Consider the following 144179-nt stretch of genomic DNA (forward strand, 5'->3'; position numbering starts at 1 on the left):
CCGAAGTCTGCTTGAGGGGCTAGGGCCATGCCAGGACCGCAGGAACTCCGGGGTGAGCTTCGGTTGGTCTTCATCGATGTTGCTCCCTCGTTTGGTGTTTACCCATTCACACTTCCAGCCAGAGAGGCAGGAGTCAGTCTGTTGCCAATGCCTAAGCCAATACTGCTTACTTTGCTGTAATCATTAAAGTTGTGGCCTAAATTTTGCCCAATAACTTAAACTAAAATTAAACCTAAATTTTGCCCAATAACTTAAACTAAAATTATGTGTCAGTGTGAAGTTATTTTCAGGGGAAGGGCTTGGGGGCCTCGAAGCAAAACATTCTTCCACAGCTCAAGTTGAAAAGCAGTTTACAGTGTAACACAGAGGCCCAGCTTAGATTTAACAGGCAAACATGATTTCTTACTACATAAAGAAGCTACGTAACACCTCAGGCTTTCACACTCCCCTCTCCTCCCTTATTTTCTGAGGAGGTGAGTGACAGCTTTAATTTCCCATTTCAAACAACTCAGGGAGCCATGGTTTATTTAAACTGGTTAGCGAAAACAAGTGAATATCAAGCTGTAGTTTCATATCCTTGTTTGTTTTGAAACCATGGTTTGCACAAGCTATGGTTCCCTGAGTATGCACATCATAGAGAACTGTGGTTACAACCAGAAACAGATGCTTTTGATTTTTTTCTCTAGCATGTAGAAAAGGAAGCAAGGAGCACACAAGCTAAAGGTTCATGTGACTTATTCACAATGCTGGAAACTATAGTTGTTGTAAAGAGGAAATAGGAGGTTACACTATTAGATCATGACCTTAAAATATCATTAATTCAAATACACCTAAGAATGAATATTTTCTGCAGTTTTACTAGACTGAACAAGATTCTTCCTTAGTGATACATTACACAAACCTAAAGCATTATGGTTCAGATGTTTACCCAAAGTTTTGTGCAGAGCTTGTTTGGTTAGCTAAGATTAGCCAACTGAAATAGAATTCTTGCAACCCCATGTTTAATGTGGCTATTGGAATTATCACATGAAGTCATAGTCATTTGAAATTTCACAATAAAGTTGGAAAATAATTTGTACAAATTACGGTGATACTATTTGCTGCATTTTCTGTTCTTCTGGCCCCTGCAGAATCTATATAACTTACACGTTTGGCCTAGAACGTTTTTAAAAGGGGAGATCTTATTAGGGATACATCTGTGTGCAAGAAAGAGATCCTAAGATCGATAATGAAAGGCAATGTCATTATGGAGCACTGCTTCAATAGACTAACCCACCCCCAGTCTTTGGGTAATGCAGAGCTGTGGGAGGAGGAGGTTACAGAGAGGTTAAGGGGAAGATAAAAGACTTTAACTTTGAATTCATGGCAATAATGCTTCTGAAACATCGCTATAATTTTCAGGCTGCTATTCTGACTTTATGAAGGTAACAGAAAAGGCTTTCATTTGCTGCAATGAATAAGAACGCTGCCCAGTCCTTTACATCCAACTTTAGGTGAATTCAGTCCTCCCTTCTACAAGGAAGACTGTCAATGGGGCAAAATGGCCCAGCTGCATAGTGTGGGGTTGGGAGGATGCAGCAAAGACTGAATAATGTCCCTTCTGTTTCATTATACTCCCAAGCACCTAAGGAAACTCTGGAATTCACTGCCACTAGAGAGGATTCGACAAGTTCATGAAAGCTACCCATGGCTTCTAGTCATTATGAGTATGTGCTACCTCCACCCAACTTTTTCAGACCCAAAACCAGGATGTGCATCTTCCAGGACATGCTCCCAGGTTAGTCACATGACCTGTGTCCCACTTCCACCTCCCAAAAAGTGCCCTGAAAAAAACCAAATGGCCACTGCAGTCTTGCGTGAAAAAACAGGATGTCCCATATTTTTTTCTGGGGCACTTGGCAGGTATGCAGTCATGGAAGCAGTTATGCCTCTTGATACCAGCTGCTGGAGGAACCCAGGCTTGAATGCTGCTATGCTCAGGTCCTGAATTTTACAAACCATTCCCTTAAGCAGGGGCATTCTTTCTTTTTCCAATGATCCACACACACAATCCTTGCTGCTAGAATAATCCAGTGCAATAACTTATCTCTATCTTTAGGGACTACATGCTGAAGATGTACTAGTAAGTACAGTATATGTTTGGGTCTAACCATACTTCAAAATATTGCTTATCTTGGATGTCATTTCATAGCAGTACTTTTTAGCTTTGGGACAGTTCCACAAGCAGTGGATTAAATCTGCTTTATCCATTACTCATTTATATCCTCTGCCATTTCCTGTTTTACATACTCTAAATACAGTGGTATCTTGGTTCTCAAACTTAATCCATCCCAGAAATCTGTTCCCAAACCAAAGCATTCCAAAACCAAGGCACACTTTCCCATAGAAAGTAATGCAAAATGGATTAATCCATTCCAGACTTTTAAAAGCAACCCTTAAAACAGCAATTCAACGTGAATTTTACTATCTAATGAGACCATTGATCCATAAAATGAAAGCAATAAACAATGTACTGCAATCACACAATTAATCAATCAGTAGCTGAACTGGGTTCCACACAGTCACAAAAACAAAACAGAAAGAGCCGCAAAAACAAAAACTCAAAATAAATAGCAAAAAACAGGCAGACCTTAGCGTAACACTCAAAACGGAAGCGTAACACTCTTATGGAGCACATTCCGCTTCCGAAAACAGTTTGCAAAGGAACACTTACTTCCAGGTTTGCAGTGTTAGGATTCCAAGTTGTTTGAGTACCAAGGTGTTTGAGAACCAAGGTACCACTGGATCTGAGTTGATCTTAAATGCCACATTGCCCAAAGCTTTATAGAATTAGCTATCAATGTTAACGTTGCAATATATATGGGAATTATTTTCCCATATATATTTCCAGACATTTCTTGGGATTGATGTCCCACTCATAGAATCATAGAGCTGGAAGGGATCCAAGGGTCATCTAGTCCAACCCCCTGCAATGCAGTCATATCCTCCCATTTTATAACATGGTTCACTTGTGTACTGAGTGCTATATGCATATTTTTAAAAAAACTGGACATGCTTTTGACAAATTAATTTCTCAACATTATTTGGCTGCCTTAATCCTTCTCTGTAAGTTCACAACCAATTGTATTTTAAAAATCTCTAATTTGAAAATGTCCATACAATATAAATTCTATATCTCTCAAACCTTCTTTCACTTGGTCTTTCCCTGTATCTGATCATTGCCCATCCAATCAGTAAATTTCTCAAGCTCTCTTTATGCCAGTTTGCAATTCATCCTGAAGTTCCCTTTTTATTGAGCAGTGGATGAAATAGCTGTAAAAACACTGCTGGATCCTTTCTCTAATTTTCTGTGTCTTGGGTGCATCCATAACAATGCTTAGGGCAGAGTTAAATGAGTAGAGTTGGGGAGTTAAGTTAGTGTACCATAACTTAATTCAGACTTCTGTTAAAAAATTAACCCTGCAATGGTACTGATTTATTTGAATAACCTTTTAAATTATGAGTTTATGCTATATGTATACTGCTCTTGAACCACATTTGTCTACTGCAGAGCAGGAGTTCCCTAGGAGGGAATACATTGCTATTTTTCCGTGGCAAGAAACATAACACTCCAATCTGGAGGTGGAGAGGGTATTCTGTTTCCGTTTCATCCTTGAATACCAAGGGAATGTATACATAGGAGAGAACAGGTAGGGTTAGAAAAAACTGTTTGAAGTTATTTTTCCTCTTTTGCACTCGGCCCCCTGTGACTGCTGTGAGTAAGAGGGCCTTTGCAGAGGTCAAGTCTGCTGATTCAGAGTCTTAGCTTGAAAGCTCATGAAAGTTTCTGAACGTGTTTGAGTCTGCTGCAGCAGAGGCCTGATGGGAATAAAATTTAGGGATTAAAAGGTGTATTTCAATTAAACAAAACTCCAAATTGAATTTAATATTTAATAAGGCATATGAAACAAGGGAGGAAATTAGATGGGAGCACCTTCCACTTTGGAGTCTTCATTTCCTTTGTTAAGAAATCTGACAAAGAGCAGAATTCTGTTTCCCTAACAGGATAACAATATTTTCTTCTTCTTCTGCAATTTGGGCTGCAGTAAAATCTTTTCCAGCAGGCACTCCTTTGTTAACCATATGTTTTGCAAACATGACTATTAAAAGGCAAACATGACCATTAAGCCTTAATTCCCTTGTGATACAAAATACAGACACCCAGAGGTTGTTTAGCCACACATGCAACAGATGATTCCATGCTTGGAATGTCAGAGTAGTAATATATCCCCCCCCCCAAATGTGGCACACATAGCTTATGCTTAACTTTGATACAGGCTTGCTATTTCAACCTATGCAAGGCATCACTTTGTGTGGTAGTCAGTTATAATTAGATGCTGAACTTTTTTTCATTTCCGGCCTATTCAGGCACACGATTTAGTTATATCCATTCTTAGATTTCTTTTGCCTGTCTTATGGTGCTCTATTGCCTTAGATCAGAACAGAGCATTGCAGGGGGTTGGACTAATGACTCTTGCGCTCCATTCCAGCTCTACAATTCTATGGACCATTTTGTAGTAGTAGCAGTAGTAGTAATTTTATTATTTGTACCCCACCCATCTGACTGGGCTGCCCCAGCCGCTCTGGGCAGCTTCCAACAAATACAGAAGCATAATAAACCATTCAACATTAAAAACTTCTCCGTACTGGACTGCCTTCAGGTGTCTTCTAAAAGTCAAATAGTCATACCTTGGGTTACAGACGCTTCAGCTTGCGTTTTTTCAGGTTACGGACTGCCGAAACCTGGAAGTACAGGAACGGGTTACTTTGAGGTTTCGGCAGTCACGCATGCGCAGAAGCACCAAATCGCACTTTGCGCGTGCGCAGAAGTGCCGAATCGCAACCCTCGCGTGCACAGACGCTCAGCTGCGGGTTGCGAATGTGCATCCCGCACAGATCACGTTCGCAACCCGAGCGACCACTGTAGTTGTTTCTTTCTTTGTCATCTGATAGGAGGGCATTCCACAGGGCAGGCACAACTACAGAGAAGGTCCTCTGCCTGGTTCCCTGTAAATTCACCTCTCGCAGTGAGGGAACTGCCAGAAGGCCCTCTGTGCTGGACCTCAGTGTCCGGGCTGAACAATGTGTGTGGAGACGCTCTTTCAGGTACACTGGGCCGAAGCCATTTAGGGCTTTAAAGGTCAGCACCAACACTTTGAACGGTCCAGCATCCTGTTCTCACAATGGCCAACCAGATGCCTGTGGCAAACCTGGAAGCAGGACCCAAGCACAAGAATACTCTTGCTGCTAGTAGTTTCCAGAAACTGGTATTTGGAAGCACCTGCATAGTGCTGTGTCCCAACCCAGAGAGAATATAATATAGAAAATAAGGAAATGTGTACATATATTTGTACTAACCACAGCAGTCTTTCTTGGAGCAGAATTTAGATTTTAAAATGTATTCTATATAGATATACCGCTTCCCATGGAATTATTTACTCCTCCCGTCACTAGGATTTTAGATTGGAAATGGCATTCTACTTTAAAATGAGAAGCATGCCTTGTTTAAAGTAGCTGCTTAAAATGTATTTATGAGCAAATTGTAGCTGATCTTTCCCCCAGTTCATTGGTGTTCTAAGACACATCTGCATTTGTAATGCAATAACTGAATTAAATCCTCACAAAACAATACTAAGTAGAAGACATGTACCTAACAAGCTGTATGGTTCCCTTTCCGATTCATGCCTTGTTAACAACTTGCAAAATTAGCTCAAATGAGACTTTGTTTCTTGTTTTGTTGCTTGAAAATGAAAAGATGCAGTTTGCCCTCTAGTGGGAAGGAGGGGGAAACGAATACAAGTTGTGAAGAACAGAGCCAATGTTCAGTCTCATCATTGCCCTGGAATAGGAGGCCAACCCCATCCTCTCAGTTATTCATTTTAAGGCCAAATCGCCTTGAGATAATCGGCCACACCCCTCTGGTGATGCAGACTTCATTGTACCATCTGCCAGATGGTACAATGGATGGTACCACCTATGGAATGCAGACTTCATTGTACCATCTGCCAGATGGTGGGAATACCACGTTGCCTCCAACAGTATGTTTACTGCAAAGTAGATGGCCATGGATGATTTGGGCTTCTATCCTAAACACACTTACAGTGCAACCCTACATATCTTTATTTGGAAGTACAGTGGTACCTCGGGTTAAGTACTTAATTTGTTCTGAAGGTCCGTTCTTAACCTGAAACTGTTCTTAACCTGAAGCACCACTTTAGCTAATGGGGCCTCCTGCTGCTGCCGCGCTGCCGGAGCACGATTTCTGTTCTCATCCTGAATCAAAGTTCTTAACCTGAGGTACTATTTCTGGGTTAGCAGAGTCTATAACTTGAAGCGTATGTAACCCGAGGTACCACCGTACTACTGTGCTACACCACTTCCCTAAGAGGGAAGGCAGAGTAAACGGGAAAACATCACAACAGGTAAATTTAGATAAAAGTAGCACTGTGCATTTACAGTTGCTTTTTCCAGAGTTTGAACATGCCAAGGGGGCATGTGGAGTAGTCCATTTCCTGGCATCCTTGCAAATGGATATGCACAAACATCAGAAGGGAGGGGGCATTTGGTAGGGATGTGGGAGAGGGCCTTCTTGATAGCTGCTCCCAGACGTTGGAACTCCTTTCCTAGAGAAGTTAGATTGGCTCCTTCCTTGTCCTTCTGCTGGCAAGCTTTTGGGAACTAACTGCTTTTAATGAAAAGGCTGCTGATGAGCTCTTTTTATTGTAAGTATTTATCCTGGTGAGAAACCCGATTGCTGAATTCTGCACTAGCTGAAGTTTCTGAAGTCTTCAAAGGCAGCCCAACATATAACCTGTTACAGTAATCTAACCTAGGTTACCAGAGCATGGACAACAGTAGTTAGGTTATCCCTGTCCAGATAAGAGCACCCACAGATCTCCCTTCACCCTGCACCTACTTTCCAACTTTCTGTATCCCTGCTTGGTACACCAAAACTGTAATACAGTATGACTTGAAGACAGTTTACTTAAAAACTGTAGGCAACATTTATAACACAGCACGGTGAACAATTATAGCACTATCATGCCCCTATGGCTTACCATTTCAGGGTTTCTGTATGGGATTCCCCTTGATTTTTGGAAGTCCTTTGCTCCACTTCCTGAGATTTTAACTTCTTGAAATTTAATTTATATATTATTTAATATTGCATTTTTTTATGATAGTAGGCCACATTGACACCCAGGTGGTAAAAAGGGGGACCTTGTTTTTTAAAATAATGTGACCTCTTCCATCCTCTACAGAAATCTTGCATTTACCTTTTCATCATGAAGCGATTAAGATTCATAAGAGATGCCTTCCTGACACCAAATAATGTAAGCAGCCATAAAAGAAAATATAAAGATATGCAGAAGAACCACATCAGATCATTGTGGCTCCTTCCTCCTTCCTGATCCCATCTCTTTCATTCCCTGCAACCCTTTCAATCTGAACTTGTTTTGTGGGTTTTCTGTAAAATTATAAAGTCTAAACATTGTTTTTTTTTTAAAATGGATTCAGGTGGATGTCTGTGGTTCTCCAGGGTGGTGTGGTGGGATCAAGAAAAAAAGTTGTGGATCATGCCTTATAACTCATAAAATGAATCAAAATGCACTGTAATGTTTTTCTTCTCCCATTCGAAAACATGTTTTCCTAGGACATTTGTGTAATGCTGCAACAGCCCCATCGTGTGGTTTCCTTTAAGCTATGCAATAACTAAGCAGTCACTGTAAAAAAAGAAAATGGTGTAACTTAGGCCAGTTGAAGAACCTTAGAAAAGATACCAGCCCCATGCAATTTTTCGAGCAACCTACATTTTCAAAGCAAGATTGTGGCATAATTACTATTAAGTACCTAAAACTGTGTAAGGCAAAGCTAAGGCTATGTGCAATATAATACACAATCAATGCCACAGAACTTCTAAAAAACTGGAAGAGAAAATGTTTTGTAGGGAGCAACATTTCTGTTAGGTTTCCTTAAGTGCAAAAAGTTGGTAGCAGCGTCACAATATAGCTGGAATCAAGGGGATACATCCAGTATATGAGCAAGAACTCAAATGGGCTAAGCGTCACACCCCTGTGCATACAAGTACCACAGGAATCCCTGCAGTAAAATAAGCTCTCATACATACCAGACAGAGCTTAAAATGCTCCTACTCTCTGATAAGTTCTTGATTTCTAAGTATGGTGAAATGTTCTCTCTAGCTGCATGTGTAATATCTTTCAAGGAACTCTTTGTTATGAGAGGATTAAAAAACACACAGTTCTTGTTCTTATTGCTCAGGGCAATTTTCCTTTCTAAAAATCTAGACCAGGAATTGGGAACCTCAGGGCCAGAGGTCAAATGTGACCCTCCAAGCCTATTTGTCCCTAGTGACTCTTCATTGGGCCTGAACTGTGATGTGCACATGGCTAGCTTGGCATGGTGTATGTGACTGCCTCCCTCATTGTATGGAGTTCTGTCCATGCAGGAATGTACCTGTCTCTAGTTATTTGTGTGCTGTAACAAACATAGTGCTGGTATTATTTATAAAGTTAAATTTATTTTTCAGCATAGAGACAGACAAATATTTAAGTATTTACAAGTATATAGGCAGGAGAAGCATCTTGGATTTGAAGAAAAGTAAAGGGATAACTGGCCATCAGGATATTTGCCCAGGAATGAAATGGGGGCATGTTTCAGCAGTTATGAAGACCAGAGTGGTTATTAATCCCAGTCACATCCAATGCTTTGAAAATAATTAGAGAAAACTTGGTCAATAAATATTTCAAACCGCAAATACAAGGGTATTATTGCGTATTTAGCAAAAAATGCATTTCATATCCATTGTCATTCAACAGTAAAGTTCTAAAAGCTTTTGTAAGGCATGAAGTCTGAATACATTAAAACAAAAGCTCATTTCTTAAAACAAATTTATTCTACTGAACTTTCAAAACCTAATTCCACTTTCTGTTCAGATGCTAGCTTGCTACCCTCTCCATCCCCTTAAAACAAACTGAATTTATTTTTTTTTGGTGAATATCCTTTTTAAAACAGCAGGTAGGACATTTGGAACAGCAAATTCATTTTTAAAAAATTTAAAAGCATCTAACCCACTGGAAAAGTTCCAAAATACATTTATGTTTTCATTCTTTTTTAAAAATGGTTTTAAACAAGTCAATTCTTTCTTTCGTATTCACTCTTTTGGACTTCCAAATCAGGTCCCATGGTACAACAGCCACAGCCTGTCCCTCAGTTCAAATTAAAGCCTGCGTAAATTTTGTTTGCTTTTTTTGGTACCAGGAAGGGGTCCTGATTTGAAGGAGGGCTTCAAAGACTTTCCACTTGAGCAGTCCTTGGCACTATGGTAGCTGCATAAGCACTTTGTGCAAAAGTCAAAACCACAGCCTTCACGGATACATGTTGCCCTCTGCAGATGGGAATCATACTTAGCAGGTGAACCACAGTAACTGCAGACTTTCAGGCTTTCAGTGTTTTTCAAAGTCATGGCAACCTGTTGAGCAAAATAAAACTTTTTAAAAAGGATTTTGCTTTTGTAAACATCTCCCTGAATAAAAATGAAGCTCATTTAAATAGACACACCATGTTTTTACAGCTTGCATGCCCTTCTAAAAAGAATTTAAGGCTTCCTCTACTTCAAATTCTATTGTCAAAAGATACAGCCTGTTAAACAGTTCAATATGTTGCTTGCTTAATCTGGCTTCACAAGGTTTGTACTGTATAAGAATAACTGGCACATGATATGGGGCCATTGTACTTGAAATTATTACTAACAATGTGGCATCACCAGAAGCCACTCAGAATTAAAAGCACTTTACCTCGGAAAACTGTGTGTACCGGCTGTAGGAGGAAGAGCTCTGGTTGTCCACCTTGATTCTGGATGCTTTTTTAGAGTTTTGTGCAGCTGATACTTTCTGAACGTGAGTTAACGGTTCTCGACAAAGAGCGTATTCCCTTGTATCACCCTGTCTGGAGGCCTTCACGCTGTTATTCTGCCAAGAAAATAATGTTTATTACAAGACTGCGGATTAAAAAAGAAAGTAAAGTGCTAATTATCTGTTAGTATACACACACACACATCGGAACCTGCTTTTGTATTCAGGGAGTAAAAAAACAAAAGCAGAATAAGGAAATTTAGCCGAAACTTTGGAGACGTCTTCCTTCTAGTTTCTGGCACTATTCCTACAAAAGACAATCTACTATCTGACCAATAGATGTCTCAGCACCTTTGCCAAATTCTCAGGAATGTTCATGAACAAAAGACCCATGATGTAGAACAGGCCATGCTAACTCACAGCTTGTATCAGCCCTCCAGGTGGCATATGGATCAATAGCCTCCAAATGTGTCTTTGGGGACCTTATTAAAAATTGAGGTATTAAAAATTAGATCCTCAGGTGTTTTTTGCTTTTGGAACTTCCAAAGAGAGCTATACAAATATGGATTGGCTGGCAGGCTACTAAATGTATTTGTAGGCCAATTTCTTCCCCAAATTTATTTGCAAGACTGGAACCAGGGCTTCAAAAAAAAATCTATTTGATGGACTGCCAGTAGCAACAGCCACTGGCCACATTCACAATCCAATCTTGGCTTAATAAGCTGAGATATGTTTGAGGTTCATAGAAGTATAGAGTTGGAAGGGACCACAGGGACCATCTAGTCCAACTCCCTGCAACGCAGGAATCTTTTTGTCCAATGTGCATGCATCCACATACAGCACCTTTATGTAAGCATGCATGCATGACAGGAAGCCTCTATCTGTCATATATTTCTATTCCAACTGAACTGGAAACTATGGTTAATATCGCCCAAACAAACCAGGTTCTGGAAACCAGCTTTAAGCTACCTTTCATATTCTGACTTGTTTAGAAGCCATTATCTGCTCTTTCCTAGTTTGGACATAATGGGAAACTAGTTAATTGCTGCTTCCTAGATTGTATGTTTGCAAAGCGCTGTGTGTGGTTGTATGAAGTTTTGGAATATCTCAGATGCTTAAAAGAAGATTTGATTGTACAGGCATTGCCACTGGCAACCCAGCATATAGACTCCTGGCATGCTTTGCTGCTTGCACAATTGGTGGTGCAAAACAGCTGCATGCAAAGCTGACCAAGGCCCAGCCCTTACTCTTGAGCCTTGCCACATATATTAATCAGGCCCTACCAAGTTATCTGGCACAAATAAAAGCAGGCTAACAAATCTAGCCAAAACTTGTGGGCCTGAGAAAACGAGCAAGTTACCTTTACAGGAGGGGTGTATATACCTTTTCAGCCCAATGGCCAACATGTCAGTGGTGGGTGGGGCCAGAGGCAAAATTGGGTGGAGCAACAAATCCAAATTGTGCCTTTGTACAGTAGACTAGTTCCTATGCATGTACCTCTCTACCCTCATAGAAGGAAGAGGCATCATCAGAATTCATGGAGGCATTTCAGCCATGCATGAAGACTTGGGAGTACAAAGGAGAGCCTGTGAGGTGTGTGCCCTGGACCAGACAGAGCCTGAGGTTCTCTACCTGTGCTTTTTAGCTTGTGTTAGAAATCAGATGCTTGCAACAGAAACAATAGAACCCCCTGCCCCAGTTCCTAGATGTGTAGGTGCTTCAATAATAAAAACAGGACTTAGAATGGGGGAAAGTAGAGATTCTTACCAAAGTCAATTTCAGTGCTTTGTTATACATCTGGAAAGCCCACTTGTCATCTTGTAGAATTTTTTTCCACGTAGTGCTCACTTTAGCCACACTGTTGTGAAAAAACCCATCAGTTATATTCAGAAAATAAGATCAAATCCTGTTGCTTAACCAAGTAAACAATTCTACCTACAGATACCTTCAAGGCACCATTTATAAACCTTTCCATTATTATAAATCTATAGGCAACCTCAGTGCAGAGCTGTACATTCATCTCCCTCCTATGCCCTTTTAGAAAGGACGTGCACGTTTCAGAAGTGTCCACTCTAAGCTTAGCACAGCATAGGAGTTGGACAGGTTCATATTCTATATTCATATTCTCGAAATGAAATAAAGGAAAGCAGAAATGAAAAATGATAAAGGGTTCTAACATCTACAAATATAAAATTGTTTTCCCTACCAATGCCTTAACAAATTAAATTGAATGGGTAACATTCAATGTCATGTGAACAGACTTCCCCTTCCTCGCCTCATATGCTCAGAGGGTCTTCCAATCCTCCAGAGTATATTTTGGAGTTTGGTGCAACTGCAAAGGTGAACAGAAAGAGGAATCCTGTTGCATAACCAACAGGTCTCTTCTGCTGATTGGATGTCACCCAACGAAGGTCATTCTGAGATATTAATATTTATTGCCAGAGCACTGGGAACAGACAGTAAAAGAGAATATTTGCACAATACTTCACATGGGTATGCTAGCTGACACATAAGTTATGTCTTCATGCAGTATTTGTCCATGAGGAAAATTAGTGCACTAAAAATGGTCTCTTAAGCTTGACCTTATAATTCAACTTAATGTACAAACACCATATTAAATGAACTCACTTTATCAAGTCCATATAGCTGAGATGTTTTAAGATACTTGCTAGTAGATGACTGAACTTTCCATGGAACAGCTCACCAAGAATGTCTAATTTATCTAGTCCCATTTTTTTGCCAATTAGATTCCTAAATTCCATGTTTTGCTTGGAAACAATCTTATCTAAGACAAGAGCCCATGTCTTTGGATTTCTTCTACTAGTTTTTTTCAAAGTTGAGCAGACAAGTTCTTCAAAATAGAGGACTGGAAGCAAATTTTTTCTTTGATTAAGATGGTGATTTGGTGTATTATTGATGTTTCCTGCCAAAGGCATGCTATCATCGTGTACAGTAGATTCGTGCTGATTGCCCAACAAAGAGGAATACCCACTGTCCTCATTTCCATTGTCCATTTCACTGACACTCTGAACATGCCTCCACAATATTTCTTGGTTTTCTTTGTTGTTATGTACAGGTTCCTCGCCACTTTGGATGCTGACACTCTTGGGACTTCCATTGTGCAGGTCACTGTAGAAAACCTTCTGATAGTCTTCATTGCAGTCTTTACAAAAGTCTTTATCATAATTAGCAATACAGAGCTCTTCTGATCTTTTCTCTGTTCCACCTGGTTTTAATGGTGAATGTCCACAGTGAACATAGTAACAATTAACATCACGTTTCATTTTCAAAGTGGTTTGTTTTTAACTATTGTCAGAATTGTATCTAAAACAAAAATAAAAAGACATTAGCCTTAAAATTATTTCAGAAGACAATCTGGAAGCATTGTTGAAGGGCTGTTCATTTGTTTTAAAACATTTAATTCAACACTTTCATGTTAATATAAAATTACGCTGCAGAAATATAGGGCTTTTTATACATGTGATTATTTCTTACTGTTTATAGACAGCTCGCTTTAATACAAATGAACAAAATAACTTACAAAACACATTTTACAAGGCATTTTACCTCCAGCGAAGATGAGGATAAACTGCCAAACTAAAAATTATTTACTCTGCATAGACATATTATATGCCAGGTATGGAGCAACTTGGAAAGCTATAAAAGGAGGGCTACAAAATGGCAGATCAGGATAGATGGTCCTGAATTGGCATGTTTGTCCAATTCCCTGCTGTACAGTTAAAGCATTATCAGCCATGGGCCATTTCCAGCTGGGTCCTGGGGAAATAATGGCTCTACTTTCTCAAGGATTATTAGGGGGTTCCCCTTCATTCAGAATGCTGCTAGAGAAGGGTCAGGAGAAATAGCCTTTCTCCAAGGCGAGGCAGTCATGGAACCTAGTGGCGGCTAAAAAAAATACAGTTATGGTGCATTAAGCACACCGCCAGTCCTTTTCTCAAGCACCCAACTCAACAGTGAGGTACAGTTTGTAATGTGAAGGCGGTGGGGAAATCCAGATGCTGTTTTGGGCATTACATCCTAAAAGGCAGTATATATGCTGTGGTTGGAAAATATATTCAGATGTGAGGGAAGTTTGCCTCACACTGCCGTCCCCAAAGGAACGAGAAAAAGCTCCCCCCCCGCCCCCATATCAAGGTGAGTGGCAGTTTCTGTCTATCGGGCCTCACCCACCGACCCACTCCTATTCGTTGGTTAGAGCAGTCCAAAATCGCTGTTATTTCTCCTCAGCCCGCTGCCATCTCTGAGGGGTTGGGGAGGCGCCTTCTCAAGGAGCGCGGGAGATGGGAGAATGGACATGGGAGGCCCGCCCTGCCTGGCTTTCCCCTTAATAAAAGTATGTCTTTCTCGGGGGGGGGGGAGATATTAAGTCGCACCTCCGACCCCCCACCTCCCTCCAATTCAAAGCTCGAGCACGCGCTTAATGGCTGCTCCCACCCTGGCGGGCTCCAGATTACAGAAGCGAGGGAGGCGCAAACCCGCCCGCGCCCTGCAGAAATGGTGCCCACCAGGCCTCCCGAGGCAGGAAAAATAAGAGGTTGCGGGGCGAGGTGGAGGAAAGGATCTCGGGTGGGTGGAAGGGACCATTCAGTGTTTTTTCACGGGCTCCCCAATCCATAGCCCACGTGCGCTGTAAGGCACAATTGGGTGGGGGGAGGTGGTTGGCCGGGGTGGGGAGAAGCCCACCTCCTGAGCAGATCGCGGGATAATAAACGAGTTCAGTAAACGGAGAAGAGCCAAGGGGGTAAAGGGGATCATCATTTCCCGCACTTTAAAGGAGCTCCCCGTCCACTACGCGGGAGAGCGACGCAGGGCTTCTCCCGCCGGCGGGACTCCTTTCCAGCGTCAGTTCCCTTTTATTGGGGAGAAGATGGCAAAATATGGACTTTTTCATCCCATCCATACCAAGCTGGATCCCAGTCCCTTCCCATCCATTCCTACCAGGCGTTCTTGGGGGGATTTGGGGCCCCCACATCGCCCCCTCCCCAAAGAGGGCATTGCAGCCTTGCAGGCGCCTCTTTCATCCCTGCTTCCCTCCCCTGTACCTGGAACGGAGGAGTCGATGCACTTCTACGTTTTCCTTCCCTTTTCTTCTTCCTCCGTCCTTTTCCCTAACGGGGCTCTTCCTCGGCGCTGCTTCCCCAGCCGCCACTAGCCCGCTTGCCTGCTCTGGGCGGAATTTCTTTGCCGGGTACTTTTAAAAACTTTGAATCTGGTATCCAAAACTAGAGGAGCCAATGGGGAGCCACCGCTGAAGCTCGGCGGCCAATACGGGGAAAGGGAGAGGCGGAGGCCAATGCCCGCACGCGAGAGGCGGAGCTGCCGTTGGGGGTGGTTTTCCCTCTCTCTCTCTCTCTCTCGCCTGCCAAGAGGTTTTAAAGGCTGAGGGCGCGAGCCTGTGCTACTCGGGGCCTTGAGGTGGCGGGGCGGGGGAAAGGCGTGCCCACCCCCCGCCCCTCCCGCGCGCGCGCTGTCTTTCACGAGCTTTGGAGGGAGACGCGTTGGAGCGCGGGAGAGGTTGCGGCGCCTGCCCACGATTTCGAAAGAGCTCGCGCTCTCCTTCCCCGGGCCATTCTATTGGTCAGAGTCTGGCGCCCAGCCCTGGGCTCCTGCGCGTTCAGGAGACACCATTCGGGCCTGGCGGGCTCTCCGCCTCTTCAGACCTCTTGCCACGATAGTATAGTATTAGGATAACTGAGGAGGAGGAGGAGGAGGAGACACGTAACACGGTACCGCCTCTTAGACATGTTCCATCTCCCCCGGCCTATAACAGGTAGAGGAAACTGGTATATAATTAAGTCTCCTTCTTAAAACTCGAGCTTTCACAATCCCGAGTATGATTAACTTGGCAGCAAGTCTTACTAGATTTCCTAAATTAGTTGGGTTCTTATAACACAGACAAGGGGACCAGAAACTGACCTGGGAGTATTTCCTTCTATGATACCTGATTTCGGGGGCGGGGGGAGTGGATTGGTTTAAGGAAGGAGGCAGATTTCATTGTTCAGCTTCTCAGGTATTTTATTTTATACAGCCTACTAGTTTTAAGCCCTGCTGCTGAAAACAAATCCCAAAGCTAAACCTTTTCACAGAATTAGGATGTAGCTTTAAGTCTAAGCAAGTTTGGAATTAAAGCCAAAGCTTGCTCCAATATATTCATCTTTAAAAAGCACGCTAGTAACAGTAATGATTCCACTTTGTTGGCCTCCTACACCTCCACACATGAAAGCGTGGAATTGTAGAGTTGGGACTATGAGGGTCATCTAGTCCAACCCCCTGCACTGCAGAGGGTTTTCCTGTAAACAAGGCTTGGGCTATTATCTTTAATTGTAAGCCCCCATGTATTCAGGAGCAGAAGCAGGTTTAAGCTGCAAGTATGGGAGTACCTTCTATTCAATGCAGTAGTGCTTCTGATATTCTAATGGTGCAATCATGTCTTGCTGCAGTGCTCTTGGACAATGAAGCCCAATACTTAGTTTAATCTCTCTTGAAACTTCCCTAGCTACCTGATGGAAATTGCTCCCATTTCCGAATCAAGGACAGCTTGGTGAAGCCTTATCAAAGGTATAAACATTATGAAATTGCATTACAATTAATTTTGTTATTACCATTATTGTACAATAATAGAATACAATAATTCTACAATAGTAGAATTGGACAAATTATGCTAGTAGACCTCAGTTTAAAGCTACAAAAGGTAATAAGATTCCTTCTGCCATGTCTACCCCATTTTCCACTGGTTGAATGCACCAAGGCTCTTTCCAGGTCATGTTTGCAGCAGTTTTATGTTTGTTGCAAAATATATTAATACATTCCCACAGCTATCAAGAGTGTTAACTGTGTGGGACTAGGAAAGTACCATTACCCCATCTTGCCCCCCTCCCCAAACACATCAGTTACAAAAGCAGCATGGAAGTGCATGACAGGCACTTGGTACAATCCTAGATAGATGCACTAAGTAATAATTGTGACAGCTATACTTTCCTATCCAACTTTTAGAAGACCAGCTCTTAACAATTTTTATTAGCTTGTTCATAGAGCCTGAGAGCTATCCATAGATTCATTCAACAAATATCATGAATAAACACATAACACTTCATGCCTCTGAAGTGTTTATGCAAATCTTTACATATAAATAGCAAACACCAACACATTACCTTTGCCTCCAGTTACAAAACTATCAGTGTTGAATAAAAATCAATGCAATACTTTGTTGTTGTTGTTTTAAAAAACAGGGTTAGCAAGAAATACTTGCCCTTAGATAAGACTATCTGCTAGACTGGAGTAGGGTATAATAGATAGTATGGATCTTTCTGCCACAAATTTTAGTACCAAAAGAATACATTATTTCCCCTCTATGTCTAAACATAAGGGAGCATATATAGGATACTTGTGCAGAGAGAAGAGTCCTATGCATAAGTCCCATTGAATTCCATAAGACTTACTCCCAGGTAAATGTGAATAGGACTGATCCTAAAACTGATCTTAAACACAGTTGCAAGAAAGAAATGTTTTATTGAATTCAGAGACTTGCCTTTGGATAATCGTGTTTAGGATCACACTGTAAATATGCAGCATATTGGTTGAGATTCTCCTAAGTAAAAATATTAATATCACATTTAAATGTTTTATGATCAATAAAGAGCCAAGGCATCTTTCAGTAATACACAGGCTAATATTCCAACAAAGAACAATAAAAATACTTGGAAAATCTTTTACAGCAAATCAGCATATGAAATAAAATACTATGAAGTTGTTTTTCCAGAAGCAAATGAACTTCATATTTGAAGAATTTATTATTTAAACCTAACAAAAAGTTGTGCTTTTGAGATAGGCACAGTCCTCCCTGAAATTCATTTTACTACAGCACGACAGTAGCTTCACTGCAGAAATGCTTTCTCAGCTTTTAGGACATTCAGGTAGAAATGATTATCTTAAATCAAGTAGCTTTAACTACCCTCACTTAATACAGCAACATAATTTTAATTTGGGTAATCTATCCTTTATTTTCGCCACTTGTAGACCCATAATTTTGTTGTGGCCTATAGATGAAACAAATTAAGATTACCGTTTTATAGCCATCATCTCATGTTCTCCTAAATTGTAAAATAATATCTTTGGACATAATTTCATTATCCCATGTTGAGAAATTATCACTACAGATAGCGGTTTTGCTTATGCCTTTTTTAAGGAAACAAGTCCTTATATGTAGGTGCTTCTTTCCTTGAAACAGTGAGGCAGATGCTTTAACTTGCCTCTTTCAAGCATGCACGCTCCAGTTATTTAGTTGTAGTGATGCAACAGGAAGGCGTAGGCAGGAAAGAAATATGGGAATTACATTTAGGGTAGGTTTTCATCTTTTCTCAGTGATTAGAAAATAAATCTTATCACTGAGAACAGCCCTACGAAAGGTAAGGAGAAAGAGCATACTGCCCCAACAAAAAAAGACCAGGACTCTACCCTGCCTTTGATGTAATCATGCCAAGTGATAGAATTAGCTGTCTTGAGGGCAAGGAGTCAGGCTCTTCCACTGGATTCAATTGTTACAAACTGCCTTCGGGGCAGGGCGGTAAGGAAGGCAGCCCAACAGAAAGGGAGGGCATCTTTGAATCCTTCTGCCTTTGCGCTGTAAGCCATGATTCTTGAATCTTATGAATAAAAACAAGCCACCTATAACAGGGGTAGGCAACCTAAGGCCCGGGGGCCGGATGCAACCCAATCGCCTTCTCAATCCGGTCCGCGGATGGTCCAGGAATCAGCGTGTTTTTACATGAGTAGAATGTGTCCTTTTATTTCAAATGCATCTCTGGGTTATTTGTGGGGACTGCCTGGAGTTTTTACAGGAGTAGAATGCATGCTTTTATTTAAAATGCATCTCTGGGTGATTTGTGGGGCATAGGAATTCGTTCACACCCCCCCCCCCCGAATATAGTCTGGCCCACCACATGGTCTGAGGGACAGTGGACCGGCCCACGGCTGAAAAAGGTTGCTGACCCCTGACCTATAACAACTACCAAGGACAGAAAAGTATTTCTGAGCAAAGGAAAGCCATCTCAGTAAGGCTCTCTATGTCAGTGTTTCCCAACCTTTTTTGGGCAAAGGCACACTTGTTTCATGAAAAAAATCTCGAGGCACACCACCATTAGAAAATGTTTAAAAAATTAACTCTGTGCCTATATTGACTATATATAAAGTAACTCTCTTTAATAGGAATCAAATAAACACAAAGAAAGTATTTTATAATTACTTTATTATGAAATAGTAAGTACCGTATTTTTCGTCCCATAGGACGCTCCGTCCCATAGGACGCACCTACTTTTTTGAGGGGGGAAATAAAGGAAAAATTTTTTCCCTTTATTTCCCCCCAAAAAAACCAGGTCTGGGAACAGTGGGATGGCGGTGCTGCGCCTCCCCGCTGTCCCCCGAGCTTGTGGGGCTGGCCCATGTCTGCCTGGCGCGAGGGGCGCTCTGCTTCAGGGCGCCCCGCGCGTCCGGCGGCAGGCTACAGTCCGCAGCATGGGGAACCCTCTGTTTCAGGGCGCCCCATGCGCCCCCCGGGTGCGCAAGGCTTGCCAACACGAGCGCGGAGCACGGGGCGTCCTCCGAAGGGCGCCCCGTGCTCCGCGCTGCCAGCTGCCGCCCGCAAGCCTTGCGCTCCCGGGGGGAGATCCCCCGGGGCGCAAGGCTGGCCGACACCAGCGTGGAGCACGGGGCGTCCTCCGAAGGGTGCCCCGTGCTCCGCGCTGCAGGCTGCCGCCCGCAAGCCTTGCGCTCCCGGGGGGAGATCCCCCGGGTGCGCAAGGCTGGCCGACACCAGCGCGGAGCACGGGGCGTCCTCCGGAGGGCGCCCCGTGCTCCGCGCTGCAGGCTGCCGCCCGCAAGCCTTGCGCTCCCGGGGGGAGATCCCCCGGGTGCGCAAGGCTGGCCGACACCAGCGCGGAGCACGGGGCGTCCTCCGGAGGGCGCCCCGTGCTCCGCGCTGCAGGCTGCTGCCCGCAAGCCTTGCGCTCCCGGGGGGAGATCCCCCGGGTGCGCAAGGCTGGCCGACACCAGCGCGGAGCACGGGGCGTCCTCCGGAGGGCGCCCCGTGCTCCGCGCTGCAGGCTGCTGCCCGCAAGCCTTGCGCTCCCGGGGGGAGATCCCCCGGGTGCGCAAGGCTTGCGGACACCAGCGCGGAGCACGGGGCGTCCTCCGGAGGGCGCCCCGTGCTCCGCGCTGCAGGCTGCTGCCCGCAAGCCTTGCGCTCCCGGGGGGAGATCCCCCGGGTGCGCAAGGCTTGCGGACACCAGCGCGGAGCACGGGGCGTCCTCCGGAGGGCGCCCCGTGCTCCGCGCTGCAGGCTGCTGCCCGCAAGCCTTGCCCTCCCTCCCACGGCACACCAGCCGACGTCCCGCGGCACACTAGTGTGCCGCGGAACACCGGTTGGGAAACACTGCTCTATGTGGTGTTTTAAAACAGGTGTTTAAAAAAACAAACAAACATAAAAGCCCACACATTTCTTACCAGAGAGCTTATGTTAGAGTGTGTACAAGTGGTAAGAGACTGATCCTACTGCACTGTGAAAAGGGTAAAATGCTAATTTGTGTACATCATTTTTATCTTGGCTTTAACATTATAAAGAGTGCTATCACTGGCCTTATATATTGAAAGATAAGAGTGCAAGAAACTGAATTCTCAAGTTAAAGATTGTCATAACACTAGTCCTCTCTTAGTGCAAATCTTTTCCAATTTGTCCCAAGGAATCTCTTGGGACTCACTTTTCAACCCTATGATGTCATTGCATATCTGGGACTCCCAAAATGTTTCATTGTTTCGCAACTGGCTCTAATTTCCCCCCACCCTGAATAATAACAAGCAGGGAATGAAATGTAAAAGCTGTATGAAATACCGTATTGGAACATGTGCAAAGAACTTTAAAAGTCCCGCAACCCCCAGCAGTATGGCTGTATTCTGTTACAGGATGATGCAAGAGAATAATCACAGAAGCCTACTGAACTGCTGGGATAAATCTCCAAAGAGAATGTCAGACTATTGCTAACAAAATCACTGGATCAGAATTTCCTAACTTCAAAAAAGTTACCTGATCTTCTGTGAGACATTTACAAATCACTATTAGATTACCTCAGCCTGAAACATGCAGAAGATATTGCTACAGGACTGTGTGCAGGGGTGTGTTTTCTTATTAGTAGCTGATTTTTTTTTAAAATGAGAACTATCAAAATAAATTCTTCTTGAAAGCTTTCTACTGCAAGGTTGTACACAGGAAAGTCAAGTCAGGGGGCAATATCCAACAATAATTGGTTTGTGCAATGGAGCTTCACCTTCATGCATGCCCGTCCCCCAAATCTGGTCCAGAGGGTTTGGGAAAGCCCAAAGGCAGATTAAGTGGGGCACAAAGAAAGACAGATATCCTTGTGCTAATGGGACAACTTTGTTGGATGTCCCCCGACATTCCATCCCTATTTAACAAATTCCTGTCAACTCACTGTAGATAGAATTTCAGAGCAGATTATCCAGTGGAGTTTTTTTCACAGCACAGTCACAGGTGTGAAAAGCACAGAAAAAGGAACTCCGTATATAGAAAGCTAATTTGATCGGAGTTTGCCTCAAGGCAAGGAGTTAAACAGTCCACTGGAAAGCTGTGAAGATGATCTTGGACCTCTGCAGCTAGGAAGAGTAGAGCATTTGAGTCTGTCCTTTTAAAGACTTGCCATATAAAGCGAGGACTTTTATTCTTTTCAAACCAGCCATTAGGCACTTGCCTGTGAACAATAGGCTCCTCATTTCCTCTAGATTTCTGGGTTACGAGATAGCAGCTAAAATACCAGAGACCTAGACTCTTCCTTCTTGTTTGAAGGCAGGCTCTAGGGAATAGCCAATGTGATGCCCTTCAGGCATTGTTATATTCCAACTCCCATCAATCCTGGTCAGCTTGGCCAGTGGTCATGGATGATAGAAAATGAGGTCCAGCTGGCTACCTCTAGGCAGGCTCTAAGGTTCTAAAGTTCCCAGTCAAATTTCCATGCGTGGTGGAAAACTAGAACATGTAAGTATGGGGTGACCAGCTATTTAGACAGCAGGATGGAAAGTGTAACAGTGTTCTCTTTACTCACGGGATACATGTGCATAACTGAGCCAAAGGATTCATCACAAGTAGGCTCAGATTTTAAAGAAGTTTCATTTAACATAACAGAGGGGCAACCAGCAAAAACCCAATCCTCTGATTTGCTATGGCAGCACGGCTGTTAGAATCTTATGTATAATTTTCTAACAATGTCACAATAAATAAATTCAAATTTACATGTGGTGACAAATCCAAGTGCCACTGAAAACAATAGAATTTCTTCCAAGTTTTAGATTAAGGTATCAACATTGTAATAACTTAAAACATTATGTTAGCTTTCCTATTGCACTGAATGATTTTCGCTGTAAAAAAGCTATTCATTGTCAGTGTGTTCTCAATTTCTTGCCCACCTCTGAAGAGTACAGTACCAGCGTCTACTCAAAAATCTGTCTCAAGTGTCAATTTGCTTAGCGCACCATCACAGCTGTCTGCTTGAAAAAGCAATTTGAGAATAATGCTAACTTCACCCTTTTTCACGGAAAGAGAGATATTTCAGTGTCAGGTAGGTCCAAAGCTAGCAGATGCAGCAAGCTAGTTGGTTGCATTCTGTACCTGTGGGGCAGATCATCTCAGCCTGGTTGGATCACTTTCAGAAATAACTTCCAATACAGTCTCATAATCAGCATATTCTCTTAGGGACTTTATCATGTCATCTAGCAGTTCCTCCCCCAACATGAACCTTTCAATGTCATGCACTGATCTGCTTATTCTGTGATCAGTAACACGATCCTGGGGAAAGTTGTAGGTTCTGATTTTCTCCGACCTTCCTCTGGACCCAGTCTAATCAGAAAAAGAAAAATTTGATCAGGGTTTTTATATATATATATGTATACCTAATCCTTTACAGAGTTAACATAACCAAAAAGACCCAGAAGATAAGCCTTCACCCTGAATAGCTTACACTCTAAATTGCTTGAGCAAAATAAATAAATGTAGTGTAACAGGAGAGGCTTATAGCTCTCTCCATTATGCTTACATCTAAAAAGCAACTACTGTAAATAAGAGAAACAGAACATGTGTAGTGCATCTATTATAACATTTCCTGCTTCTGACAAATTGAGGCATCACTTCTCTCAGCCAGTCAAACTTTTAAAGGGAACAGGAGGAAGAGCAGATGCACTTGGAGGTGCCTTGGGCTCTCAGAGACACCTTGCCAGAATTTGAAGAAAACAAGAGAATGCTGTATCTAGTTCCTTGGCGACTAACTGGGTTATTGTGCCATGAACAAGAGCTCAGATACATGCACGGATTGGATTGAAAACATATTAGAGATGCAAATGTATGGCATGAAGACTTAACAAGGAAAGTACTACAGGAAACTTATTTTCCCTGCATAAATAGACCAAGTACTATACCACACCTTCTCTGCCCAAGGTGCTACCAGAAGAACTGTGAGGGCAGTTTCCTCGCCTTCTGAGCACACCTATAAAAGTCGGGGTGCACACTAATAAGTACTGTCATTAGTTTCAGGGCTACACTTAAGGATATTAGCAGACCTGCTGGTAAGCTTTATGTTCACTTAATTATTAAATTACTCTACATCACTGTGCTTTTTAAGAAACCTATTTTTTTCTCCACCACACAATGCCTATTAAAATTCCAAACTTCACGCTGTAATTTCTTCTTTGCGCCCTCCAGCCCAATTATATCATCAGCTCATGCCTTCTTGTCATGTTTGATGTACGTACTTGTCCCAGTAGAACTTAAACTCAAGTTTCCAGGCACTGATGAAGAGTAAATTAAACATTACCTGAATCTTTCTAGCAATTTCTGTTTTTCTGGTCTCTTCTTCAAGTTTGATACTGTATAGCTTGGCACGAAGGATCTTCATAGCCTTTTCTTTATTTTTTATTTGAGATCTTTCCTGCTGACATTCAGACACAACACCTGCAGCAGCAAGAAAAATGATGTCAGACAAAAACAAAAAGAGTGCTAAGGGAAGGGTGAAGGGCAACTTTCAAGGAGCATAGTGAGATCTGACAAGCAATTTAAGTTACACAACTGCTAGTTTCTGAACTCAGGGCTTGGGGAAGTATATGCTACTGTAATGGCAGCAATGTGAAGCCTGGTGATTACCAAGATAGCAAAACGAAAGCATAAGCTCCAGTGGGAACAGAGCACTGTTCCTAGGGCCCATCATCCCCGACTATGCTAACAAGAACTGGAATCCAAAAGGATCTGGATACTCAAAGGTTAGTCAACCCTGCACTAGAAGCAGGAAGTCTGGTAGGCATTTAGCCCCAAACAGAAAAAAAACAAATACATTGCTATGCTATGTTTCAATTAAAGCAGAAAAGAGGGAAGGCACTGAGGACTGGAAAAGAGAAATAGGAAAAGCTAAATATTAAGTAGATTTGTAAGAAAGGAAGGACCTTGCTGTGATTATGCTTTACTACTGGTAGGTTATTCAGAAGGTACACTTGTCTGTTGCTAATAGCATCAAAAGAGGTTAAATGTGGAAACACAAACCCTTTGCACTGTTAACTAATTCCCACATACTCCAGGAATTCAAATACTATCTACAGAATTCACACTTATGGTTGGTAAAAACTGTAGTTCAAAGTGGAAATTCATGTAGAGGCCACTGATAATCGTAGCTTAAAAAAAAAATAGATTAAGGTATCACTGAATTCACAGGTTAACGCCATATTTATTACCTGTACATGCAAAAGTCTTGAATATGAATGGAAATTATGTATTTGTGGATGTGTTAGTCACCCAAATATACTTGTTGGAGAAGCAGTACTGGTGGCAATCCTAGGTTTTCTGACATGTATATATGAAGTTGCCTTACAATGAGTGTCACTCAGTTAGGAGGACGCAACACCTCCCCATTCCATGAATCTCCCTGGCACAAAGCTAACTTGCTCACCGTCTGTTTTTTTAACACCTTATATAATTAAGGTGTTCTCAGAGCTTTCTCTAGGGTAGTGATCCCTGGTGGGTAATGCAAAGTCAAGACTAGCTTCTTGCTTCTCTGCATTATGCTGCATGGGTTGGTCAGCAGGTGGCTTCTTCCATGGGTCAGCATCTCTGGGCCAAACACCTTCATCTAGCAGTGGTAATGTGTGCAGGCTTTTTGTGACCTCTGCATTCTGCATGCCATTTGTTTCTCTCTGGTGGCTTGTCCAGTTCTCATTTTAGGGGCATTGCTGCCTACGTCCATGCTTTTTCCACTGTCTCCCTCTCACACACCACCTGCTTCCCACCTACACACTATTAACTACTTCCTGCCCACCTCTCCGTCTCCTTAGGTTCTTGTATCCTCTTGTTTCCTCCACCTCACCCCATGCTCAGGTTCTTGGTTTATTTTCCAGCCACCAGCCCTCTGTGTCTCTGCCCCTCACTTCCAGTTAATTCCACCCCACCATTTCTACCAGTCTTCTAGCCTGTCTGCAGCTTCCTAGCACCTGTGTATTATGTCCTTGGCAGGCACAGAGGTCTGCAGCCACTCAGAGGTGGCCCAACAATGGCAGTAAGAAGGGGAGAGCAACAGTGACCCCTGACACTGAATGAGACCACTCAGTCCATCGACTCTGACTGGCAGCAGTATCCACACTGACTCCTGGAATCTTCTGCCTACATAGCATTTGTACTGCTACTAAACCATGCTCACTGTTTGTGTAAATCATAATATGCAGAAACAGATTTCACCAAGGTAGAAAGAAAGTTATAATGTACCTGTGGGAATATGGACTATTCTTACAGCGCTATCAGTTTTATTTACATGCTGACCACCAGCTCCACTGGCTCGTTTAGTTTCAATACGCAAGTCTTTAGGATTAATTGTCAAATTTATCTGCAATGTGAAAGAGACACACTCAACTTATGCTTTGTAAATGAATGGCAGATAATTCAATTTACAAATCATTCTTATTTAAAATGACAAAGCAAGTTTTTCACTGACACCTGGGCCACCCACCACCCTTTAAAACACTCTTCCGAAACAATAAGCTGCCTTCTGCAGAGAACTATGTATACCACCTAGAGCTCCTTGGCGGAAAGGTGGATTATAAATGAAATAATCAAGTAATAAAATCAATAATTATTCTGAGCATAGTAAGTCTACATAAAAGAGCATATCTGAAAGCAGAATATTTGAGCACCTACTCAGAATCATAGAATTGTAGCGTTGAAAAGGGACCTTAGCGTCATCTAGTCCTGCAACTCTGCAACAGTGTAACTGTATCATACCTCATCTGGTTGTGGTAAAATTGCTACAGTCATTGTGCTGGTGTGAATGCGTCCTTGCTTTTCTGTCTTAGGCACTCTCTGGACACGATGTACGCCCCCTTCAAACTTCATCTGTTTATACGTGTCGAGGCCTCCTATAACAGCAGATGCATGTCTCAAACCACCTTCAATAAAAATAAAAATGCACTGTAACTGTATAGTACAATCCATTTGGAAAAGTTCACTGAAGGATTTATATTGTGACTGATTAATTTAAGCTTACAACCAGAGTTTGTATTTTGTTATTAATTTTTGCCCCGTTCCTAGAAAGTTTATAAATAACCGGATATACTGATAGCAAACTTGTGTGTTGTTGAGTTAAAGGGGGTATCACCATGCTAAGGAGAACCCTAAGGTTGGCAGAAGTAGAAAAATTCATCAGCATAAAGAACCTAAGACGCCCACCACCCACCCCACTTCACCCTCAAATAAAGCCAAACCATTAAGGACTGAACATGAACAGCAGCCAGAGAATGCTGAGTGTCTGTTGGAGTAGTAAAGGCAGAAAACCAGCAGAAGAAAAGGAATGGAACATCCTGAAAGAAGAAAGAACTGGCTGGAACACTAAATAGGAGCATTCCACACCACAGTATTTTGTTGGGGGTCCCACTCATGTATATTATTGCTTTTACACTGATTAAGTTCAGACAGTCATCTCTGATCTTATTAACCAGACATATGTTCATGCCCATGGTTTGTGCCTTCGCCTGCACATGCAGCCCCTTAACGCCACAACGATCAAACCAGGAAGTTTCCAATTAATCACAGTTTTCTGCCTCCAACACTCTTCTGGTCCGTATCTTTGGTCCATTACTTAGTGCAATCAGCTGTGGAAAGGCCTATCATAGCCAACCTATGAAAATACTCATTAATTCATATAATATTCCTATAAACTAGGTAATTATTATAACAGCATATAATAGGGTAAGGAACTGGCCCTCCAGTTGTTGTTGGATCTAACTGGATATAATTGTTGGATGCAATTTCTTCAGCAGAGTATTCTAAGAGGGTTACTGAAGGCAGCTTCACACTGTTTTTATGCTACTATTTTCATTTTACTCATGTGGTTGTCATATACAAGAGTGCATGCATCTTTAAACACTAGGTGCATACTGGGCAAACCTCTACAAGATTCCTAGACAGGTTTGCTGGATTTCAATGATATATAACCATTCATACTCCAACACTCATATTTAGCAGCAGAAAAAATAAGATGTCCCCTGCAGCAATGTAAGGTGTAGGGTAACAGCGGTATATGCACTGGTTACTTACCTATGTCACTAGAAGCATATTCCAGAACTTCAAAATTCCACTTTTTATATGCAGCATACTGTTGATACATATCAAACATCTCTGCTGTGAACAGCATTGCTTCCTGCCCTCCAACTCCAGCAGTCACTTCCATGATGAGATCACTTCTATCTGTTTCTTCTGAAGGAATCAAAAGCAATACAATCTGTAACGAAAAAGGGATGCCTTTCTACCCAAATAAAATCTTCAGCCAACAGTATCCTATCACATACCTTGCTGGAACACATGCAATAAGAACAATAATCAATATATATACAGTTGTACCTTGGTTCTCGAACAGAATGCGTTTGAGAAATCCGTTCGACTCCCGAAACCGTTTGAAAACCAAGGCACAGCTTCCGATTGACTGCAGAAACCAGAAGGACGTTCGGCTTCCGAAAAGCGTTAGAAAACTCACTTCTGGTTTTCTATCGTTCGGGAGCCGAAACGTAACCAGTTCCAGGCGTTCAGTAACCAAAGTATGAAAATAATATTGTATATCATATTCCTCTCTGGAATTGTTCCCACAATGAAAAGCAATGTTTTAAATAAAATTAATTTAAAAAGGAAGCTATGTACCTGGTGTTTCAATTCTGCTATCTCTTCCTGACAGGAAACAGCTTCTTTTTCCGCCAGCTTCCGCAAATCTTCATGTTCATCTAGAATACAGGTATTGTTAGCAAATAATTCCTGTAACGATAATACAACTAAAATACCCGGCCCCTGCACAAGAATTTCAATGCACTAAATGCAGGTACTAATAGCGTCTCATGACGGCGAGATGGGATGGTCCCTGCAGGAGAGAGCCGAGCCCTTGAAGACTCGCCTCTCTCCCTCTGGTGCAGGCAGGTAGCAAGCCGTGGGGCAGCCATTGAAGGCGGCTGCGGAGCCACAGAGCTGCGGCTTAGGGCAACGAGCGCCAAGCGGGCTCTGGCTACGGAGTTTGCCGAGGCGGCCTCACCTTCCTGCGCCAGGCGCTCCGTGTCGCGCAGCTCCTGCTCCTTCTCCCGCAGGAGGCGAATCCGCGCTGCCAAGTCCGGCCAGGAAGCCCCGCGAAGCAGCCCCGGCTCCTCCTGCTGCCGCTCCAGGAAGCGCTGCAGCGCCGGCAGCTCGAATAGCTCACGCAAGCCAGCCTGGCTGCTGGCGGAGCGCCGAGGCGCCGTCGCCTCCCACCGCCGCGGCGCGAGGGCAACGGCGAGCGGCGAAGAAGACGAGGCGCGCGACCTCCACCTTCGTTGCTGCTGCTGGTGCTGCCGCCGCCACAACAGACTGCGCGCAACACTCCGCCACATGCCGACGGCAAACTACGCCCTCCCTTGCCCGGAAAGTTTCCGCTTCCGGTCACGAGGCCGGCAACTTCCGGAAACAAACGAACTGGCCCCGCGTCCAGCATAGAGTTAAAACAAAAGCGGGCAATACGAACCGCCCTCACTTCGGGTTCACATTTGGACGTCGTTCTATGCCTGGTAGGAACCGCGTTGGCAAATCACCGAAGCGCTTCATTCCCGAGCTTCTTTAAGACCATGGCCAGGGAATACCCGGTTTCCAGTCCACACATACACGCACACACCAGATACGAGGCTCACTGAGTGGGCTTGTGCAGACACTCAGCTGAGCCTACATCGCAGGGTTGTTGTGAGGATAAGGGGGGAGTGGAAATTGTAAGAGCCGCTCGTGCTGCCCCGAGCTCTACGGAGAAAAGGCGGGAGATAGAGGTAGGGGATAATAATGCGTGGGCTTCTTTTGCTGGTACGGGTTGTCGTGTGTTCAATTGGGCACTGTCGTGCAGGGCTTGCATTGCTAGTTCCCATTCACTGAAACGGCAGCAAAATCCGGAAAAAGCCGAAAAGATGCGACTCCCGACGGGAGGAAGGAGTCAAACTTTTCTATAAACATCATGAAATGAAACATTAGAGAGAGGTAACCCAACCAGAACCGTTGCCTCCCGGTTTCTGGGCAATTAATTGAAAGGTGCCGGGATGACTAACAAACGCAGGTATTTGTTTACCTGTGTTGGTTGTCAATTTTTCATTATCATTATTTTTGAAACACCCGTTTAACGGCATACTAATGGTAAAGGTAAAGGGACCCCTGACCCTTAGGTCCAGTCGTGGCAGACTCTGGGGCTGCGGCGCTCATCTCGCTTTATTGGCCGAGGGAGCCGGCGTACAGCTTCCAGGTCATGTGGCCAGCAAGACTAAACGGCTTCTGGCGAACCAGAGCAGCGCACGGAAACGCCGTTTACCTTCCCGCCGGAGCAGTACCTATTTATCTACTTGCACTTTGACGTTCTTTCAAACTGCTAGGTTGGCAGGAGCAGGGACCAAGCAATGGGAGCTCACCCCATCAGGGGGATTCAAACCGCCGACCTTCTGATTGGCAAGTCCTAGGCTCTGTGGTTTAACCCACAGCGCCACCCGCATCCCTAACGGCATACTAGATTTGCACAAAACAGCAGGTTAAAAAAATTAAATTTGTGTTGCACCTCGCCCTACCCACAGCGAACCAAGGAGAACCTCTCCAACAGAAGTAGAAGTAAACATGATGAAGGTAGCCAGAAGGGTGCAGCTGCCCCCCCATTCAAGTAAATAAATAAAAATACTTAACTAACGGACCAATCGTGTTGCAGATAACTTGGTTCTGCCCCCTTACATAAAGCCTGACCCCCATGACATAAATCCTAGCTACGCCCAGTGCTTTTTTTCTTTCTAGAAATGTGGTGCCGGGGCACACCACGAAGTTGTTACAGTATGTGCCACACTGTTTAACAAAAAGAGAGAGGTGTTGCCGGTACTGCGTACCATTGAGTACCCCCTAAAAGAGCACTGCCTATGCCCATGGAAGTAAACTATATAGTTTTTGTGCTGGGGATTGTAGTGGCATGCACAAATGCTTTAGCTGAATAAGTACTACCGTTAATGCTGCCTTGTGAATGACCAGTGTGCTTATTTTACATACATTTAACCTTTATGTAATTTTCAACATCTGGGTTTTCATATTTCATTTTTCTCTGATATTGTTTAGATTTTTCTTTCTCCACCTTCATGTGTACCTAACAACTTAGGGATAACACTTCATGCATCTGATGGACTCTAGTTGGCGAAAGTTTATGTCATGAGGTTAGATTCAGACTTGCCCTTGTGCAAACTGAACAGCTCCTTCTGTCGGTGGAAGGACCAAGGTCTGGAGAGGAGACATACTGGGAAAAGGTGTGTGTGTAGGATTTCCACCAATTTCTGTCTTTATCTCCACTCCTTCTTTAGTCAGAGTGTACTGTGAGCAGAGTTCCACCTATGGATTTTCCAGATCCGGCTCTGTGCTGCTCCCTAACATGGAAATTGTTTACCTGGGAGAAATAGTTAATATACTTGAGCCCTGTATATGAACTCCTATATTGGTGTGTGACTCAAAATACAGCAGTATATTCTAAAATGAGTCCCTTTTCTAACTCATCGCACTGATCTGCTCTTGGGGTCAAACAGATCCTGATTAAGTCAGAGATGGAAAAAAATCTGATGTATTAGACAATGATTCCCATTTGAAGTATAAAATATAAAATTTTATTAATAATTATTGTCCATAGTACAGGGGTACAACTATACAGAGAGAGTGTCTGTGGTCTGTAATCACCCTCCGCTAGTGTTAATTCTTATGGGGCCTCACACATTTCCCCCTTCAACTCAAATTCTCTCAGAAGTGTGAATACAAAAAAACAATAACGAATTATTAACATGTCTTGTATATTACCTGCTGTATCAGCAAGTGTTGTTAAGAATTTTACTAGTTGTCAACACTTTAGATCCCAAGACCTTGGATATTCCTCCCCCATTCCTCAATTCACTTTAACTGGGATATATCAAAACCATATAAAAAGTATAGGAAAGGAGAGATCAAACAGTACAGAACAATCAATCCTCTTCCATCCAGAGGATAAATGAAGCATGAAGTGGGCAGCATGTGTGATGGGGTGGGTAGCTTACAATATACAGTAGATCTTAACTTCCAGGATCTGGTTCTACTCCTAGAGTGGCACTTTTCCGCCTCCTTCCTGTTGCAGCACTGAGCCCCTAAAAAGCCACTCTTTTAGGTTGGGGATCCTCCAGAATAGCACAGGAAATGGCAAGGGGGCTAGCATGTTAACGGAGAACTAGTGAAATTAAGGACCCCCCTGGTTTGAGTGAGTAGAAGCACCTTTTGCTAATACAACTGCATCTATGGATTCTGGTTTATACCCCAAATGCCTAGTAAATTGCTGTCATAAGCCACAGTCCATAGAGCACCCTTACTTATAAACATTCAATAAAAAGATTAGTTGGAATAAGAAATATCAACAGCACTTAGATGAATGAGAGACATGTGTGGGCTTTTGCATGACCACAGTGTTTAGATAATTTATTCATAGCCATTTTTAAATAAAAAGTTTCATATTTATTTCATATATGTGTGGCCTCATGAAAATCCAAAATCCAGGAAGTAAATACAGTTTAAATCTATTGTCGCCTATAAGTAGTTAAGTATAGGTAGGCATTTGTTTGTTTGTTTTAAAGTTATTGTATAGTGCATGCACAATACGGTAATCTTTTTAGAAGTTTAATCATTGGCTGCTCACATTTTGCAAATATACCGAGAGCAATGAGATTATGTTACTGTCTAAAACATTGCCAATACTGCATCAATTTCATAAAACAGATTGAGGTATGCAAAAGTGGCACGGAGAAACTCTGGCTGTTTTTGCAGCCACAGGATTTTGACACCAACAACCTGCATGGTTTTTTTTAAAAAAAAAATGGCAAAAGGCATATATATCCTGTGCATTTAAAATATACATCTACTCCTAGGAAGAACATTTGGAGTGTTGTATGGTTAGTCTACTGACCCCTTAAGAAGAAGGACATAGACTGAAATGTTAACACAGTCTCATTGCAATACATGTAACACACTAACCAATTTATGAAAAGTTTGTTTAAATGCTATACATTCTCCCCTCCCCCAAATACAGATACTATGAAATCCTATGCTAGAATTCAGGGTGGTGTTTTTGGGCCCTTATAGTTAGTTTTCATTAAGTTTCCTCAGAAGATAAATTCTGTCAAACTGACAACTCGCCTACTGTATTAAAAGTATCTTATAAAGATAGCTTCTGATTAACAGGTCACCATCAAATAGTAACATCAAAATATGAAGTCTAAATATTGAAAGTTGTATACATGCAGTATTCTCTAATTACATAGTACCTAGTTGTGTGCACCAGAGATAATTGTGTTTCAAACACTGTAACAAACCTGAATTCACACCATATATATACAGAAAGGGTGCTATATATTCAGAGTACCATAGTAAATATGACATTAACTGTGGTGCTCTTGATATGCAATACCACAGTTAAATCAATTCTGGTTAGGAAAAAAACACATATCTTACATTTATTTCATTCACAATGAGAATTTCACAGTAGGAGGAGGCATTTCTCTGTCAGTTCCACTCCCCTTGCCCATTCCCACCCCCATTTAGGGAAAAAAATCTGTCTTTGTAAACATCTTCAAAGGTATTATTCTATCAATATATCTTTAAAATTTATTCATAATGGTAAATAACTAACCAACATGAATAAAGTATATCATAACACAATAACACTTTTCAGACAAAACAGATATTTATTAAAAGAATGTCCTTTATAAATAATTCATCTTGCATTTTAAACTACAGTTTCATAAACAACAATATTTAAAAGTGCTGATTATGGTAGGATAGTCAGCAACGCCAGTGTAAACAGACCTTTTATGTTTTCTGCTTTGCAGAATTTCCTCTTATTTATTTATTCTCTCTCCTCTTTTTTTTTAAAACCCCCATTTTGTCAAACACTACCACAGTTATCCAAAGAGTTGCATAGGGAATAAAGAATAGCCCTTTAAAGTCATTATCTCCTGAATTCTATATAAATTACTAAAAAACCAAATGAGCTTAAGAAAATGAGCAGCTAAATTGCCTGCATCTCCCTCCCTCCCTCCCTCCCTCCCCCCACCTAAAACTTCTACAGATTTCAAGTAAAATAATAAGCAAAAATTCCCCACGTCTGCCCTTTGACATGTGTTCAATAAATTAAAAATGAAGAGGTAGCAAAGGAAAGAGAGGAAAGAAAAAAGAAAGAAAGAAAGAAAGAAAGAAAGAAAGAAAGAAAGAAAGATCCTTTTGGAAACATATGAATGGCCCAATCACCAGCAAAAAGGGATTTAGGAAGGGGGTATTTAGGGTACTCTGATATTCTGCTGGCATGGATAAAAGGACTTCTGGTGCAGATGTTTAGGACTGGGGTAGGACTATCCAGCTCTGAAAGTTATTCTGCACCAATCAATACCTATTCCAGTTGAGAGTCCTTTTGGCTACTGCAATGGAGCTTCTGAGGACATCCTATTCAGCATAGCCCTGGGTCAAATGTCACCTAAAGATGGGAGGGGGGCTGCACCTCAGCATGCTTGGTGGCCCTTCAGAGATGTTGCCCTTTAGGAATAGCTTGCAGACCAGAGGCCAACATTTGAGAACCAAAGTCTACTCAGTTAACACCACAGTGAGGTTTATTTTAAACGAGGGCCAACCACGTCAACTGGCTGACATTAAGGGAGAAGCATCACTGAGGTTTTGGATGGTCAAAAAAAAACTGAAACAAAACTCTTCAAAACCCTATGGCCTGCTTTAAAAAAGTTCCTCAAAGGAAATATGTCAACACGCACCACTGGTTTGAACAGCTGTGAAAAATGTGTGGTGTTTTCTTTCAATTTTTAGATTAGATATTTATTCGCAAGGTCCAAGCATGTATTTAAATCAGGAAAGTTTATTATTTTTTTTAAAAAACCACATTAAGCACCTACCTACAAAACTAAACTAGCAGCAAAGGGAGTGTGTATATTCCCCCCCCCCCCCCGGAATCTCGACCGTCGCACAAGAGCAATGAATGGGAGTTCCACAAAAGCCCCATTACTCAGTGCCTGAGCTCACGTTCAATCCAGAGTGGTTGTGCAAAAAGATGGCCCAAGTAAACTGAGCTTAAGGTGGCTGAACTACTTTGTTCCCTCTTTCATTTTAGCGCTTAAAAGAAGTCTTTTTGTTTGTCTGATTTTGTTTTTGAACAAAGAACAAAGATAATAAAACACCCACTGATCTCATTCTTGGGCCACTTTTTTTTTTTTTTAAATTAATATTTATTTAAATCTCTGTAAACTTTTTCTACTCCACAACAAATTCTTCAAAATTAGGCAGGTCAGAAGATAGTCTTCTTCAGCCTTTTTTTTTTTTTTTTAATAACAATTTGGTTTCAGTTTCCTGGAAAACACACGAACATTCCATTTCATATGATAGCACTTTTTAGAAAAAATGACTGACAGACAAATAGTAGTCCTCAGTGTGGACCGAAATGCTACATCTAGGCATTTTTCCCTTTAAAAAATTTAAACTTTTTAATTAAAAAAAGTAAATTATCAACCATGGTTGTGTGTATGCATTAATTTTTTTTTTGTTTTCTGGGTTTTTGTTTTGCTTTGCTGAATTACATAACATTACACAGCAGCGTGAGATAACTGGATAGCCAGTCTTTAATAAATCTGTTACATTATCCGACATCTGAAATGTACATTGATTATCTGTTCTTATCACAATTAAAAACAATGTCAGCGCATATACTATGTAACCCCAACATGGATCCCTTCATGTAATTGTGCTTTGTTTATGTTTATTTTTTTGACATTTTGAACTCTGCAATGAAAATGCCACAATTATGGCAGTCAACAAGAGGAACCTCTTGTTTTGAATTTTTAAATTAATGATAAATAACACACACATGCTCCATCTCTCTCTCCTTCTTACACAGAAAGCTTGTCTGTCTTCCATAGCAATGGATTTTCCTCCACAGAGCACTTGGAATAACATTGCTACACTTCAGGGCTAGTTTCTGACAGTGTTCGCATATGTTGTTTAAAAATGCAAGTTGCTTTTCGGCCTGTTCAGAGGATTCCTGTGTGTACGGGAAGACCATATTGCACAAAATGTTATTAAATACCGATATAATTTATGTTGTTGGATTAAATATTGCAACAACAAAGTGGTAAATGAAGCAGTTTTTGCTTTGCACATGCTGTGTGAGGGTACACAAGGAAATACTTCATAAAACGACACGCATGTCATTGCAATCTCAACTGCAGCTGTGAAAAGTGTGTGAAACGAGTGGTTATTTAGCAAATCTACTCTTTCCCCCTTCCAAACTCAAGCATGAAGGACCTTGGTAAAATGTAGACAAAGACCATTGTGTGTATTTGTTTTCTTCACAGTAGCCTGAGTAGTGCTAAACTGTAGTTCTCCAGGAACTCAGTTCCAGATGTTAGTAAACTACTAAGGTGAAGACAGATGGAATACAAAAAGAGAGCTCGTAGCATGTCTCTTGGCTGTGGGGTGAACCTGGTTTCCTCTCAGCCCCACAAGCGAAAAGACAGACGTAGACATGCCAGCAAAGTAAAGCCTGGCTCAGCTGTCAGTCTTGCTCCCCCCTCCATTTAATGGATGAGCCATCCACCTTTTCTCTCTCTTTTTTTAAAAAAGCACAGCGTTCAATCTGCTCATTTGTCACCTTATTCATTGAAAAAGGATACGTTTCTTAAAGTGCAAAACTGCTCCAGCTATTGCGGGGGAGGTTTCTCGGGGTGGGGGGTGGGCTCTGCAAATCAGCACCGTGCACAGCCAGACTCTGCTTCAAAGGTGCAGAACTGGTTTTTTTCCCCCCAGAGGTTGACGTGGGAGAAGAAAGGTACGTTTTGGATTGAATGCAGCAAGGGTGCTTCCACAGCAGCCCCGCCACTCTAAAAATGCTTCTTCTGTCTTCATCCTAATAGTATCCCCACCCTCACCCCACCCCAAAAGCTAAATCAAGATTTCAGCCCCTCTCAAACAGACCTAAGTTTCAGAAGTAGAGCCCACAGTACTTTCGACAAGAGACTTATAAATCTGAGAGTTCAAAAACCTTGGGAAAGAGTCTCTGTGCATTAACGTATAGATCTGAAGTTGAGCATCTTCGTACATATGCGGATTGGGATCCAACAAATTTCTGTTGATCACTTCTCGCACCCGTGAGTCTAGACTAACCTAAAGAGAAGAGGAAGAGAAGTTGATCAAGCCCTCACTCAAGAAAGGTATATAGATCTCACTTAAAGGCTTCAGTCTTACTCAATTGCCGTTGCGCCCAACTGGATCTTGCCTACATGGAAGGACTGTCATAAACCCTTTGACATCTTTATCAGTTGTATGATTGATATGAAATGTACTGTGTTTCTTTAAATCAATGCAAATGAAAATGGAATGATACAAACCTGAACTACTGAGTCATTGGCCTGGGTGGAAAAGCATAGACATAGGACCATTTCAGGTATTTATTTATCTGTTCCAGTCCAGTTTGGTTGCAAAGCAAGCCCAACCCTCTGCCTCAACCTTTCCCAGGACTCTCTCCATTGTCAGGCATAATGCCTGCTTTGCACTATCACTTTGCTGAACAACTGCTGCCATCTTGTTTTCACTTCCCATTGTTAGTTAGAGAGCATTACAGCAAAGAGTTTATCAATTATGGTGCCTTTACCAACCACTTGTGAAGGAGTTTACTTCATGCTTTCTAACCTAAAGGCAACTGCAAGCCTTTATGGCAGGGGTTTGGAACTTTCCCCTTTGTTTTTGTAGACTGCATTCCAGCTGCACAAATCATATCTCTCTCCATTCTTCACCCAACAAGCAAGGGGAATTATCATAGTTCAGGCCAGTCAAAACACTCAAGGGGAAAGCAGAGCAGAGCAGAACAGATGAAGGGCATGGCCCTCAGAGAATTCCAAGGGCCAGAGAGAGCGAGGGGCCTGGGGCCACATTTGACCCCAAGCTTGTATGCCAATTTGGAATTTATGGTATTACCTCTTTGGGTGAAAGTATAGAAATGTAGTCTTCATATATAAGCCTTGCTTTTTCTTCAACAATTTCTTTGTTCTGTTCCTTCTTCAGGTCTTCACATGCTAGCCAGAACAGCAAGTTTTCTTCACTATATTCTGTTCGAAGAAATTCTCTGAAAATATTCCTACCAGCTGGTGTTTTCATCATCTTGTCAAAATTTTGAGCCCAAGACAGGATTTCATCTTCTGTAGGGTTTTGGCTGCAAAACAAACAAACAATGACAAGAGCAACAACAACAACAATTCAACACTATTCAGTGTTCCTAATTCTAAAAGCTAGCAGTCAAACAATTCAAATTTAGAAAGAGAAGACAGAAGTAAGTTGTCAGGTTATGTACAGGAGTCAGAGATGAGTGCTGGGATTAGGGACAGACATTTTGCCTCCCATGGAAATACAAATCTTATCCAATCCTAAAGCGCAGACCTCACAAAAACAAATATTTCCTCAAACTGACAAGTCAGCAAGCATGGATGGAGAGCAGGTGCATGCCCCCCCGGCATGCATTTACACACCCACACACCATACAACCTCTCCAATGAGAGCTGCACTCTTTGACTTGAGTTGGCCAGAGGTGAAACATGAGAAGTGTGAATTAATTCTAAAAAGGATATTAAAATTTGTTTCTATAAACAAAATGGCTGTGGAATGGATTATTAAAACCTTTCTTCAACTTATAAAGACCAGAAATGTGGGATACCATTCTTTGAAACTAATGGATGCTATGTTATGAAAAATCATTCTTGTCCACAAGATGGCATTGCCTTGAAGTGGAAAGGGAAGAAAAAAGTTAGACTGAAAACCATGAAGGCAATTTTTTAAAATCTCAGATCTTGAATTGGTGCAATAGTTTAACTTAACAACAACAACAACAGTAAGCTCCAATACTCTTATGTTTGTAATTTATAGCATGTAGTAAGGTTATCAATAAGACAGGATTAGGCCAATAACTTGAACTAATATAAAAAGGGAGGAGCAGCGGTATAATGTCAGAAATGAATTGATGCTGTAAAGGGAGGCAAATGAAAGAGGGTAGGGAGGCTAATGAAAACCAATGAAAGGAAAAATTGGGGCAAAAGAAAAATAATATTGTGTGCATGTGAATTCTGTGTATGGCAACACTGGCTCCAGCCACACCTATCACTAACCACATCCACTGGATCCAAAAGCTCACACACTGCTACTTTGGGCCTAGAAGGCTGTCTGCTCCTAGTGTAGACAACACTGAGTTAGATAGATTAACTATCTATCTAGATAGATTAACTAACTGGTCTGACTTAGTATAAGGCAGCATGTATGTCTGAAAGGTAACTACATCAGTATAATTGTGACATGGGTATGTATCTGACGACAGAACAAGGGATGAACTTCCCTGCTCTTCCGGAACCTCAGCTGAGTGTTGTCAGTTGTGTGAATCCTCAATGGAAGATGCAACAGAGAGACCCAGCTCAGATGACCATTAAAATTTCAACTGTGCCTTCTTGAGCCTTCTACTTGCATTAATTAAAAGATCTGGTTTCTGAGATTTCAGTAGGAATTGCTCTCACGCTTGCCAGCATGTTTCTACAACCTGTTAGTTAACAAACTAACAGCCTGTTACTTAACTGACAAGCAACCTGTTAGTTTCACAATCTGTTATGTATCAAACCATTGTAACTAACATTGGTTATAACTATCCACAGTTCTCTAGGTTCATACATAACATGGAACTGTGGGTTATTCAACAGCGAAAGTGGAAGCTTTCACTCCCCTTTTATTGCACAAGGAGGAGAGAGGACAAAAACACACACAAGCCCATACCTGTAAGCAGTTTACATAAGAGTATAAAATATACATTAAAATAATGCTAAAAATGGATATTAAGAACAGCAAGTAATTATAGTAATTATCAGAAACTGATAAACAGTTTTAAAAACAAATATACATAATAAAATTAACAGTGACTTACTAAACTGTAAGAAGGCATAGAAGTATGGATGAATAAGAATGCCAATAGTTTGGTAGCAGAGCTCAGGGCTTCATGTAGTTATTTGCTTCTCACCATGACAAGCAGAAGCAAAATAAATTACGCAAAAGAGACAGTGTGCAAAATTTATTCAATTTCCTAATTTATACATGATGATGAGTTCAGCTTTTCTTGGCACAGAATTTGTATTTCCATAACACAGGAGTTTTAACACACACTTATTTTTGTATGGAGCATTCACAGCCCTGAATCTAATTGCGCTTCTTACAGTTATTTTTCTGCACAGAAAAAAATGCATTATTATTCATTGATATGCTGACAGAAAGGAGAAAGCATGCTTGATTTTATTTTATTTATACCACAACCATGCATCAGCAATGATCCTTTGCTGTTATATTACATGAAGACCAGCTGACTGAAACTCAGATTTCTGGTTGTTGCTTTTGTATGAATTACAGGAAAGCGCACACAGTGAAGCAACTAACAGTGCAATCCTGTACATGTTTACTCAGAAGTAAGCCACAACAAAGTAGTTCCATCAGGTTACCAGACGTCCCCGTTTCCCGGGGACAGTCCCCGGATTTACAAATCAGTCCCCATATAAAATCCATTGAAGTTGAAAAGTGTCCCCGGATTCATTGAAAAAAATCTGGTAACCTTATTCTGGCTACACAATGAAACTTCCCTCCCCTCTACTCATTTCTTCCCCAATTTGTTCTGTGTTTTCCCCAACCGTCCAGAGCAGATTTGGGAAGAGGAGAGGGAAGGAAGTTCCATGGCACAAACAGAGATCTTTGTGCTAAGGTAGCCATTGATACCGCCCATCGAGTTCAGTGGGACTTAGTCCCAAGTGTGTGTGCAGAAGATTGCAGCCATCATAGTTTAGGGTAAGAGGCAATTAGAGAAGACAAACAGCAAACTTACCACTCTTCTATGACTTGAATACTCTCCATTTTAGTTGTGTGTGTCGGCCTTCCTGTACTGTCCCCTCTATCTTCATTCCTAACAGTGAGGCTGCAATGTAGTACAACACTTTATTTTGTCTAGAGAGAATTAATTTAAAACAATGAATATACAATATATAAAACAATACTGAGGTTTAACGTGAACCTGCATTCTTAAATGAGACATTGTCTTGGTGGCAAATGCAGGCCACCATTGGAATACCCATCATAAAAAGAGATTCCCCTGACCTTTTAAGACTCCTCCATCTCCTCTACTCAAAGGAACACTGAGGGAGACAGATTGTACAGTATATTTAATATCAACACCTCAATTGTAACGTTTGTAATCTTTATTTGTTTCAGTGATTAAGTCCTGACAATAAACTGACTCTCTATATATTTTAATATTTGGAACACATATGTGAAAAGAACAGAACAGAACAGAACAGAACAGAAAAGAAAAGAAAAGAAAAGAAGAAAAGAAAAGAACAGAAAAAAGATGTTCCATATTGTCATTATTTAAAAGGCCCAACAGTGGTTATTTTCATAAATTCTAGCGAAGCATTTCTTGCAATGTCTTCTGGCAGCACAGATTCAGCAATGCTACTAGCCACTAGATGGCTCCGCTTTCAAAATGGTATTGTGCATTTAGTGCTCAAGTATAGAAACTTGTAACATTGGCTCTCATGCTCTCTCTGTGACATGATGTGGCCTGTTAAAAATAGTAGGATTGATTGTTTTCCCTATTTGTTCAAGCTCCTTACCTGCCTAGTTGCCTGATTTGTATTTTAAGCCAGACATACTGTATCAGCATGGCATCTACACAGGGGCAGCCTGTCCCGTTTTGCCATCTGAGGTGAAACAGGAAGGTGTCACCTCCACCTGGCCTAAACGTCATCTACCAGAATTGTGTTGCTCCTGGCGAGATCTTGTGAGATCTCGCTGGGAGCTGCTGCCACACAATCCTGGAGCATAGCTGCCGGGCTCCACAATTGGCCTCCTTCTACCTGTGCAACAACGGGCAGGGAGGAGGAGGCAGAGCAGGGCCACAGGATTTTTTTGGGGAGGGGGGCAGCCCCCTCCTTGAATTTTTTGGGAGGCTGAAGAGCCCTCAGTCCGCAATACTTGGCGCACCTGCCTGGTTTAAACTGGGGCACAATCCAGCAAATCTGGTACTGCTACTATGCAACATCTATTTATTTCAACTAGAGTCATTAATGTTCAGTATATATCTTTAAGAAGTCATATTATCATTCACAATGTAATTGGGTGTAAAAACATATCTATGTACAACAGTATGCCCTAGCACTACTGGGAGCTTGTCTTATGATGATTGATGACATTGTCCAGAGAGTTAATCCAAACTATACATCATCTTCAATGAATAAAACATATGTATTGAACCTCCAGTCATCGTTTTAATACTAAGGTGCAAGGAATACTCCTCGGCTGTGAGTTCAATATGTACCACTGTGATAAATGGCACTTTGGCCAGTAATCTCTTCAAGCCAATAAAAGCATGTTTGCTTTCCAGCAAAAAAATCGAAATCAAATCTACTTCCAATTACTAGATGCTGAGAACAATGTAAATTTCTGCACCCAAAGACCTGTTTCTCTCTTTTATAATGCTTAATGGATAATAATGGGGGATTTTTTTTCTCCTACAAAAATATTTGCTGTGAAATAATATTTGCTTCCCAAATTTGTATGTTAGGTTTCTATGACTATGCTTAAGATCCCTAATAGGTATATTATTCACAACAAAACAGTAGGTATACAGTAAGCTAATTTATAGTTGCCACTAGGCAAAAAATGGAGTTTGGGATAGTTTCTGCTTGAGCTTCTCTGTATTTTTAAGGAAAGCAAAGACTAGATATCCCCCCCCCCCCATGGGGATGCTCACAGCCCTAACCAGGACCCACAGAAAGCATTAATGTAGGTTGTTAGTAAAGTTATTCTGTGGGCACCATCTGATTCTCTACAGCACTGGAGTCAAGGGCTGTTGAAGAAACTCTCCATACAGAGGACAAAACTGGGAAAACCTGGGACTAGTGGATCCATGCAATTTTACTTAAAGCAAAAAGTTGATTTTTTTTGAGATTTCATCAGGGGAACGACCTGAAGCCTCGACAGAACCAAAATGATTTTCAATAAGGATAGTGATAGTTCTATAATTGTGGCCAGCCATGCCCCCCCCCCAGTAATCCATGTTTATGGTTAATGGGTCACCTGACTAGTAAATTAGAAATGGCAGCCACCATTTTCGATAACACTGTGAGCCTTCAAAATAATGACTTCTGCTCTTGGTGAAAAATTTAGTGAAATCTTCTACCTGTCTTATTAAGTTTACTGGGACTTAATTTCAGAGTCCCAGGTAAGCGTGCACTGGATTTCAGCCTTACAGTACCAGCCATTTGCAACACATGCCAATCATCCTAAGCAGTGTAGAAAAGTAGTCAGCTATAAATACTGAACGCTCAGTTTAAGAGTAATGAATGAATCCTAAAATCTCTTGGTGAACAGCTTTGTGCCTTTCAAGTGTCCCTGCTGAACACAGAGCATACTTTTTGAGGGGTATGTAAATGTTGGAGGGGTATAAACCCACTAGTCTGGCTCAGGACTAATATTCCTTCATGTGTACCCAGTGTTTCTAAGAAACTGGGCAGGGTTATAATGTTGCCCTTGGGAAACAGAGTGTGTTTTTCCATAATTACTTAGCCCTTTTGTAGCATGAATTGTATGCTAAAAACTGAACCGAGGGGGCCAGAATTCCCCTTTCCCCCAGTGTGTCAGTTTCCGAGCATATTTCTGTCTTACAGGCACTATAAGAATACTACTATGTCATTGGTCTTTGGTCTGCAACAATGATTCAGCAGTGATTCAGTAATGCAGCAGTAACTATGATTTCAATGGAGAAGCAGAACTGTGTGTGTGTGTGTGTGAGAGAGAGAGAGAGAGAAATTTGCACCAGTTGACTTTCTGAAGACTCATAAAATGGGAAAGCGCCAATAGAACAAATAAGGCACCTGCTTTGGGAGTATATGCTGAACATCGCAAACTTGTGTTGTAGACAGTGTGATATAGTAGGCAGAGAGCATGGACCGTGGACCAGAGTTACTTAGGTACAATACTATTTAGCTGTGAATCCTACTTGTGACCTTGGGCTCTTAGATCAGCAGGTCTCCACAGACTTTAAAGCTGCATTAGGATATCCTTGGAGGTTGTTGTGAGGATGTAATGGGGATGGGGGGGTCATGTACTTCTCCCTCCCCCAACATATGAGCTGCTTGGAGGAAAGGTGGGACAAAATTGTGATGAAGATGTATCTGTCCATCACTCACATTCATTCACACCCCCAACTGCATTCATATTAGTCAGCTTCTTGCTAAGCAGCTGAATTCAGTGACTGTCTAGGTGAGCATGTACAGGATAATAAGCAAAAGGTCCATTCCTATATATTTGCTATGCCAGCAAATATATACTTAGCATGCAGCATGCATTGCACTATGGCAACATGCTATAACCCAGATGGTGTGTGTGATACAATACAGTCAAATAAATGTGGCTTATAGACAGAGATGCTGGTTCAAGTGTTTAGGGAATGCCAATCTATTACAATGTAATAATTGAAAATGGAACTTGTGAAAGTTCTTCATTTCTCATTGATTTGGACAAAGTTTTATTGAATGCATATAGTTGGCAGGTATGTAATCCCCACGCATTGATCTATGGCACTGCTGATAGCTCCCTGATCCCTCTTCCACTCTTTTCAAGTGATCCATGCTATTCTCCTTGCTGCCCATTTTAAAATGTCTGTGTATGTGCGTGCACACAAAACATAAAAATGACAGTGGTGAACAGTGGCAATTGGGAAGAAGGGACAAGTCTTGACACCAATTAAACATGCAGGGGGCTGGGCGGAAGGAGGAACAGCAAGGGGAAGCACTGAGCTTACTTTGTCAGCAGATCCTTTGAAAAATGTGTGGAAAGCTCTTGTGCCATAGGATTGAGTCAGAAGTCTTAACTATTGATTTTCCCTGAGTAAATGCACCCCCTAGAGTATTTAAAGTGTAAATACTGAACTTCAACATGATACAGTAATAATATAAATAACATGCCTTATCTATTAGAAGGGAATATGTAGCCTCTTGTTTTTTAGCATTATCTCTCTATCTAGAGTGAGAGCTGATTGCCTGTGCTGGGAAAACATACAGCACTGATCATCTTCTTGGCAATGTGGTTGTTTTCTCATCCAACAACTGGAACGTATGTATCCATGTGCAATGAATGTGACAATCCAGCTAGGGCAGGCTTCCTCAGACTTGGCCCTCCAGATGTTTTTGACCTACAACTCCCATGATCCCTAGCTAGCAGGGCCAGTGGCCAGGGATGATGGGAATTGTAGTCTCAAAACAGCTGGAGGGCCAAGGTTGAGGAAGCCTGAGCTAGAGGTACCATGGATGAAATTCAACATCATGCTAATATGATTCTTCCATCAGCATAAGCATTTCTGCTGATGGAACTATCTCCCCTCCCTTGATGTGCTGTTTTGGGGCTTCTCCCGACCCCACTGAGCTGAGGAAAGCAGGGGCATACAGGAGAGCAGAAATGAGCAAGCCCCATTGTCCCAGCAGGACTCGTTGCTCTGGCTCCTGCCAGCACAACTATTGAGTTGAAGCCGGTCCCACACATTTGAATCATTCCTGATCCAGAATGAAACTAAACGTGGATTCCCCAGACCACGTTAGAGCAACTGTCAGATCAGTACTGTGAACATATCACAAGCAAAATGTTTATGACTAGTATGTCACTAAGTACATAACACATATCACATATCGCATTTCTCAGTGATCATGTGATTATTGCTATATGAGCTGTTCAGACACTGCCAGGCAAGTGATGAAAACTGGTCCACCAAAATGTCCCGTTTAAGTATGTGACTGTGGCCATTTTAATACAGGTAAGTGGCCATCCATAATGTTTGCTCCAACCAACTGCAAGTTGAATCATGTAAAGTGGAACATAAAGTGCACCAGGGGAGGTTTAAAACATACTTTGGAATCAACTAACATCTGGAAATAGAAATGATGGGGTGAATCCCTCCATGCGAATGAACATTACAGGAGAAGCAAAAATGAAGGTAAGAGGTACAAATAGAATTCCCTGAGGCCAAATTGTGAAGAGATGAAGAAAAAGGGAGAGAGACAAGGAGACACGATGCACATTCTGTATGAAAGCATGCCTAAGCACATCAGTAGGGCCTCCACATGGATGAATATTTATATTCTGCCAGATTTTTAAAGGCTGTTTATCTTCTTTGCCTTCTGTCTTAAGAAAGAGTAGGGCTGCTTTTTAATTGAAGGATTCCACAACATCTTGGTTTTAAGCCTTGAAAGAGTTGCTTAATTCTTTGGAGTCCAGAGATAGTGCTTGAGTTCTGTTTAAAAATCCCAGACACTTATTCCTGGTGCAACTGACATTTTAAGCTGATTTGGAATGATACATGGTTGAAAGATAAACTCTCTGCAAGCAGGAAAATATTCTGTGAGCTAATATGTCAGCCAGAATATGTCTTTCACCCTCCACTATAGGGGGTGAAGGGGATTTTTATTTTTATTTTTTATAATTCCATTATCAAAACATTGGCAGTGTTTGCATGTTGCAGAAAATCTTAGAGAATTATTGTGAATGCACAGAAGGCTCTCAGCTCACTCCTCCCCCCCTAATTAATGGGAGCGACAGACTATGATCCCTCATGTGTCATTACACCTGAACTGGGGATCATGGTTCCTTCACTTCAAACAGACCATAATGTTAAGTCAGGGTTTTCCCAATGTGAACTGGGCTGCTGAGTTAGATTCAGTCACTAAAGTCAGAACTTTCAGATGTGTCTTCGGAAACTCAAAACAAGAGTTTTATTTTGATGTTTGTTCTAATTCCCAACTCTCTTACCTGCTGCTTTTTATTTATAGAGTTTCATCGGCAAACTGACCCAAGACAATCTGCTGCCTGAGGCTTCCCACCAAGTCAAGGTGCAAAATATTCAAAGCCAACCAAGTTATTTTGGTACCTATGGCAGAAAACCCCACAAGCACTTGTTCCCCTCCCTAACCCTGTTTATTGACCCACATTCAGATGTCTGTCCAAAACCTTCACAGCCTCTCCTGGTTCCAATGGAATGGAAAAATAGAGCTGTGTGTCATCAGCATATTGATGACAGTGTGCTCCAAATCCCCAGATGTCAGCTCCCAATGATTTCATATAGGTGTCAAATAGCAAAGGAAACAGCTTCGGCTCTTGAGGGATCTCACAGGTCCAAAGCCAAGAAGCTGAGCAACCATCGCCTAGTACTATTTTCTGGTAGCGACCCTGCAGGTAGGAGCAGAACCCCTGTAAGACAGTACCACCACCTTCCTCAGTTGCTCCTGAAGAACACCATTGGCAACAGTGTCAAAAGCCCCTGAGATGTGAAGAGAACCAACAGGGTAGCACTCCCATTGCCTCTCTCCCAATACAAATGAGTTCAATGTCATTACCTGCTAACTGCTGCCCATCACACCACTCATAAAGGTGCAATTACAGTAGCTGAATTTCCTAGTAAGGGATTAAACAGGTATTCTTGGTCTCCAACGATGCCAACATGCCAAACTCACTAAAATGACAACATGGAATCCCTCCAAACTATCTTGCAATATGCCCATGAAGTCAGAGAAAAATCAAAATTCCCCAGTCCTTATCAAATTGAAGAGACTAATATATTTATTATTTTCAGTGAGCCCAATTACACTGTTTCAAGCAAGTTCCCTGAAAACAGTTTCTTGACTGCAATCATTTTCCGTTTGAAGGGTAAATATTTGATAGGAGGGGTGAGCTGGATCCCGTCAATAAGCGCACCACACCCAAGCTGCTGCTGGTCGTTCAACTGAAAGAAGACTTAAGTTGGCTCTATACATAACAGCCAGGAACCATGCCTGAGAAAACATCACTTCCATATACACAGGTGGCCATTCTTTGTAGATATGAGTTTTGCATAGTTCTTGAGCTGAGCAGAGAGTGTACCAAGATGTCGTCATCCCTGTTAGGCAAATGCAGTCTATACAAGCTCATAGGAACTTACTGACAGATGATACATTGTTGGTCTGTGCTGGCAAAGCACATTATCTTCACAGTTTCTAGCAATGGACGATTTTTTGAAAAATAGGGGAAATCATGCCAATGCTGTATCTGTCTTATGGACTTGAGTTTAACTGCAGTCTTCTGAATAAAAGAGAGTAAAATGAAATGAAATGTAGGTCACAGCCACACCATACATCTAATGCACATCTAAAGCACATGGCATCCTACAAAGGATCCTGAGAACTGTAGTTTAAGGGTGCTGAGAACTGTAACTCTGTAAAGGATTCTTTTGTATCACATATATACTTGGTACTCTAGTTGTTGAATAAAATCATATGAAAGGATTGACAACCTTAACTCTGGCATCTCTGCCACTGTTTCCTGTCCCTTCAGTTGACCCTTATACAGTTTTGTAATTGTTTATTACAAATTGTAATTGTAAATTATTATTATTGTTGTTTATGTCCTGAGGTGAACTTGTCTTAATTTCACATAATGCACCTTGACATTCAAAACAGTGTGAAGTCTTATGGGAAAGAGAACGGCATCTTGTGAGGAGGGGTGTCCAATTTAAGAAGCCAAAAGGACACTGAGGTTTCGTTTCTTTCCCACATCTTGCATCCTTAGCAGTTTTGTAGCAACTATTTTTTTTTTGCATGGGGCTTTGGGACAAAACATAAAATCTTTCCTCCTCCATCAATTTAAGCAATACTAGGTGTGAGAAAGAAAACTCTAGGTGTGAGGAGCAGGCTGTGTTCAGAGTTTGACTGCATATGCCACAGGAAAAGGCAAGTTACAGCATTTCCATCTCTGCCTTCTAATAAGGCTAAACAGTGTTATCATACACACTCCCTGTACATTTTTACACATGTATACTCAGAAGTATGTCCTACTGAGGTCTCGGGAACATCTTCCCAGGTAAGCAGGCATAGGGTTACAGTCTCCATCACTCTTCTGCATGCTTCCAACAAAGGCTTCTCTGTTTATTGAATTCTAGATACCTGCTCTACAGACCCTGTCTGTCCCATAACCTCATTATGTCGCTACTAACACCTGGTAACTTCTCTTGATGCAACCCAGGTGTACCATATCCCTAGGGATTAATGAAGAGAATGCAGCTAGCTCATCAAGCCCACCATTGGCTGCCAGCTAAGTAGGGTGGCTATGTGTCCTACATTATAGAGGATGGTCCTCTAGTTGAAGGATTACCAGAGGACAGACCTCCATTTGAAGGTGTCTTCTGTTTGATGGGCTGTCAGGCCAAGTCACAGACATAGGGCAATAAGTAGGGAGAGAGTAGGGATACCCTGACATTGCCCATCAGTGACAAGCAATTGGACAGCAGACTGAGCAGGCACAGTGGACTAAGCACAGGACACATATTTGCATATAATTCACATTAGCTAATGCATAGGTATATTTAGAAATAATTATACAAATCAATGTAAATCTATGCCCTGTACTGGCTGGAGGACACTAGGTTGGTGGAGGCTGTTCTACCACTATGATCTCTGCAGTTGGTCACGTGGTTGTTCTAAAACCCTCAAACACTGATGTCCTCTTCCTAGGGGAAGGATTTAAGACATTGTCAGGGAGGCACAAGTGCTAGAACTTGGGAGAGAATAAGCAGCTACTCCAGGCTGCAGGGCCCTGAAAAATTTACTCCCTTGATTGTAAATGCAACTGATAAGGTCAATAATTCAGTGCTGGAGGATGAATCAATGCAGAATCTTTATGTAGCGGAGAGCAGAACTACCAAGCTTCAAACCAACCCCTTGCTTAAAGATCAGAATCACTTGGCTATTAAGGAACACAAAGCAGACTCCCAGAGCCTCACAAAATAGTGTACGAAGAAGTTATTTGCATTCAAATGGCCAAACTGGAAATGTTCAGATTAATGAACCTGCTTTGCTACTTATTGAAGATTTACTCAATGAGACATGGACAGATGATGCTACCTACTAAAGCCCTGGGTAGGCTAGACCCAGCAGGAAGTAGAAACGAACCCCTGGTGGGTTGCCATATGTGACTGGTGGGTTTCATTCAGCTTGATGGGTCACAAGTTGTGTAGGCCTGCTGTTGAGGGGTTTTTTTTAGTGTGAAACTCAGTAATTTCTTCCATCCAAGTATGGCTGAAGGCAGGCAATAGCTCTTAAGAGAGTTAAAAACTGCTTGAAGAGAAGCATTTCCTCCAATGGAGCCTGCCCCCCAGCCTCTGGTCAAATACATTTTGCAGAGTTCTTTCCCCCCTCTTCTTCAAAAACTGGTCACCAGGGGCAGAAGTGGGATGAGACCGAGAGTATATATACCAACGAAGATCAATCCCTGTTTCAAACTGCTTTCCACTCTGAAAATCTCCACAGCCATGTGTGATAATATAGCCAGCCATCTTTATAAATAATGTGACAGCCTCAAATTTTATAGTGATAGCTACATTTAAATAACAGGAGAGAAATCTGGCTCTTGGTGTGGGATGGATAACAAGACACTTAATCTCTCTCTCTCTCTCTCTCTCTCTCTCTCTCTCTCTCTCTCTCTCTCTCTCTCTGTAGGTCTTTACCAAAATACATGTATAGCTGTCAGACACCTCACAAATTCACTGTAAAAATAATGACAAAAGCATGGACGTTGTGACTTTTTTTATAACTCCAAGTTAGCTGTTAAACCCATACAAGGAAAAAATGTTCCTTTTAATAAAAAGAAATATTTGTGTAATAAGGTCAGAAGCAAGAGCTTTCAGACTATCGAGGCAAATTACAAAACCAGAAAGAAGAGGTTTCTTGCCAACAGTGACTTTTGCTGACTCTGAGTACTTTAGTGAGCAGCCTGAAGGCTTGCTGAGTTCACCTGGTTGCAGTGCTGGCTTGCTGCCATTCTGGGCCTTACACTTCCATGCCCAACTCTGACTTTTCACTTTGAAGGTCAGGAGCCAACAGCCAATTTTTGAAGAACTAAGACCTTGTATTGTACTTCACTCTATTAAAATAATGTAAAACTTCTGTTTGTTTACTTACTGGGGGGAAATGGCGGAAATACTGTCAGTTTCTGAATAATCTATCCACTTTATGTTTATGACACTGTGGCAGAAGGAAAGGTTTTGAGCTTTGGTATGGTTTCATGATGGGCAGTGTGATTTAATTAGTAAAGGGCATGTTCAGGGAGGGGAGGGGTATAGCGCTCTAGTAAAATGCAGGGCTCTTCAAATTTCAAGGCACATGTCGCAATAGGCTCTTGTGCCACCTGATGGAATTAGCACATCCTCCAACATTTCTCCAGTGAAAATAGGGACATCCCATTCCATAATGATAATTTTACTGGGTTGCCCCTGCCACTCTGGGCAACTTCCAACATATATTAAAACATAATAAAACACTAAATATAAAAAACAACAACATTCCCTATACAGGATTGCCTTCAGATGGCTCGGGGGTTAGATAACTCCATACCCTCCAACATTTCTCCAATGAAAATAGGGACATCCTAAGGAAAAGTGGTACATTCCAGGATCAAATCAGAAACTGGTACGGCTTCTCTAAATCAGTGACACCCCAGAAAATAGGGACATTTGGAGGGTCTGAATTAGTGGCTTTAAAAATATTTCACAAATTCAGTTCATCAGTTGCCCCCTAAAATTATAATCCCCAAGGAAAAGGAGTTTTCTTAGGCCTAATACATTAGGAAAGTATGCCAAGCCATTACAGCAAGAATGAGGAGCTGTGGTTCTCTAGATGTTTTGTTAGATTCTCATTCCCATCAGCTCCATCCAGCATGGCCAGTGATTAGGGATGATGGGTATTTTAGTACATATCTGGAAGACCACAGGTTCCCCATCCCCAAGGTGAGATGAAGATGGTGTGACTGAAGATTCTGATGCCAAGGTCATCATTGAAACTTACTTATATAGTTGCACTTGTTACAGCTGTTATATAACTGATGGCTTTAACCATCTCTAAAGGGTCAGCCAAGCAGGGGGTCAGTGTTGTTCTTGCTAGAGGGAATAAGATGTTGTGAGGCTGCATAATTCGAACCAGTTGTTCTTGCTTCTCATAAGAAAAAAATGCTCACTCTGATGCTCTGTGTGGATGGAGGTGGCAGCAAGATGAGGTGTGTCTTAGATGTCAGGCATATATTGAATATGGTGCAGATTTCTCAACATCTGAACTAAAAAAGTCTAACGGGAGAGAGACATCTTATTTGAGGGTTTGGAGGACATATCCATATGAAAATATGGATCCAATCTGCTTCAAAGGTTGGTAAAAGAGACTTGAATGATTCTTAGGACTAGGCAAGTGCACAGTTAAATAAGTTCTTTTCATTTTTAAAGAATAGACTGTGGTCCTCTCTTAGACAACTAGTGATGTAATATCAATACAAATGCAGTAATTTGCCAGCTGAAATAAACAAAATTTTAAAAATATCAAGCAAGGGTATTCTCACATGGTTTCTTCTGAATGTCAGTCAACACTTTATTTGCTAAAACCAAAGGTCATCATAACTTTCTTAGAATCCCACAGGCTATGCAACCACATGCATACATTTCCTTGCATTGTTTTGTGGATAGAGCTTGAGTGGAAAATGGATTAGTGGAAAGGAAAGAGATAAGGGAGGTAAAAATTCACTGTGGGTATCTCACTTCAGCGTATGTTTCTACATCTCTGAGTTCCTCCCATATCCCAGCTGCACTACCTGGATGCCTTCTTATCTATTTTTTGATGGAGCTGAGGGCAGGTTGGGCAATTCTCTCCCTCCCTCCCTTTTTTAGTGGGATGGGAATTCTCCATAAGAAGAGCCTACCGGATCAGACCAATGGCCCATCTAGTTAAGCATTCTGTTTTCACTGTGGCCAACCAGATGCCTGTGAGAAACCCACAAGCAGGACCCAAGCACAAGATGACTCTCCCCTCCTAAGCAACTGGTATTCAGAAGCATTAAGCCTCTGACGGTGGAGACAAAGCCCAGCAATCATGGTTAGTAGCCACTGACAACCTCCTCTTTTAAAGTCCTCCAAGTTGTTGTCCATCATTGACTCCTGTGGGAACGAGTTGTATCAGCTTCCATTGTCCCTTAAGGCAGGCAAGTATCCTTGGCTCTTCTCTTTCCTTGGATCTTGGTATCCAGACTGAATGCAAGCCCCACCAGTCAAATACTATGTCTTTTTCTTTGTTGTTGTTTTTTTAAAGAGATTAAGTAAACATGTGAAATAATCCTGGGGTAGAGCAGTTTTATGCCAAACTTCCCGGCACATAGAAAATAAGCAGGTAAACAACCATTATTTCATGCACCCTAGCTTTCCAGAGACAAAAGGTTTTCTGACCAGGAGGAGGAGCATTCAGTCCCACCTGCACTCCCATCTGCATCCATAAATGGCACAGCCTCTAGGATAACCATATCATGCTTTAAACAAAACAAAATGTGTAGATCACACTTAGTTACATTTAGAGAGGCTCTGACTAATCTTTCCTTACTTTGTGAAGGTTCACTGCAAATGAAATCTTGATTCATCAGTGAACTTACTTAACCAACAGGAAGAAAGTTAATGAGAAGAGATGTCTGTCTTTCTACGAAATGACATTTTTGCTTATTCCTTAACATCCACTCTTAGGTCTATATTTCCAGCTAAGAAACCTTGCAGTATTAATAGGTACCACGTGGCCTAATGCCTATTATTAAAGAGGCATAAATGACAAAAGAGGCACATCCTCTCTTAAACAGCTAATTGTTCTCATGGCATATCTAATGCTTTGATTGATGTCGTAAATTTACTATCCACTGAACAAAGGTGTGGGTATTTAACTATCAGTTGCTGTGCAAACAAAAGGCTTAATCCTCATTCTGATTCAAATGTTGGCTGCAGTGAAACCGAAAACTAAACATCACCTGACATGAAATGTGCCAGTCAAACAGATGCAGCCTTAAGGATGACTGGTGCTTTTAAAAAGGTTCCGGCCCAAGGGTACAAAGGTCTTCCAAGCCTTTACCAGGAACAGAAGCATGCACGTCAATCCACTGGAATTACAGTGTGGTCCAGGGGATGAGTATTGGGCATGGACGTTAAGTGACTGGTTTCCAACAGCAGCCTACATGGTCTGGAAAAACAATTTATTCTTCATTTATAAAATGGGCATCAAAATGACCTTAGCAGATTTTATAAGAGGCTTTGGGAGGGAAGAGGATATGCTGCTGCAAAATGAACTAAATTCTCTGTCCCCACACCATGTGCAGGTGGAAAAATGGGATAATTTAAGTGAATCAGCTGGGCAGAGCGGGGTGTTGCTTGCTTTCATTTTCACTGGTACCTATGTGGCTGTTCTGGCAATGAATCACCTCTTGACAGCCTTTGCTCCACCTGCAAATGCCCTGGACTGACACTATGGATTGTATGTAACTAAGGCTTGGTGGGAGGGAGGGTAAAAGTTAGTCATTCATTTCAGTGGGTCTACAACTCCATTTGAGAATGCCACACTAAATGGATATCTGCAGAGAAAATGGCAACCACAGTCCCCACCATTAGTGCTGCTGTGCTCAGCTTTCCCACGAAGCCTTTGGATCATCTGCTTAGTTATAGTAAGGTGGAGACTAAGCCAGAGTATGTGTAATTGAAATAGTCACACATTCTTCTGCCTTCATCTTCCCTTTCCCCTGTTGCTTCTTGTGCCTATTTTAGATTGAAAACCCTTCAAGTAGGGACTTTTTATTTGCAGACCAGGCTGTACATAGAAAGTTCTGCGTAAATGATGATGGTTATTTCCATGGTCACCTGCACCATTCAAGGAGCATATTTAAGATGAAACTCACAACTGTTATTTTTACTGGAGCTAAATGGCCACAGGAGTCAACCTGAGTTTCTATATGGACACAGCAGTCATCATGTAAAGAGTTAAGATGCAACTTCATCATAGCATGAGTTGGATGTGCTGCTGTAATTTTAGTAGCCTTTAGAATCATATATTTGATTCATACGAACTTCAAAGATCTGTGCTGTATCTTTCCCTGTTTCCTGAAAGAAAACCAATTTTAAAAAAACCCTTCCACTGCAAATATTAGAGGTGGAAAAAAAAGTTATTAGGCCATCCAATCTGTTTCTCCTTACATTCTTTTTCCATACTTTTGTCCAATCTAATTCTAAGAATCGCAAGCAATGGCATTTCCACCACAACTTTGATCCTAACTTTCTAACATTATTATTTTTTAAAGCAGGCAAGCTGTAACAGGCTTGCCCAAACTCTCACAAGAACGCTGTATAACTAGCAGCACATAATCTGTGATGACAGACATTATTGCAACTTACAAACACTGAAGACTTGGTGAGGGGTTGGGGGGGCATGTAAGCAATGAATGCTGATGCGTAGATCCTAAATACTCACAAGCTACTATATGGGGACTGTGGAGTTTTGGTGTCTTGCCAAGGGCAACATTGTTTTTAAATACCATCTGAGAACGACTTCAAGCTAAGAAAAGTTCCCAGAGAAGTATAATGTAAATAAATTCAGCTTGCTTTTAAAGAGCAGCAAAAATACAATTCTATTAGCTGACAGCCATGGGTGATACTTGCGTAACACAGAGAAGAGCTTGCATTATCCCTACTATTTACTAGCAGTGTGTGTGTGGTGAGGCAGAGATGTGGATTTGCCCTGCCAAAATCGGGAGGGATGAGGCTTACCTGGATGGGTATAGAGTGGGGAAGGATGTTGCCAAGCTAGGACTGTATGGGTACCAGTGGAAACCCAGCATCCAGGTAAGCTGAGGTGAGGTCAGTGTCGGGAGGGTGGCTCCATATTCCTGCCCCACCACACTGGCTGCTACTGCTATTATTCACCTATATATTCACCTATATTTAAAAAGTCTTTTTTATTCCTTATCCAGCATGCAAAAGCAATCAGGAGAAAGCTTCATAACAACCAATTTTCCTACCCCTTTCCCAGAAAACACTTGGCTTGACCCTGGAAGAGTATGTTGATGTCCATGACTATATAGCATGGACATCAAAGTGCCCTTCTAGGCCTCGGCCCAGTGTACCTGAAGGAGTGTCTCCACCCCCATCGTTCAGCCCGGACACTGAGGTCCAGTACCAAGGGCCTTCTGGCAGTTCCCTCACTGAGAGAAGTGAGGTTACAGGGAACCAGACAGAGGGCCTTCTTGGTAGTGGCGCCCACCCATTAAAGAAATAAACAACTACCTGACTATCAGGGAAGTTTTTAATGTATGATGTTTTATTGTGTTTTTAATATTCTGTTGGAAGCCGCCCAGAGTGGCTAGGGAAACCCAGCCAGATGGGCGGGGTATAAATAAATTGTTGTTGTTGTTGTTGATGATGATGATGTGAGTTGGTAGCCAGTGTGAGGACTGCATTTGGCCATGAGAGAAAATGGTCACATGATGGCTTCCCCATACATCCAAGGCACGATTCACACACATGAACGGTGATACGGACAGCGGTTGCAAAGGCGAATGGCATAGGTGCCGTTGGCCAGAAATATTTGGAAACCATCTTCCCCTAGGGTTTCTCCACCGGTGTGGTGAGAAATGGCAGAATAATGGAGCAGGAAATCTTCTCTGTACATAATGGTTTCTTTCAAGCTTATAAAATCACACAGTTGCAGGCAGGGATGCGTGGGGATTTTGCTCGGTCTGCATTTTTAAGCAGACTGCCCCGATTCACACTTCATACACTTCTGGATTTCTGTCTCAAGGTTCTGCCCTAATGACACCATTGCTCCATCTTCGGGTCTGTTTCTTCATCACACTACAGCAAGGGGGGGGACCTTTTTAATTAGCCCGGGGGTCACATTCCCTTCTGGTAGCTTTCCTGGGGCCATATGCCATTGCCAGGTCAGAGCAACAAATGCAAATTTTGTCTTGGTACAGTAGCCCAGTTTCTTCACGTTGACACATTCCTCTCTATCCTCCATCCAAGTAAGTAATCAATGTTATCAGAGTCCAAGGACACATTTCAGCCAAGCAAAAACACTCACGGAGGGTGCAAGACAGGGCTGGAGTGTGGTTTGTGAGAGTGTTTGGTCTGGGGAGATTCCCAAGACTCAGAGGATGACATTTGGCTCATGGGGCTGAGGGTCTGCATCCCTGCAATGAAATTTTAGCTACTGGCATTTCTAGACAGATGTGTACACATGGGAAATCCAGAGCATCTAAGCAATTAAATAGCTGTATTGTAACCACAGCCCTGTTGATGCCACTGAGCTGTTCACATGCATATAAATATTGCTGTATTAAAAGTTTTATATATACACTTTTGTGACAGGCACCCTAGGCAGGCTATCCCAGCCTAGAAAGATCACATGGTTATCTGAGGTTATTTTAAAAACAGGAAAATAAACACTAAATTTCAGTCTCATATTTCCTGAGCTGATGATTCTTTTAGGAAGAGCTGAGCAGCAACTATTTCCTGGCCTGATCCCCATTAAGATAACGGCTCTTTGCCAGTTGAAGGATCTCAGTGGAATTCGAATGCATCCTGACTATAAATACATTCTGTAGGTTATTCGTCAAATTATCAGGTAGAAATAAACAAGACAGTTTTGTTCATGTTTCCCATTAATTCAAAATGCACAGATCATTATCCATTTTCTCTTCCCCATGCCCTGCTTCCCCAAATAATCAGAAAACTACTTTTTTGCATTTATTTGCTACAATTTTTTTTTGTTATTTCTACAGTTGGGAGTTTTCATAGATATAAAATTTGGAAAGTCTTTTCAAATGCCCATCTTTTAAAATTGGTTAGGGGAAAGCTAGTTCTCCTAGAACAACTTTAGAGAGGGTCAAATTATATGCAAAAAGCAAATGCACACACATGTTCTTCTTGCTTTGCTCTGGTTGCATTATCAGGAGGGAGCTCTGTGTGTGCACATGTGTGCACAGAGGCTTAGGAATCACATTGTTCAATTACTTTCTTTTAAAAAATGTGCAACATGAGCACAATGTTGAGAGAAGACATGTGCAAGCAATGAGAATCAAATGAGCATTTATAGCGCAACAACCTTACTGCCCAGAAAAGCCCGCCCGCCCCCCAGCTTTTTAAGCCTGACAACTGATGGCTTTGGGTTGACATTTACCTGTGCTAGCTATGGTATCAAATAGACTGTGTGACATACCATGAGCAGCTGCAACAACAACACCAACAGAAGCAACATGTGTTGTTGGGCCTTTGGTTTCCAGGTGCTTGAGACACAGCAGATGTTTCTTCATTTTGTGGCTGTTGCCTTTTTCTCATTTCAGCTACTTCAGCACCCCAGTGGCTACAAGAACACAGACATAAAAGAACATGAAGGAAACGCAACCTGCATTTGTGCTCTTTCTAAATTGATGCCAATGGCTCATGCCCTCTTTCAACTTCAAAATACAAATCAAAGCATCCTGTCTGCCACTTCATGTCTCAGGTGAAGTGGGATTCCCAGGGACCCTAAGTGGGAGGAAGGAGTGCAGAAGAGAAGCTACACAGAAGGTAATGAGGACAGGGCAAATTTCCACCTGCCAGTCTCCATCTCCCTAAGCCTTTCTGGAAGCAAAGATGGCCTCTAGACTTAATCAGGAGAACAGGGAAAGGAGTTCAAAGGGCTCCCTCTTCAATGTGCATTCCTGAAATCCAGTTCCATCTCCAGCAAATATATTTTCTGTAGTGATGTGGGGAGAAGGGCAGATATCTTTCACTGCCAGAAAGGTTTTGAAGTGTGGATCTGGGGAGATAGTGCTTCAGGGTTGCTTGCCACAAGGCTTAACACCTAAAAGATGTTCACAGATCCCATCTTGCTGTTTTATATTCCTTTGGTTTAAGAAACTCTTTTTGTTACCCATGTTCAGTGGTACGCACCTCACAGGTTGTATAGCACTTGGTAGTGTTTAAGATGACAATGACAATGTGACTATCACAGCTTTTCCGTCTTTCTTTTCTTTTTGCAGAGAAAGAATGTCACTGAAGACACACAGACGTATTCCCTGTTTTACTCTAAACAGTGTGGCAATATATGCCTTACTTTGCAGAGGAACACCCTCTATTTGAAGGGCTTGCCAAAGCAAGCCGGTTTTAAAGAAAAAAGAATGGAGAGCAGGAGCCTAAAAGTTGCCCTTTACTGGTGAGCACCTGGTCAGTCTTCCACACTATGATGAGATGTATTCTATTTCTATCTCATTTATAAAATTATTAATAAATTTGCACTTAGACATGTAAATTAGCTAAGGCAAATTTATGTTCTAGTTTTTGCCTTTTTGGTAATATATTTCCTGGGGGTTTCTTTTTCTTTTTTTGCAGTGCTTAAGTGGCCACTCTTCTGGGTTCATATAAAAGTAGATATTGTACCCAGGCAACATGGACAATACCACTTTCACGATTTGATTGTGAGCCTGGAACAATTTGTGAAAAATGAAATCAATGTGCCTCATTGCTTCTCACTATGTTGACTGCCGGATCTTTGCCAGTCTCACTGGTTTTTGTTATTGCAAGCAGAAAACATATATTGGAAGCCATGGCGAAGCACCATAGATCACTGAAAGGTTGAATTATGCTGGATATGTCATATCTATCTATACGATAAAGTTAAAATTGGTTAACTCTGAGAATTTCTTCACAAGGAATTATGGAATTCAGAAACACTACACTGCTGAAAAAATGACATTTTGAAGAGGAAAAGTTTGTGGGGGAAATATCAGTTAAGTTCTTCAGGGGAGTAAATTCTTATCTGATAGAGTACCCGGTTTTAATAATTATTTTAACTGTGTAATATATTTAATTCTGTGTTATCTGTTCTACTTATTGGAATGGCTTTGTAAAAATGTTAGACATTTTCTCTTATATATATATAAAATCAAACTGTTAAGGTGCCCAGTTCAGAAACCTCAAGACTTACTTGATTGTAATTTGGCCGGCTTTATCCGCTATGCCTGAAAATTTAATTCCCTTCTCCCCCAAAGGGGAAAAAGCAATACCCATTTTTAAAAATTCTGAAATCATCATGGGGGGGGGGCAGGGGAGGGGGCGGGAGCGGGGCGGTGAAATGAAACTTTGTTTTTCCTGAAGCAGACTTGGCCTGGAACCTTAAGCTGAATTGAGCAGCATCTGAAGCGATTTGGACTGAGCTGAACTGTTATTGGAAAAGCCAGATTAGGGTCTGAGCTGAATCTTGAAGTCGATGCACAAAAATACCACATTTTTCTCATGGCAGGGTAGGCATTACTCTCTCTCTCTCTCTCTCTCTCTCTCTCTCTCTCTCTCTCTCTGAGAGTTGTTCTTTTGAAACCTCTGCAACTCAATTAATGAAATCTACAAAATTTAGCAGCGGGACAGAGGAGAAAACAACCTCCTCGGGAAGCCCATATCTATGCATATTTATACAAAGAAATATCTCCTTTTGAATTCAACAAGATTTGCACCTAAGTAAGTTTGCATATGATTTCTAACTTAGATATGAAGTTCCATGGCACAGCTTGACTATTTACTTAAGATTCATTAACACCTGAAACACTGGAAACCGCAACAGAGAAGCACAAGCCTCTATACTGTTGATGACAACACCACCCTTCATTCAATATTGTGCTGCTGTTTTCACTTAGTGAGTCAATCATTCAATTGTGCCAACAATGGTCAGTGTTAAACAACAGAAACAAGCAAGAGAAAAGTTTTATTATCATTATTATTATTCACAGGCCAAGAGAGTCGCGTGATTTTTTATAATTAAACCACAAGCTATCTCCTGAGGCTTGGTTCGCCATAAAGTGAAGCTCCAAGGAAGCTTGTTACCATATTTAGGGAGAATTAATTATCACAGACTGCACTCCGCCCACAGAAGTAATTAGCAATTCCCCCCCACCCCATGCTCACACAGCAGTGCCTTGGGATGGGACCTTGGAAGATCCACACCTGGCACCAGGAATGTTTGCTTCTTCCTCGTATCCATGCACATTCTCAGACTTTCACATAACTAGGCACAACTCTATGACTAGCAAAATGCAACAGACAATTTCTGAGTTGAACAATTGCCTTGCCGAATAGAAAGCAACTCCATTATATGACTTACTTTCTATACACTTCCATTACACAAATCCAGGACCGGGATAGTGAATCATCTAAAGAATCCTATCTAAATGCACCCTATCACCTGCATTTTATCAGCACGCAGAACTGCACCTACCCTCCGCTGACCCCCTCCATCCACTTCCACTATGGTTATAGTCCTCTGTTTATTACACTTGTGCCCCATTTGACCTCCAGAAAGCTCAAATCAGTAGGTATTCCTGCTCAGCCTGTTTAGCTTTGGCAGCATAACTGCATCATCCAATTTCAGAGCATCTTATGGGCCTAACTAAAGTTCTCTACCCATTTTAAACCAGTCTAATACCAAGCCATCGAAATTTCCCAACAAAGTGCAATGACCACAAGTTTCAGGCATTCCACTTTTGCCTCAGGTGTAGAGATTTGTCTAAACCCAGTGCGCCCTCCCTCCTCCCATCTAACAAGAGAGGCCTGGCAATATTAAATTTGCATATACTTATCAAATAAGTAAAGGTTGAGACAAGTGGAGAGGAAAAATGAACATTTCTTCTTAATGGGGAAAAATACCTCTAAATGTGTTGTTCTTTTTTTTTCTTTCTTTTTATTAATGTTCATGCTTCAAGGTGACAAAATGGCATAGGTCAATAATTTAGATCTGGAATATTTCTCCTTGGCCCCAAGGGAACTTGCTTTGATCCGGGTTTCCTCAAAGAGGACCATTCAAATAACACCATGAAAGCCTCCTGGCAGAAGTCACAAATTTAAACACTCTCTTTCAGCTTCCACATGCTGTGCAGGTTATTGCTCTCCTCTCCAAGTAACACTTTGTTTGCCCTTTGAATAGACCTTAAAAAAGGCAATGACAAGCCCAAGCCTTGTGGTAGAAAAGGTAACAGAACTGCATGCATATTCCCCAAATGAAAACTGGTGTGGCATGAAATTACAGTGGTGGAAAATATTCTGGAAGGAATGAATATATCTTGGGGAAAATATGAAAAAAGCAAAAGATCCTAGAAAAGAGTCCAGTAAGCTGAGTCCATGTCAGGGAAAAAGGTGAAATGTAGTAGTAGTAGTAGTAATAATAATAATAATAATAATAACAACAGCACTCTGTGGAATGAATTTCTCCTACACCTTTAAAGCCCTAAACGGCCTAGGTCCAGTATATCTGAAGGAGCGTCTCCACCCCCATCGTTCTACCCGGACCCTGGGGTCCAGCGCCGAGGGCCTTCTGGCGGTTCCCTCACTGCGAGAAGCCAAGTTACAGGGAACCAGGCAGAGGGCCTTCTCAGTAGTGGCACCCGCCCTGTGGAACGCCCTCCCACCAGATGTCAAAGAGAAAAACAACTAACAGACTTTTAGAAGACATCTGAAGGCAGCCCTGTTTAGGGAAGCTTTTAATGTTTGATGTATTATAGTATTTTAATATTTTTTTGGAAGCTGCCCAGGATGGCTGGGGAAGCCCAGCCAGATGGGCGGGGTATACATAATAAATTATTATTATTATATTATTATTACATCTTGTCTTTCCTGGAGAGGTAGTCAAAGGAAGGTTGACTACCCCACTATCCACATTATCACCATTATATTTATTTATATCCTGCTGTTTTATCTGTCAGGGACTTAAGGCAGCTTACAGATAGAATAGGAAGAGCTAAAACATAGGGGGGAGGGACAGTGGTGGAGCAAGCCAATCGGGTGCCTGGGGCGGCGCGTGTGCCCTGCACCCAGGGGCGGGGCCAGCTGCCACCGGGGCGGGGCCAGCTGGGGCAGGACGCTCTGCGGGGCCTCCGAGGAGTCTGCCTGCCTCCTCCCACTCAGCCACCCTACAGCTGAGGGGGAGGTGGCGGGCGGACCGTTTGGGGCAGCGCGGAGCATGTGTGTGCCCAAGCCACTGCGTCACTCCCAGGAGAGATGCATGGCTCGAGCGTGCTGCAGTCCCAGCAGTGAGTGCCACCTGGGGCGACCCGTCCCCACCGCACCCCCTTCCTCTGCCCCTGGGGAGGGAATCACTAAAAAACAACCAATCTGCCCTGCATCACACTCTTTTGGAGCTTCAATTTAAGTAGGAGAATTTTCAAAATTAATCCGGAACTTTGCAGTAGCCTTTGGTTAATTTATGCTCCATCCCGCCTCCATTTATCAATGTGCATGGAATACTTCCCACCGATATGATTTTCGGCTGGCAGTTTTCCATTTCTGAAAACGCATTCTTTCTTTAAATTGATTAGTAACAAAATGAATGGCTACGGTGCCAGTCTAAAGGTGTAGGTAACTCCCCCCCACCCCCCCTGCTATTTCTATTAAAGCAGGTGGATGTCTAGAATCACAGAACTGGAGTTGGCCTTGAAGTCCTCTACGGCCACATTCACACCATGCATTTAAAACACTCTAATGCCACTTTAAACATTCCTGAGAGTGGTAGTTTGTTAAGGGTGTTGAGAGTTTTGAGGAGACCCCTATACTCCTCCCAGAGCTACACTTCTCAAAGTGGCTTAACAACCAGTCTCTCCACACAGGCTGCTCTGGCCATTGCACCTTTGTGAGGGGAATATGAAATACCACATTTTTCAAATAACACAGCAATCAAGTTGGAGTAAACGAATCCCTTGCATATTTACCTGGAGATAGTCTTTGAACTAGTAAGATTTAGCGGTAAATAATGAGCATATGTATCTGTTGAAAATCATGACACTCTTTCATGACTGGAAAGGTGAGAATGAGAGATCACAGATGACTCTGTAGCATATTTTCACTTCCAGCTCTCTACATGAAACGCTTACAAGTTTTAACTATTTCCCCTGTTTCTTGCTGGTACTTTTTTTTTTTACTTGTAAATCAATTTGTATTTTGAAGTGCATGCTGCAAATAAAACAGACTCCTGTGATTTTGTATTCCTTTGAAGCTAATGAATGTGAAGGACTACAAAATTTGTTGTGATTATTCAAGGCATATATCTCTATCATCTTTAAGTTCAAAGCTTTCGGGGGTGGGGAGTATCAAAACAAGGTATGCTTATCACAGAGACTGCTCTGGGTAATTCACATGCTTGTCGCAGTTAAATTGTTGTGTGCTTACTTTGAACACTAACGAATCAGAGCAGGATACCCAGATTTCATGCAAATGAATACGTAGCTGTAGCTGGCACTGCTCAGTCTTTTCCTTTAGCCAGGTAAGAAAGAGGTTCCATTGCAACCATCTACTACAAAGAAAACCAACAGGCCATGACAAAGTCAAGAATAATCATGGGATTTCTCCTTAATCCTCCCCTTGTGTGCCAGCTTTGCTGCTTTTATCTTGGTTTGTTTAATGAATTCATCATTTCCTATTACATCTGAACTGGGAAAATTTGGCTTAATTTTGGTTTACTAACCAGCATATAAAACCATGATCTTCTAGAGATACATTTGGGGAGAAAAAGATAAGAAATGTAAAGAAACAGAAAGTCGCCGCTTAATCTGTTAAATGCCCTAAATTGGGGCATGATACTTAGTTACAACGAATCTGCAAATTTTCCAGTTTGTATTGAAGAAAACCCAAAAGGGATTCTTCTCCTTCTCATTGGTGCAGAGAGTGAGGCACATACACAGCACATATTAATGGAATTATTATTATTATTATTATTATTATTATTATTATTATTATTATTATTAATGCTTATACCCCACCCATGTGACTGGCTTTATTCCATACTTACTGTATCTACTGAAAAAAAGTCACAAATGAAATCTTATTGAGAGACGTCTTTGGACCTAATGCACTGACAGCTACCAGGAGAGGCAAAACCAAGCTTCAACTTTTCTTTGCACCTGCTCAGCAGACATTACATTGATTATTTGATTATTTGACACTGTGCAATATGGTCTTCCTGGACTAGGTGAAGACTTTTTAATTTTAATTCAACAGGGGTTAGCATTGCAAACTTTCAGTTTCATGGTTTCCATATTAAGATGCAGTGACAACCTGCTGTTGTAGTCAAATTCAGAAACCTCTTGGGGACAACGGATGCCTTTCCTCTTCCTTTCTTTATACATACCTCAAAAATATGTAGTATCTCTTGCTTTAGTGATGTTTAAGGAGATGAAGAAACTCCAAAGCTGCTTTCCAGTGATCTAATTCCATGACTAACTCTAGTCTATTTCTGTTTATTGCACCACTACTGACTAATCTCATACTCCAAAGATGTATATTAAGAATGGGCTATCCAAACTCAAACCTTCGTCCTTTAAATCCTGTGGGCACATTGAAATTACAGCACATAAATATTGTGGCTTGTCAGATCTGTGCAATTCCCAGCTCTCTAATCTTACCCTGAGTATTAGCACAAATTTGCAATACCCTAGCTGAGCTATTATACAGGAAGCTATTAAGAAGTTCCTCCAGTTGCAAAGGCAGGGGAAGTCAGCGTATCCACTTAATTTTGACAAATAGGACCCTCAAGATCAGTAGATGGGGCTGTTTAGAATGTTGTCTTCATAGACTGCTGAACAAACTATGACAAGAGTGTCAATTATCTCGCAGATTCTCCTATAAATCAGATGCAGTGCTAGGTCAGCATGTCTGAAATATTTATAGCTGAACAGAATACAGGTTCCCAAAACTGAATGGGGAAGTGAGTTTCTACAGCTGTCTATAGAAAATGCAGCAATGTACATTGTCAGTTCACAAGTCTCTTCAACTTTTTGGAAGATCAGTAGAATAAGAGTTAGGAACCTCCTGCCTTCTAGATGTTGCTGTACTACAATTCCCATTGGCCATGCTGACTGGAATTGCTGGGAGTTGGAGTCCAACAACATCTGGAAGGCTGAAGATTTCCCACCTATTTTTTAGAGGCTGAGCATTCCCCCTTTGTTGGCATCCATCTATCTTGGGAGACAATGGAGGACTGCACCTATGGAGGTGAAGTCAAACTGTTGGAAGGTTGCAGCGCTTGCTGTAGCTATAGAGACTGATATAGAAGAGACATGTTTTATTGCAGCCGGGACAGATGAAGGCATCCAGTTGTGCTGCTGCAGATGCACCATGACATTTCTTCTATCTGTGCTCCTCCCAGCAGCCATTCCTTCTCTGGTCACTGCTATAGATACACAACCTGCCTGTCTCCAAGCACTGTGGTCATTTGCAAGGGATTCACACACAGCAGGGTTGATGTTGAGCACTCCTCTTATCCAAAGCTAAAATGGGCATCTCCTGATGTGGTTTTTTAATAATAATAATAATAATAATAATAATAGCAACAAACATAATTATGACAGTTACCCTCTTGCAAGGATGCCTACATTGAATACTTGGTAGCTATAATGCAGATCCGTTACAGTCAAACCTTGACTCTCAAACGCCTCTGTTTTGGAACGTTTCGGCTCCCGAATGCTGCAAACCCGGAATTAAATGCTCTAGTTTTCTAATGTTTTTCAGAAGCTGAATGTCCGACATGGCTTCTGCTTGAGTACAGGAAGCTCCTGCAACCTCAGTTGTCAAACATTTTGAAAGCCGAATGGGCTTCTGGAACAGATTACGTTCAACAACCAAGCTTTGACTGTAATTGCAAAGGAACCATAGATTAGGGTTGCTATATGCCTGGATTTTCCTGGACATTTTAGCGATTTCTGCCCAGATGCTGCTTCCAACTGCAGTATTCTGGATATGTCCGGGAAATTATGGATGTATGTCAACCCTGCCATAGCTTGGTGACCCAGCACATGCTGAATGCCTCTGTTTCAGTCTCTAATTTCTCCACTAGAGGTCATGGGAAAGTTCTCTGCCTGGCTTCCTGGGGATAACCATTGCCAATATGTGTGGGCAATACATAAATGGATGAATAGCCTAACCTAGTATAAGGCAGTTTTCCAGTTTAAGCTGGTATCTTACTATTGCTGCCTATCAAGAATACTGGAATAAGGACAAACTATGTTTCAAAGCTACCTTTTAGGCCTTCAGGGAGGTAGCTGAACTACAAGTGAGTGATAGCTCCAATCAAGACAGAGTAACAGCTAGCTAGATTACTCCCAGACTACAGGTTGCCAAATGTTCCTGCTTCTAATGGATTTTGCATTCTTCTAAAGTATTTTCTGTTGTTCCAGGACATCACAGCTACATAGAAAACGCTGCATGTCCTGTATTTTAGAACACTAAATCTTAATAGAACAAACACAGCGGGTCTATGGCGTCCTTTTTATAATTCAAATAAAACGTCTTGCATTTATTAGAGGACTTGTGTTCTCACAGTTTCACTCCTATTTAACTTGCTACATTTTTTAAGGGAAGGCTGGGGCAATTTAAGTTTGGATTTCAGAAATATAATTTCTCTCTCCAAGTTCAGGTGAATCTGACATTTTAGAATTGTTTGACATTTCACTGACTAATTTAACAGTTTAAAATATTGCTGTGCTAAATTTTCATGAGGTTTGATATTCTGTCTTGAGAAGTGGACTTCTAAGGGGAAGGAAGCCTCATACACCATAGTGGATTTTTGCAATCTCCCTCCCCTCCCACTGCCCACATTCACAGTTTCATGGCCACTGTAGGGATATTTCAGTGCATGATCCAAGCCAATCAGACATCATGTAGTGAGTGTGATGACCTCACAGTGTCATATAACCAATCAGATTGGGCTTTGTGGCAATATCACAAAGGGGCAAAGTCCTCCCATTGCCTTCATTCTCAATGAGGCAGTAGATGAGAAGGGAACATATTCTTTTTGCCCAAGCAACCATTCTTTGCCTTGCCTTGCTGATTTCATGTCCTGCAGTATTTTCAGACCTTTGCCTCAATCTAGTTCAAGTCTATGTACGTTATGTATAACTAGTTAGAGAGCACCTGAATAGGTCACTGAAAGTTGTGCACTGCAAATAGCAAACAACTACATCGCATTGCAGGGTTCGCGGGTAGCGCTGTGGGTTAAACCACAGAGCCTAGGGCTTGCCGATCAGAAGATCAGCGGTTCGAATCCCCGTGACGGGGTGAGCTCCCGTTGCTTGGTCCCTGCTCCTGCCAACCTAGCAGTTCGAAAGCATGTCAAAGTGCAAGTAGATAAATAGGTACCGCTCCGGCGGGAAGGTAAACGGCATTTCCGTACACTGCTCAGGTTCTCCAGAAGTGGCTTAGTCATGCTGGCCACATGACCTGGAAGCTGTACGCCGGCTCCCTCGGCCAATAAAGCGAGATGAGCGCCGCAACCCCAGAGTCAGCCACGACTGGACCTAATGGTCAGGGGTCCCTTTACCTTTACTTTTTACATCACATTGCATTTCTAGATGTGCACCAATATGCAGCTATCTTCCTCCTCCACCATGCCACTTTCAATGTGATGTGCATTCCAATGGGCATCCTATCCAAGTGAGCATCTTCAGTCACATTCTTCTCTAACTAGCCATCCATGCATGGCTGAATTGAGTGTAAGAGTTATCAGCCCAGTTGCATCAACAACACAGCCCAGTGATGCAGCTAAGGCTAGACCTCATGGCTGAAATCCAAAACCCCAAATCCCCACCACCCCAAATTCCAAGAGAATGGAAGAAGATGGCGACAGCAGCAAATAGGACCAGTGTCAGCAACCGGGCCAGTGTGAGCATGCCAGGAGCTAATGGGGCTGACACTAGTTGCTGAAGTATCCTTCCTTCCTTCCTTCCTTCCTTCCTTCCTTCCTTCCTTCCTTCCTTCCTTTTATAAAAACAGCAACATTTCATACTTAGGGGGACAGCCAGCTAGGCACATACATGGTTGTAGAGACTCATTATATTACTTAACGTTTAAAACATATTATCTTTTTTTTTTACAACAAAATCTTGCTTATTTCTACACAAATGTGTTTAGCATTAGAGCAGGAGCAAGTTCCATTTTAGTCTAGCCTGTTACAACTTTATTTGCAGCTGCAAAAATGTCAGTTGATAATCGTCAGAAGAGAAAGGCTTGTCAAGTGGAAAACTTGCAACACCACAAACATAAATTTTACTACGGACTCATCCATACTGTTGTTAATGTGGACAGCAAGCTTCCTGCACCCCCATTAATTCTCCATCATCCATATGATGTTCTCCAAATAGCTGCCTCCTCACACTTTCCCCTCCCGCAGTCTGGATTCTCTCATATGAGGGATGCACTGAAAAGGAGACGACTGAGAGAAAATCCAGACCGAGGGAGGAGGAGGAGAGTGTGGGAAGGCAATGATTTGGAGAAGAATGTCATATGGATAACAGAGAATTAATTGAGGTTTCTCTCATGTTTCATTTTCCGAAGCTTAAGTTCAGTTCTGATATTCCCCATCAGTTTGCGATTTATTTTTAGAAAGCCATTGCCAGCATTTAAGTGCTAATCGCTAGCCACAATGGCTATGCTCTGTCTCCACTGCTGGAAGCATCATGGCTCTGAACACCAGCTGCTGGCAATCACAGGTGGACAGAGTGCTCTTGCCCACAAGCCCTGCTTGTGCACTTCCCACAAGCATCTGGTTACCCACTGTGAGAACAGGTTGACGGACTAGAAGGGTAACTGCCCCAATCCAGCAAGCGCTTCTTAAGTTCTCATGATGTACATATTTCTGCATGCAATTTTGCCTAGTATTTTTGAAAAGCTCTTCCTATACGATTTTCTTCAACAAACACATGCATTTTAGGCATGCATTTGCCCTAGTGTATACATTTTTGCACATACCTGGAGAACTGCACTGAAAAAAATTCAGAGGGGTCTGTATTTTGACTTGCGTATTGTTTCAGAAATAGTGCAAATTAGATCGCTTTGTTCCTAAATATGAACTGCAGCAAATTTGTCCCCCATTTCAAAGTATGACTGCTCCCCAAAAGAGCAGCCCATGCCTCTTCTTCCTCTCTCCTTTGGTAAGTCACAAAAAAGGTAAAGCAATTTCACTGTGTGCTTCTCTGCCTCCACAACAAGCAACAGCCAGTGGAATAGAGTGAAATTCAGGAAGCATGCAGTATGGTGATGTTACATTACATATTTTGTAGTAGTGGAAGTCACAGCAGAGGGAGGAGGAGGAGATAGAGGACCGGAGATGCAGCCACTTGTTTGCAGTAAGCTTTAGTTCTATCCAAAGCGAAGGAAGGCAAGTGGACAGCAATTTCTTTCAAAACTTGTCTCCATAATTTGTTTCACTTCAGAACAATGTGTTTCAACGTACTACAAATTTCTTCTTAGTGTTGCAATCTGATGAATTTTTATTGATAAATAATAATATAATCTAAATATCTGAATACAGAGAGTCACACTCAAGCAGAAAATATTTCTACTCATACAGGTTAACGGGGCATATCATGGTTAGAAATAAATCACATCCTTAAAAGCACTATAGCAAACACACAGGAACATGAACCACATTTGAGCATTCTTTAAAAGCTAAAGGCTGTACTCAGGAATACGCTAGATAAACTGGAGGTTTGGGGACAATTTTAGTTCCTGCTGCAGCCGTGCTTCTTGCTGCAGAAGTCTTACAGTTAGAGAATTGCAATTTTCTTCCTTATTGGATCATGGAAAATGTATTAGTGAAGACTGAAATCAAATGAACATTATAAGCCTTTCTCCCTGGGCAGGGAGAGAAGGGATCTGGTTTTGGTCATCCATTTTGGATTTATTCTGTGTCTGCTGGAGTGAATAGGTTGCTGGACATACTTATTATGGTGGTCTTCAGTGTCTGCGTAACCTTCTGCATCCACATGCAGTGAGAATGTGTGGCAAACTTATTCACGTGAGTGCTCATCAGTTCCCACTACACTGCTCCTGTTCTGTGGAATGGCATTCCTATCAAGATATGACAGGCACCCACTGTCTGCACTTTCTGACAGGCTTTCCCAGCTGGGTATATGGGTCTTTGCCGAAAGTGTCTACTTTATTAGGGCTTTCGTCTTGTTTTAAATATATCTGATGTTTTTGAATTTAACTTCTTTTTAATCATCTTATGTGTGAAGTGCCTTGAGATGGCTGTTTGTTTAACACATCATCATCAACCACAACATGCCCAAAACAAAACACTCAATCTGTATTGAAGCAAAACAAAAAGTTGTGCTAACTAGACCAAGGAAAGCTATCAGAAGTGGAATTTCATCTTAAGCAGCCAGTTTCTTACTAGCTCCTAACTCATGTACTGCTACCAATACTTTGCTGTGAGACCCATCAAACACAGCCAGGTTCATTATTATTTTTTTGTTAAATGTGCACAAGACTATGCTGTAGGTGCTCCTTTTACCATTTCAGAACAATTATGATTGATAAAGTAAGTAAGCAAGAATATACCACTTACATGAGTGGCTTTTAGGACAGCAAAAAACACTTAAAATTACATCCCACCCCACTTCAAGGCTTCTTTAGGTATTCTAGGGACTTGGGTTCCCTAAGTACCAGAAAACTTTCAACACAGCAGCCAAATCCCAGAGGACCACTATTAATATACAAACTTGATTATTAATAGCTTTCCCACCAAATTTTTCTATATTAGACTTGCAGCAATGAAATTCAGTGAGTAGCATGACTACAGGCTTTAGAAAACTACGGGGAGCAATCCATTTTATAAGAGTTATGGACTGCATAACGTACTGCATTGCCATTCTATGCCTTCTTTTGTAATACAGTATGCGAAGAGAGTACTGTATTTAAAACCAGAATTTTGGCATAGACAATGTGCTCAGTCCAAAGTGGAAGGTCCAGCACCATTTCTTGAATTATAGACCATAAAATTTGATATCTATTAGAGCCCTGGTGGTTTTCAGATTGTATTCTAGGAAACTGGGGTTCTTTGAAAGTACATCCTTAAAAGTTTCTTGAATGGCAAGCTGAGCTTCCCTGAATATAGCTTGCTCACCACAGCTTATCTGTCCCTTTATTACACAGCTATGGAGAGGTTTTGAGGAATTCTAGTTCACTGTGCACACTCAGTCACATATTGCTGGCAAAGGGGGAATAGTGTCAATGAGTTCAGCTGGAACTCTGTACATGCCTTGAGAATATGTGTGATTTGGCTTTGCTCTGAGCAAAGAATGTGCCGTTATGGTACAGGCTGTGCTAGGAGCCTGCTTTGATTCAGCATACGTCAGTCACAAGCAGGTTGCAATTATCTAACTGATTCCCTGGACGCCATGTTATTTTACTTTGGGAACCGTCACAGCTCCTAAAAGGGATTTTTTTTTGTTTCAGAACCAAGGTTTGGTGGGTTCGCAAGAACCAAGGGAAGCAATGGTGGTGGTGAATTGATTTGGAGTTGGGTGACTGGCCTCCCCAGTGAAAGCTAGGATTCTGCCATTGTTCCAACAGGTGGGAACACTATTTTAAATACCTAAACTCCTGCTGAAGCATCCAAGCATCCAAGTTGTGGCTCTCACCCTGTTGCTATAGCAAACCATTGTGAAACCATGATCCAAAGTATTCTTCCTATTCTTTTTACGTAAAGGTAGGCTAATATATGGACTGGACTCTGTAGTTTCTCTCTAACCTTTGCATCTCCATTATCTCAGCCAACTCTGGCTTTCATGAGATGGAAAGAACTATTGCATGTAACATTTTCTCATTCTGGTTTCCCTGCTCTCACCATAGCAAAGCTGAGTCTCTTAACTCCATCTTCAGATATGCTTCACTTCTAGTCTTTCCCTTTTGTTTCTGCAGTAGTAATAAATTATATGCTCCATATGGTATTTTGAGCCACAAAAACAGTTGTCATTGCTTCTAAATCATTTTACCCTGGCATGATCTTACCCCTAAATACCATTATTCATTTGTACACAAACACTGCAATTGCAACAGCAAGAGCGGTTATTGCTTTTATTGGGTTTTACTGATTACCGCTAAAAGCCGCAAAGTAAACAAGCCAATCCCAGTTAATGCCATCATGTCTGTAGCATCCAATTTTCTCCAGTAAAGATCCCTAGATGAGTATTGCTAATTCGCCCAAATTAGCCATTTTGTGAGTACACGTGTAAAATACATGTTCAAATAAATGTGTGCAAAGGCACACACACTTATCAGTAATAACAGGGCTGGCCACTGGTCTGGGGACACTAGAATATATCCCAGAATCCTACGCAATGAAGTGGGAAAATTTAAAACCACAAAACTAGAACATTTGTAGCTCTATATGGAGGTGAATATACCAGTGATATAATTTTAGATTTTTTCTTCTCCATAGTATTCTTTTTAAGGTTCCTAAATCATTATTACATTACCACAGCAATCAGATTTGCTTTTTGAAGCTGTAGGTGCAACGTCTGCTTTCAGATTTGTACCTTGAATTTTTGGACAACACTGAACCACAGGTGAGGACCACAGACTAAAGATTGCAACTGATTCCAGTGTTTCCTTGAGCCCAGTAGGGCCAGATTAACAAGGACCTCCTTAGAAGGCATGTTGGCTATTCTTGTGGGATGTTCTCCCTAGGGAGGTACACATGACACCAACTTTATCTAGTTTTACGTGACAGGCAAAGATTTTTCTAATGCTACTAATAATATTTGCCCTTTGGTATCAGCTTTTTAAAGATCAGCACTAGCATCTTGAATTGGGTCCAGACATTAATAAGGGAGAGCATTTAAAGATTTCTTCTTTCAGATGCTGAAATGTATGAACGATACATCTTCTGTTTGTGTATGTCAGGTTAAAGTTACTCAGCTTTGAGAAAAGAAATGTCTCTCCAATGATCTTACAAGTACAGTCGCACCTTGGAAGCTGAACGCCTTGGCACTCGTACGTTTTGGCTCCCGAATGCCGCAAACCTGGAAGTGAGTGTGCTGGTTTCCGAACGTTCTTTGGAAGCTGAACATCTGGCGTGGCTTATGATTGGCTGCAGGAGCATCCTGCAGCCAATCGGAAGCTGTGGCTTCATTTCCGAATGTTTTAGAAGTTCAATGGACTTCCGGAATGGATTCCGTTCAGCTTTCAAGGTACGACTGTAGTAGAACCCTCCATTTATATTTCTGCATTATCTGTGCAATAATCCCATCAACTAAAATTGTGTACCATCAATCAGACTCTGGAATTCAACCTTCCTTCCTTCCTTCCTTCCTTCCTTCCTTCCTTCCTTCCTTCCCTCCCTTTCTCTCTCTCTGATTCACTAAAATTAGCTTTTGAAAGATAAGGAGGGATTCTTGACCTATCCGATGAGGATAAATTATTAGTGCGGTGAAAAGTGATGCTGAGAAAGATGGACTGTGAATGAATGTACAATGTAACATGGAAGTCTATAATTGCTTGAAAAGTTAGCAAAGAACTAAGCTTACGTCACATCAGACACAGAAGGAATTATTTCTTTGTGGTTCCATAGACTAATTTTCATGATAATAAATCATCGGGTAAACCTTTCGTTCCAGTTTCAAGAGATTCCAATCACAATCATCCCTCAGCATTTGCTGCTTCCATGCACATAGTGATGCCTCTTATTGTATGATCAAAGGAAAGACAATCAAAACTGCATTTGTATAATTTGATTTAATAAGGGTAAGGAAACTATAGTATATGTTGTGTGTGTTATCCCCACAGGACTCCTGGGAATGCTAAGCATGCTTAAGGAAATGTTTTTTCCTAGGGGTTGTTTACACTCTCCTAGATTGGATCATTTTCACTATCCTCAGGCATGATTATAAGGATGTCTTTTCTAAAATGGGTTAGTATTAGTTGATAGAATTGCTATTCTTTACCCAGCTTGCCTCAATGTCCCACAATGTCAAATAAATGTCAAATAAACTTCATATATAATACAAAATAAAACATATCTAAAAGTGATAAAAATAATAGGGGAAAAAAGAGTAGCAAAAAGGAAGAGTGGATTTTAGGACAGGATTTCTGGAATCATCAAATCAAGTTTAAATCCATGCACTAGGTTGTAATGTTTGTAATTAGAAAGGTCTGGCTTTCTGATGTTTATGGCAGCTGAAATGGGGAACAGAGGGAATGATGCTGTGATGTCCCAGCATGCACTCACACCACCTGCTGTATTGTGGGAGCTGTTGTCTCCCAGCATGCACTGTGGAGCCATTACCGTAACTTCAGAGCACAGTGGTACCTCAGGTTAAGTACTTAATTTGTTCCGGAGGTCCGTTCTTAACCTGAAACTGTTCTTAACCTGAAGCACCACTTTAGCTAATGGGGCCTCCTGCTGCCGCTGCACCGCCACTGCACGATTTCTGTTCTCATCCTGAAGCAAAGTTCTTAACCTGAGGTACTATTTCTGGGTTAGGGGAGTCTGTAACCTGAAGCGTATGTAACCTGAAGCGTATGTAACCCGAGGTACCACTGTACTGCATTAACAGTTTGTTTAGCACTAGCCCATAAAAATGTCAGAAAATAAAAAGGATTGAAATATTCTGTGAAATTCAAGTTAAAAGTCATCAATAATGCAAAAAACCATGGAAATAAAGCTTCAGAGAGAAAGTTTGGACTGCCCCCCCCCCACTGAGTGCATGATCAGAAAGTGGAGAAAACAGGAAGAACGTCTACTCAAAATGCCAAAACAGAAAAGGGCTTTAAGAGAAAAACCAGCAAAATGGCCAAACTTGGAGCAGAGGCTTAAGACAAGGATTATGGAGCTATGTCAAAGTGGGATAAGTGTGTCAACCAAGATGATACAATATGAGGCAAAAAGGTGTGCAAAGGAAATGAACATTGCTGACTTCATAGGAAAGGCAAAATGGTGCTACAACTTCATGAGGAGAGAAGGCTTGGCTATGTGAACATGAGCCAAGTTAGCGCAGAAAATGCCACCTGCTTATGAGGATTAAATTCAAGCATTTCACTTCTATGTCATAAAACTCCGGAAAACATTGAACCAAGCTTTTGAACCAAGTCAGACTGCAAACATGGATGAGGTGCCTCTCAATTTTGATGTGCCTTCCAACAGAACTGTTGATATGAAAGGGATCAAAATAGTGGCAATCAAAACAAGTGGTCATGAAAAGACCTACTCTACTGCTGTCCTTTCATGTTGTGCAGATGGTACCAAACTGCCTCCTATGCTCATTTTAAAGAGGAAAACGTATCCTAAAGAGACCATACCACCTGGCGTTTTTGTCCAAGTTCATGAGAAGATTTCATGAATGAAGATTTGATGGCTATTTTGTTTGCAAAGATTTGGTGCAGGTGACCTGGAGGGCTCTTGAAGAAGCCAGCTCTGCTCATGTATGATCAGTTCCATGCACATTTAATGGAAAAGACAAAAAGGGGTTGCAAAGGATTTGCGAACACACTTAGCCATTATTCCTGGTGGACTTACAGGTCAGCTACAGCCACTAGTTGTTTCAATCAACAAGCCATTTAAAGCACTGATGAAAGAAGAATGGAATAAATGGGTGCAAAAGGCAGGTAATAACTTGATACCAGCGGGAAGAGTGGGGGAAAAAAACCCATTACTGAGGTCTGCAAATGGGTCATAAACTCATGGAGTGGAGTCAAAGAAGAGGTGATTGTGAAATCCTTCAAGAAATGTGGAAGCAGCAATGCTATGGATGGAACTGAGGATGATCTCATATATAAATACAGTGACTCAGAAGACAGAAGTGATACAGTAGAGGTTGAAGAAAGTGATATGTCTGGAACTGAGAGTGAGGCATAGTTTTTTAGTGTTACCTACCTACCTGTATGCACTCTTCTGTTTGTGCACATGTTTGCTGCAGTCATAGTTTTACATGCATACTCACTAACTACCGTATTACTGTCACTTAGGATCTCTGCGAAGGTTCCATTGCTTTGATTTTGCCTTCTGTTGACTCTCTATGCCTCTGCGTAGGCAAATGAGACATTATAATCCTTGCTGGCCCTATGGCTGTTCTTATACTGCATGTTATAATAACGCTGACTAGCTCCCTAAAGATAAAAAATAAAATTACCTACTATAATTACAATACTAAATATATCGGTAAAGTTGTTCTGTTTGATGTTTAAATATACGGTACTAAATATACCAGTGTTTTGAATATTTAATAAAATATCAGAGTTGTTCTGTTGTTTAAAATATTTATTTCTTAATTTTGGGCTCAAAAAATAGGGGTCGTCTTATACATAGTGACGTCTTATACATGGAAAAATACGGTACTTGATGTAGCATCGCTTTGACATACTGTGACAAGCTTAAAATGGCAGATCATTCATAGTCACTTGCCACTGTAACTAGGTAAATCCAAACAGAGGAGTGGGCTCAGGACCAGACCAGACACCTGTGCTGTGAACCCAGCAAGTGCACCTCAAGGATGTCAGGGGCTGATGCTGGGCTGATAAATAACCATGTGCAAAAATATGTTAGGCTAAGCTAGGGGTGAGGAGGTCAAACTGAGGTCACACTAGCAGGAACTAGGGTTGTGAACTCCATATAGTTGTGAACTCACAAAAGTGATAGTAAGGGAAAACAGGTCACTTGTGTGTATGCCCCAGCTCTTTGCTGAAAGCAAATCACTGAGTTATGCTACTGACAAGCTTCCTAAATTGAATCCAGTGATCTATCTCTCAGGGAAGTTCCTGGTTCATTGATCAAAAGGAAGGTGTGAGGGAGAGCTGCCGGTGTAATAGAGTTAATGAAGAGTTATTTGTCTTGCTAAATTGCGGGATCTCTTTATCAAGGAAGCCGAATAACACATTCTCTTTTCAAGACAAGTGCCAGAAACTTTGTTTAAAGACTTCCATTTTATGGCTTAAAAGTAGCAAATAAGCTACACAGAAATAGGTAGTTTTCTATTTGTGACCATCATTTCTTTCTCTGCTCCGTTGGACACTTATTTTTTTTTTAAATTAATTTTTATTGAAGTTTCCACAAAATTTTTATCAACACAAACAAAACATAAATACATAACAATAAAAACATAAAACACATATAATTTCGAATCTTAATTTCTTATACCTTACTTTCCCGACTTCCTCATACCTCCCCTTCCTGCATTCTCATGTCTATAATTATTTAACAAATCCCTCCCTTATTTCAACTTAATTTAATAACACTCATTTTCTTTTAACTTGTCCATTACCTCTGTTAACCCCTATTTTCCTCATCCAGCATCAACCTAACTTTCACTGATTTTTGCATATTTCTTTAGATAGTCCTTAAATTTTTTCCAATCCTCTTCCGCCGTCTCTCTTCCCTGGTCTCGGATTCTGCTCATCATCTCTGCCAAACTCATGTAGTCTATCACCTTCATCTGCCAACTCAAATGATCTTCCACATTTATCTAGTTCAGCTGTCCACCTTGAAACAAAAATCCCTATATCCTGTAATCTGTACTACACTAATAGAAGCAAGCAAGCAAACAAAATTATAGTTATCTGTAAGCAGAGGCAGGAGAGAGCCATCAGTTTCATTTAGTTAATGCATTTCATAACCATGCCTTCTTCACAAAGGTGTGAAGAAATAATAATAATAATAATAATAATAATAATAATAATAATAATATCTATACCCCGCCCATCTGGCTGGGTTTCCCCAACAACTCTGGATGGCTTCCAACAAAAGATTAAAAGTACATTAAAACATGTCATTAAAACTTCCCTAAACAGGGCTGCCTTCTAGACATCAGATAGTTGTTTATCTCCTTGACATCTAATGGGAGGGCGTTCTATGTTGAAAACCATCAACATAGCTTATAAATACTACACATCCACTTGGAGCAGGGCTTTTAGTGTGGTTGCCTTTGTTCTGTGGAATAGCCTTCCTGTTGAGATCGGACTGGGACTCACTACTTGCCCTTTCTGGAAACAATTTAGGACATTTTTTGTTCCAACAGGCTTTCCCAGCTGGATAAATGGGCCTTCACCATGTGCAGGGGCAGAGGAAGGGGGGTGCAGTGGGTGCGGTCTGCCTCAGGTGTCACCACTGGGGAGGGGGTGACAAAATGCCGGGCGGCAGTCACCTCAGGGCCTGTAGCACGCCCAAGCCACGGGTCTCTCCTGGGAGTGACGCAGTGGCTTGGGTGCGAACAGGCTTCGCATTGCACAAATGGTCCGTCTGCTGCCTCCCACCCAGCTATAGGGCGGCTGAGTGGGAGGAGGCAGGCAGACTCCAGAGGTCCCCCGGTGCACCCCACCCCTATGGGTGGCTCGCCCCGCCCTTGCCCTGCCACTATGGGTGGCTTGCCCTGCCCCAGGTGCCCGAGTGGCTTCCTCCACTGCTGACCGTGTGTGTGCACTTGCTAGGGATTTAGTCCTGTTTTAAATGTGCTTATCACAGCTGGAAGGGCGGAAGGCAGGGGGACCAACTGTAGGTGGACCCAGAGCCAAGTAGTGTATTTTTCCTTGTATAAGACTAGTTTTTTTCCCTAAAAAATAATGTCCAAAATTTGGGGGCGTCTTATACACGGGGGCCATCTCCCCCCATTTTCTTAAATCGGAATCTCCAAAAATAGGGGGCATCTTATACATATTGTTGTTGTTTAGTCATTTAGTCGTGCCTGACTCTTTGTGACCCCATGGACCAGAGCACCCCAGGCACTCCTGTCTTCCACTGCCTCCTGCAGCTTGTTCAAACTCATGCTGGTAGCTTCCAGAACACTGTCCAACCATCTCGTCCTCTGTCATCCCCTTCTCCTTGTGCCCTCGATCTTTCCCAACATCAGGGTCTTTTCCAGGGAGTCTTCTCTTCTCATGAGGTGGCCAAAGTATTGGAGCCTCAGCTTCACGATCTGTCCTTCTAGTGAGCACTCAGGGCTGATTTCCTTAAGAATGGATAGGTTTGATCTTCTTGCAGTCCATGGGACTCTCAAGAGTCTCCTCCAGCACCATAATTCAAAAGCATCAATTCTTCGGCAATCAGATTTCTTTGTGGTCCAGCTCTCACTTCCATACATTACTACAGAGAAAACCTTATACATGGGGGTGTCTTATAGATGGAAAAATAAGGTAATTCTAGTTTTGTCCCCATCCTCCTCTCTGGGCCATCGCTTGATCAGGTTGCAAGCAAAAAGGCAGGCAGGCAGTGTATGGCTAAGGGCAGACTTATGTCTCTTTTGCTCTAATGGACCAACTTTCACTGCAGCTTCCTACACTTAGTCAGACTATGCTTCTATGTCTCTGTGCAGGCTTAGGATGGTAGAACCTCAATGTATTCCGAATGAACATGGAGTAGGAAAATAGATGTTACCAGTGCCTTTTTTCTGGGGGGGGGGGTGTACGCTGGGGTACGCATACCCTTAAACATTTTTTGAATCTAAGTTTGGCCTCATTGAGGGCAGTTTTTCAATATGAGTAGGAAAACGATCATTTTTATTCAGAAAAAGCACTGGATGTTACAAGAAGTGTTGAAATGTTACAATATTGTATTTAAATTTACATCACAAATATATGTATGAGGAAAGACGTATCTATTGTCAGCCAGCCAAAAATTAATCTGGATTTGTCAGTGTTTATACAACAATGTCAATGTTTATCATATTTTTGCATGTTAGGAAGATATACGCATGTAGAACTGCACGTGCCTGTGGCCTCTGAAACTCAATAGTTTCAGCCCATGTCTGAGAAAGAGAGTTACACAATTTCATACTTTTTCAACACCTTTTGAAATCCAACATCACCTCCCAGCAATGATAGCCACAAGAACCACAAGCAGAACTGGCCAAAATTAGTCATGAATAACACCAGTTGCAAAATTCCATACATTTCCAGTAAGTGGCACAAACCTATTTTTTTTCAATTCCCATTTAATTCATTGCACCTTAAAATAATCTGGTGCTTTTGGCTGGGCTGCATCCCTTATTACTTTTATTTTCCTTTGAAAAGAGAGAAACCAAAATTTAAAACCAGAGATTGAAATTCTGGGAAGTGGAACCTGTGTGTCTGGGAAATGTGTGAAGACACTGAGGAATATGCTGTAAACAGTGACAAGATTGTTGAACCAGATGCAACCTGCCCTTGTGGTGCAGTGGTTAGTGTTGGACTAGCACCTGGGAGCCTAGGGTTCAAATTCCCACTAGACCATGGATTTCACTGGATGACCTTGGACCAGTCACTGCCTCGCAGCCTAACCTACCTCACAGGGTTGTTGTGGGGATTAAATGAGGAAGGGGAGAACCATGTATGCCACCTTAAGCTCCTTGGTGGAAAAAGTGGGATATACAGTGGTACCTCAGGTTACATACTTCAGGTTACATACTCCATTAACCCAGAAATAGTGCTTCAGGTTAAGAACTTTGCTTCAGGATGAGAACAGAAATCGTGTTCTGGCGGCGCGGCAGCAGCAGGAGGCCCCGTTACCTAAAGTGGTGCTTCAGGTTAAGAACAGTTTCAGGTTAAGCACGGACCTCCGGAACGAATTAAGTACTTAACCCAAGGTACCACTGTAAATGCAATAGATAAACATAAAAAACTCGCAAGATTTTTTCGTCTTGCGAAGCAACCCCATAGAGAAATTCGTTTAGCGAAGCGCCTCCAAAACAGAAAACCCTTTCGTCTAGCGGGTTTTCCGTCTTGCGAGGCGTTCGTCTTGCGGGGCACCACTGTAACTCTGCCCCCTGGGTTCCCATTGGTTAGTCATTTTACAATTAGTTTACCCGTTCCCTATGAACCCAGTATGATGTCACACACCTCGGAGGACAAACGCCACACACCTCCTTTCCCAATTTCATGAATTTCCTAATTTCATGAATTGAATTTCATGATTTGAGTTTCATGAATTCCTTTCCTAATTTAATGAATTGAAAGTAAACATCACAGACACCCCTCCATGCAATACAATCATGCATTTCATGTATTAGATTCAAGGAGCCTAATTTTGTGCAGGATTGCATCCTAAAATACCTACTGTTGACTCTCTATTTTTCTTGCTAATTTTTCTAAAGGGCATCTCTGTAAGTAAAAATAAATTTTGATTAAGTCATTGTGGTTGGGGCAGGAAAGGAAGCTACCATCAGGTATGTACATAATGTGATGACAAGCTATTCTTAAAGTGCAATTGAGTATTTATCAAGTAATAATTAAGCGAAGTTAAGCATGGTCCCAAAGGAATCATTCCCAGGCCAGGGCTTGATCATCATTTTTATTAATGACTTGGACTCAGGAACAGAGAGCGAGTGTGCTCATCAAATTAGTACACTGTGCTAAACTGGAAGGATCGCCAATACTTTTGAGTTTATCAGGAGGGTGCATAATTATCCTGGTAAACTGGGTAATTGGTCTGAAAATGAAAGAAAAAGAAAGCAAATTCAGCAAAGGCATTCACACACCCTGCAATGTTTCACAGATGAGAGCAGGAGCCTGAATGTTACACACCAAGGACCCTATTCCTGCATGCATTCCCACACTGGGAGCCACTGCCTGGTGCTTCCTCCTCCCCCACTGTTACTTGTTGCTGTAGGTTCCACTCTGCTCACTGTGAGCAATATTTGTTAAAGAGCCTGTGTCCAATGCTCATTTAAAAGCTAAGGGGGCATTTGTTCATTTGGTTTAACAAAGTACGTGTTTTCAATCGTTCAAAATCTAAATCACCGGTTGCAGCATCTGAAGAACATTCCGCCAAGCAGCCCAGATGTTGCTGAGACAGCGGCGTGCAAGAGAGGCAGCGTGGGAAAACCTTTGGCATTGACTGGCACATTCCAAAGGTGGTCCAAGGAGGGAGGGAGGGCTTGATCCCTATATAAGGAACAGCCTGCCTTCCCTCCAGCCTCTCCGTTTTGCAGCAGCTTCCCAGTGTGCTTTGGGGTCGCCACTAGGAGACTATGTAGGATTCCACCCCCCATCTGCTTCATTCACACTTGACAGGGTGCAAGTCGGACTGCTGTGTTGTTTAAATAGATAGTTTAGTTTAGATGTGGGGAATGAAACAGTTTGGTTGAGCCTGGTGATACCCTTTCAGCACATTTCAGGAGACTGGTCAGCCCGGAGGCTCACTTTTTGGACTCCACAGTTCAGAGGGTGAGGTATTATTATTATTATTATTATTATTATTATTATTATTATTACTTATACACCGCCCTATACCCAGAGGTCTCAGGGCAGTTCACAACAAGACCACAACATATAAAATCAAATCAAAAGCAATTACCCAATACCCCCCCCAAAAGCCACATTTTAAAATGGTGTTGGATGTCAATAAGATCAACCAAAGGCCTGCTTAAAAAGGAGGTAGGGGCCTCCTTTGAAACCATACTCAAATCAAGTAGGCTAGGGAGCTGTTCCCTAATTCCTTGGGCAAGGCTGGGTCTCCCAAAGGCTATAGTTATCCAGTATAGTCAGTTCCTGCCCCACAGTCAACCCCCTTCTGCTGATTTTAATTGAAGGTTATATAAAAGTGGCCTAGTTTATGTGTCTGCCTCTTTATTTGCCTATTGGGAAACACATATAGCAGTCTGTACATGAGAGTGGATAACCTTTGGCCCTCCAGATGTTGCACAACTACAACTCCCATCAGTCCTAGCAATCATGGCCAAGGCCAACAATGATGGGAGTTGTTGTACAACCAGGTCTCATGTGCCAAAGGTTTCCCACACCTGAGTCACATGGATGCGGACTAGAGACGAGATGCATCCAGTCTTCACTCAGATATCTAACTTATAGAGCAGGGGTGGGGAACTGGTGGATACCCAGATGTTGTTGGATTGACTCATGACTCTCTTCATCCCTGATCATTGCTGGCTGGGGCTGATGGGAGTTGGAGTCAGTCCAACAAGATCTGCAGGGGCCCCTCTCCTGTTCTGGAGACTTCTGGGACAGGGTACAGGACTGAAGAATGCCGACTCTGGTAACTCTTGTAACTCACATTAACAAACATGTTAATAAGGAATTTCAAAATTCAAAAAAGTAAGCCAAGTGAGAGTAATCTACCAGGGATTATTCCTGATACAGAATAATACGTTCCTACAGGACTGAAATTTCTCATCTTCCCTTCACACTTTGGGTATTTAAGAGGTGATTTATTTATTTTTTAAGATGCATTTATATTCCACCTATCTTCCAAGGATAAAAATGTCATACATGTTTCTCTCCTCTCTGAGTTTTATCTCCACAACAATCCCGTGAAGTAGGTTAGTCTGAGAGACAGTGACTGGCCAAAGGTCAACCAGTGAGCTTCCTTGTGAATGAGGATTTGGACTCTAGTCTCTCATATTCGAGTCCAGCACTCTAACCACTGCTCCACATTGGCTTTTAAGAAGCTATATTCAGGCTATTTGAATTCCTAGAGATGCTAATTCAGATGCCCTCACAATAAGGGTGCTCCAAAATCAGTGTTTATGGTGTGCTTGGTGCTTCTCATGCATGCCAGTTATTCAGTCTCCACATGATGCCATTGGTATCAAAATTCCAGTTTGTATCCCTCCCCTCGCCCCTGATTTAATTTGGATATACCCTTTTGGCAGAAAATCCAACTATATCTCTCTATCTCTACCTATCTCTATATATCTAATGATCTATTTGATTCGTGTGTTTGCAATATTAAACCCCCATCTGGAAGCACCCTGAGAGATTTGAGTGGCAAATCAGGAAGCCTCAGCCTCCCTCCCCCACCCTGTTTGAAGCAAACCTCTGCCTTGAATACAGTGGATGGTTACTGGCATTCCACATTCTCATAAACTCAGACCCTCCCCTGCAATCTGAGAAGAAGAAAACCGATCTACCTTACAGGATTATTTGCCATATAATTACAAACAAGATTACAGGATTACAAACAAGAGAATGTGCAGGAAATGCTTTGATCGCCCAAAATTGCCTCATAAATGCCGACCAGTATAACGGTTTGGAACTGCCGTACGAACAAAATAATATTAGCAATACGTTAAAATGTGATCTCACTTTGCAAGGAACTGCCAGCTAACATATAGCATTTTGCCATTTCTGGAACAAAATCAAACAGCGGATTTGCCCAAGTACCTAGGTACTTAATGCATGCACTAAATAAATGCACTGAACCTGCTCTCTCGCTTGTGCCTGTTACAATGGGACTTACTGATGGAGAGAAGCACCGTGCAGTGAATCCGCTCTTCAAATGAGGCAAATCAGCATCAGTCCGATTGTCTGCTTGCATCTGCTTGAGGCTGAGCATGGCAGGAATTAAACGGTAGCAGTGTGAAGCCTGTGATGATCTTGCCATGAAGAAAGACGTACACTAGATGAACCTCTCCCGAGTTCAAAAAGCAGCATTACAGCAAACATGGCTCATCACTGAATTTTTCATTCAGTCTGCATTTCTCTTCCGCCTCTCCTCACCCAGATATTAACGTACCTATCAGTGCGTGCACAAAGACTCAGGAATTGTCGCTTGAACATTCCAGTCTAAAACACGGCTCCTTTTCCCCTGAGAATGGCAGAGCAGATTCCGTACCAGAAGGCTCTGTTTGGGGGAATCCCCTGCTGGGAAGTGCAACAACCAGGCCCAGCAGGGCTGTGCGAAAGATAACATGACCTGGGTCTATAATTCCTGGCACTTCTTTGCTGTTTTGTGGTAGCCTGACCTTCAATACATCCCCCTGGTGACCAAACATCATGAAGTGCGACAATTTTAGGGAATTAATAGAAAGCCAGCTTCCTCAATTCAACTGATTGGAACTAATATTTTCTAAAACAGCATCAAGCCAAACCAAGTCTGCACCAAAAGACAAGTGAAAGAAGTGAGTCTTCAAGGCTTTTTTTTTTTTTTTTTTTAAAGAGTCTGGTATCAATGTGGCCACAAATTCCCCTATGAAGAGGGAGTACCATAAGCAGTGGGCCACCACTAAGAAGGCCCTGTCTCTTGTGCCTGTCTTTAATTAACTTGAGAAAAGTTAATTAATTAAAAGTTAATTTTGGATTTTGCTGGTATTGTGTAACCATTCCAGCCACCTAGCTTGACTTGTACGGGAGCTGCATTATGTTTTTAATTAATATTATGAAGCCATACATTGATAAAAACAGGAGGTTTTCTGCTGAAAAATACACAACAGAAAATTTTCTAAATTGAGGATGCCTTGATCAGGGCAAAGCTAGATTATTTATTTGTTGAATTTATATACCGCCCTATACCTGGAGTTCTCAGAGCGGTTCACAGAAAATATCACAATATATAAAATCATAATAAGAATAATAACCCAAAAACACCCCCTCCCAAAAAGAGCCACATTTTAAAATGGGTATAGGATGTCAATCAGGTCAATCAAGGGCATGGTTAAAAATTAACGTTTTTGCCTAGCACCTAAAGGTGTATAATGAAGGCACCAGGCGAACTTCCCTGGGGAGAGCATTCCACAGATGAGGATTGTAGAGGATGAGGATTCTTATCTGAAGAAGTGTGCATGCACAGATGAGGATTCTTATCTGAAGAAGTGTGCATGCACAGATGAGGATTCTTATCTGAAGAAGTGTGCATGCACACGAAAGCTCATACCAAGAACTAACTTAGTTGGTCTTTAAGGTGCTACTGGAAGGAATTTTTTATTTTGTTTTGACAGATGAGGAGCCACTGCAGAGAAGGTCTGTTCTTGTGTTGCCACCCTCCAGACCCCTCGAGGAGGAGGTATAGGAAGGAGGGCCTCAGAAGATGATTTCAGGGTCTGGGTTGGTTCATATGGAAGAGGCGGTCCTTGAGATTAGACACCAGTCATACAGTTATCAGTCTGGATCAGGACCCTAGCAAGTAGAGCAAGAGGTCTATTTGTGCCACGCAGAGGTCCCACACACCTGCTATTCATGTTAGAAGAAAAACTTCCATAGAGCTTTTACCCCAATGCAAGTAGAAGGTAAGCTTAGAAGGGAGGGGTGTATGCAAGAGAACCATTTGGCTATGCTCTATTTCCACTGGCAGGGGCACCATGTCTCTGAATACCAGTTGCAGGGATCTGCAGGTGGGCAGAGTGCTGTCGTGCTCATGTCCAGCTTGCAGGCTTCTCACAGGCATCTGGTTGGCCACTGTGAGAACAGGATGCTAGACTAGGTGGACAACTGTTCTGATCCAGCAGTCTTGCCTTATATTCGTATATATGCTGCCTTGGGTTTCATGATGGAAAAAAATCTGGATATTAGTTTTTTAAAAAAATAATAAGAAGTTATGTTTAGGGAGCTACAGCTGAAGAGCAGCTAACTAACGTTTTACATAAATAAGATTTTTTTTTGTCTGTCTCCAGTCTTTGTGGGCTTTGAGCATGCAGCAGCCGTAGGAATACATTTGGCAAAGCTGATTTAGGCAGGGAACACTGTAACTGGATGCCAGCACAAGGTTATAAAATCTGCTGCCTGTCACAATTAGCAGTTTTGCGGTTATTGAGAACGCCCGACTGAACAAACTCAGCAACATCTGTTGAACCTGCTGCCTTCGCTGAGATGCAGACTGGGGCTGTTCTCTCCCATTTTAAAAGTGTTTTAAAAGCGACGAAAGAGAGACAAAATGAACTGGGGAAATCATGCAACGTAATTTGTTCATTGGATGAAGCCAGCCGGCTATTGGAGGGTCATATTCAAAGCCAAATGAAACATACAAGGGAAAATGGGGACAGGCTTCATGTTAAATGGTGATGAAGGAAAGAATAATATAGCAGTTCATGAGATATATGAGTAATCCACTACTAAAAGGTTCAGGGACATGCTGCACCACAATTTTTTGAAAGATGTAACACACACACTATACTGAAGTTTCTTAATTTGTTATTTGCTACTCTCATTCTCTATGTTACTCACTCATACTTGAATACAGTCAGAATTTCATTATATACAACAACACTAGCCAAGTTAAAAAATGGGCACGTGTTCATTGGGGCTTACTCCCTAGGAAGGCTTCATCTGCACAGAGCTGTAATTCTCAGAGTGGTTTAACAGTCAATCCCTCTTTCCAGGGAACTGTAGCTCTGTGAGGGGAATAGGAGTTTCGGCATCCTTAACAAACTACTGTCCCCAGCCAGGATTTTGGGGAAAACTACAAATGTTTAAGGTGGAATGATATGGCTTGAACCACCTTTAGGAAAGCGCCTTTAGCTCTCAAAAGTGGCCCATCTTGATCCACCCAACTGAACCTCAGTATTAAGTATAAATTAATCACACAGGAGGAATTGCTAAATATAGTGGCAAGCCACTTATTAAATATACAGTGGTACCTTGGTTGCCAAACTTAATCCATTCTGGGAGTCTGTTTGACTCCCGAAATGGTTCAAAAACCAAGACGTGGCTTCCGGTTGGCTGCAGGAGCTTCCTGCACTCAAGCGGAAGCCACGTCGGACGTTCAGCTTCCAAAAAACGTTTGCAAACTGGAACACTCACTTCCGGGTTTGTGGCGTTCAGGAGCCAAAAGGTCCGAGTACCAAGGCATTTGACAACCAAGGTATGACTGTAGTTTGAGGATATGATCAAAGGATATGGAAGCCCTGTGCTAGGACTCCACACATCTCCATTATACTATCAACCATGCTTTCTTCTCTACCAAAATTCATGCCAAGAGCCTTTCCCTTGCCATATACAATATGGGCGAAGGTAGTGCTAGGGCTGGACTTTGGGACTGAAGTGCCCCAAGTCTAAGACCCTGAGTCTGTTGAATATCATACCTGAGACCCCCTCAGCCAGCTTAGTAAGGGCAGCAGAGAGGGCAGCAGAGAGGGTGGTATATCAGTAGCAGTTAAAGGCACCGAGTCCAGATTGTAGGTGGATATGCTTGGGCTCAGTGCAGGATAGGCTCAGGGGATGCAACTCTCACGAGACATTAACATATGCTCATTTGTTGGTTAATGAATATCTGAACAGGGCTAATGCCAGCATTCAGTGCCTCAGACTAACCCACATTTTCCAATTTGTTGGCATGAACACTCCTTTTCAATAAATTGCTTTATTGGGGCTAGTTTTTTTCAACGTTAAATCCATTATAAAGTAATTTCTTAGTGGCAGAGCTTTGCATGTCGAAGGTCCCATACTCAGGTAAGGCTGACTGCTAGCCATGATGGCTGTACTCTGCCTCCACAGTCAGAGGCAGTAATGCTCCTGAATACCAGTTGCTGGAAACAGCAGGAGAGGAGAGGACTCTTGTGCTCAGGTCCTGCTTGCAGATTTCTCACAGGCAATTGGTTGGCCACTGCAAGAACAGGATGATGGAGTAGACGGCCCTTGACTAGATCTAGCAGTCTCTTCTTATATTCTTATGTCGCCTGTCTGAAACCCTGGAAAGCTGATTCCAGCCTGTGTAGGCATCACCGAGCTAAATTGACCAATGGTCTGACTCAGGATAAGGCAGCAGTTACATTCCTGAGGAGTTTTACTTCATTACAAAGCAAAGTGAAAGGATATTGATGGGGCACCTTTCCAATACTTCTAACCCCACATATCAGGCTATTTTCTGTCAAGAGTTCACACATAAATTCTCCATTTTAAGACATTCTTTAATATTTAATCTGGATTCTTATTTGTCTTTCAGATTCAGTCTTCATGAAGACGGGTGGAAGGCAGAAGGCAAACAGTGCAAGCCACGTATGCCAATTTAGATTAAACAAATTCAGTGGTACCAAAGTAGCTTTAATACAGTGCACTAAATTAAATACTTTGTGAACAGGAGACTTCAAGTCTCACAGCCCTATTAATGAAGTATTTAAACTAAGCCTCACATTATAGGATGGGGGCGCTCATCTCTGTCCTAGTTCATAGGACCACTGAGCCTTGTTTTCATTTGCACAAAGATTCCACACACAGTCTGCACAATTTGAAATTCACCAACTGAAACAGAACTCACCAGCCAGCACTGCAAGAATCCAAGAACCTAACTGCCATTGGTGCCTTTAAAAATCTGGTTGCCGGCAGCCTCCTTGCAGCAATGACAACGAAGTACTCTTCCTGCCTCCTATTTATTTAATTATTTGCAAAAATGTCTACATTGCCAACTTCAATTTTAGTGTATTTCTGGTTTTTATGGAAGCCGCCCAGAGTGGCTGGGGAAACCCAGCCAGATGGGCGGGGTACAAATAATAAATTATTATTATTATTATTATTATTCAAGAAAATGTCATGATGGTGAAAAGCAAACAACAAAATAACACCCAGAAAATAAATACAAAATATATCACAAGCCTGTAGATTGGATTAATAAATCAATATAGTTGGATCACCCCAAAGAAAATGCCTGAGTGAAAAGTTTTAAGAAGGCATCTATCTGGTTCTTCCATTGTGCCAAGAAATGCAGCCTTGCCATCAGACACACAACTTGGCAGCTGTTTGACAATCCTGTTTTAGTAATGTCAGGCAAGCAGCAAAAAACAGAAGGTTTATCAGGTCTTTGGTGGGCTGATGCTAGTTTGGTGGGTCACCATTTGTAGATACTCAGAAAAGCAGGCTCAGCAGAAGGCACTGCTTCACTTTACATGGTGCAAACCACTTTTTGTGCTGTGGTAGATAAAAATAATCAATAGGACCAGGCTGCTGATAGCTTTGCATTGATGTTTTGATCCATCATTGCCAATGCATCTATCAGATAACTGTGTTCTATCTTTCTTTCTTTAAAAAAAAGTTAAAATCTCCCTTCAATTCTGTTCAAATAAAAGCTGGATTCTCCATCCCATATACATCTTCATATGTTTATATATTTTACCAAATATATTTTGTTTCTGCTAGCCATGGTAAGGGGCAAGAGCTATGAGAATAACTGAAAACCAGTCTGACCATTCACAGAAATTCTGCTATTCTCGAGTTGCTGGGATTTTGGTTCACCCCATGTTTTTGAAAACATCTTTGCGGCCTTAAAAGACAGAAACTTGCTTTTAAAATACTTTAAATATAAAGCTGATGTGCTGAACCTTCTGATTATTGAAAAATGCTGCATTTGTGGATTGAAACTAGAGAACACAGATGATGCTGCCCACAGCATCCTATTTTACTCTTTAACAACAACAACAATATTAGAAGCCTCCTCCCTGCACATTTGGGGCATTCCTGGGCCTGCTGCAGACTGAATGGCATAGACAAGAGCCTTGGATGACTAGACCGGGATGGCCAGATCGGCACCATGAATGAGGAATGCTGACTTCTAGGCATGCACTGATGATAACTTTACCACGCACCAAAGCCTGGACCCTGCTCAATAGGCCTAGCATAGCTATGTGTAATGGGAAGCCAAATTCAAGGCGAAAGTATTCTGGAGTCTCCTTTCTACAAAATTCCATTGCAGATGCCAGTCACTCAGATCCAAAATCACCACCAAATTCTCTCATTCCCCCCCCCCCCCGCCTAGAATATGCTGTCAAGTTTATTTGTATTGTCTTGTAAGTCAACCCAAATGTTTGATTTGTCACGAAAGGCCATGTTTAGAAGCCGAAACAGTCGGCTATTGAGTATTGTTAAGGGTTATAGGTGGCTCTTCAATTCAATATTCACCGCCAGCGCATGTTACCAGTAATATGTACCAGGTTGCTACTATTTTGCTTATCTCCTTTCTTCTAAAAAGCTTCACCTACTGATTCCTGTGTATTATGCTGCTATTAAAACCAACGTCCAGACAAGTTGGCAACCCCTTCTACCTAGCATATACAATACATGTACCCTGCAACTCTTTGCAAGCCAATTAAAAATGCTAGACAGAGCAATATAATCCAGTGAATGCAGATTTTACCCTGATTTTTCATTGTTACAACAACCCTGTAAGGTTTTTTTATTATAGCCTGGGAGGGAATAACTAGCCAGCATTTGTGTCTGAGGAGAGATTTTGCACTCGGCTCTCTGTAGTTGAATGCCACTACTCTAGCAGCTACATCATTATTCTTACACATTTGCAAAAAAATATTGTCCTTGTTTTCTAGTGAGGGGTTTCCTCTGCAGACGATCACAGCATAGAGCTGATCAGCAAGACAAGAGCTAAGCAAATATATGAGAGCTAGGAAGATGGATGACTCTTAGAATAGAGCAGCCTCCATCAACTCCAACCAACATAGCCAATACCAGCCCCCTTCATCCCTGACCATTAAACTTGCTGGCTGGGGCTGATGGGTGTCGTGCCAGAGTCCAACAAAAATTAAAATCTGGAGGATGACAGGTACCCCATCCCTGCTCTAGGGCAGACCACCAGGAAACTAAGCTGAAGACCAAGGAAGTTTGATGAAGTGCAGTGGTACCTTGGGTTAAAAACGCTTCGGGTTACAAACACTTCAGGTTACAAAGTCTGCTAACCCAGAAGTAATACCTTGGGTTGAGAACTTTGCCCCAGGATGAGAACAGAAATCACACGGCAGTGGGAGGCCCCATTAGCTAAGGTGGTACCTCAGGTTAAGAACGGTTTCAGGTTAAGAACAGACCTCCGGAACGAATTAAGTTCGTAACCTGAGGTACCACTGTATTGATTGGAAAATATGGTTCCTGAATCTTCATTAGAAGCTCTTCCTTCCATTGTTCTCTACAGTTTCCTCAAACTCCATTCTCCCTCCACCTAGTGAAGATTCGTTGGGTTCCTTCACTGACACACAACTTAGTTCTTTCTGCTTAGATTCTAGAACTGTCTGGAGGAAGCCATCTTGACTGAATGGAATAGAGGAAGAAGGGTGCCAAACAGTTTCTCAACAAAGTGGGCCAACCAGAGGTTCAACCACATGCTTATAACCTCCTGAGCCCAGAGCTCCAGCCAACATCCAAGATAAGTAGCATGTCCCCCTGACAGCTAGGGGCAAAGGAGCAGGCCAAGGTAACATGGAGGGCATTCTATTTCCTCTTTGTGGCATGTCCTATATTTAGAGAATGCATGACGTGCCTTTCAATCCCAATACTTCTGATTTCAAGGTAGGAATGAGAGGGGAAGTTAAACTAGTCCTTCCTTAGGAAGCTTATAAAAATGTCAACACACAAACACACACACACACACACAGAGAGAGAGAGAGAGAGAGAGAGAGAGAGAGAGAAATGGGGTTGCTTATGTACAAGCCATGGCAGTTATGCCAGGAAGATTGGAAACTGCAAAAGAGAGATATTTGTCCCTGTTGAAAAGACATGAGTTCAAGTCATTTCTGTGTTATAATTTTATTTGCTACCCAGTATAAAGGAGTGAATTTTTAAGGTAGTGATGGCCCTCCCCCACTTATTTAATACATTCTTATGCATGCTGCGGATAGATACCTAGAACTAATTCTTCTTACAGATCATGTGCATGTGCGTGTAAGAGAAAAAGACAGAGGAGAGAGAAGGGGTGGCATAGAAAGAGTTTGTGGACCATGCAATCCTGTAACCTCTTCCCACTTTCGGTTCCTTCCCCACTACTGGCATACAACCCCAGATAAATTACCGCTCAGGGAATGTGGCTCTTGAAATAATAATTTAAAAAATCCCTCAGTCTCTGATCCATTCCCCTCTGACAATGCTTTGGCATGCCATAAATATAGGCCTGGTCCATGCAGTATGTTAGAACTTCCATTTCCGCCACTTCACCTCCAACACACAGCTTTGCTTTATTTTTATGCATCTTTCATGTTCTGCTTTTCAAACAAGACATATGGGGTTCCTTCACCCATTCAGCTGCAAGGGACACACACGATACAGGAGCCAGGAAGTTATTGAGAGAAGAAAAAACTGATAAGAACAGATTATAGTTTTGTTTGACGTTTCATTAGTCCCCTGACACTTATAATATTCTGAGTAAGAGGGGTGAGAGTTTAGTTTGAGACTAGCCTGACCAGGGCTGAAACCAGAATCTATTTACCACGCCAAGATTTGGCCCTTGAACATATGAACTAAGAGTGCCTCAGAACATGTATAGAGTGTATCTCCATCACCAAAGAATTACAACAGACTGCCCACTCATAAACTGAAAGTTTAAGGATTCTAGGAGTTTGAGCGCAGCTTTTGGTTTAGTTTAAATCCAGACCTTCCTTCTCCGCAAATGACCATAGAAGAAACCACTTTTCTGATGCAGAACTGAGGCTCCTCTCCTGTGTTCTCATAGGGAATTACTTTTGACTAACTATGTGTAGGGATTAGGCTATGAATGACAACAAGGAGGTGTGGAGCAGAAGCAGTGCAGAGATTGGGCAATGGAGAATGCTATGGGATAACCACATCCCTGTGACAATAATTTTCTGATTGATTCCAATTTAACATACATAGTATGAATGAAGTACAGAAACACAAAGGCAGGTTGCCTACTTGTCAGGGCCAATGCTGGAAAGCTAGACTGGGGGAGTGAAGAAGTCCAAAGGCCATTATGAAGGGAGTAAGGATTTTGCCACACAAATTACAAACAAATATATGCTGGGGTTTGTAGGCAACATTTTGGGTGAGTGCCCAAAATACCCCTTCACTACTCCCCTGGAGACCTTCCTAATACAATGCTATAATGGAAATTAAGAAACTAAAACATTTTACAACTCTTTGAAGAAAGATTCCATTAATTCAAATTTTAAAAGAGCATAGAAGTAGTGGTCTTGACTTGAGTAGCCCATCTACCTAAAAATTCTCCTGAGAGACCAGAAGCTGACTGGAAGGAAAGGAATCCTAGAAGCTGAGAGGTATGCAGAAAAGAGTGTTGAGACATCAGATCTCATGGCTTCCTGGAGAGAAAGATGGAGGGAGAGCTGACTTTGAAAGGAAGATCCCATCCATCACAATCTGCCACCCTTCCCTGTGTATTGTCGTCCCCCCCCCATTACACACACACACACACACACACACATATGCCTATTGGCAGAGTCAGCAATTCCACCAGGACACACTAAGCAAAAACTGAAGATTTCAATCACTCCGTCAGCATATCAGCTATGGGTGGGTGGGCAACAGATTTTTATTCTACCTGGGCAGAGATGCTCGGCTGCCCTCCTAGCCTAAGCAGGCAGGCAAGGATCCTGCTAGCTGTAGCCTAGTCTCTCTCTCTCTCTCCCTCTCTCTCTCTCTCTCTCTCTCTCTCTCTGTGTGTGTCTTTCCTCCAATCTCACCCCCCCAACATTTTCACAGAAATGGGGAGAAGAATCTGGCCAAGTCCAAGCCCCCTGCTGATGCCGCAGAATGCATGAAGAGGGTGGCTGGGTGACGTTCAGCCAGGAGAGGCTCTGCCTGGTATAGAAAGGGGGGAAGCATGCCTGGCTCTCCCTATGAAAGGCAAAGAGGCTGTCTGTCACCCCCTCTCACCCCCCCTCCCATCCCTCCGTGGTGTCCCCTTCACACCAAAGCAGCTACTAGAGATTCAGCGGGTGTTTCTCCTCTTTTCACCCCTCCCTCTTTCTGAAATTGGTGGCATGTTAAATTCCGTTAGGGGTTGTTGCTGATTATTTAAAAGGAAAGAGTTCTAATCCAAGATTTGGAAGCGCTTAAAAAACACACACAACATTTTTCTTAAATGGTTCTACACGTTGCAATGATCTTTATGCATTAGAGATTTGAGGGGTGTGAATCGGCTGGAGACTTTCAGGGAATCAACCCAGCTACCTCTCTGGGAGGCATTTGAGGGAATTACAAAACCAAACCAAACCAAACCAAACCACCCAGCGTCTTTTCATCTCTGAAAAACGGACATGTGCACATTTCAGGAGCTCTGCCGCCCCTCTTTTCAGCGCTACACCCCTTTTCACGAAATTTCTCCCCACCCACCTGGGGAAAAAAAATCCTTTCCCCAACCCCATCTTCTGCCTCCCTGATTCGCTCCGTTTCCAACCCTTCGCTCGCCAAGCCCGGCAGCATCCTTCTCCATCTGCAGCCCCCGTGTGTGTGTGTGTGTGTGTGTGTGTGTCAGTCGGTCCAGGGAAGACACCCCGGCGAGCCTCGCTCGCTCCCCACCCCTTTCTGCATCACTGGAGAGAAACAACACCCCCCCCCGCAGGCACCCAGCACACCCGGAGGCGCGCACCTCCGTAGGCGCCGGTCCCCCCCGCTCGCCCCCTGTCGCCCTCCGCCCGCGCGGAGCGCCCTCTCCCCTCGCCAGGCTCCTGCTCGAGCTCTCGCCATTCCCCCCTGCATGCATCTGGGTCCCTCCAAAAGCAGACATTTTGGGGCCGGGGCTCCGTGCGCGGCCGAGATTGCCAAAGGGAAAGCGCTCCGGCGTCTTACCCGCCCCCGCCTGGCTGCGCGCGCTCCGCCCTGAGCGATCCCGGCGAAAAAGGCTGGCGCCGCTGGTCCCTAGCGGAGCTGCTGGGCTGCCATCCGCCCAACTTCAGCACCCAGCCGGCAGGGAGAGAGAGAAGAAGGGAGGGAGGGAGGGAGGGAGAGGGGGGAAGGAGAGAGAGGGAGCAAAGCAAAGGAAGGAGGAGGAATAGGAGGAGGGTGGAGAGCCCAGACCTCAGTCTGCGCACGCGCCTTGCCGCCAGCGCTGGCCCCGGCACAGCAGCTGGAGTTTCCCCGCTTCTCCCGAGCGTGACTCACTCCTCGCTGCCCCCTCCCCCGCACACACGCCGCCGCCGCCCACGGTCCCCCCCCCCCACGCGCCGCCTCCTCCCTCCCCGGGGAGATTCCGAGGAGGTGGGGGAGGAGGCTGTCTGGCGAGCGGGGGAGGAGGGAGAGGGAGTCGCCCAGACACCCCCCCCCCGTACACCCACCCTCCCACCCTCGGACTGAGTTTTCCGGAGGAGAGAAAAGATCCCCGCGAGCAGGCAAGCGGGCCACGTGTTTGTGCAGGGGGCGCGCGCGTGCAGGTGAGCGCCCGGGCGAGGTGGCGGGAGCGCGGCGCCGCTCCAGATTTATTTGCTCATTTATTTGTTTAATATCGGAGAGAGGAAACGTCTAAGTTTCGGCCAAGCAAGAGAGAAGAGCTGACTTTCCCCCCCCGGGGGGGGGGCAACCGATCTAGATTCGGACTTGGGCGTCCGAGCGCAGCGGGGGGCCGTGTTGGGAAGAGGAGCTGCCTCCGGAGCCCGGACGACGCTGAGAAGTCCGGCAGCTTATCCTGCTGGGATGGCTCCGGGGAATAAAGAGCAGACCTCCTCCCCAGACACGACATCAGGGGCAGCGTTTGACCGAATGCTCTACGGTCCACCTAGTCCAGTGGGTCCCAAAGCTTTTTCGGGCCACCCTTGGTTGCATGAACTCATCCCCAGTTCTCCCTACTCTATCAAAAAGCATTGTCCACTAAGGAAGATAACAACACAATAGAATTCCAAACAGTTACAATTAATTGCACATTTATTTGAAATTCTGTTTAAACTATTTAATTTAATCAATTCAACACTGCTTGATACAGTGGTACCAGTTGCAGATGTGTGCGATGTCCATATGCTACATATCAGCTGTAGGAAATCCAAATATAACCATGATGTTTCACACAGTCAAAATCTGTGAAGCTGCCTCTGGCAAGTCAACCAGAAAACGGATATGCGGTTATTTTTTTACCTGATGTTACAGATGATGAAGAGATGGTGAGAGGCCTGAGGATTTTCATTGTAACAACCCCAGAAGGAGAAGAAAATATTGTGACCGATCTTCTGTGCACTTTCCAAAACACGGAAACTGCTCCAACCCAGCTGCACATTGGCGAAGTATGGAGAAGCACTGAGTTACATTCTTGTCCCTTCTCAAGAGCTGCTATATACAAGTGGGGTATTTCAGCAAGCTGAGATTAATTTCCAGAGCTAATCAAGTGACAATTTTGTTAGGGAGACAAACATTCTGGAAGAGATCTGCATTTAGTGCAATGTAATGTTAAAGAGAGCTGGTCAATGGCTTTAAAAAATGAATCTAGATTCACATTCCTCCAACAAACCTTGGTATAGTTCAGTTTCATTTTCACATTGTGCAAGCAGGCGTTTTCTGAAGCGGTTATGAAAGAGAGAGTGGGGGCTTTGATAGTGGCTGTATTCTAGCCAGAGCAGCACCTAGCATTTGAGAGAAGGATGGGCGATCCTGTAGCTCATCTATAACATAGGGCTCAATAATGATAGCTAACACCAGTGCAACATAATCTTCATCCTTTGCCCAATTTGCCACAAGGTCAAAACTGCAAAGAGTAGAAGAAACTCAAGTCAACATAGCAACACTGATAGACATGCCCACAGCATTCCTGGAAGTTCTTGTCACCAATCATGATTTTGCACACTGACACTGCGCTCACAGTATCCATGCACCAATCAGTGTGCAGCAGTGGCTGAACAACACCATGGAGTCACCCAGCTCTATATTCCATGCAGAATTTACAACCCAGTAATGATAGCACTACACCACCTGTCCAAATTACAATGGTACTGCAAGTACAGGCTCAGCCTGGAGAGCCCAGGAGAAGGGCTTGAGTCCTGCTGTAGGAACATAGGTTGCACCCAGCACTGCATGCAAGGAGTCCACTCACATGATGGGACTTCTGTCTCCTCTCCTTGTAGGTCCTGAAAGTCTCCTAACCCTCTGGATGTTGAGTTGGGAGCTGCAGAGGAGAGACAAATCGAAGGAGAGGGAGCTTTGGATATTACCCAATACCTCTAGGCCAGTCTTTGCCAACTTAGTGCACTATCAGCCCCAAACAGCATAACCATGCTAGTTCAAGTTGATGGGTGTTATAGTCCAAAGGACTTGCAGGGCTCCAGATTGGCAAAGGCTGCCCTCACCTGAGGGGACTTCCTCCATATAATAAAATGATTGTTTATCTCATGCATATTGTCCTCAGCAACTTGAAACACTGATAGGATGCAAATATGTCTAATAATAAATAGCTATGTAATGTTACATATTATTCTCTTTTATTTATCTGTATACGGTATACCCTGTATACTCTATACCCTGGTTCCCAAATGGCTTAGTTGAGGAACAAGTCGGCTCCCAAATGCCACAAACCTGGAAGTAAGCGTTCCAGTTTGCGAATGTTTTTCGGAAGTTGAACATCCATTTCAGCTGTCGGCATTGTTTCTGGGGCCAATCAGCCAATCAGAAGCCGCACCTTGGTTTTCAAACGTTTTGGAAGTAGAATAGACTTCCAGAATGGATTGAGTTCGGAAACCAAGGTACCACTGTAATTTTGTTTGTGTGTAATCTTCAGAGTCAAAAAATTGCAGGATTTAGGCAGCATACACATAAAATTATGTATGTATGCATGACCTGATCGTTTAATGGAGAAACTTCATAAGGCGGCTTAACACATGACTCAGGAGCACCACCAGGGAAGGAAGATTAAACATGAAGGGAGCACAAACACTTAAACTGAAAGAAAACAGGGAAATAGCTCTGTTTGCAGTTTGGCAGCAGAAAACAGAGAGAGAGCATTTAAGTTTGGCCCAAGTAATGCATGGCTATAAACTTTGTTTAAAAGTCTCGGGAAAGTAATGAGAAGATGCTTGCTTGAATAAAGTCTAAATGGGCAGTCAGAGTAAAGTCTAAATGGGCAGTCAGAAATGAACTGCACTGTGTCTCACTTCTTGCTAGCTCTATGATAAGCCCTAGCATTCATCTGCATCTGAAGGAAGTTAAGGGCATGGGGAGCTGCCTTAAACCATGTAGACAACTGATCCATTTAGCTCAGTATTGTCTGTATTGAGCAGCAGTGGCTCTCCAGGGTCTTCACCATGCACAGCAGGTGCTGTGCTACTGAGCTGTGCTCCTCCACCTAGTTGTCAGCTATGCCTGCCCTATCATAGGCCAAGGATCTTGGAAGTGCTTTTAAGGTAGGTGGATGCAAGGCAGTTCAATACGTAATTTAGAATTAAAATCAAATGAGGCCCCAACTGCACTGAAAAGTTCACAAATATTATAGAATGGTAGAAGTTCGCTGTTCAGAGCTCTGCTTCTCTTCATGAGTGCTCAGCTCAGCTCCAGCTCCAGTCTCTTCATAGAAAAGCTCTGTTCCGAAGGCACTGCAAGCAAGACTGTGCAGTTGGTTGCTGGGTTGCAGAAAATGAGATGCACACACCCCTTGTGCTTCTTTCTCCATTGGCTACAATACCATTCCTTTTTTCCTGGTGGGGCAGGGTGTGCCTCCTTCAATGAGAAAACCATATCTTTCCCATTGTGTTTTTTCAGACAAGGGGATTTCCAGACATCATGGTGGCATGATCTGACAGGGGACATACCTTGTGTATAATGTTTAATGAAGGTGCCAGCCAAACCTCCCTGGGGAGAGCATTCCAGAACTACAGAAAAGGCCTGTTTGTGTATTGCCAGCCTCTGGACCTCTCAAGGAGGCACACAAAGAAGGGCCTGCGATGAGGTGGGCTGCTTAGTGGTGCTGTTGTAGAGCCTGAAGTTCGAGCCCAGCATGGAGCTGTCCAGGGTGCCTTACTTGGCATCAACACTAGTCCCAGACCTAGTGTTACTTTGCCTTGCTCTTTACCCGAACCTGAACTCTCCCCATGGGTCAGAGATCCACCGCACTTCTGAAGCTGTTGTGTGAAACAGGACACTTGCTTCCAGTGGCCTCCCTGCCTTATAGGGGGAGGGGGGAGGTGATAGGACCGCTTCCAACACATGGATTTGTTTTTCTGTTGCTCCTTTTTTGGCCCTAAAGAACCACGGGCGTGTTTCTAGACTATGCAGGAGGAGTGCATAGATGTGGAATATAATATTGGTCCATTAATGGTTCGTACACAGAGGAAGGCTGGGAGTGGGGTATGGGCAGTTCATACATGTGGAATCAATGGTGCAGCTCAATGGATCAACCCAGGGACTCAACAATATTGATAGGAATTATTTCACAAATTTTTAAATGAAAAAAATCTAGCTGTTGCTGGTTCTCAGTAGCACTCTCAATTGGACTGATATTGTAATGGAAATTTCATGCATTTGTTGGTCCTCCAGGCACTGCAAGCCATGCTAGTGCATTCAGATAGGCTAGTAGTAGTGTCTGTGGTGGGTGACTAGGAGATCAAGTCCTCCATGCTATTCCTGCGGAAATCAACAACAATCATGACCTCATGGGGTCATGGGTTCACATGTGTGCCTACGATTATTTACAGAGGACCTCTTCAAAGTGCCCCCTTGATTGGAATCCAGAGGGTAGTGATGAGAGACAGAGCCTTTTTGGTAGCAGCCCTGCTACAGTGCCATTCAAGTATGTTTCCCTCTCCCTGCCCCACATTTTTAGTGCCTTTTAGTGTTTTATTAGTTTTCAGTGACAACAGTGCTTGGGTTTAAAAGAGAATACTTTCCCTCAGTAGACAGTTTTAATACAGATCATTGGAGCTGACATTCTTGTTATGAGGAAATCTCTTCTTATATACAGTTACATACAGGGTTTTGTTTTTTTAGTGATTGCTTGATGAGATGCATTTATGTATTTTAATTCTTGCATTTCTGATCCTTTTTTAAGTCCCCCAGAGTGTTCAGTGTACAGTAGGGGACACACACAGATAGGACCCAATTTATTCAGTGTTGGCTGCAGTGTGCTTTAAAATCCTGCATGCTTTGGCACCTGTGCAATAATATCCAGATCACTGCACCCATGGGAAGTACATGCCACATAATGCTGCCCTCTTCTGTACACACAGTGCTTATACAAAGGGCCTCCAGACCTGCTGTGTTCTGCAAAGAATAGATTGGGTTCTTTATTAATAAGCTGTCCTGTGCATGCTCTAATTATGCCCCATTGTTCTATCCTAGTAATTTAGAAAGGGAGTGGAGCCTGAAACTTGGAGAAAGCCTTTGGAAGAGGAAAGGCTGTTAATTAAATGCCTCTTATTTGTTATTTTTAAATAAACACCCTGATTGTTGAAGAAAAACCAAAAACAGCCATATAAAAATAAAAATCTTTGTTGAGTACAGGTTGGCAAACTCTCAATTACAGATACTTCCTAGGCTGGAAATCCCAGCATCAGAATTTCCGAGGCATTTTTTAAAATGCCGCTCAGAAAACAACAAAATTATGTTTTCTGTCTCACGCCAAGGCGAAGATTCAACAGGGACCGTGATTTGGAATCGATACAGATTTTATTGTCTCAGCCAGAAAGCGATAGCAACCACAATTAAAAATGAACCACCACATATACTTACAAGAAGAGTAAAATAAAATATAAACAGCATAATATAATGCAATATATTAAGTAATAATGTAACCATGGGCTAACAAATCTTGACATCAGATCCTTATGATCAACCATACATTTCTGCATATATATTTTTGTCGTATTCTGGCAGCATTTGCAGCAAGGGCTTCCATCTTGTGCCTGAGACTGGAGTCGGATCCACCTGGGTAATGATGGATTTTAGAAAACCCTGAATAGCAAGTTGAGCTGCGCATCTCTGATTTAGAAGACAAAGGCTGAGGAAGTAATGATACGTTTAGTTCTATGAGGCAGACTAGAGATTTCTTACAGAGTGTTGAACTGACACTGTTAGACATGCCACATAATACCCATTCCACACTTGTAAGAAATGGTGGCAGCACCTACACTTTGGAACTCCCTGTCTGTTGACATCAGGCTGGCACCTCCACTGTAGTCTTGGTGCCTGCTTAAAACATTTTTGTTTAGGCAAGCCTACCCAAACATGTATTTTGTTTTTTTATCTGCTTTTGATATCTTTAGCTCCTTCTGAATATTTTAAATTCCTGTTTTTAACTTTTTTTATCAATAGTTTTTCCTTGTTCTCTTTTGTACAGATGTAAATTGTGTAGAGGCTTTCCCCCTTTTTAAAAGCAATCAAGTGGTATATCCATTTTATTAAATAAAGTCTTGATTCCAATATACTATTCTTTAATGCTGTCTCTGTACCTCGGGGAGTGGGGTGAACTGGTAATAACATTATTGTGGTTCAGTCCTGTTATAACTGAAGATCAATAAAATGTGGTTAAAAAAACAAAGTGACCCAAAACTCTAGAGCAACAACTAGTGAAATTGTGGCTACAGCCATTCCAGTGGAATTCAGCTAAAAGCATTTGGGTTCTCTTCTTAAGCAGATTGCATAGGAAGTCAGTTCCAAAATGACTTTGACTTCCAAATAACCTTGTTCTTTCATGCAACCATAGCCAAAGAAATTGCACAGCCATCTCATCATGCTTGTTGCATGATTATTAAACACATATGATATACTGTATTTTTCCGTGTAGAAGACACCCCAATGCATAAGACGACGCCTATTTTTTTAACCCAAAATCAAGAAATTAAATTGTTGAGCTTTTTGGCGTGGGGTGGGGTGGGGGAGGTCACTTCCGCCAATCGCTCACTTGCCTGCCTGTCACTGCCGATCGCTTGCCACAGCCACTGCCGACCTTACACCTCACTGCAGCTGCCAATTGTCTGCCCACTCACCGCCATCAACAGCTCACCCACACACTTGCCGCAGCCGCCAATCACTGCCCGCCTCGCCACAGCCGCCAATCGCCTGCCCAACTACCGCAGCCACCAATCACCCACCCCATCGCTGCTGCCAATATCCTGCTTGCTGCTGCCAGTAATCGCATGCCCCACCTGCGTTCACTTTCTGTGTATAAGACGACACCCAATTTTTGCCTAATTTTTTTAAGCAAAAAGCATTGTCTTATACATGGAAAAATAAAATACGGTGTGTATATATATCTGTATATATATATATATATATATATATATATATATATATATACACACACACACACACACACCTAGTTGCCACCTTCCATCCCATACAGCAGCACAAGTTGTCTGAATATCAGACGGCCTTTTCCCTGGTAGTGGCACAAATGGTTGTGGCATGTGGTGCAAGGTGAGCAGCAGTGAGCCTGACTGCTTCCACATCAGACAACAATCAAGGCTGCATTTGCCATGCAAATGCATGTGGGCTTTCCAACAGGGACATCTGGACAAACAAATAACCAGTCTAGTCCAATAGTCCAAACAGTTGCCCACCAGCAGGAACCAAGCACCAGAGTGCTCTCCCCTCCTGTGGTTTCCTACAACTGGTATTAGAGGAAGCGTTGCTGCCTCTTAAGTGTAAAGGAAGAGCATAGCCATCATGGCTAGTAGCCATGAATAGCCCTCTCCTCCATTAATTTGTCTAATCCTCTTTTTAAAGCCCTGTAGGTTGGGGGCCGCCTCTGTCTCCTGTGGCAGTGAGTTCCAAAGTTCCACTAAGTGCTGTGTGAAGAATCATTTTCTTTTATTTGTGCTGAATCTTCCAGCATCTGACTTCATTGGATATCCATGAGTTCTAGGTGTGTGAGAGAGGGAGGAAAGCTTTCCTCGATCCACTTTCTCCATGCCCTGAGTAATATGAAAATCTGCATTTTAGAGCACCCCTTTCCAAATGCTTGCAGCATCCCTAACAGCACGGCACAGCACATTTGGCTGAGAGCAATCACAACATGGAGAAGAAACCTGTTGATATTTGTACATCTGTAAAAACTGGTCCGACATCTTAGCCTCATATATCTTCACACAGCTGTTGTGAGACTAACATGCTGCACTCAGAACCACAGAAGAAAGGCCTCTTCTTAGGACAAAGACATTAAAGCCATTAGAAATGACATAAACACATTCCCTTCAAATATCTCACGCAGGTGTGACCTAGTAGGTCGGAGGATCGTGTCCCTCCTTTTCATCCTTTGGCTTGCTTCCTGGCTTGTTCTTCTGTGTCTCTGTCCATCTCCATGTTTATCATTTTTTTGTTCATTTGCTCACATGCTTTTGTGTTTATTTTCTTTTTTTGCTGTGGTTTCTGGGTTTCTTCCTCCTGTAATAATATTGCTTTCTGCTTGTTTGTTTTTTGTTTTCTTGCAGATGAGGAGTCTTGTGGATGGGAGATAAGGATACCAACCAGGGCCTTTGTTCTTTGTGAGAAAAGAGCCATGCTTGTTGCTCACTATTAAATCATTACAAATGATATGAAAACATTGTCTTGCTGTATTTCAAAGACACACAAACCCAACAACGGTGGCTTTCTGATAGTCAACAAGTGTTGAGGTCCTTCTTTGGAAAAATAAAACCCCAAGCAAAACAGATATGTTTTATGAACAGTGGCGTATCAATATTTGAATAAATAAATGTTAATAATCACAAAGTGAATATCATAATTTTTTGAGGGTGGTGCATTTTAACCCAATCCTGGAGCCCAATCCTGGTAAGTTTTCAGCACATGGTCATCCCTTTTCAATTGTATTTTCTCACCATTAATAAAGCTTTGCATCAGATACACTTATTAAAATGTGGTTTGCAAGCAAGTGCAGCAAGCTTTGCTTCTTTCCCATCCGTCTCCTGCCGGCACCAAGAGTTGAAGTTTTCTGGTTTATCTAATCCAGGCATAGGCAAACTCGGCTCTCCAGATGTTTTGGGACTACAACTCCCATCATCCCTAGCTAACAGGACCAGTGATCAGGGATGATGGGAGTTGTAGTCCCAAAACATTTGGAGGGCCGAGTTTGCCTATGTCTGATCTAATCCTTCTGTTGTGCTAGGAATTCTGATAAGATAAACTTGGGCATATTCCATCTGACCCCTGATAGTCATTACCAACTGCAATGAATTTTAGGTGTCTTTTAAATTTTGTTTTTTTATTTGTTCAGGCATTTGGTTATTTGACTGCAGGAGCTGTTTTGTCACTCTCATGATACCTGATAAATTTGAAATGTTGTGGTCTGATATTTCAGGTTGCTTTCTTTTATTATGTATTATATATGGTTATGTTGTACTCTGCTCCAGGGCTAGTTTTAATGAAGAGTGGGTTATAAATTACCTAAATCAATAAACCAATATTTGTTTCTTTAGAAAATTTCTATGCCACTCTTCAGTGCAAGAGTTTCAGGACAGCATATATATGAAAAATTAGAGCTGTGTTCTCTCTCGCTTTCTCTGAACCTGCCTTGTTGACTGACATCAACCAACAGAACATCAACAGAAGTCAACAGAGTATATAATACCAGAATTAAAACTAGTTTACATCACATGCCCAGACAAATTATTTTTAAAAAGGTGTCCACCTGATTCTAGGATGACATCAGGGTTGACACGGGGCAAGCTTCTTTCGGAAAGGCATTTATCCTAGGGTGCTACAACTAAGAAGGCTTAAGGATAAATGGACATAAATCTGACATCAGGAATCACAAACCAGACAAGCCAGTAGGAGAACACTTTAATCTCCCAGGACATTCAATACAGGATCTCAAAGCAGCTGTCTTATTACAAAAGAATTTCAGAAACAGACTTGAAAGCGAAGTTGCTGAATTACAACTTATCACTAAACTGAAAACTATGGTGAGACCTGGTCTTCATAGAGATATTGGATGCATACTACCCCTTGCTTTTTTTCTGTAGGACTAATTGCAGTTGTTAACTTGCCAATCAGAAGGTCGGCAGTTCGAATCCCCACAACGGGGTGAGCTCCCATTGCTCGGTCCCTGCTCCTGCCAACCTAGCAGTTCAAAAGCACATCAAAGTGCAAGTAGATAAATAGGTATCGCTCCTGTGGGAAGGTAAACGGCGTTTCCGAGCACTGCTCTGGTTCGCCAGAAGCAGCTTAGTCATGCTGGCCACATAAAGCAAGATGAGTGCCGCAACCCCAGAGTCGTCTGCGACTGGACCTAATGGTCAGGGGTCCCTTTACCTTTAACTGTCGGCAACAGGTTTACCATACCCATTGAGTCAATCATCCATTTCCTACTACCCTCCTGAGAAAAACCCCGCCCCACCTTCCCACTATATATAAGGGTCTGGTGACTTCTGTTTCAGTGTATCTGAAGAAGTATGGATGCACATGAAAGCTTATGCCAAGAACAAACTTAGAAGAAGAAGAAGAAGAAGAGTTTGGATTTGATATCCCGCCTTTCACTCCCCTTCAGGAGTCTCAAAGCGGCTAACATTCTCCTTTCCCTTCCTCCCCCACAACAAACACTCTGTGAGGTGAGTGGGGCTGAGAGACTTCAAAGAAGTGTGACTGGCCCAAGGTCACCCAGCAGCTGCATGTGGAGGAGCGGAGACTCGAACCCGGTTCCCCAGATTACAAGACTACCGCTCTTAACCACTACACCACACTGGCTCTCACACTGGCTCTTAGTTGGTCTCTAAGGTGCTACTGGACAATTTTTAAATTTTTTGTTGTACATTTTGACTAAGAAGACTTAGTGATCTACTTTACGTTAGAGGGCTGCAGAGGAGAACTTCACACTGGCAGGCTGCTGTAGTACAAGTTCAAGACTTATGGCTGGGTGGGAAACGTGGTTCTCCAGATGTTGGACTACAATGGCTATCATCCCTGACCATGGGCCATGCTGCCTGGGACTCATGGGAGTTGGTGTTCATCAACATCTGGAAGGCCAACTCTGACTTTCAGGCACTGCCAGCAAAAATTTGAAATAAATCCACAATGATTCATTTCTACCTGGGGGGGGGGGGGAGCATTGGGCTTCCAGTTCACTTGGAGCTTATGCCTCCTGTTGCCAAATCCTATTCTTCAAAACCAGAATTGGGGAGAGGGGGGTGGTTGAAAAGAGGAAGGAGCTTTGTAGATGTTGAAAGATATCTTTCAGTGATCACTTCTCATGTTCCCAGACATTGTCCTGGCACTGAAAACAGGGGCTTTGGAAATATGTGCCAATCAGGGGGGAAACTCAAGTTTATCTCAAATTAGTCCCTGACTACTCCCAATCAGAATGGACGGGGGAATTATTTTTAAAGATGGGTGCATGTTTTATTATCATTCCAACCACCACTAATTGACTAGGATGTGTCTCCCCCCATACGATACACCATAGCAAAGAAAGCCCCACACAATATGTGGTATCTGCAATTCACAATTAGAGGGCTTTGAATATTCAGTCAACCAAGCCCTTAAATTGGCTGAACACTCTGAACTGCTTTATTCATGTTCTTTCCAAGGGTCAGCAAAGACACTAGGAAGTGAACCATGCTTCCAGCAGAGAGGGGTGCAAACTGTTCATAATTATTGCTTTGCTTTCTTCTGCTTGTATAGCAACTGGCTATTTGCTGGAAATGCCAAATATAGAAACTTGAAAGAACTAATTAAAAATCCAATTACTTCCATTAGGAATCTCTGACCTGTAAAAAAAATTTTTGGAGCCTCCTGGATGCTAAAAATAGCCCTTAAACCCTATGACAATTTGACAGAAAGTATTTGGGGGGGGGCATGGAAAGATTCCATGCAAATAACAGAATCACCCGCTGCATATTTTCATGTAGCCCTTCTGATGTGTTGCAAAGGAAACGTGACCTTCAAGTTATTTGCAAGCAAAAACATGTCTTAATGAGCTTTCTCATTAAATATTTGGTTTTCGTTTGCAGCTTTGTAGATGTGCTAAATTTTTGTTTTTGCAACAGAAATTGGCAATCTCATGCCCCAAGCTAAAAGGAGAGCTGAGCAGCCCATCTAGAAGCACCACGCAGCGCACTGCACTGAGTTCAGCCTTCTTACAACTGTAGCACCTCAGGAAGTTCATATGATTGAGCCTTCCTCAATGTGGCACTGTTAAGACACCTGGGGCTGCAACTTTCAGAATTCCTGACCAATGACCATGCTGGTTGGGGCTGATAGGATAAAGAAGAAGGCTGAGCAGTGATATGACTTGTTCCCCCTGGGCAAAAGAAGCCCATTTTCCAAATATATATATGGTCAACTGTTTCCTCTGCTGAACATTGGGTAGTCTTCATTAAATTAAAATTGCACCTCATCAGCTTTTTCTGATTCACTTTTTCTGATATTGGTGAACTGCTTCTTTTGTCTTTCATTGTAGAATAAGTCTTACATGGAGTCAGATCATTTTCTATCTAGTCTATACCAACTGGCAGTAGATTTCAAGACAGGTTTCAAAGGAGCCTTTCCCCAGCCCTACCTGTAGATCTTTGGGGCTGAACTTGGGACCTCTTGCATGCAAACCATGCAGTTCATCAACAAGCCATGACCATTCATCAGAGAGACAGGAATGTTCAGGCACTGGGTGTGTTACCTAACTGGCTGCATCAAATGTACAGGCCAAGAGCAGATTATCCGAAGCCTCCGTTTAATATTTGCAACTTTTAAGAGCGTTTCATTTACATAATACTTCCAACTTTATAATGAAATTTGAAATGGGGAACTGTGCCGTTAGATCTTTCTGCCTTATCACATGCTTGGCATTCTTAATGGTCATTCATTTTTCAGAATATCCCCAAATCTTGTTCCAGCTCTATAATTTCATTTTGCAAAGAAAAAAAGGCAAACCTTCTTTGCAATCTGTGCATGGCAAGTGGCTATTAAACCAAATAATTCAAGATCCCAGAGCCAGGCTCTTAGGCCCTTATTTGATCTTTAATCAATTTTTATTCAGGCAAATATCATTTGCTGTCAACGACTTCGGACTGAATAATAGCCCTCAAGTGCCCATTGATCCTCAAAGTGCTCGACCAGCTCTAACCCCGTTGAAGTTAATAGGATTTTTGTTCTTTATATTACCTCTTGCTGTATCCCCAGCAGTTTTCATAATTGCAAGGAGCTCATCCTAAAGTGCCAAGGTTAACCCTTTCTGTGCATTTGTCCTTGTGGGCAGTAAGAGGCTGAACAGGGAGGAGACAGGCACCTGTGCTTACTGAAAGAAGATGTTCATTTAGCTCTAGGGGCTTCAGGGTTTAAACCAGGAATGACAAACACTTGTAAATTTCTTGAGACTTGCCCAGAGAGCATTTTTCATTGTGGAGATGCAGAAAGAAAACAATAGTTTTATAGTTTCTTTGAAGTTGTTCCAAGTTCAGGTTTACAGAACACTTTTTTTTTTTTAAAGCTTACAGTATTCGTACTTGCCTAGATATGGTATATGTAGTGAATCTTTATTCCACATGCCTGCTGTACCAGAGATGGGTATAAGGATTTGTCCTCTTGTTCCCCTCGCAGGAGCACTGAGGACAAGGGAGAGCTGGCAGGCAGGAAGAAGTGCTTAACCCTTCCCCACCTACTGATTCTCCCAAAGGCATACTATCTCTGACAGGATGGGTAGAGCACAGCTTGTAGCCATTGAAAGGCTTATCCTCCAATGAATTTTCCAGTCCTCTGTGAGGGAAATGGGGGTCTTCTAACAACTCTCAGCACCTTTAACAAACTGCAGCTCCCAGGAATATTTGGGGGAAAGCAGTAACTATTTAAAGAGCTATAGCATTGCTTGAAATGTATGGCGAAGATGGGGCCTGAGAGATCGAGAGATGAGAGAATTGTATATGGGGAAAGAAGGAAGTAATTAGAACTAATAGATGCTAAATATAGCTTACTGTCCCCAAAGAGCTCATAAGGTGAAGGCAAGCATGCACATAGGGAAAACGAATATTTTCCTTATACTTTTTTTTTTAAAGTGTTAATTCAAAATGCTTGAATGGACTTTGTTATCAGGCACAGACAAAATTGTCAAACATATCAAACCAGATGATAAGGAAACTATCAATCTGAAACTTGAATTGCTTGTACATGCCTCTATAGTCAGTTGCTCCATTGGCTAATATTTGCATTTAAAATGGCTTATTTTGCTTTCTTCAACAATCCACAACATATGAAAACATACATGACCAAGGGACACTAGGAAAATAAGCAAATTAGCTATTTTCCAGACAGAAAATGAATCCCACAACCACCAAAGAGCAAACATTACACTTCTCTCCCCCCCCCCCCACATAGAATAAGATAGTAGCTGTGAAGGACCTTCCTCCCCCATCTGCTTTTTTCACCTTCCCAGAAAAAAATTCCAGAATAAAAACACTGTGCTCTACTTAGCAACCCAGGTGATTAATCTGGTGTGACAAGTTGCATAATATACTACACCAGGAGTGTTCTACTCTGCCACATGGGGCAACATGAGACGGCAATGTGAAAATGTAGGGAAACTCCCTATGGAAAAAGTGTTTCAAGGTATTGATGACAGCCTTTTTAAATGCAAGGCCTATCATCTGATAAAACAATTTGAAAACAGCAGCAGCACATACGTAACATCAATTCTAATTCATGACAGATACCCACTGGGATAAAGATTTCAGAAGGCTTGTTGAAAGGCAGACATCTTTAGCATGGGCTGAAAAGACTATAGAGAAGGCGCCTGCCTGACATTCAGTGGGAGCGAGTTCCAAAGGTTTTCAGCATGTTGTGCAACCTCTATGGCAACTGCTGCTGCTGCTGGAGACAGCTGTACGTAGAGCTTGAACATCATTACATCAGATCTCACCCACTGACTGTAATTAAGTAAGCAATTAAAAAGGGAGCTCCCCAGACGCACGCTGTTTCCTATATTCCACCAAATCATTTTCAGCAAAGAAGAACCTCACAATCCTCGATCACTCTCTTAGTAGAACAATTCCTTGTTTGGATCTGTAGGAGGGAGGTGTGTGTGTGTGTGTGTGTGGTTTTTTTAAAATAAAAAATCCCTTGCCCCTTTGAAAACTGACATCATGGTTTTTCTATGGTTACATTCATGAGGGAAAAATAATAATAAAGAAGTTGAAACCAAAAGGAAAAAAAGAAACAACAAGAAGAGCCCCCTAGAGGTGATAATTGCCTTGCAGTTTCCATGCTGCATGCAAGCATCCCAGTGGTAGGAGGGAGGCGACAGTTGTGCAAAGACTCCTTCAAGGAATCCTTGGAGAACCAGCAGCTGCTTCGACTCCTGCTGTTTGATGGAATCAGCTCCACTGCTTTGCTGCTGGTACCACTCCAAGCCAGCACGAGGCACAGGCGCACAGGAAGGAGCCTAAGGCTGGGCCAGTTGTTTGTTTGCCTACTTATTTATTTCATTAAAAGCATCTGTACACCAAATGACAATTTTCAGGTCACTGCCCTGTGCTATTCTGTGGGGTTTGAGCCCCACAAGTGAAATTTTCCAAGGTGGTCTTATAGGGACAAGCAATTTTTCAGGGTAACCTCCTACTGAGTTGTTCAGAGCTTTTATATAGGTTAGCAATATTTGGCCCAGTGTCTCCTGCTCTGATTGACAGAAGCTACCTAGTTTCAAACTGAGGTATTTCTTGTCATGTTCTACTTGCTCTTTTGAACTGGGGTTTGTCTCAGACATGGAGTTTTAGGCTGAGAAAGACTTCAGAGTTGGCTTGGATTTTCAAGAACATATATTGGAAATTACATGGGAGCTTAGAAAGCGTTAACTTTCCCCATGTGTGTTGGAGGTCCTCCTACTCCCTCCTGCACCTACCTGGCTTTCTGAGGTTCAGTGGAAAGAGGCCTTTTTACTGGCACTCCACCCACTGCCAAACTGGAAGTCACTTCAGTGAAGACTTTTTATTTTCCCAAGATACCCAGCATATGACCTAAGCTGGTTTCAAAGCTGCTGACATGTTGTTTACTGATTCTGCAGGCCCCCCCCCAATTCTGTGTTATTTCTGTATTAATAATTTTTAATTGGGATTTATTTTAAAATGTAAACATTTGTTCAAAATTGATATTTTTTTGGTGATTGTTATGAGCTGCCCTGAGGGATCTGCAAAACTCATGGGTAGTATATAAATATTCCAGATGGACAAGAAGTTTCCACGGGTAAATGTTTAAATTTTGCACATGTAGTGGATGAAATATTCAGCTGCTTATAGAGGAAAAATGGGTAGGATCAGGTTGTCAATCAGCTAGCACCAGTGTATTTCTTTCTTTAAAAAAAAATGTTTAGGGGTACTCTCATTTTCCTACTCATATTGAAATACTGTCCCTCAATGAGGCCAAACTTAAATTCACAAAATGTTGAGGGGTGTGCATGCCCCTGCGTCCCTCCAGAAAAAAGCACTGGCTAGCACCTTACCTTACTTTAAAAAAATAGTCTTCAAGCTGTTTATATGGTAGCAAGTCCCCCCCCCCCAATAATGATAATATGGTTTCCTCCCCTAAAATGTCCCAATGAAGCTTTTGATCAGATCTGTTTCCGCTTTCTGTAGCAGGGCTCTTGACTGATTTGCTTGCTGAAGGTGTGGTGGGTGCCTGACTGCTTCTCAGCATTTATTATGTTCTGTGCTACAATGGATTCTGCAACTGATGGATGTGGCAGAAGTTACAAAATGACAAGAGTCAAACCTTAAAGATGCAGATGCCAGCGTTATGGAGTGGCCTGTGAATTAAAGGACCCCATCAGAGTGGTGCTTCTGTTATAACTGATTTTTCGTTTGGATAATCGGCATCTTGCGTTGCCAACAGGTTTACCAGGTCCTGCTGTTGTGGCTGGATAAGCAGGAGTTAGAGAAGCTGGTGATGTTTATGGTTATGCAGCTAAAAGCATCACCAGCTAATTCACACATATCAAGCCTCTGTTAAAGGCACAATGGCAGGGGACAACTGAAACGCTGGCAACTCTGCTGTAATCTAGATTATCCTATAAGGAAATGATTGGTGCTGTGAAGGGTTATCTTCATAAGGTAAGCCTAAAGGAAGAAAGTATGGGTGTGGGTGGAAGTGGTACATGTTGAGTGGGCTGTCCCTATTATTAAGCAGAGTGAGATAGCTGCCTTTGGTGGCAGATAATGAGGAGTGGATTGCAGACAGAGCTGGCCTTTCCTGAGTTCCCCAAGTCTAGATTTTTTCTGAGTCTAGTTTATAACCTGCCACAATCAGGTAAGGTGGAGGGCTCTGTCGTCTTGCCAGTGCTGAAGTAAGAGCCAGTTGCATGTCTAGTTGGCTTTCGTGCATCTTGCCATCTCAGCCAATAACTTCTTTTGGGACAACTCTGTCGTGTGAGGTGTGAGGGTAATTGGGTGGACTGTAAGTAAATCAGTGGAGAATGTATGAGGTGGAGACTTACCATTTTCTTTGATGTGTGTGGCTCTGATACTACCACCCTGAGACCTGCGGATGAAAGGTGGTATACAATAATAAAAATAATACTAGGTCTCACATGACTATGAAATATAAGCTGGTAACATTAGATAAAATTATAGGTACATGGATAAAAATTGTCAATTAACAATAGTTAGGATGAAAATCCGAAGGCATTTTTATTTCTTAAAGGTGCAAAATGCCTCTGGGGTAATTTATTTTGGAACAAAATACTTAATCAAGTATTCTGCCAGATGGGAAAGGTCTGATGAAGAAGAAAGCCACACAAACCTGGGAGTTTGAATGACTGGCAAAGAGTGAACGGAGTGCTTTGCAAAAGGTTTCAGGTTCAAATCCCAACCTCTCCAGGTAGGGCTGGGAAACTCCTAAGACCCTCTGCTTCTCAGTGAAGACAATATGGAGCTAGATGGTCCAATGGTCTGATTTGGTATAAGGCAGCTTCCTATGTTACTATGAAATTAAAATGGCTGCTTGTCACTGCCACGTCCAGGTAAGGCTGGAGCTCATCCCTCTTCCAGGTCATGAGAGGGCACTTTGCTGAGGGTCCCCTCAAACCTGGAGCAAATCCCGAGGAAAAGATACTGGAGAATTTTGTTTAGTCTGAACTTTTAAGCAAATCCATTTAATATGCCCTTTTGGACTAATACACAGATCAGAACACAACTACTGTTTTGATTATGCAATTCTCCAAATTTTGCAATGTAGATCTCAGCTCAAGATGTGTATGTACAAAAAAAATATACACTTTAGGGAAAATGTGCATGATTTAAATGTGATTGTACCCATATTTTTACCCATATGCATTTTCCCCTAAATGTGATTTTTCATGCAGTTTAATAAAAGGCAGGAAATGGGATGGAAAAGATATTTACCTGAACACATGCAAAACTGTCACAGATTGGAAATAGACGGATCTGTCTATCCCTACCCTAAGACTGCTGGTCTGTAGGAGTGGGTATATTGTTGAAGCAAGGAATTGGAGAATAAGGAATTGTTTTTCCTTAATAGCTTTGTGTTGCTAGTAGAAATCAGATTCAAATAGAAATTGTAAGGCTGTCTGCTGTATTCATTTGCCTTCTGGTAAGTGATCTCCATGCCATTTTCTTAAGCACTTGCCTTCTGGGGTACTTGACTTAGACAACTGTCTAAAGTGACTGTGCTGAAGTGGCACTGGCCTCTCACCTCAGGAGACAGGCTGCCTGGGGACCATTTTGGTCTCCATTAGTATATAAATATTTGGGACTGGTGTCTGCCTGCCATAATGCTGGGGTGTGGTAGTTTACCTATGTGTCTCTAGGGGACACCTAAAAAAAACATTGCACCCAGCAAACAGTAAGCAAGCAAACAGGAATAGAACCCCACTATAAGATGGGATGCAGGTGGCGCTGTGGTCTAAACCACAGAGCCTCGGCTTGCCAATAGAAGGTCAGCAGTTCAAATCCCTGTGATGGGGTGAGCTCCCGTTGCTCGGTCCCAGCTCCTGCCAACCTAGCAGTTCAAAAGCACGTCAAAGTGCAGGTAGATAAATAGGTACCGCTTCGGCGGGAAGGTCAACAGCGTTTCTGTGTGCTGCTCTGGTTCTCCAGAAGCAGCTTAGTCATGCTGGCCACATGACATGGAAGCTGCACGCCGGCTCCCTTGGCCTATAGAGCGAGATGAGTGCCGCAACCCTAGAGTCGGTCATGACTGGACCTAATGGTCAGCGGTCCCTTTACCTTTACCTTCTCACTCACTATAAGAGACAAGGGGACTGGCCATCTTTTCCATTCTATTGTGGGGACACAGTTCATTTAGACAGTAGTCTAAAGCACATATGTCGAAGGGAGTGACTCCCATTCTTTTGGACTTGATTCCGGGGGTGTGCATAATAGGTGCACAATGCATGGGACAAATGAAGGTTCCGAGTCAGTTATACGAACTGTTTAAACACCACGTATTTTTAAAGCAAAGCTGAATATGTATCACCATTTTTACACCCTGCTAAAGCAAACTCTCTCAACCGGAATTCCATAATAAATGAAAGAAAGCAGTCCATGCACAGCGTTTTTATATTCTGCTTAGAAGAGAGAGCACTTCTGAGATTTCTTTCATTTGTATTGCCAGAGACCAACACAAGAAGGCGCTAAAACACTGCAGTACTTCACTGGCTGCTGTAAAAGAAGGGATAGCTTTGAGCAAATTGCATCCAGCAGGCATAGACATGACTTTGCTCTGCACTACTGCCCTCCTTTTGAAATATGCACCATCTCTCTCTGATGAACTTACTGTTTATAAGAACCCATTTTTAATGAGAGATGGGTGAGGGAAGAATGCTCTGAACCACTACCTCTCCTTAGATCTCAAGCAGATTTAAATATTACAAGCCTGGCAAGAAGCAAACTTTGTCCAAAAATTTGGATGGCTGTCGCTTCCTTTCTAGATTTTTTTTGGGGGGGAATTGGAGCCAAAGAGAAAGCATTTGTCTAAAACTTAGACTGGCAGAAATGCCCTGCTTAATTTTGATCTCTTAAGAAATGAGATTTGAAATAAATGTTGGGAAGAATTTTCTGACAGCAAGAGCTGTTTGACAGTGCAGCAATCTTCCTCCGAAGGTGGTGGGCTCTCCTTCCATGGAGATTTTAAAGCAGAGGTTGGATGGCCATCTGCCATGGATGCTTTAGCTGAGATTCCTGCATTGCAGGGGGTTGGACTAGATGACCCTCAGGGTCCCTTCCAACTCTGCCATTCTATGATTCTACATTGAATAAATCACATTGCTTGAATGGTTGATTCTGGATTATAAGCTTCCATGAGACCACTCTTCTTTTAAAAGGTGGGAATTTCAGGTAGTTTATGTACAACCCTTGATCCCTGTCTTCGTTGACTGGATGCCTGAAGTCAGTGGTGATGGTGATGGAGAATCTCTGGCCTTCCAGATGGGGAATTGTAACCCTGCATCGCCTGGACCATATTGTGCTGGCTACCACCAGTGTGGACAAACAGCTGCTATTGCCTAAGAGTCAAGCATCCTCTTGAAATGCATAGAGGAAGCACAAAGAAGTATGTGGCCCCACTTCTGAAGAATCTTAGCTGCCTAAACGAGCCATCAGCCTTCAGGCTTAACAAAGCATCTTGGCTGCTACAACAGAGGAATGGGTGATAGTTTTCAAGAGGATGAAATCAGTCATTTGGCAAAGAGAAGAATCAAGTTAGGGAGAAGTTTTCAAAGTTGTTCTTATTGTTAAATCAATTACCCTACTATTAACAATTAAAACAGATTGCAATCACAGGAAACCACAGCGTGGGCCCTGAAATCACACATCTCAGGTGTCAGAAACCAGGGTAAAAAAGACCATCTTCAGCTTTCACTGAAAGTTGTATAATGAGGAAGCCGGATGTACCTGTGTGGGGATGGAGTTCCACAACTTAGGGGCTGCTACAGAGAATGCCCTCTTCCAGTCCACCCCCTCAGTTTCTAAGGGAGGTGGAATTACCCTCTGCTGATCCAAGAGAATCTGTAGGGAAGGAGATAGTATTTCAGATATTTGCCACCTAAGTCATTGAAGGCTTTAAATGCTAACGTGAGCACCTTGAATCAGGCTCAGAAACAAGCTGGCAGCCAATGTAGCTGTTTTAGAACAGGGTTTCAACCCCAGTCAACAACATGCTGCTGCTTTTTGGGTCAGCTGATGTTTCTGAGTCATCTTCAAGAGTGCGTTGCAATAAATCTATGTGGAAGTTACTTGTCCATGATGCTTGGAGCATCATGGACAAGTCATCTCTGTCCAAAAGGGGCCATAGCCAGCTGTTGCTCAAAACAGGCACTCCTAGTCACCAAGGCCACTTGTGCCTCAAATGACAATGTTAGATCCAGGAGTACCCCTAAGCTTTGATGCGATATTAAAAGAAATAGGGATTGCTTCTGTTATTGAGAATCTCCATTCCAAGATGTCAACTGGGGCTTAAGTAAAATGATTCAGGAGACTATTTAGCATTCCTAAACTACTTAACGCATTCCTAAACTACTTAATATTGAAATATCTCTAAGTACAAAGTATTGTTGTTGCTGTTTTTGAAATTATTAAATGTATTTACTTCCTGCCTTTATTCCAAGCTGAGATTCAAAGCAGCTTAAAACATTAAAAAACATTATAAAATACAAAGTAATAAAACTATACCTTTATTATTAGCTCTCATAGTTTTCAGATGTTCTAAGGCTGTATATCAGCATAGACATTTTCTGCATTTTCTGCTATTTTTATAATTTACTGTTTCATTTGAAAATTCCATTTGATTCATTTTTTTTAAAATGCACACTAATCCTTTTGGATTGAAGAGCAGGATATAAATATCCAACATAAAAAAAAAAAAATGGAAATATGCCCAACTTCAGGGTTGTGGTAAGGATCAATGGAAAAGTCATAAATCATTTTGCATGGTTAGAAGTGTCACTGTAATTGAACAATACTCCTGCTAAATAACATGAACACTATTTTATTTTTAACTAAATAGCTGTTAGGCTAGGGAAATCATATCTCTAGCTTAAGTTAATGAACATCCAGTTACGTTAGATTAATTGGTCTTAAATTGGTTCAAAGCCAGTTAAGCTATAGTAGCTTCCTGTATCAGGCTTAAATGTTCTTAAATCCTATAACTTTCTCTGCACTTTGAATTGAAGCTTCATTTAGACAACTCTTACCGGCAGGCTCCAAGAAAACTTCATCTCATAAATTAAGATAAGAATTAATGGGCTGAAGTTGGTCCTTCAAAACAAAGTAGCACAGTATCAATTTGTTGCTCAGAACAAATCATGGCAGGCGCTAAGCATCTTGGATCTACTGAAGCTGCAGGGCTTCATCATTCATCAACGTCTGATCATTCATCACTGCCAAATCCCAAATATGCAGTAAGACCTGGTTGCTCTTGCCTAGATGTCAACAATCTCATGGTTATAAGCAAACATTCAAGAGAACTATTTCAGCACAAGGTCTGAATTGTATTTCCCTCTCTGATGTTGCAATGGGCTTCTTCATTTGGAAGGAAAACTGGCATGGCTGCTAGTTTGAAAACTCTGCTAGGCTGTCACCAAATGTCATCTAAAATATAAATTTTAGGCGTTTGTATTCAGAATTTCTGATGAATTTCAAAGAAAACCAATAGAGTGTTGATAAGAACAATGACATTTCTCCATGTGTCTTTGTGTGTCCATCCACCCATTCCTATGGAAAAATGTGCAGCTGGCTCAAAGAAGAAGATACCTAAAGTATACTATTGCATTTCCTCCACCTGTTTCTCTTTTTTGTTGGAATTCTGCAACATACCTAGAGCAGGCAGATTCCACTGAGGTCAGCTCAATATTCAATGGGTCTTGGACCAGCTCAGTTTCCTCCCATCCTTGGAATGCCTTCTTTTGGAGCTTTCTGCCGGGGGGGGGGGACACTCCCAGTGGTCACACTTCCACCCACTCACATGATCGGTACGCAGAAGAGGGAGTTCTGGTGTCACTCGGCAGGTGAAGACTGGGAGAGATAGGGTGGGCTGGGTGGGTGGGGAGGGGGTAGTTGGGTTGCTCTGAAACTTCTGGGTAAACATGCGGAAAACTGCAGCTGTTCTTAGCTAGGCATAACTAAATCCCATTCCAGTGTTTTCACTTGCGTTTTCCAATGAGATACTTTGAAAATAGAAATCTAATCAACTCATAAAAAATGAATTTTTTAAAATAATAGCTAGATTGAGCTTGGCAAGAATATTTCAAGACAGCATGCATATCACCAAAACTTGCTTCTCCCAGCTTTTTTGGTTTATTAGAGAAAAGAAATGAAATTATATAATATATAAAAGTAAAATGCAGGAAAGAATGGCTGTAAGAAATTTATTTTGTTCTCTATGGAATTTGTTTATTGTTCTTTGGAACTGATTACTGTATATCCCAGCTCTAAGCATGTCTTCATTTAGGTTATACTTTGATAGCTGCACTCTATTTTAAAATCATTCAATGGAAATATGTAGCCTAAACCTACATTCATAGGAAATATTTTTGTCTCTTTATTTCTAAAATATGGCATAACCTGAAAGCATCTCTCATGACACAGAAGAGATTTGAACAAATAAGGACATTTATTATACAATGGTCAGCTACTTTTCAAGTTAAAGTATTTCTGTAAAAACATTTCCCAGAAAAAATAAATAAAAAGTGCTCCAAGGATTTGCTTACACCACCACAATATATATGTGTCTTTTTCTTCCTTCTGAGTGCCATATTGTCCTTGGGAACAGAGAGCTAATTCCTTTTTTTATCCAGGTGTTTAAAGGCTCATTGCTTTTGGAAGAAAGAGGCAATGCAGCCTGGTAAGCAAGAGAAAAATCACTGCACCATATGTCACGCGGTGGATCTAATATAGCTAACTCAAAAGTGAACCAAGTAAATCACAGCTGGAAGCAGAGCAGTGGTGGAATAAACTACAAGGCTGAAGTAAGCAAAGGTTTTGTCTTCATAATGCTATTTATTTATTTATTATTATATTTATATCCCACCGTTCTTGCAAAAAGCTGAAGGAGTTCTATATGAGTCTCATTCTCCACATTTTATCCTCAAAACAACCCTGTGAAGTAGGTTAGGTTGAGAGATGGCAACTGGCCCAAGGTCAACTAGTGAGCTTCATAGATGAATGCAGGCTTCAGTTCAGCTCTCTCAGGCCTTAGTCCAACACTCAAACACATTGACTTAGGAACAAAGTACATATGACACTATGTCCCGTCCCTTCCTTCCTTCCTTCCTTCCTTCCTTCCTTCCTTCCTTCCATTATTCCGTACCACCGGATCACAGAACATCAGGATGGTGTACAATATTAAAACATAAACACTATTTAAGAAACCAAACAGCATGGGGCCATCTACACTAAATGCCCGACTTCTTGCTGAGGCCCTCTGTAGCATGGGAGGACAACTAGCAGCTATTTTCTGGATGATCTCAGTTGTCAAGCTGGAATATGAGGGCTCCTAAGACCAAATTGTTCGGAGCTTTGCATATCAGCACAAGAACCTTGAAGCTGGCCTGGTAGCATATGGGAAGCTAGTGCAGATGTTTTAGCAGGGGTGTCATATACTCTTGGCCATCTGCCCCCATTGGCAGTCTAGCTGCTGCATTCTGTACCAACTGGAGCTTTTGGACCAGCCCCACATGGCGCAGAAAGAAGTCTGCAAAAAGTTGAAGCAACAGTCTATATATTCACCAGCTGGGAATATTATATTGATATTAAAGGAGGAGAGAATACCGATACCAATTGCTGGGAATCACAGGGTTGGGAGGTTGTTCTCTGCTTCTGCTTTTGGGCTTCCCAAAGGCATCTGGGTGGCCTTTGTGAGAACAAGATGCTGGACTAGGTGACTGCTGGCAGGATCCAGCAGGCTCTTCTCATGTTCTTATGAGGAGGTATGTATGTCTTCAACTGTACTTACGTAAGTTTTACAATATGTTTGTTGGTAGAGCATGACGCTGAATCTCAGGCTCATGGATTTGAGCCCTACATTGGGAAAAGATTCCTGCGTTGCAGGAGGTTGAACTAGACAGCCCCTGTGGTCCCTTGCAACTCTACAATTATACGATTCTATGATTCTATGTATATGCTCAATTTGAGCCACCAGTCTCTCTCTTTTCAGGAGAAGGTGATCTGGGCATATGAGTGCACAGGTGTATGTATATCTTTGTTTCACATGGCATCTATGCACTATGAAAGGGGGTCTGCTCCTTCATTGCACAACCTTGGCTTCCCCATTGACATGTGAACTGGCCCAAGTATGCCATTTCAGTTGTGGATCATATATATCTGGTATGTGCAAGAAATGCATAGTTATTCTGTGTTTCCTGAGTGAACTTGAGTTGAGGGAGCAGCCCTTCCTGAGACAGATGGAACTGCAGTAGTGCTTGAAATATATCCTGCAGAGGTGATAAGTCAGATGAAGTCAGCAGGGAAAGCTCGTGCCAGAATCTTTATGGATCATAAATATCTGAGGAAATATGCTTTCTTTTAAACCAGCACAGGTAAATGTCAAACCATTAACCCTCAGAGCTATAATCTCCCAATGAAACAAAGAAGAGGATAAATTAATTCTAAATTATCGTGTTTGAATTATATTTACCATATGCATTTGGTGCATTGCAGTAAAAAAATAGAACCTCCATTGGTTTATTTTCAAGTGATTGAAATCAAAGGGAATGATAATTTTGAGGAAGAATAGAAAGTTTGTCTGGCCTTTCAAGGACTCTTGTGTGTATGAAGGCAGGACATTTTAAGGCAGACTTCAGGCTAGTGGAATCTACTTTTAATTTTCACTAGAATCCCTAGTGCAGCATTTTACTATTCCCCATGGGAATGAATGGCAACCAGTCATCTATGAGAGGAAGTTAAAGAGAAGCTTTTGGAACACTAACATGACAATCTAAACCAAGCCAGGCATTGCTGAGGCACTTGAGCACCTGCAGCCTGGTCACACATGCTGCACATAATTGGCTCCTGGGTCAAGAGGAAGTGCTTGGAGATGGTACTTCCTGTAGAAGTGAGTGGGAGGAGGAAGTGAGTGGGGTGGGAATATCTTTCACAATGTAAAGAATTGTGGTTTACAATAGAAAAACACGTAGATTTGTGACATCCCTAACGAACAAAACTTTGTTTGTTAATTGGCAGCAGGGAAGAGTCCTTTCATAGTTTAAAGGGTCAGGAGATAAACTGGACCTTTTTCTCAAATGCTGAGGTTCAGATGCAGTCTATGTCTTACACTGCTTTCAATCAAATGCACATGGAGAGCACAGGAGAAAGTGTCTGTTTGTCTAACCAAATGCCATCGGTTTTTCAGCTGTGTTGCCCACCTTCCAAACTCTTACCTCTGATTGAGTGACTGCCTAGGAAAGAAAAACATGATCGCTTGATGCTAATAATTAAGCACTAGAAAGTCACTTATACTCCCCATCACCACAACAAATGTGCCTGATAAAATTAATGCTTCAGTCAGACTAACGACACTGGAGACAATCCCTTTGGAACTAATGTTGTGTCCACTTTTGAGCAGTTACTTGGCAAAAAATTCACCACCCACCACTGTTGTAAATACACTGAGAGGTGAAATCACTGCCTTTCTGGCACCACCTCATGGTAGTACCTCAGTGTTCTGGGTACTGTGGTTCACAGCAGGTCAGCAAAGTCTTGATGGAAATAATGCATAAAGCTTAACCTTTAATACTTTTCAGTGTAGCTCTGAGTGAGAGGGTGATGCACACTGGCCAGCTGGAGTCTCTCCATTATTGAACCCTGGAACTCCCATTAACTGAGTGGAGAGAATTAGTGATTTGCCTAATACTCTCTAACCAGATGGAATCTGAAGTTTGGCTATTCGGGGTCCAATCCTACACTAAAATTCCCTTTGAATTCGGGCCAAACTTTTATCATTCACAATAAGAGAGGACTGATGACATAGCAATGCTTGCCAGCCTATACAAAAGAGGAATTTCTGGAACCGAAACACTCATATTTTGGAAGTTGAGGTGGAAGCAGATATTATGAAAAACACATGGGGCTGCTGATGAAGACACTCACCACTCTTGCAATGAGGGTTATTACTGTAATGAGATGGATGTGTTTCCGTAACTCCACCCATGTGGCAAGACCTGGAAACAGCAGGCAGCACTCTTGAGAAGCTGCTGGCATCACAGCATCTCAACAGGCTCACCACTGGGACCTCCATAAACAAAATCCTACTAGCTCAGGCAGCAACCATCTTTGTTTCCAATAATGCTATGGAAGATGACACAACTTTGAAACATTGTTGGGGGGAAATGGCTGCCAACAGAAATGGCTCCATTGAGCCTCATTTCCATTCAGCTATCATCTGGGAGCAGTGCTGGATTTACGTATAAATCCAGCACTATAGCTAAACAAGCTATAGCTTAGGGCCCCACTCTCTTGGGGCCCCCCAAAATAATTAAAGGGGGGAAAAACTGGATGTACATTTCCAAAATATAAGATAAAAAAATAATTAAAAAAACCTCCATACAGCAACAGTGTTTGGGTTTTAGGCTCCTATGATGTAAGAAATGGGCTCCGCCTGCTAGCCTGCTCCCGAAAATATCCCATTACCCTCAGCAGCTTAGGGCCTCATCACACCTAAATCTGGCCCTGTCTGGGAGCAACCATTTCAGCAGCGGGAGAGCTGAGAAACAGTGCTCACTCCATCATTTCTGCTGTGAAAGATCAGCTCCTTCGGGCCTTGTGGGCAGCCATTCTATCAAACTGCCTCTGCGGGAGAGAGAGGAGGCAGAGCTCAGTCTTATCTGCTTTGTTGCAGGCCCAGCTCCACCAGGCACCTGCTGCCTCTGAACTGTGACAGCTGGTAAATATAGAAATAACTGTTTAGAAATTGATGCCTGAGTTTTGATCTTCCTCTTCTGCCCTTCTTGGGGCTCCATGGCCAAGTGGTCAGGGATGGTGTGAATTATAGTCCAGCAACATTTGAAGCCATGATCCTAGCCAGTTGTGAAACCCAAGATTGCTTATGTTGCATAAACTGGTGAAACGGAGATGTGTCAATTTATTTATTTTATTTTGTTTTATTATTTATTTATTTTATTTGTATACCCCCTCCACTTCATCCGAAGATCACAGTGCAGTGCACACCATAAAAATGCAAAATGAGAACACAAAATACAGAATAAAATCAAGAAGAACACCCCCCCCCGCAAAAAAACCCCAAATAACCTCCCTCCCCAAAGACATTTTTAAGGTCATAAATAGCCAATGGCTATTTTAAGATTTTATTTATTAAATAAATAAAGTGAATGACTTGTGCTTTCTGTTTTCTTGCACCCAAATTGTAAGTTCCCACTCAGTGCGCACAGGAAGAACTTGGGCGTTCCCTTCTGTAGTCAATGCATGTGGAATATGCACACCTTGCAACAGGGAAGTGCACAAGACATGCCTTTTACATGTCAAGACTATATGAAAAATTGCTCTCTGTTGTGCATCACCTCTGGCGGTTCTCTTGAGATCTCACAAGATCCCTCGTTAGTTTGGCGAGATCTTGCTAGAAGTAGGTGCTGCAGCCACAACATCAGGAGAGGGTCTTCTCAGTTGTGGTGCTCTATATCTGGAATTCCCTCTTTAGGGAAGACCACTTGACACCAACTTTGATGTCTTCTAACTGCCTGGCAAACACTTTTTAAAAATTGCCTAAACATTCTTGTTTGTTTTACATAGCTTGCTTAAACTTGAATTTTGCCACCCCCTTAGATTTTATTGATTTGCCTAGTTTCTGCTTTTTCCTGTTTCGATACTGTATTTTAATAACATTGTTTCGTTATTCAATATCAGCACTGCTCTGGGAGCCTAATGCTGAATAGCAGCCTATAAGCTCATGAAATAAACAGGTTACCCCAAATGTTGTTAATTGGTGTTAGTTTCTACTTCGGTTTGCAGTGGCTGGAAATGCTAGCAGTACACGGCATTTGACATTGCAAGAGAAACCACGGCATTCATGAATGAGGATAATTGGAACCCTGTGGTGTTTGGCTTTGAAGTCTGCTCTCTGGAAAATGTGTTTGTCCCCTTTGAGGGGTTTTGTGGCAGGAACTTGGAAGCTCCATGCACACACGTTGCAACCACCTTCTTACAAATTGTTTGTGACACTGAAATGCTATGTAGGTTTGTTTGTTTTTTTTGCAGAAGTTTTGAAAGGGCAGCCTTTATGAGATGAGTTTCCTTTTGAAGACAGATTATGCCTTTGTTCATATATTTTCCAGGGGCCCATCCACCCCCATTGTTCAGCCTGGACATAGGTCCAGCACTGAGGGCCTTCTGGCGGTTCCCTCACTGCGAGAAGTGAGGTTACAGAGAACCATGCAGAGGGCCTTCTCTGTAGTGGCACCCTCCCTGTGAAATGCCCTCCCATCAGATGTCAAGGAAATAAACAACTATCTGACTCTTAGAAGACATCTGAAAGCAACCCTGTTTAGGGAAGTTTTTAATGTTTGATCTTTTATCATGTTTTTAGTATTTTGTTGTGAGCCGCCCAGAGTAGCTAGGGTACCCAGCCAAATGGGCAGGGTATGTATGTATGTATAAACAACAACAACAACAACAACAACAACAACAACAATCCGTCTGTCCCATGATTTCTAGGCAGGGGTCCAACAGGTTTTACTTTTGTCTCACCAGCTTCTCCAAAGTAACCAATGGTTTGCTGCTGAACTGGAACAAATGACAATTGGGTTTTCTGTGGCTTGATGTTTGTTCCGATCAAGCAGTCAACAGAGGGTTTTCCTGGGGAAACCAGTGGGAGAAAAGAAAAGAAAGACTTGTGGGACAAAGGGAAGTATGGATGAGCCCTGTGTCAATGGGTATCTTCGATTTTGTTGTGAATGAGTGACATCACATGACATGGTGTGTTTGCTGCGTACTCACATGCAACACCCTTCCTTTTTTGAGGAGGAACATAATCAGACATTGTATCAGGCATAATGGGAGAGGAGAGAGGGTGTGGTTTGTGAACAACTTGCGCAGCCTCTATGAGGCCCTGTAAACCTCTCATCTCGGAGTCAAACTACATAATACATTAAATATATTATTGCATGCATTCCAGTCTCTGAGTGGTATGATAATGTTTAGCTTATTTTTTAGCTGCTGTTTTGTTAATAATGTTATTTGAATGGAAAGTGGCATAGAAATACAATAAATCAAATATTATGCTAAGTTGCTGTGGCGGTGGAAAGGGTCTTTTCAGCTGTGGCCCCCTGCATATGGAATGCTCTTTCTGTAGTCAGGTCTGCTGTGAGCTATCATGAACATCATTTCAGTGCTTATGTGAACTGTTCTATTTATTCACTAGCTGTTTTGTTTGCTGCAGAGGTTTTCTGCTGTCGGTGGGTCTCTTCAATGGTTTTTGTAATTTTAAAAAATAATGTAGTGTTGTCCATTTTTAGGCTACAATCTTTTGTAAGTTGCTTACCGATTATTATTTTTTATTAAGTGGCCAACAAATTAATAATGAGCACCAGCATCAAGCCGCATCAACCTTACAAACCATCAAGTGAACAACATTTTTGAAAAAGACATGATGTGGGAGATCTGTAGAAAGAAGACTTTAAAGCAGCCATGGAAAATTCTGCTTTAGTTTTGCACAGAAACACTTCATTGATGTAGTGTTTTTCTGCTCTAAGTTTAAGCCAGGCCCAAGCCACTGTTAACCTCAGAAGGGGAAAAATATGCAGGTCATCCATGGGTGTTCTAAAATCTGATCACAGATCTCTCACATCATGTCTGCTTCAACTTACCGAGTGTGCATAAGACCCTTCCCACCCAAAAGCATTCTATCACCATTTTCATTTTTGCTCACTCTCTTTGGATATCATCAAAATAGAGCAGTCCACAGTTTCCTGTGTTGTTATCCCACGTTTTTTTCTGACCTGATTCATGGCTGCATCCTGCCTAGCACTGACAGGTGAAGCACTATTTTGGCTTTTCTCAGGTGGATTAATAACCATATTAGCCTGATAATTGCTCCATGAATTGCCTCAATGTCTGTTTCTGTTCCCACAGGGGAGCTATCAGGGTTTTTAATTATTTCATTGTATTATTATTATTTTATGAGTGACCTAGTGCTAGTTTTCATTTTAGAAAGACTGAAAATGTGAGCAATGGAGAGTAATTCCCCAGCTGTCATCAAAACAGGAAGTGAAAAAATGGGTCCAGCCTGCGAGTCATAAAAGTTGCACTGAACTTGGTAGGAAGTTTTGCTGAATGGGAATTGTGAGTAAACATAATAGAAATATCTATTATGGGGAAGAACACTGGTGGCCAATATAGAACTATATTAAAATGCTGTGGGGAACTGTCATTTTACTTCTGCTCCTGGATAATTGCAGAAAAACCAATATAAGTGGGCTCTAGTGTAAAAGCAACCCTAGTCATGCAAGTCTGGAAAAGAAAAGTGGGGAGGGGGGAGGAAATCAAGCAATAATGAAATGGAGCACAGACTGGCAATGAATTATTGTTCTATCAAACTTGGAACAACACGCCATATGTCTAAAAACCAAGTAATGTGCAGAATCCACCAGGCACCCATAAACCATCACAATGCATGATGCTGGGAACCTCTACTGCTTCTTGAACTTGCCTTGCCCCATTCATTTTAGTGTGGCATGACTGGGCTCAATGTCTCCAGAGTATCTGTGGGTTATTTAATAGAAGAAATGATTTCCTTATTTACTGCTTGATAAATATGCCCTTGAATTCCTGGATTCTAGCTAATATTCTCCAGAATGATTTCAAAAGGTGGCTTTTGGGGATTAAAAAAAAATCGAGGCTATTTATTTTATTTTAAAGAGGTAATGGAGCTGCATTCCAGCACTTCTACAGAAGCAGCTGTACCCAGCATATAGATTCAGTAATGGAGGCAGCTGTGTCAATTCAAAACTCCCCCACTGAGCATGTGGGCATTGAAGTTTCATAGTTCCTATAAGAACAGAACTCCAGAACTCCTACAAGCGTAGGTCACTACAACTAAACTTCTGAAATTCCACTTGTAAGCGTGCCTGCAAATTCCATCCGCTTCTGCCAAAATTAACATTTAGAGAGGTTTCTTTAAAATGCAAGCAAGCAAATGAACTTTAAAGGTGACCAGGACAAAAACTTCTGGACCTATTTGCTTGTTATCTGGCAAGCTTTATACCCTCTTGAGGGGCTGATATCTATCAAATATCTATCTAATATCTATCTGTATCTATCTGATATCTATCTGTATCTGTTTTCTGCTTTCCCAATTATGAATTGGGAGGAAGGAGATAAAACTAAGTGGACTAAGATTCACTTTGAGCCAAACTGCACAGCCTATAAATACCTTGGGCATAGGCAGGCTGCTTCCTCAGTAATGGTCCACACTGAATCATGCAGTCAGTGTATGTTCCCCCTGGACCTTCTCAATGGGAAGCATGAAATACACTGCAAGCTAAACCATACAATTGTAACCAGAAGGTCTTGCTGATTTAAAGCATGGACACCTTTATAAAATGATACATATTCTAGCCAAATTTTGCCCAGTGCCCATATGCTACCATCTACACCTAAAAACACACTGGAAATGCTCTCTTCAAACCCTCTAGTCATAGGTGGGTTAAGAGCAGCACAGTAATTTGACAAATTGATCCAAGAAGCAAAAGACTGAAAATCAATAGTCCAAGGCAAATCAAAACAAATCCCTGTAAACCCCCCCCCACCTGCTGGTCAGCTTTTGGGAATGTATCAAGCCCATTGCAATGTATCTATAGTCCTTGGTTTGAAGCCTGTGAAGAAAATTACTTAGTGAATCACCCTCTGCAAATTTGCCGTAGCATTTTCAAAAAGGGCAAATGTTCCTGTTTCCTTGGGCTCCTTTGCCACAGTTTCTCTGATGACCAGTTGATTATTTTTCTCTCAGAGGGAGACTCTCCAGAAAGTGGCATTTGGCACAGGCATTTAGTGACTGCACTAATTTTGTCCAATTTAAAGGAAAAGTTAGTAATGCTATGTCATTAACAGCTGCCTGGATTATTCTGTCACCTTGGCACAGACACACCACCACTACTGACCAATTCAAACTCATATTGAGATACAGGCTAAGTTGGGGACCAAAAGGAGCAAAATAGCTCAAAGTCTTGTGATTCATGCAGGAATTTTACATTACTCACCAACTGGCCAAACACTGAAAATGACATGGAACTGGCTAGTCACAGTCCCACCCTCCTGTGCAAAGTTAAGCAATCCTAAGCAAATTGAAAACAACTAGCTTGGTGTTTACTACTCTGTATAGGACTAGACTGAGTTTGCTTTTATGGACCTTATACCAAGTCAGACCAGCTATAGCTCATTGGCGCAGCACCTTCTTTGCTTGCAGGAGGTCCAAGTTCAATCTCCAGGTAGGACTGAGAATGTCCCCAGTCTAAAACCTTGCAGAGCTACTGCCAGTCAGTGTTGACGACACTGAGCTCAATGGATCAATGGTCTGGCTTGGTATAAGCCAGCTTCCTGTGCCCATCTAGCTGAGTACTCTGTGTGCTGATTGGTTGTGGCTCTCTTGGGTTCCAGACAAGAGCCTTTCTCTGAGCTAGGGTGCCTTCTCTATGGTTCTAGTAAAAGTATTGCCTGATTGTGGATTTTGGCATTTTGTTTATGAACCAACACAGCTTCCTGTGCTTTTTGTGCATCCTGGGTTATATTCAGTTTGATGCTACTTTTTTCTTATTTCAGCAGTATCCATTATTCTGCAGCTATGAATTCATGCTGCGCTTCCCAAATCACCAAGGAAAAGGGACAGAGCTTTTACTAGGAGAAAAAGCTGCCTATGCAGACTAACTGTTCACATAATTAGCTTAATATCAGAATCACCAGCCCAGCTAAGGTTTTCATTAATTAATCACTTCTTCAAAATGAAATAAATGTGGTATTTCATGCCCGCAGCACGCCTTCACTGTTTCATTCTTTGCTGGCTTTTCATTTTTAAAAACCAAATTTCAGCTCTATGACTGAGTAGTAAATACAATAGTTAATTAGATGGCGGGCCTCAAGCATCACATTTGGCTGAATCCAAGGCACGTATTGATCTCGGTATGAGGCTCTTGTAAACAAAGCTGTTGAAGCGCTCTGAAGTGTTTACATGATGAACATTGCATAACAAGATTACCCTTCTGAAATTACAAAAATCTAAATCTGCATGAAATAAAAATAAGTGACTGGAGTACCACTTACACTCAGCCATAGACATATGCAGACAGTATATAACTAATCAATGCACTAGACCTGACTCAAGCTTAGAAATAACTCTCCCTTTAATGAAAATATGGCCGGAAAAATATTTAAGAGGTGTCTATACAAACTTTCAAGATTTCTATAATAAGCAGGGCTTCAATTATGTGTGGGAAGCTTAGCTTTCATGACCTGTGGTGCTACCACAGCAAGACTTTGGGGCAGAAATTATTGGTCCCACTCAGGAAAATTAGCAGGAGGGCCCCCAAACGAAGCAGTCTGGCTCCCCATATTTTGAAACAAATACATATTTCCATCTAAAACCCCTGAAGCCCAGAGTATAACATTACCTAACAGAACCACTGTTTGTGGTAGCCTTCTGGCTACTGGTCTTTTGGAAGGCCACCCAGAGAGGTGAAGGAGGGATGAATTGGCCCAAACTGGGGATGGGTAGAAGATGGGGCTTTGGAGTTTCATTAAGTTTTCTCCCCTTCCCCAAATATTTCCAGCCCTTGGGCTTTTTCTGTTCTTCTCTTCTCTATTGAAAGAAGAAATATTCCAGAGGTTCTCTCTGTAAGCTAATGGTAGAGATTTATGAGTTCTGGAGCTGGCAAATGTGGGAGATACAGAACCCACAGATCTGAGTGGTCCCTGTGAGTACAGGATGTTGAATGAGCTGGGCCTTTTGACCTGATCAAGCCAGTTCTTCTTCCACTCTCATGAACACATTGCTAACACTTCTCTGCCTAGAACCCTCACAGGATTGCTTTGTCCAGCTGCTCCCAGCTGCTTGGCTCGTGTTCTTGACTTTGAATGAACTCAGAATTCTGTCAGGCGGTTTTCTTACCTCAGCCACTGACAGTAGATTAAGGAGAATGATTGTGAAAAAGAGCCCTATGGCCAGCTGGTATGTACCCAGCAAATTGAATTTACCTCAATTTTTCCAAGCCAGGCACCCAGTTACTGCATCTTGGAGGTAAACTACAGACTATACTTTGCAAACTGCCAACCAAGAAGGCACAGGTAATGTCAGTAAAGATGATCAAATGTGGCTAATGACCCTAATGCAGGCAATTGAAGCCTGCTGTGCTTTGGGCAGTCTTGCACTCCCAACAGCCAGTTAATTAAATGCCAACCCAGCCACTTAACTTTCAAATAACTGAAAATGCAGTTAAGTTCAGCACTGGGATCCCACGACCTTGTTAACAAACAACTTTGTTTCGGCAACACTTGGAAACTTGAGGGGAGAGACAAGCAAAGGCTTATATCACTTAGTTCTTCACTTCAAAGTCAGCTTAGAAACCAAAGTGCAGGGAGGAAAATATGAGGTTCCCAGGGACTTTAGATCCAGCACCTAGCATAATGTCTGACCCAGGAGTGCTCTCTCTTTTATTTAAAATATGCAGACACCCTTCTAAGCTATTTCTGTCAATTAAGCCAGGCTGGCTATTTGACAAATATTGCCCTGCATAAGTATACCTTTTATGTATTGAACTCTTGGTTCAATTGGTGAAATGGCACCCAGAAGATCACATGTAATATTTAGAGTTCAGAACATAATCTTAGTCTCCTAGCTTTAATCAACACATTTATTTACTAAAAATATAAGATTGATCAATCATATGTAAAATATATATATAATTTAACAATTTAATAATCAAATACGTTGAATTTCAGAGTGAGACATGCTACTTGATTACCTGACCCGAGAAGCAAGCCTTGAGCCTCTCCTAGAAGCAAACCCAGTTGATATCAAAAAGGCAAGTTTTATACACCCCATCTTTCGTTTGAAGAGAAAAATGTATGGGGCATATCTAAGGATGATTATAGCTTCCCAGTCATCAGAGGGAAATATCTATTTCAGAGGAAGTGAAACTATCAATTTTACAGTGCATAAAGCCAAAATGACATAGTCAAAATACACTGGGCTCAATGGCAGGTGATATAGCCAAAGTCTTTTTTCCCTTTCTTCCCCTGTAGGGATATCGCGGAGCGGGGAGTGGGGTCCGGAGGGAGCACACTTTCCACCAGCAGGCAGCCACAATCTGCCTGCACGCGTGACCCTGGGGTGCAGGGAAAATCCCCTCCCCCAGACAAGTCACAGCTGTCTGTACATCGTTCCACCTCGGTCTGACCTTTTGCGGTCTCAGCAGTCAGCGGTGTCCTGTCTGTAACCTTTGTGTCCGAGACCTTTTGTCTCCATTCGTCATACACTGTGCAAGGGGAAAATGACGCTGTGGGACAGGTGCCAAAATAGCTTTGTACCACCCCACGATTTCGGGACGGAAGATGTGTAAAGGTCACAGCCCAAAAATGTATCTGCCTAGCTTGCATATTTGTCTCAATAAAAAGAGGCTTCACAGGAATGGTGGTAGCTCGCTCGCTACAGCCCACCTGTGCGCAGCTCACATGATGATCAACACCTGTCTTGGGCCTTCACTTCATGCCCCCCTTTTATTTTTTTCTTTGCCAAGTGCATAAAGCTGAGTGTGCACAAGTTTAAATGCACACAAGTTGTGAGTTATCTGTAACTCTATCAAGTTTTAAGGTTGCATGAAAGAAGTACTTTGAGTTACAGATTGTAAAAAGAAAAATGGCAAACTAAAATAAGCAGGTGTTTAATCATCCTTTACTTTTCTATAAACCCAGTTGTTTGAAGTGGTCCTGAGCATACCAAGACTCAGAACTCAAAGATGTGAGTTTCATTAAATCATGTTGTTCCTAAGGATATGGTTTTCCATTAGGTCACAGTGTTCCTTTCTGGTTAGTTAGATTTCAATTGCCAATTACTCTTTAAACATTATTCATGGTCCACATGGCCTGTTTTCCAGCTTTGTGGAACTTGAGCCAACAGGAGAACATCTTAACTCTGATCGGAGACAAGCAGGGTTTTGTTTTTGTTTTAAATCATTGAATCTTCCAGATCATCTCTATTTTCGGCTCAAATTCAATCACATACCAGCAAATTCAGGTCACATAGGTAGATTTGATTGGGAGGTCTTGCAAAGAAACCAGCTTTTCCAACAGATCACACGTTCCTTTTTGTGATGATGAAAGTGGGAGGGAAATGCCACAGGGAAAGTGTGGCTTGTATTGACTCAATGCCATCGAGCCCTCCCTGCAAGCAGATCAGGATGAATGCTCATTCAGTAGCCAATGCCATCTAATCTCTCGGCAAAGAAATCAAGATGGCTGAACTGGTCACCTGAAAGCACTCTTTCAGTTGTTATTGTTTTACCTGTTACATGTCTCATGGGTGACAAGAATGCCCTTACCTTCCACATTTTAAATATTCACTTCTAACTATACTTCCTGTGAGGTAAGTTGGGAGGTCATAAGATGCTGCCAACTTCCCTCTTTGCCAGCAAAGAGTGATGCCTCCCCAATGTAGTGGAGGAAGCTCTGATGCTGTTATTGTGCTCTCAGCAGTGGGTTAGGTGGGTGGGAGGGAAATGAGGGGTGTCTAGGAGGGGGGAGTTGGGGAAGGCTGCTGATTCACCTTCAAAATGGGTCCAATGCTACACCAGCCTTGGAGATGCTGTAGTAAATTTTCTCCAGTGAGTCAATGGAAAGGGGGAAGGGTTAAGGGGGGGGGGAGTTTCCCACCCTCTTCTAGTATGGCCAGAGCAAGCTGGCAGACTTTAGAAATTGGCAATTCCTCTGCTATGAGCAGTGCCGGATTTACGTATAAACTAAACAAGCTATAGCTTAGGGCCCCACTCTCTTGGGCCGGGCCCCAAAAAATTGTAAAGGGGAAAAAAACTGGGTGTACATTTCCAAAATATAAGATAAAAAAACAACTAAAATAAAACCTACATACAGCAACAGTGTTCTGTGTTGTGTAGGCTCCTATGATGCAAGTAATGGGCCCCACGTATAGCATATATTCAGCACAAAAAACAGCGACAAATTGTTGTTGACAAAGGACAGCTGGGCATATAAAGGGCCCCATTACCTTCAGTAGTTTAGGGCCTCATCAAACCTAAATGTGGCCCTGGCTATAAGATATCATCACCACTTTAGGATTGCTTGGCAATTTTTTGTGGCATCATCTACTGTTTTAGGCCCCTTCAGTTGTGGCACCCCTTTGGTGAAATTGTCCCCTCAGTGTGCCTGCTGCCTCCATTTTGATCCTTTCCGAACCAAATGTAGACCTATTTTTGCTGGATTATGCAGCTTGTGCTGTTTTTTAAGCAGGAAATTGAATTGATTAATGTTTAATGTTTTAATTAAGTTTTAATTATTTTTAGTTGCTTGCACTCTGTGTGAATTACCTGGAGGACATTGTTGATTGGGTGGTCAACAAATATTCTAAATAAGCCTAGTCATTTCCTTATAGGTAGTTCATTTACGTTTAATGAGAAAAATTAAACCACATTCCCAAGCATCAGACATTTTGAGGTTTCCTGAATCTTGAACCCAAGGCAACATAAAATTATCTGTTTTTCTTCACAAAGAAAAGTAATAACATATATTTTAGACATAAAAAGACTTATTTCCTGAAAGACATATATATTTTCAAAGTTTGTGCCATCCCTTAAAAAGTAATATTTTTGTCTCAAGTTCCTGTAAATATTTTCTCAGTTGGAGATATTTATATATTCATATATAAATCAAACACACACTCTCACACAACTTCTTTAAATAATATGAAGAAATAAAGCAGGTATTAGATGCTAATTATCATCCATTGTATAAATAGATGTGGGAGCATACATTGGCTGCTCTCATTTATTCTTATAATCACTCTGAATGGTGGCAGGGGGAAGGGGACCCAACCAGAATATTACAGATATCTGGCTGTGTCTCAAAGGACTTGAGTATAACTCTGTTTTTACAATGGAAAATGCTAATATGCTTTTGAGGTGTTCCAGGGAAGAAGCAGCACAAAGCACAAGGCATGTGGGAATAATTTGGTCTGGTTCTTGTCTGCCTGGCCTTGTGAAACTTCAGGGTGGAAGAACATAAACAGAATGATTGTTGGAGAGATATCGAAATACGCAAGAGCATTCAATATGCGTCTCAGCACATTGGTTGGATGCATTTATAAAGACTTTTTAAAACATGTCAGCTGTAGCCAGTTGAATTAGGGATTATTGCCCTAAGGTCCTGATGCTGTCTTCCACGGGGAATTTGAAATTGCAATGATTGTTAGTATCATCATTATTTATTAAATTTCTATACCACCCTTCACCTAGGGATATCAGGGCAATTTAAAATATAAAAACACAAAAATATATAATATTATTTTTTTAAAAAAGCAATACCCCCCCCCCGAATGTGGCAGAATGTGAAATATATTAAGCTTATGGTGGAGAGTGAAAACAATTTTGGGGGGTAGGAGGTCCAGTGGATGTGTGCCTCATGTTCAGGATCTGACTGATCACCATTCTGGGGGTGGAGGAGGAAAACAATTTCTTCTCATAATTTCTCTCTCTTCCCTGGGAAGAGTTCCCAGGATTCTTTGGGGGAAGCCATGACTGTTTATAGTGGTATGATACTGCTTTAAATGTATGGTATGGCCTAAAGAAACTAGAACACTGTGGTTTTGCATGTGTCAAGTGAACTGCATATGTGGGGCATGTCTCGGAGGGTGATTATTCATCCTTGCATCAGTAGTAGACTAGATCAGACAGGCTTGCACAATTTGCAGCCCACCAAGTCGATTATAGCTTACCAGCCATGCTTGGAATGGGAAAAATTGGGGCACTTGGCACATTACATGAATGGAGGCTGTATTTAATGGGGCATGACATGCAGCCTGGAATCGATGGTTTTTGGTCCTTTCCATCTCTATTATCCTATTGTGCTGGTGCTTGTAGACAGACAAGGGAGTTGCCATGGTATCATCTTCAGCGCTGCTTGGGCATTTATCCCAATAACAAAGGGAGAAGACTCAGCAGTGAGGCTATTCAAACTCCAGACAGGAAATTCAGTGTTGCTGGATGTTGTTTTGATGTTAGTTCCTCCCCAGTGTAATGCGCGGAATATCCTGTTATGCTGTAATTTATATTTCCACATAATAACAGCAATCTGCCTAGAATTTGCAGTTAAAAGGATAAATTCATCGCAACTAGGCCTATCTCTTTGAAGTCAATACAAGTAGAGGAGTATTTGTATCATCTGCCATTTTCCTTCTTCCTATCTGCTTAGCTAAAGGCACGGTTTCCACTCGCCATAATATGTTTACTTCATATTAGACATGGCATATCACTTAAACATGTGGGATAACTTTCAAGTGTTTGATCCAAATTTAGTGGCACAGAGCTCAGCCCAAATCACATTGCTTTCTGAGTGAGATGAACCAAACTGCCAAAATAGAGGTGATTGAAAAGTGTAAAAAGTCTGAGAATGTCTCAACTATAATACGCTGAGTGCAAAATAAACCTGAGCAGCATTTCGAGACTTGCTTTGTGTGAAGGGCATCCTGGCGCTGTCAAAAAGCATCAGCATCATGGGGACATGGTGCTGAAAATACACATCAAATAAAAAAATTCCCAACATTTGGGTTGGAAGCATCTGCTGACCTAGGGGTGGGAAGCTGGTGGTCCTACATATATTGCTGGACTATAGCTTCCCTCATACTTGACCACTGGCCATGCTGGTTGGGGCTTGTGGAATTGGGGTCCATCCTCCCTGTTTTAAAGGAGGAATATATTATTTTTGAACCTGGAGGTTCCACTTTGCTACGATTGCTGTCAATCAACTGATCCTGCATAAATGCACCTAATTCCTTCTTTAAAGCTGTGTGCATCCCATGTGAGCTATTCTTGTCGGTCTTTCCTATGTCTACACAGAAGTGGCCAGTGGGGAGGGGTGGTTCCAGGGAACGGAATCTCCTGGCTGCTGTAATGGAGGCGAATTTTCCCTGGCGGCAGATGACAGAACCACGAGACCGATGTAAAATACTCAAACAAGAGTTTTATTATGACTATACGAACAACAAACACAAAGCATGTGGGTGTTCTCTTTCTGCAGGCAGTTGCAAACGGCAACTTCTCTCTTTATACACATCACCAGCTCTGCCTAATTAGCCAAGAAATCCCACATCCAGAACATGTCCTTAAAGTTATCTGCACTCTTTCCCTGTTTCGTGACGAGTGATACCTAACATGCTGCAGAGTGGGACCGTTAGTTGCTGAGGTTAGTGTGGCTGTAAGGTTGGGGGAATGTGGGTGTGCTGGCATAAGTGCAGGGTTAGCTCTCTTGGTGTGCCTGAACTGCGCTACTCCCAGACTGTCTCCATACACCGCTGCCTGGAGACAAGGGGTTCTCTAGCACCTCACCCCACCAGTGACCAGCCACTCCTGTGCCCACCATGATAAATCCAAATAAAGTGTGTGTCAACGCAAAGAGCAGGTTCACTGGAATAACAGAATCAAGTGTACCGGGTGCCTTCCTTCTGCCACATCAACAGCTGCCTTGTGCAGTGTTCTTCATTATAATTATAAGCTGTCCTTCATCCGGAAATAATAATAATAATAATAATAATAATAATAAATTTTATTTATATCCTGCCCTCCCCAGCCGAGGCCGGGCTCAGGGCGGCTAACAATAATCAAACAATCAAACTATCAGATATTCACACATTCTAAAAATATTTCATTATAAAAATCAATTAAAATCGAATTAATGGCAAGGGTTTCAGGGCGGCATACACAAATCAACAAGGCAATGGCATTAAAAGGGGTGTGTCCGTTCAAACAGCTTAGAATATCACCATCAAAAGTGCTTGTGCAAATAAAAAGGTGATAACCTGGCACTGAAAAGAATACAGTGTTGGTGCCAAGCGTGCCTCCTTCAAGAGGGTATTCCACAGTCAGGGACACTACAGAGAGAAAGTAGAAAAGTACTTTCTCTTTTCTACCTAATGATGGAACATGGGGAAGGGCCTCCTTCGATTTTTGTTCTGGTACTCTGAAACAAATATGAGAGTGAGAGTAGGATTGAATGGGCAGCTGCCAGCCACAATTCCAGCATCAAAGGGGGTATGACAAGGTTGTTTATTAGCTCCCCTTTTATTTAATATGTGCACAGGTCTCACTGTCTGAACACAATGCATTGGGTGAGCGTTCACATAACAAGCCAACAATTTCTGTTGGTTCCTATTGGAAAATTTCTAATGCACTCCTGCACATGGAATTTTGACCCCAAAATGATAGAAAAACCCAGGGAAACCCTCTGAGACCATGCAAAAAGCTATTAAGGAAGGGGGAAATATGCTGTTTTGTCTCTCCCCTCCCCCCATCTTACCATGGCTTCTGGCGAAACGGCACCCTTTTAGAAGGCAGCAGGAAAACTCAATATTGTGTGCAAATTGACTCTGCTGTGTCACAACCCACAATTTTTCACAGCACTCTATACGCTTGGCATATACACTCTACACTTCTGAGCTTTAGTTCACAAAGCTCAGGGAAGAAACAGCTGACTGTCAAGAGAACTCACTTAGCCTGCGGTTCCCTCCAGTCATTAGATAGCTTAATAGGTTTGACCAACTTGCCTTGATGGACACTAAATGGCTCTGCCACTCCCATAGGCCTCACTCATATTGATAATCAATTGCTTTCTTGCTTTTTTGTCGTGTGTCAAGTTTAGTCCCGATTTGTTTGACAAGCTCATTGAGTCCTGCTTTCAATTTTCTCTGATTTATTTATTTTCCCTTTTCCCTGCTTGGATTATATTTCCAGAAATGGATTCCTCTACTTGATGTGCATTGCATTACTGCTGATTTTTCTGAAACTGTTATGTACTTCCATATGCCCCAGGTATTAAAAATGTCAAGGATTATAAAATTAAGTCTAATCTCGGTTGCCTATTCACCTTCTTTAGCCATAAGAATGTTCCCAGAGATACTTTACTGCATTTTTGTTCTACTTTGCATATATTTCTATGTGCATGCCATGAACCTCCTTTTCAAATAGGCCCATGAGCCCATTTTTTATGCAGGCATTACTATTTTATCTTCCAGAAAATGCCATCCTTCCATATTGGCCCCGGACAAGCAATAATAGTTTCCTCCAGCTTTCCAATTCCAATTTGACCTAAGACAATGTTAATGTCACAACATTGTTCCTGTTCTGGCAATTAACTTGAGAAATGTGCTGCTCTAGTACTAAACCAGGAATATAATTAATAAATGTGATCTATGACATTTCATTTTTAAGTCTGGGATTGAAGAGAGGGTTCTCGTTTTTTATGAACACTCATAAATTGAAAGTTGACGAAGTTTCCTATAAGTCAGGCTGATTTCCAAAGTGTGAGTGTTTGTGTGTGTGAGTACGGTTGACTTGCTGACTGATTTGTGAGACTCAGAATGATGAACCTTAAATATTTCCCTTTTTTAATACTTGAAAAATTCTGTGTTTGTCAGCTGCTTGCTGGTGGGCACCTGGCTCATAACCACCACACAGATAGCTGCAGTTTATGCATCTCAGTGCAAGTGGTATAAAAGCAAAACCCTAATTTCATTACATGTGCAAATCCATCCATCCCTTACAGATTCCAGAGATTAGCTGACCACAAGTAAGGAGACAGCATGAACAGGATTTTCTTGCTCATACAATGCCTTAAGAGGTCGTGAATCTCAGAAACGGTAAGATTAGAACTAGGAGATGTTATTCACATGCCCTAGGGCAGAGATAAATTAAATTAAATAAGCAGGGAGACAATATACAGCCTTGTCATACTCCTTTCCCAATTTTGAACCAATCAGTTGTTCCATATCCAGTTCTAACTGTAGCTTCTTGTCCCGCAAGATTTCTCAGGAGACAGATGAGGTGATCAGGCACTCCCATTTCTTTAAGAACTTGCCATAGTTTGCTGTGGTCGACACAGTCAAAGGCTTTTGCATAGTCAATGAAGCAGAAGTAGATGTCTTTCTGGAACTCTCTAGCTTTCTCCATAACCCAGTGCATGCTTGCAATTTGGTCTCTGGTTCCTCTGCCCCTTTGAAATCCAGCTTGCACTTCTGGGAGTTCTCAGTCCACATACTGCTTAAGCCTGCCTTGTAGAATTTTAAGCATAACCTTGCTAGTGTGTGAAATGAGTGCAATTGTGCGGTAGTTGGAGCATTCTTTGGCACTGAGAGCCAGTGTGGTGTAGTGGTTAAGAGCGGTAGTCTCGTAATCTGGAGAACCGGGTTCGCGTCTCCGCTCCTCCACATGCAGCTGCTGGGTGACCTTGGGCCAGTCACACTTCTCTGAAGTCTCTCAGCCCCACTCACCTCACAGAGTGTTTGTTGTGGGGGAGGAAGGGAAAGGAGAATGTTAGCCGCTTTGAGACTCCTTCGGGTAGTGATAAAGCAGGATATCAAATCCAAACTCCTCTTCTTCTTCTTCTTCTTCTTCTTCTTCTTCTTCTTCTTCTTCTGCCCTTCTTTGGGATTGGGATGTAGACTGATCTCCAATCCTCTGGCCACTGCTGACTTTTCCAAACTTGCTGGCATATTGAGTGTAGCACCTTGACAGCATCATCTTTTAAAATTTTAAGTAGTTCAGCTGGAATACCATCACTTCCACTGGCCTTGTTATTAGCAGTGCTTTCTAAGGCCCATTTGACTTCACTTTCCAGGATGTTTGGCTCAAGGTCAGCAACCACACTACCTGGGATGTAGGAGACATCCAATTCTTTCTGGTATAATTCCTCTGTGTATTCTTGCCACCTCTTCTTGATGTCTTCTGCTTCTGTTAGGTCCTTATCACTTTTGTCCTTTACTATGGTAATCTTTGTACAAAATGTTCCTTTCATATCTTCAATTTTCTTGAACAGATCTCTGGTTTTCCCCATTCTATTGTTTTCCTCTATTTCTTTGCATTGTTCGTTTAAGAAGGCCTTCTTGTCTCTCCTTGCTATTTTTTGGAAATCTGCATTCAATTTCCTGTATCTTTCATTATCTCCCTCACATTTTGCTTCCCTTCTCTCCCCCGCTATTTGTAAGGCCTCGTTGGACAGCCACTTTGCTTTCTTGCATTTCCTTTTTATTGGGATGGTTTTCGTTGCTGCCTCCTGTATAATGTTATGAGCCTCCACCCACAGTTCTTCCGGCACTCTGTCCACCAAATCTAAATCCTTGAACCTGTTCCTCACTTCCACTGTGTATTCATAAGGGATTTGATTTAGATTGTATCTTACTGGCCCAGTGGTTTTTCCTACTTTCTTCAGTTTAAGCTTGAATTTTGCTATAAGAAGCTGATGATCTGAGCCACAGTCAGCTCCAGGTCTTGTTTTTGCTGTCTGTATAGAGCTTCTCCATCTTTGGCTGCAGAGAATATAATCAATCTGATTTCGATGCTGCCCATCTGGTGACGTCCATATGTAGAGTTGTCTTTTGTGTTGTTGGAAAAGAGTGTTTGTGATGACCAGCTTGTTCTCTTGGCAGAACTCTATTAGCCTTTGCCCTGCTTTGTTTTGAACTCCAAGGCCAAACTTGCCAGTTTATCTCTTGACTCCCTACTTTAGCATTCCAATCCCCTATAATGAGAAGAACATCCTTCTTTGGTGTCATTTCTATAAGGTGTTGTAAGTCTTCATAGAATTGGTCTATTTCAGTTTCTTCAGCACCAGTAGTTGGTGGAAGGACAGATCCTGAAGCTGAGGCTCCAGTACTTTTGGTCACCTCATGAGAAGAGAAGACTCCCTGGAGAAGACCCTGATGTCGGGAAAGATTGAGGGCACAAGGAGAAGGGGACGGCAGAGGACAAGATGGTTGGACAGTGTTCTCAAAGCTACCAATACGAGTTTGAACAAACTACGGGAGGCAGTGGAAGACAGGAGTGCCTGGTGTGCTCTGGTCCATGGGGTCACGAAGAGTCGGATATGACTAAACAACTAAACAACAACAACAAATTCTACCATAATCACTTTCTGTGCCAGGGTGTGACCCAAATTCTAGCAAAATATTATTTGCACTTTTGACTGAAATCCTACACACACTTACTAGGGACCATAGGAGCCAACTCCCAGAAGCTGAAGTCCCTTCGCTGCCCCCAATAAAATATTTGAGCCCCCCCCCCAGCTGATGGACATTGCCATTCAAATGGTGTGTGTGCACCATGTCATGTGGGGTGGAGCTTACTGCCCCCCCGGTAATATTTTATTCAAGCACCCCTGCTAGCTGTCTGCGGCAAGGAGAGAGAACAGTGCCCCACTGGACCATTAGCAATAATTCAAGGAGAACTCAAAATAAGGCTCCATTATAATGCTGTCATCCTTCTCTCAAGCACTTTTTCAGACTGTTATTTCAAACTTAGTTGAAAAAGGGGAAGAATGTGTTTTGTTTTGTTTAAAAAATAAATGCTCCAAAGTATTTCTCCTATTTCTGCCCCCGAAGCATCTCCTTTGAAACACGCACAATCCTTCCTTCATTTCAGACAGAACATTTTGGAACAATTAGGCTAAAGAATTCAGCTCTTTGGTACATGCAGTACAAAACAATTAATGAAAATAGGATATAGGCAGAGTTCAGAGGTGCAAAAAAGTTTTACAATTCTGGTACAATGTTGATTTTTAATGGTCACCTTATAAGTGGCAGAGATGGAAGATTCATGGTTTTGCTATATTCAGGATTTTGTATTAAAATAGTATAAAACTGGTTTATTAAAAGTCATAGCATGCTGTTAAAACTTTCTTTAAAATGCTGCCAATTAGCTACTGCAGTAGGTTTATGGCATTGGTTTGGTTGTAGAAAGATTGAGACTAGCATACCAAAAGATCACATCGCCCCTTATATACACAGCCTAGCACTGTGCTCTATGTATTCCCATTCTAAACTCTCACATTTTCAAAAAAAGGAAAAATATAAAAAGAGTTACGATATGCCTCCCCCCCCCCTTTATAGAAGACTTCACCACAATCTTAATGGCAAGTCCTGCATGAATTGATTGGCTTGCCTCTGAAAATTAGTATTAGCATTGCTGTCTTTACTTAAACCTCATTTAAGATTTTTCTTCAGGACTCCAGGGTAAAACTGTTCATCTCGCCTTACCTGTAATTTTCTTAAATCTATTTATAATAAGATTTATGCCCTCATACATTAACTCTGCATTTTTTTAAAAAAAGCATTTCCCCTTGACCACATTTCATTTCAATGTGATTTCTCACATGGCATGGAATATGCAAAATACTGAAGTAGTACTGTATCTCCTCAGTTCCTTTCCCCACAATGAATATTGCATCAAATATTTCTTATCTTGGCAGTCTTTCTGGTATGACTTACTACCAAAGCATTTAAGATCTCCATCCTGATACTGTCATCTGCTCACTTTGCTTTTTATAGTATAAGGTCTCCTTTCTCCTGTAAATATAACTACTCTTCTTGTGCTCTGTAACTCTTGTACCTTCAATTTTGGATGTGAATTGTTGTGATTCTGTTGGATTGTTTTGTATTATGCATTATGTACCGTAAAAGGGAAAGTTTCTATGAAAATTCAACTATTAAAAAAGGATTGGGTGGTTCAATAGATTATTCCTATGTGGAATATGCTGACTTTCAAATGAGCTCATTTTGAAGCATAGCTGTATCCCATTGCAATTTCTGAAATGTGCCGCACCCTTTCAACTGACTTCCAGTTGCCAAGAGAAGGAAAGCATAAACTAGCTTCAAGAAGGTGAGTCCTTGGGCTCTATAAAACTGACATTCACTTGATTCTAGGTTCCCCCTTGATAAGTTCATTTTTTAAAAAAACAATCTTTCTTTACGACACATTACAATTGCTGCCTCCCCCCCCCCCCCGAGAATCCATACCTCCTCTCTACCTCTAGTTACAGGTAGGCATGACTGAGCTGACCTGATCAGATTTCAGACTTGCTGGAATTAGTTCTTAGCTCACAAACAAAACAAAAATGCATTGGAATGTATATTTTAGGACAAGAAATGTGTATACTGAGGTAAAATATCGATTTAAATACACATTTGGTGATAAAATATTGTTATATACAACCCCTAGCTGACACCAGTGTTACATGCCACCCCATATATACAACCTAAGCCTACAAGGGAGGGGCTCACAACATCAACAGCCCAAGAGGTTCTGAACTTAAGCAGACCCCAACGATTGCTCTCAAATGTTGCTCTCTGACTCTCTTTCTCCAGTCTGCTGCTTACTAACTCCGTTGCATGATGCCTAACTCCTCACTAACCTAAGCTCTGGCCTTTTCTAACACAGGGAAAGGCCACAGTCCTTTGTTGTGTCCTAATGGCCCATGCCCAGACTATTACCTCAAAGGAAATTAGTCTGACTCAGTTGACACTTACCACATGTTGATTCCCTAGGATTTAGAAGTGTCTAATACAGTTTAGGAAGTTTGCTTAGCTTAATTAGCTTTTCACACATGCTAATTTCCAGCATCTCTCTCTCACACACACACACACCTTAAAACACATTGGGTCTAGCACACAAGCCTTAGTTAAATTCTAACACTAGCTTGATTCAGGAATTTATGGGAGTCTAGCACCCACAAACTAATAAAAATATATATCT

General features: G+C 42.1%; 3 protein-coding genes and 1 long non-coding RNA gene across 11 annotated transcripts; 1 reads left to right on the plus strand and 3 right to left on the minus strand.

Annotated features, from left to right (window-relative positions):
- Nucleotides 1–8555: 8555 nt before the first annotated feature.
- FBXO5 (F-box protein 5) lies at nucleotides 8556–15209 on the minus strand. Of its 2 annotated transcripts, none has more exons than XM_081854378.1 (5): nucleotides 14972–15209; nucleotides 12537–13232; nucleotides 11676–11766; nucleotides 9852–10025; nucleotides 8556–9526 (listed from the first exon to the last, which is right to left on the minus strand). In XM_081854378.1, exons 2-5 carry the CDS (start codon nucleotides 13190–13192, stop codon nucleotides 9275–9277), a joined length of 1173 nt encoding a protein of 390 aa, XP_081710504.1. In that variant the 5' UTR covers nucleotides 13193–13232; nucleotides 14972–15209; the 3' UTR covers nucleotides 8556–9274. The 2 variants fall into 2 exon arrangements, with proteins under 2 accessions (XP_081710504.1, XP_081710505.1); XM_081854379.1 differs by lacking the exon at nucleotides 14972–15209 and adding an exon at nucleotides 14108–14909.
- A 6798-nt stretch (nucleotides 15210–22007) lies between these two features.
- Nucleotides 22008–28862, minus strand: MTRF1L (mitochondrial translation release factor 1 like; the record flags this gene model as incomplete). Of its 2 annotated transcripts, XM_081854377.1 has the most annotated exons (8): nucleotides 22008–22515; nucleotides 22600–22827; nucleotides 23798–23934; nucleotides 25729–25846; nucleotides 26242–26405; nucleotides 27553–27736; nucleotides 28150–28229; nucleotides 28532–28862. In XM_081854377.1, 7 exons carry the CDS (start codon nucleotides 28860–28862, stop codon nucleotides 22612–22614), a joined length of 1230 nt encoding a protein of 409 aa, XP_081710503.1. In that variant the 3' UTR covers nucleotides 22008–22515; nucleotides 22600–22611. The 2 variants fall into 2 exon arrangements, with proteins under 2 accessions (XP_081710503.1, XP_081710502.1); XM_081854376.1 differs by having other exon boundaries at nucleotides 22008–22827.
- Nucleotides 28863–33590: 4728 nt separating this feature from the next.
- RGS17 (regulator of G protein signaling 17) lies at nucleotides 33591–95666 on the minus strand. Of its 6 annotated transcripts, none has more exons than XM_081854398.1 (5): nucleotides 95408–95510; nucleotides 57675–57818; nucleotides 40430–40507; nucleotides 37507–37741; nucleotides 33591–36696 (listed from the first exon to the last, which is right to left on the minus strand). In XM_081854398.1, exons 2-5 carry the CDS (start codon nucleotides 57791–57793, stop codon nucleotides 36508–36510), a joined length of 621 nt encoding a protein of 206 aa, XP_081710524.1. In that variant the 5' UTR covers nucleotides 57794–57818; nucleotides 95408–95510; the 3' UTR covers nucleotides 33591–36507. The 6 variants fall into 6 exon arrangements, with proteins under 6 accessions (XP_081710524.1, XP_081710523.1, XP_081710528.1 ...); XM_081854397.1 differs by having other exon boundaries at nucleotides 40430–40519; XM_081854402.1 differs by lacking the exon at nucleotides 57675–57818 and having other exon boundaries at nucleotides 95408–95666.
- LOC309337687 lies at nucleotides 89391–97781 on the plus strand. The gene is made up of 3 exons (XR_014154487.1): nucleotides 89391–89469; nucleotides 91869–92063; nucleotides 96695–97781. It is a non-coding gene; the product is annotated as an uncharacterized lncRNA (long non-coding RNA).
- Nucleotides 97782–144179: the final 46398 nt, after the last annotated feature.

This window comes from Podarcis erhardii, assembly GCF_964252035.2.
Source record: "Podarcis erhardii genome assembly, chromosome: 3".
Classification (NCBI taxonomy): Eukaryota; Metazoa; Chordata; class Lepidosauria; order Squamata; family Lacertidae; genus Podarcis; species Podarcis erhardii.

What these genes read in the sequence shown, in the direction of transcription:
- FBXO5 (XM_081854378.1), bottom strand. Translation starts at nt 13,192, where the DNA reads ATGAAACGTGATGTTAATTGTTACTATGTTCACTGTGGACATTCACCA. An exon ending in AGCTATATGGACTTGATAAA is followed by an intron (nt 11,767 to 12,536) that starts GTGAGTTCATTT and finishes TTTTCACAACAG; the next exon opens with TGTGGCTAAAGTGAGCACTA. An exon ending in GGTACACACAGTTTTCCGAG is followed by an intron (nt 9,527 to 9,851) that starts GTAAAGTGCTTT and finishes TTTGCTCAACAG; the next exon opens with GTTGCCATGACTTTGAAAAA.
- RGS17 (XM_081854397.1), bottom strand. Translation starts at nt 57,793, where the DNA reads ATGAGAAAAAGGCAACAGCCACAAAATGAAGAAACATCTGCTGTGTCT. An exon ending in TGTTGTTGCAGCTGCTCATG is followed by an intron (nt 40,520 to 57,674) that starts GTATGTCACACA and finishes ACTACATTGCAG; the next exon opens with CCTCACTGTTAGGAATGAAG. An exon ending in CTATACTTTCACCCAAAGAG is followed by an intron (nt 36,697 to 37,506) that starts GTAATACCATAA and finishes TCTTCTCTTTAG; the next exon opens with GTTAGTCTAGACTCACGGGT.